The sequence below is a fragment of the Oncorhynchus kisutch genome, linkage group LG28, assembly GCF_002021735.2.
Source record: "Oncorhynchus kisutch isolate 150728-3 linkage group LG28, Okis_V2, whole genome shotgun sequence".
In the NCBI taxonomy this organism is placed as follows: domain Eukaryota; kingdom Metazoa; phylum Chordata; class Actinopteri; order Salmoniformes; family Salmonidae; genus Oncorhynchus; species Oncorhynchus kisutch.
In genome coordinates, this window is record NC_034201.2 from 36354122 (window position 1) to 36498300 (window position 144179).

Consider the following 144179-nt stretch of genomic DNA (forward strand, 5'->3'; position numbering starts at 1 on the left):
GTTAGAGTTAACAGTACCCTCTCTGAGGCTAGAGACATTAGCACAGGGTTATGTGAGTTAACCCATCTTATTCACACTGTACACAAATTAATGCACTAGCAGTAATCCTGATAACTATACTGTCAAGTTTTCTGATGACACCTCCATTCTTGGTCTGATGTATAAAGATGCTGATACTACTGTGTACAGGTCAGAGATTCAAAGGTTTGTCAAATGGTGTGATGAGCACCATCTCATTCTTAATATAAAGAAAACAGAGGAGATGGTGTTTCATCACAAAACCACGTGCCTGTGGTTCATCGACACTCTCTACAATGCCAACATAGCACAGGTTAGTTGGTATAAGTCCCTGGACGTACACATGGACAATGTGTTGAGCTGGAAGGTCCAAGTAGAGAGTGCCTGCTGCAGAGTCCAACAATGCCTCTATTTCCTACTTAGACTCAGGGTTTTTGGAGTTGCTCCTGTTCTATCATGTGGTCATAGAGAGTATCCTGAGATACGGCATCACAGTCTGGTTTGGCAATTTATCAGTTCAACTGAAATCCCAAATTGCCCACCTGATACAAATTGCCATGAAGGCCATGGGTGTGAGGCAACATCCCTCCCTGCAGACTAGTTTTGAACAGGCTGTAATCGGACAAGACCACAAAATTATTTTAGATCACATCAGATCAGATTACTCCCATGTACTTTACTTAGAGTATTAGCTCCTCCCCTCAGGCAGACCCTATAGGGTCCCTCCTCTCCTCAGACAGATGCTATAGGGTCCCTCCTCTCCTCAGACAGACACTATAGGGTCCCTCCTCTCCTCAAGCAGATGCTATAGGTTCTCTCCTCTCCTCAGATAGACACTATAGGGTCCCTCCTCTCCTCAGGCAGATACCATACCATGAAGACTTGTTTACATACTGGATATGATCTCTCACCAATCAATTCAAAGGATTCAGGAATGGACAGGATGTCACTGGTACACCACCATTGGTCTAAACGGTTATACATTCAGTTCTAATTGGATCAGACAACTCAGCCCCCACTGTTATTCATCAATCAGTTACTCAGGCTGAGAATACTTGTCAACCTTAGCAGCCGTTAGAATGAATACTCTAAGGCAACGACAGTAATCTTACATAAGACTAAAACTGTGTCCTAATTGGAACCACATTCCCTACAAAGTGCACTACTTTTGACCATGGCCCATAGGGCTCTGGATAAACGTAGTGCAGTATATAGGGAATGGGGTGACATTTGGGACACAGATAAGAAAAGCAACTCTAGCGTAAATTAGCCAATCAATAGTATGTAGAGAGTTTACAGTCCACTGTCCTTGTGTAGGATGTTCAGAGGAGCTAATGCAGATCCTTTAACAGGAGATACATATTTAAACCACACACACACATGCATGCAAGGGCACACACCCACATACACACAAACACACACACACACACACACACACACACACACCCACAAACACACACACACACACACCCACACACCCACATACACACAAACACACAAACACACACACACACACACACCCACACACACACACACACACACACACACACACACACACACACACACACACACACACACACACACACACACACACACACACACACCCACATACACACAAACACACAAACACACACACCACCCCCACCCCACCACCCAAAGACACCCTTGTACTCTATGTTCTCCAGTGAGTGATTCTCAGTTTCTTTCAATCACTTTGGCACATTTTTAAGATGTAGGTGGCATATGCTAAGTACAAAACTCTAAACTGATAACACTTGTAATGCCCCCTATCTGACACTCAGAACCTTTGATTGTGAGTGTATTCATTGGGGTTTCACACATCTTTCACCCCTGAGTTATTCATGCAAAATATACATTTTCTGTGAAATACCATGAGCACATTTTGTTTAGTCACCAATACATAGAGCCCTAGAGCCCTATGGGCCATGGTCAAAAGTAGTGCACTTTGTATGGAATGTGGTTCCAATTAGGACAGCATTTTAGTCTTTTGATAGAATAGTCTTATAGTTGATGTCGGAAGTTTACATACACTTAGGTTGGAGTCATTAAAACTAGTTTTCAACCAGTCCACAAATGTCTTGTTAACAAACTATAGTTTTGGCAAGTTGGTTAGGACATCTACTTTGTGCATGACACAAGTAATTTTTCCAACAATTGTTTACAGACAGATTATTTAACTTATAATTCACTATATCACAATTCCAGTGGGTCAGAAGTTTACATACACTAAGTTGATTGTGCCTTTAAACAGAAGCTTCTGATAAGCGAATTGACATCATTTGAGTCAATTGGAGGTGTACCTGTGGATGTATTTCAAGGCCTACCTTCAAACTCAGTGCCTCTTTGCTTGACATCATGGGAAAATCAAAATAAATCAGCCAAGACCTCAGAAGAATAATTGTAGACCTCCACAAGTCTGGTTCAGCCTTGGGGGCAATTTTCAAATGCCTGAATTAACAGACTGTATTAACAGACCACGTTCATCTGTACAAACAATAGAACGCAAGTGTAAACACCACGGGACCCCGTAACTGTCATATCGCTCAGGAAGGAGACCCGTTCTGTCTCCTAGAGATGAATGTACTTTGGTGTGAAAAGTGCAAATCAGCCCCAGAATAACAGCAAAGAAACTTGTGAAGATGCTGGAGGAAACAGGTACAAAAGTATCTATATCCACAGTAAAACAAGTCCTATATCGACATAACCTGAAAGGCCGCTCAGCAAGGAAGAAGCCACTGCTCAGAAACCGCCATAAAATAGCCAGACTACGGTTTGCAACTGCACATGGGGACAAAGATTGTACTTTTAGGAGAAATGTCCTCTGGTCTGATGAAACAGAAATAGAACTGTTTGGCCATAATGACCATCATTATGTTTGGAGGAAAAATGGGGAGGCTTGCAAGCCAAAGAACACCATCACAACTGTGAAGCACAGGGGTGGCAGCATCATGTTGTAGGGGTGCTTTGCTGCAGGAGGGACTGGTGCACTTTACAAAAAAAGGTGCGAAGGAAAATTATGTGGATATATTGAAGCAACATCTCAAGACATCAGTCAGGAAGTTAAAGCTTGGTCACAAACGGGTCTTCCAAATGGACAATGACCCCAAGCATACTTCCAAAGTTGTGGCAAAATGGCTGAAGGGCAAAAAAGTAATGGTATTGGAGTGGCCATCATAAAGCCCTGACCTCAATCCTATAGACAATTTGTGGGCAGAACTGAAAAAGAGTGTGCGTGCAAGGAGACCTACAAACATGAGTTAGTTACACCAGCTCTGTCAGGTTTAATGGGACAAAATTCACCCAACTTTTTGTGGGAACCTTGTGGATGTCACATCTGCTCCCACTACGCCCTCTGGTGTCCACCCGGTGTCGTCCTAACCTGCAGTTCTCTCCCTGCATACACTCTCTCTCTTGGTGTGATTGTGTGGTTGGAGACAGGTGTGCTGGAGTCAGAGCAGATCCCTACCAGCTGCAAATCGTCCCATAAATCAAGACCTCTACATATACTCATTCCTGCCACCACCACTCTGCCAGATCGTAATCTCTGCTCAGTCAGTTGTTATCCTAGCCTTTTGTCACTTCTTAAGATCCTGTTCCCCTGCTGTGCTTGTTTCCCTGCCTTACACAGTTTTGTCCTCTCGTTGCAGTACCTCTCTGTCTCCTGTACCACGTCTCACCACAAACCACCTTGCTCTGGACTTCACTCACCACCACCACCTTGGATTCCCCTCAGGACCTGTTTACCCTGTTCAACTCAGTCAACTACAACCTCAGTCTACACTTCGGGTTTTTCTGCAACTCATCTGAGCTATCCCGGTTCTGCACTCCATATCTCTCTGTGTACAATAAACATTTTCGGTTCCTTCATCCCTGCTTCTGCATCTTCTGCATAACAGTACTATCTGGACAGAAGATGAACCCATCAGACTCTCCAGCTCTTCGCCAAATTCTTGTTGGTCAAAGCACCCTTCTGGACCAACATGACCAAGCCTTGAAAACCCTGCTGGAGAACATCAAGGAGTTTTCACGGAGCCTGTCTGACCTGCAGGTCCGAACCTCCGTTTAGAATTCACAACCTGTCTCCAGTTCCTCTTCTCCACTCCGGGAGCCTTTTGTTCCCGACTCCTGAGCGCTATGATGGCAATCTTGGGCTTTGCAGAGCCTTTATTGTACAATGTTCACTAGGGTTTGAGCAACAGCCCTACTCTTATGCTAGTGAAAGCTCCAAAATGTATTTTGTGCCACTGCGGTTTGTGAGAGACAGTCATCTATCTGCTTCTCTTACAGTGGATTCACAGATGAGATGAGGAAGGTCTTGGAAAGGATGCTGCTAAACGACTTCTGTACCTTCGTCAAGATTCTCAGAGTGTGGCTGAGATGGCATGTGAGTTCCGCACCCTCACCGCAGAGAGCGGCTGGAATGATGAGGCCCTTCAGGGAGCATTCCGGAACGCACTCACTGAGACCCTCAAGGACGAGTTGATATCCAGAAGCCTGATGGACTTGATGAATTAATTTCTCTCACTATCCGCATTGACAACAGTCTCCGTGAGTGTCGGAGGGAAAGGGGAGGTAGGGTTGCATGTCCCATAGCATCTGCTTCTGTGCCTTGCTCAAATTATTCGACTGCATCACATCACCAGGCAGGTTCCAATCCTGAATCAATGCAGCTCGGCCGGACTCGTCTATCTCCAGAGGAGATCAGTACTAGGAGCTGTCTACTAGGAGCTGTCTAAATTGTGGCCAGGTTGGTCACCTGGTCTCCACTTGTACCCTGTGTCCAGCAAAAGAGAGGGCTCAGCATTTGTGGGGGATATACTGTTGAGCCAAATCGCCTGCCCATCATCTCCCAGACCCTTGCTTGAGGCCAACCTTGTGTGGCAGAGGCAGGCTTTTCCTCTGACTGCTTTCATCGATTCAGGCGCCGACGAGAGTTTTCTGGACCGAGGGGTTGTTAAGCAGTTGGGCCTGGACACTGTTTTGCTTGATTCACCTCAGGAAGCCAACGCTCTCAATGGAAAGCTACTCTTCCGTGTTTTGGAGAGAACTGTTCCTGTTATTCTGCGTCTCTCTGGTAATCACCAGGAAAATATCAGTTTCCATTTCATCGACTGTTCTCACTCGCCTCTGGTTCTGGGCTATTCATGGTTAAAGCTACACAACCCACAGGTCTACGGGAAGGGTTACTACTTGGAGTACATTTTGCCATTCTAATTCTCTACTTTCTGCCCTTCCTCCTGCCTTGTCCGCACCCCAGTCCATTCCAGATCCTCAAGACCTGTCTTCTGCTCCTCCAGAATATTGCGGTCTAGCTCCTGTATTCAGCAAGCACCACACCCCATCTCTGCCGCCTCATTGGCCTTACGACTGTGCTATCGAGCTTCAGCCTGGAGCTCCTCTCCCTAGTAGCAGGTTGTATAACCTCTCTCGCCCCGAGCAAGAGGCCATGGGGGAATGTCAGGCCTTCTTCCTCTCCGGTGGGAACTGGATTTTTCTTTGTCAAGAAGAAGGACGGGTCACTGAAGCCATACATAGACTTCTGTTGGTTGAATAGTATCACCGTCAGGAATAAGTATCCCTTGCCACTTATCAGTTCTGCTTTTGCCCCCCTCCATGGTGCCACAGGATTTACTAAACTGGACCTTTGGAATGCCTACCACCTTGTCCACATCAGAGAGGGAGATGAGTGGAAAACGGTGTTCAACACACCACTTGGACATTTTGAGGACCTAGTTTTGCCTTTTGGCCTCACTAACGCCCCAGCTGTTTTTCAGGGCTTGTTGAAGGATGTCCTGAGGGATGTCATTGGGTGTTTTGTTTTTGTCTATGTGGATGACATTCTTATTTTTTCGAAGAACATTGAGGCTCACAAGCAACACGTCCACCAAGTTCTCCAAAGGCTATTGGAGAATACGCTATTTGTCAAGGCTGAGAAATGTGAGTTTCATGTTTCCTCTGTGTCCTTCTTGGGTTACATTATTGCTCAAGGACAGCTACGAATGGACCCTGCCAAGGTTAGGGCAGTCACAGAGTGGCCTGTGCCCGCGAATCTGAAGCAGTTACAGTGTTTCCTGGGGTTTGGCAGCTCTAACCGCTCTCACCTCAACCTCTACTCGATTCCACTGGTTCCCCGAGGCAGCGTTCCGGGATGCACCGCTTCACTTCTGCTCCAATCCTTACCCAGCCAGACCCAGAACACCAGTTCGTCCTCAAGGTGGCCGCTTCTGACACCGGTGCAGTACTGTCTCAACGTTCTCCCACGGATCACAAGTTCCACCCTTGTGCCTTCTTGTCCCGCAAGCTCTCACCTGCAGAGAGAAATTTTGACATAGGCAACCAGGAACTCTTAGCTGTTAAGCCGGCTCTTGAGGAGTGGTGTCACTGGTTAGAGGGTTCAGTACTTCCCTTCATTGTGTGGACGGATCATAAAAATCTAGCCTACATCCAGACCGCCAAAAGTCTCAACTCTCGGCAGGCCAGGTGGGCATTGTTTTTTGGAAGATTCAACTTCACACTCACTTGTCGCCCGGATCTAAGAATACCAAGCCTGATGCCCTCTGTCCTCAGTTCACCGCAGACAAAAGTTCCAAGCCTGAGACCATTATGCCATCCTCCTGCATCGTAATGCTCTGTTTGTGCCAGATTCAGTTTGTTCTGATGTTCTTCAATGGGCCTATTCTACTCACCTCACATGTCACCCTGGCATGAACCGAACAGTCTCCTTCCTGCGTCAGCGATTTTGGTGGCCCACCATGGAGAGAGACACTCGGGAATTCATATCAGCCTGCTTCATCCTCTTCCCATACCTAGTCGCCCCTGGTCACACATAGCTTTGGACTTCGTCACTGGGCTTCCCCCATCAAATGGTAACTCAGTCATCCTCACTATTATTGACCGATTTTCTAAAGCGGCTCACTTCATTCCCCTCTCCACGCTTCCATCCTCCAGGGAGACTGCGGACTGAGGACGGGTGGCAGTATCTGGTGGACTGGGAAGGATACGGGCCTGAGGAGTGTCCCGTCGTCATACTCTAGATCTCCCCTTCTTACAGGATTTTTACACCTAACACCCAGACAAGCCGGGTCGTGGCATCCGTAGAGGGGGGAGGTGTACTGTCACATCTGCTACTGCTACAACTACGCCCCCTGGTGTCCATCCGGTGTCGTCCTAACCTGCAGTTCTCTCTCTGTCTCTGTGTCTCTGTGTGTGGTTGGTGTCAGAGCAGATCCCTACCAGCATTCTTAAAATGAAGTGGTGATCCTAACTGACCTAAGATAGGGAATTCTGCATGTCCTTTAGTGATTACTGTTGTTGCCTTAGAGTACTCATTCTAATGGCTGCTGAGGTTGACAAGTCTTCTCAGTCTGAATAACTGATTGATGAATACCAGTTGGAGCGGAGTTGTCTGAGCCAATTAGAATTCAATGTATAACCGTTTTGTCCAATGGTGGTGTACCAGTGACATCCTGTCCATTCCTGAATCCTTTGAAATGATTGGTGAGAGATCATGTCCAGTATGTAGACAAGTCTTTATGGTATGGCTGAGATAAGATCATCATCCTATAGACTGCTGAGGTTTGCTCTCGGTTTGGATATATCCCTGTCTCTGTCTGTATATATCTGTCTCTCTCGCTCTCTCTCATGGTTTCACTTTTGACACTCTTGACAAAAACAATGAAGGAGATCATATTTGCTCTCTCTCGATTTTCACTTTTGTGCGCAATCATGACGGGAATGAAACGTGACTCCTTCGTTCCGGCGTTTCATCTGTTTGCCCAATGTAAATGAATGACTTTAAGGTCTGTTTAGAAATAATAGTTTTGTTATGTTTGTATAACCAAGCAGTAATTTGGCACTGAACTTTGTAATGATCGTTCCTAGCATTTTGGAATGGTTGCTATAATAAGTGAAGCTTTATTATTGGGAGAGATGGTAATGTCCTCAGCCTTCATTGATCCACACTGAGAATCCCTGAGCAGGGGGAAAACATGAGGGCCAATATACCCTTGATTCATTTTTAATGAGCCCAGGTCTTTGTTCCACACTCTGCTATTTCAATACAGATTCACAGTCAACACATTTAAGATCATGTTCAGCTTTTGTCTCGTTTATTCTGGTGGCGCTAGACTTCTCATCAGAAATGGACAGGGTGAAATTAAAAGCGATCTAGTAATTGCTAGAATATTAAGTTATAGAACGATTTGACAATATGTCATGCGTACGGTGCCCATGTTATGACAGCCTCATTCTGCTGTGGCTAGATCGAAGACTGCGAGCTTGCCAGTCATTTGCAGTTTTATCAAGGATTTAGTAATCCAGCCATGACTGCTGTGCTTGCTCTGGTACATATCAGCAAAAGCAATACATCATAGGCCAAGCTGTGTGTGAGGAAATTCAATTCTGAAAATAAAAGTCACGAAGCAAGAACAAAATAACAATTGTATTGCCTGAATGGAACCCTGTGGAAAAACAAAGGAAGGACTGATAGATAGTGAAGCAGAGACAGAATGGCCACAGGCCAGTTCTGGCAAAGGCCAGATGGGCTGGTCCATTTTAGCCCAGTGGGCCAGTCTAAATTGGGGGTTTTGCACATAATTATCATTATTTTGGCTAATAATTAGCCATGTCTGGTCCCAGTCAGCCCCTGTAGTGAAGTACTTTGGATGCCACTGTGTTCTCCACTATGGGAGTCACCAGCAGCACCACTACTTACCCTTCCAATGCCCATTCAGCACCAACAGAGAAGGGGAATGACATACCCAAAAACAAGCAGAACAGGTACTGAAATGTTCAGTTGGTGACTCATAGATCAGGGTTGTCATTTCCCTAATTTCTAAATTAAGTAGATTGAATATTATCTTTTCCATAATTGGTATCTGAAAATGTAATCATCAATTTATGCATATGATTTTACAGTGCTTGGTGATTTAAAATATCATCAAAATGAACAAATACATATTTCTATTTGAATGCTATATTTAGCCAGGGAAGTCACATTGACATTTATTTTTAAAGTGAACCTGAACATGCATGTGGATATAGAGGGGTATTTGTCCCTTTCATAATGTTATAATATGCTGTGCAAATCTCTATTTTTGTGAGGGCTTCGTTTTGAGATCTCTCCACTGCAGTCACTCCAACTCCAGTGCTCTTTGTTCACGGTGATGTTGCTGTAGTACTGTACCTTGCAAATGTGATGAGTGGCCAATCATATTCGTGCTTCTTGTCCCGTAGGAAATGTGTTGGTGTGAAACCGCTCGCACTGGCACCGGAAGGGCATGTGTGCCGTGTACGCTCGCAACTGTAGAGGTCCCCCTTTTTCAGCGGGCTGCGTGCACAGCTATTGCACCCGCTTTTTATCCTGTGTAAAGAGGAGAGAGTGAGGGGGCATATGTACGGATCCTGCACGACCGCAGACATGTATCCTCCGTGAAGTGTAGCGCAAGGAAACTCTAAGATACCGGGTGTTCTGCGAGAAACAATGAACATGTGCGGCTCTATTTCTGAATGAGCACAAGGACATGTGTGATATGCGTTGTAGCCTACCTATAGACCAACATCATTCGCACTATTCCAATTTCATTCAGATTTGAGGGCACAGGTAAATGACTTAAACTCATTTTAGGGAAGAAAGAAGACGGTGTTCTGCTGGTTTTTGTGGAATTTTCGCTCCAGCTGAGAGTCGTGATGTCTGGCTCATTTCACACATTGTTCCTGGGTAAGTTCAGTGCATGAGCCACGCGCCGTTATATTAATTAAATAAGAATGTGCAAAAGTGTAGCGCAACCATGTTACCCGTGAACTAGCATAGTAGCCTATGCTTTATTCTGGTCTTTATAGCAATTTAGATGATAGGTATTGTAATCAAAATTAATATTTTACAATGCCGTCCCAGTTTAAAGATGTGTTAAAGATCTCCCCATTGCAAGAACCTTTCCATCCATCCCAAGCATATCTGAAAACGTAACTATTGTGTTTTTTGAAGCTCATTCAAATTAATGATAAATAATGTGGCCTAGACAATCATTACGAAGTCGATTTACACTTGCGTATTCATGAGTTCATGCATGTTCAAGTTGTCCTAAGGGTGATTATGAGCGTCCAACAGGTATTTTGAACACACCGTAAAATGTATATAGCTAGGCCTATTGTGTTTTTAGGCTTTTTTTTAAAGCTTCTGTTGCCTATACAAGGTGATGAAGAAACAACTTGGAAAGATATCACAACTTATTACCATTATTTGGCTAATAATTTGCCATTTCTGGTCCCAGTCAGCCCCTGTAGTGAAGTACTTTGGATGCCACTGTGTTCTCCACTATGGGAGTCACCAGCAGCACCACTACTTACCCTTTCAATGCCCATTCAGCACCAACAGAGAAGGGGAATGACATACCCAAAAACAAGCAGAACAGGTACTGAAATGTTCAGTTGGTGACTCATAGATCAGGGTTGTCATTTCCCTCATTTCTAAATAAAGTAGATTGAATATGATCTTTTCTACAATTGGGCATTAAAATGAACCTGAACATGCATGTGGATATGGAGGGGTATTTGTCCCTTTCATAATGTTATAATATGCTGTGCAAATCTCTATTTTTGTGAGGGCTTCGTTTGAGATCTCTCCACTGCAGTCACTCCAACTCCAGTGCTCTTTGTTCACGGTGATGTTGCTGTAGTACTGTACCTTGCAAATGTGATGAGTGGCCAATCATATTCGTGCTTCTTGTCCCGTAGGAAATGTGTTGGTGTGAAACCGCTCACACTGGCACCGGAAGGGCATGTGTGCGGTGTACGCTCGCAACTGTAGAGGTCCCCCTTTTTCAGCGGGCTGCGCGCACAGCTATTGCACCCGCTTTTTATCCTGTGTAAAGAGGAGAGAGTGAGGGGGAATATGTACGGATCCTGCACGACCGCAGACATGTATCCTCCGTGAAGTGTAGCGCAAGGCAACTCTAAGCAGTGGCTGTTCTAGACCATTTCAACTGGGGGGGGCCAAGCTGGGGCCAGTTGTACTGAGTTGTGTTAGATGGGCCAGTTACATTAGACGTTATTGTTGTCATAATTATCTTCACTGCAGGCATTAGCAGGCAAAATACCATGTTCATAATCATCATTGTTGCCACTGTCTAATAACGGGAGGTAAAAAAAGAATGATCGCAAAAATGAGTAATGTGAAAATAATTTCATACTCCACATTTAGGGGGGCCACAAGGGGGTCCATTATTGTTGTCACTGCCCCCCCCCCCCCCCCCCCACAGCAATAAGTTTGTTGATTTCCCAATGTTATCATCATCATTACGCTTTCAACCATCTAAAGCACAACCAAATTCAAATGGAAAAACAATGTCAGATTTTTTGGTTTCATTATCATCCAAATGTGTTTTCACTTTCAACCATTTAAAAGCGCACAAGTTCAAATTGGAATATGACATATGTTGTATTTAAAAAACAACTTAATGTGTTATCACTATGCTACATCTAATAGCACAACCAAATGACCTGGATTACAGTTGAGATTACATTAAAAGTACATGCAAGTGACCAATGTTGTTCAAGATTCTGTGCAGATTATTACAGCTATTGTCAAGATCTCACAGACCTGCGACCTATGTATGCTATATTGAACATGCACACTTTCTATGATTACATAAGAAGACCTATACAGTGCCTTCAATAACTATTCATACCCCTTGACTTATTCCACATTTTGTTGTGTTACAGCCTGAATTCATAATGGATTAAATACAAATAAAAAACATGTAAAAATGTAACCTTTATTTAACTAGGCAAGTCAGTTAAGAACACATTCTTATTTACAATGACGGCCTACCAGGGGAACTGCCTTGTTCAGGGGCAGAACGACAGATTGTTACCTTGTCAGCTCTGGGATTCGATCCAGCGCACTAATCACTAGCCCTACTGCTGCCCCAAATGGATTTCATCTTTCATCCATCTACGCACAATCTTTTGCAAATGTATTGAAAATGAAATGGAGAAACATCTAATTTAGAGAAGTATTCACACCCCTGAGTCAATACTTTGTAGAAGCACCTTTGGCAGTGATTACAGATTTGAGTCATCTTGGTTATGTATGTATCAATTTTGCAGCTGGATTTGGGGATTTTCTCCCATTTTTCCTTGCAGATTTTATCAAGCTCTGTTAAGTTAGATGGGGAGTGGTGGTAAACAGCCATCTTAAAGTCTTTCCACAGATTTTCATTAGGGTTCAACGCTGGGCTTTGGCTTGGCCACTCAAGGACTTTGATATTCTTGTTCTGAAGCCATTCCAGCATTGTTTGGCTGTATGCTTGGGGTCATTGTCCCGGAACGTAAATCTTCACCCCAGCCTAAAGTAATTTGCACTCTGAAGCAGGTTCTCATTAAGGATTTGTCTGTATTCGGCTCCATTCATTGTTCCCTCATTCCTTACCAGTCTCCCAGTCCCTGCCGCTGAAAAGCATCCCCATAGCATGATTCTGCCACCACAATGAATCACGGAACGGATGGTGTTAGACGGGTGTTGAGCTGTCCTGGTTTTCGCCAGACATAGCGCTTTGCATTCAGGGTAAATAGTGCATTTTTTGTCTCATCAGACCACATCATCTTTTGCCTTATGGTCTCTGTCTTTCATGTGCATTTTTGCAAACTCCAGGCGTGCTTTCATGTGCCTTTTTCTCAGGAGTGGCTTCCGCCTGGCCACTCTCCCATAAATCCCAGATTTGTGAAGTGCTGTACAGACTGTTGTCGTTCTGGCAGGTCCTCCCATCTCAGCCAAGGAACTGTGTAGTTCTATCAGAGTGGTCATTGTGTTCTTGGTCACATCCCTAGACAAGAACCTTTTTGCCTGGTTGCCAAGTTTGGTTGGATGGACAGTTCTTGGCAGAGTCTAGGCAGTTCCATTTTTTAGCAATTTCCCGATGATGGAGACCACTGTGCTTTTGGAAACTTTCAACACACTACCAATTGTTTTATACCCTTCCCAGATATATGCCTCATCACAATTCTCTCTCGGGGATCTACATTGCCTTTAAATTGTTTTAACTTGAGTCAAACGTTTTCGGGTAGCCTTCCACAAGCTTCCCACAATACGTTGGGTGAATTTTGGCCCATTCCTCCTGACAGAGCTGGTGTAACTGAGTCAGGTTTGTAGGCCTTGCTCGCACACACTTTTTCAGTTCTGCCCAAAAATGTTCTATAGGATTGAGGTCAGGGCTTTGTGATGACCACTCCAATACCTTGACTTTGTTGTCCTTAAGCAATTTTGCAAGTATGCTTGGGGTCATTGTCCATTTGGAAGACCCATTTGTGAACAAGCTTTAACTTCCTGACTGATGTTGCTTCAATATATCCACATAATTTTCTCTCATGATGCCATCTACTTTGTGAAGTGCACCAGTCCCTCCTGCAGCAAAGCACCGACACAACATGATGGTGCCACCCCCGTGCTTCATGGTTGGGATGGTGTTCTTCGGCTTGCAAACTTCCCCCCCCTTTTCCTCCAAACATAATGATGGGTATTATGGCCAAAAAGTTATATTTTTGTTTTATCAGACCAGAGGACATTTCTCCTAAAAGTACGATCTTTGTCCCCATGTGCAGATGCTAACCATAGTGTCTTTGTTATGGCAGTTTTGGAGCAGTGGCTTCTTCCTTGCTGAGCGGCCTTTCAGGTTATGTCGATATAGGACTCGTTTTACTGTGGATATAGATACTTCTGTACCTGTTTCCTCCAGCATCTTCACAAGGTCTTTTGCTGTTGTTCTGGGATTTATTTGCACTTTTCGCACCAAAGGACGTTCATCTCTAGGAGACAGAACACGTCTCCTTCCTGAGCGGTATGACGGTTGCGTGGCCCCATGGTGTTTATACTTGCATGCTATTGCTTGTAAAGATGAATGTGGTACCTTCAGGCATTTGGAAATTGCTCCCAAGGATGAACCAGACTTGTGGAGGTCTACAATTTTTTTCTGAGGTCTTGCTGATATCAAGCAAAGAGGCACTGAGTTTGAAGGTAGGCCTTGAAAAACATCCAAGTACACCTCCAATTGACTCAAACGATGTCAATTAGCCTATCAGAAGCTTCTAAAGCCATGACATAATGTCTGCAATGTTGGGTTATATTGGAGAGAGTCCCAGTCTTTAAATAATTTTCCACACACAGTCTGTGCCAGTATTTAGTTTTCATGCTAGTGATGGCCGAGAATCCACTCTCACATAGGTAACTGGTTCCAAAGGGCATCAGTGTCTTAGCAGAGCGATTTGCCAAGGCAGGCTACTCTCAGCGCAGCCCTATCCAGAAATCTGGTAGTGGCTTCTGATTCAATTGAATTTTCACCTAACCGCTTGTTGCAATTTCGATGAGGATCTCTTGTTCAGATATCGTAAGCAGCTGGAGGCAGGGCATGAAAAGGATAACGAATCCAGTTGTTTGCATTGTCCGTTTCGGGATAGGTGCACAATTATGCAGGTACTATCTCACTCAGGTGCTTCGCTATATCACATTTGACATTGTCAGTAAGCTTGAGTTCATTTGCACACAAAAACTCATACAATGATGGAAAGACCTGTGTGTAGTCCTTGTTAATGCAGACAGAAAAGAGCTGCAATATCTTAGCCTCAGTTTTGTCCCGCACATTGAATATAGTTGCGGAGAGTCCCTGTAATCCTAGATTCAGATCATTCAGGTTAGAAAAAATATCACCCAGATAGGCTAGTCGAGTTTCATCACCCAGATAGGCTAGTCGTGTGAGATACTCGTCATCATGCAAGCGGTCAGACAAGTGAAAATTATGGCCAGAAAAGAAAACGTAACTTTAATCTTGTCTCTCAATTTTAAAGAACGTGTCTTATTTTGCCCCTTGATAACCAGCGCACTACTGTATATTGTAAAAGCGTTACATGGTCGCTACCCATATCATTGCATAATGCAGAAAATACAAGAGTTCAGGGGCCTTGCTTTAACAAATTGAAACATTTTCACTGTAGTGTCCAAAATGTCTTTCAAGCTGTCAGGCATTCCCTTGTCAGCAAGATCCTCTCAGTGGATGCTGCAGTGTACCCAAGTGGTGTCGGGAGCAACTGCTTGCATTTCTGTTACCATTCCACTATATTTCCCTGTCATGGCTTTTGCTCCATCAGTTCAGATACCAACACATCTTGACCACCAAAGTCCATTTGTTATCACAAAGCTGTCCAGTACTTAAAAAATATCCTCTCATGTTGTCCTGGTTTCCAGTGGTTTGCAGAAGGGGATGTCTTCCTTAATTGACCTCCATTAACATAACATATACCAGGAGCTGTGCCAGGCTCACCACGTCTGTTGACTCATCCAGCTGTAACGCATATAATTCACTGGCTTGTATATGAAACAGTAATTGTTTCAAAACATCTCCTGCCATGTCACTGATGCGTTGTGAAACAGTGTTGTTTGATGAAGTCATTGTCTGTATAGTTTTTTTTTTGTCCTTTTCCCCCAGCATTGTTCCAGCCATATCCGCGGCAGCAGGAGGAATGAAGTTCTCCACAATAGTATGGGGCTTGCCTGTCTTAGCCTCTCGGTAGTTCACCATATAAGACTCTTCTAGCCCCTTCTTATTCATGGTATCTGTTGCTTTTATACATGTCTTACTACTTGAAAGTCGTCTTTATTCTCACTCACACTACGCTCTGTAGTGCCTTGCGGTCGGAGGCCAAGCAGTTGCCATACCAGGCAGTGATGCAACCAGTCAGGATGCTCTCGATGGTGCAGCTGTAGAACCTTTTGAGGATCTGAGGACCCATGCCAAATCTTTTCAGTCTCCTGAGGGGGAATAGGTTTTGTCGTGCCCATTTCATTACTGTCATTGTGTTCTTGGACCATGTTAGTTTGTTGGTGATGTGGACACCAAGGAGCTTGAAGCTCTCAACCTGCTCCACTTCAGCCCCGTCGATGAGAATGGTGCTCGGTCCTCTTTTTCCTGTAGTCTACAATCATCTCCTTTGTCTTGATCACGTTAAGGGAGAGGTTGTTGTCCTGGCACCACATGGCCAGGTCTCTGACCTCCCCCCTATAGGCAGTCTCTTTGTTGTCAGTGATCATGCCTACCACTGTTGTGTCATTGGCAAATTTAATGATGGTGTTGGAGTCGTGCCTGGCCGTGCAGTCATGAGTGAACAGGGAGTACAGGAGGGGGCTGAGCACGCACCTCTGAGGGGCCTCTGTGTTGAGGATAATTGTGGCGGATGTGTTGTTACCTACCCTTACCACCTAGGGGTGGGCCGTCAGGATGTCCAGGATCCATTTGCAGAGGGAGGTGTTCAGTCCCTGGGTCCTTAGGTTATTGGTGAGCTTTGAGGGCACTATGGTGTTGAACGCTGAACTGTAGTCAATGAATAGCATTCTCACATAGGTGTTCCTTTTGTCCAGGTGGGAAAGGGCAGTGTGGAGTGCAATAGTTACTGCATCCTCTGTGGATCTGTTGGGGCGGTATGCAAATTGGAGTGGGTCTAGGATTTCTGGGATGATGGTGTTGCTGTGAGCCATGACCAGCTTTTCTAAGCACTTCATGGCTACAGACGTGAGTGCTACGGGTCAGTAGTCATTTAGGCAGGTTACCTTAGTGTTCTTGGGGACAGGCACTATGGTGGAGTGCTTAAAACATGTTTGTATTACAGACTCGGACAGGGAGAGGTTGAAAATGTCAGTGAAGACACTTGCTAGTTGGTCAGCGCATGCGCACAGTACACGTCCTGGTAATCCATCTGGCCCTGCAGTCTTGTGAATGTTGACCTGTCTAAAGGTCTTACTCACATTGGCTGCAGAGAACGTGATCACACATTCTTCCACTACAGCTGGTGCTCTCATGCATGTTTCAATGTTATTTCCCTCGAAGCAATAGAAGTAGTTTAGCTTGTCCGGTAGGCTCGTGTCACTGGGCAGCTGTGCTTCCCTTTGTAGTCTGTAATGCTTTGAAGGCCGTGCCACGTTCGACTAGCGTCAGAGCCGGTGTAGTACGACTCAATCTTCGTCCTATATTGACGCTTTGCCTGTTTGATGGTTCATCGGAGGGCATAGCGGGATTTCTTATAAGCTTCCGGGTTAGAGTCCTACTCCTTGAAAGCAGCAGCTCTAGCCTTTAGGTCAGTGTGGATGCTGCCTGTAATCCATGGCTTCTGGTTGGTGTATGTACGTACGGTCACTGTGGGGACAACGTCGTCAATGCACTTATTGATGAATCCAATGACAGATGTGGTGTACTCATTGCCATTGGAGGAATCCCGGAACATATTCCAGTCTGTGCTAGCAAAACAGTCCTATAGTTTAGCATCTGCTTCATCTGAACACCTTTTTTTTTATTGATCTAGTCACTGCTGCTTCCTGCTTAAATTTTTGCTTGTAAGCAGGAATCAGGAGGATGGAATTATGGTCAGATTTGCCAAATGGAGGGCGAGGGAGAGCTTTGTATGCATCTCTGTGTGTGGAGTATAGGTAGTCCAGAGACATTTTCTCTCTGGTTGCACATTTAACATGCTGATAGAAATTTGGTATAACTGATTTAAGTTTCATTAAAGTTGCATTAAAGTCCCTGGCTACTTGGAGCGCTGCCTCTGGGTGAGTGTTTTCTTGTTTGGTTTTGGCGGAATACAGCTCATTCAATGCTATCTTAGTGCCAGCCTCTAACTGTGGTGGTATGTAAACAGCTACAACGAATACAGATGAAAACTCTCTCGGTAGGTAGTGTGGTCTGCAGCTTATCATGAGAAACTCCTCAGACAAGCAATAGCTCGAGATTTCCTTAGATATCGTGCACCAGCTGTTGTTTACAAAAATACATAGACCGCCGCCCCTTGTCTTACCAGACAAGGGTTTGGTAAAGACATAGGGTTTGGACTGTTCTCTCGTATAACCAGCCAGCTGTATGTTGATATTGTCGTTGTTCAGCCACGACTCCGTGAAGCATAAGATGTTACAGTTTTAATGTCCCGTTGTTAGTTTAATCTTCCCAATAACTCGTCCATTTTATTGTCCAAAGATTGCATGTTTGCTAGCAGAATTGACGGAAGTGGGGGTTTATACAATCGCCTCCAACTTCTCAGAAGACAGCCCGCTCTCCGGTCTCTCTTTCTCCGCCTCCTCTTCATGCAGATCACTGGGGTCGGGGCCTGTTCCCGAGGGAGCCGTATATCCTCCGCCTCGGGCTCGTCACAGTTGTGAAAGAAGAAAAAGGATTCTGCTAGTCCGTGGTGAGTAATCGCAGACATGATGTCTAGAAGTTATTTTCTGTCATTTAAATTTTCTTTTTTTTATTTCAGCTTTATTTAACGAGGTTAGCTAGTTCTCATTTACAACTGCGACCTGGCCAAGATAAAGCAAAGCAGTGTGACAGAAAAAACAACACAGAGTTACACATGGAATAAACAAGCGTACAGTCAATAACTCAATAGAAAAAAAGAATGTCTATATACAGTGTGTGCAAATGGCATGAGGAAGTATGGCAATAAATAGGCCATAGTAGCAAATAGACGTTAGCGGCAACAATATGTACAAATAGAGTAAAGAGATTATAATAAGTTACAAACATCGCAGATAAACGAACAAAACACACAATCGGTTGGGGTCATGTGAAATGTCTGCATTCTGCTCCGGCGCCATTTTACACAAGTGTGATTCATAACTTGTGAACAATACATGGTAAAGACATAGAGTTTGGACTATTTTTATTTTTTTAATGCAATTCTCCATTGAATTAATATATTTTTTGGGATTAAATAATTTCATGGGTGAACACCCTATAGACTACAGTTTTAGGTATTTGCTGCAATTTAGTAATCTCATCCAAGAAGGCTATAGTTAGGCCTAGGCTATAGCCTACTTATTGACTTAGAAAACTACTTTTTTTCATTATCATGTGAAATGTTTTACATTCATATGGGATTCAGCAATATGAAAGAAAGTAATGTTAGTCATCCTGAAAGTCCTCCTGAACTATGTTTGTGTGTTTGTCATCCGGTCATGCCTATAGACACGTGTGTGGTAATGTCCCAATCTCGCTGAACCGTCGGGAGAGACCAAGAACAGGGCACGTCACCACAAATAGCCTGCTTGTCCATAGGGTGATGAGACTGAATGTTCATTAGTTGCATCATTGCAGTGAGTTAGACAGGCCATGCAGCCCGGCCCAAGCGGCAGAAACAGCACGGTTTCATGATATAGTCAGTTTGCCTTGGAGCATTTCAAACCAAACAAGTTGGCTAGTCAGTGAGGGGAAAAAAAACATTTGGGGAAAGTTCAGCTAATCCAACCTTGTCATTTATGAGTTTGGTCACAGAACTGTATGTAAGCCTAAGTATGTTTTTAACAAGTAATTCAACTTGTGCCTTTGATAAATCCCTGACAATAGCCTATAATATTAAACTAGTCTATAAAGTACATCCGAATGAGCTAACAACCTCTTTCAGTGTTTAGGACAGCCTAGATATTATAGAATGATTAATGATCTTGTCGTAATTCACTCTATGGCTAGCCATAGTCTCACACCTCAGGAGGAGATATCCAAACAGTGCTAAATGTTATTATTATCCATTTCATCCAATATCCTCCAACCAATGTTTCCTCTCAATTTTTGGTGGTACTGAGCAAATTTCAAGTCTTGAACATTGTGAAATTTCTGTGGAACTTCAAGTGCGTTTACTTTGAGCACTGAGGTTGTAACCACTTTACAGATACAGTTTCAGACAGTGGTCAAATAGGCTACTGTGGTTATTTGATCATAATGTAGGCCTAACATCAAAAACAATGGAAAGAAGGCATCCCATAACATTTTAACATGGAAATAGCTGTTCTATCATTCAGCCTACAGAAGCAGCCAATGTGTGGTGTTCAATGTATGCCTACATTCCATTAGACTTTTGAATAGAAGAATAGAAGAATAGCCTGTTAATCCACTTGTCCTTCAGACAAGGAGGTGACTGAACATATTGTTGTGTTGTTGATGATGCAAGAAACCACTTTACAAAATAAAATGCATTATTATTCCCATACCATTATTACAGAGAATCAGCCAAATTATGCTACAATCTGCCTATTGGCTACTTATCTTATTTAAGCCCGTCTCAAAATACAACAATGCCCTTTTAAGACAAATACAAACTATTTACCCAACTCGCTTTTAAAATATGTCTAGAAATGTACACACGTTTTGTGCTCTTGTAGGAGGCAACCCCCCCCCCCCCCCCCCCCTCATTGCTGACTACAAATTATCTATAACTGGTATAATAACTCACTAACTAGCAAAGGATATGAACAGATGTGCACACGTCGCTACATGCAGCTCCCGATTTGATCTCAAAACAGGCGCATCTACTCACGACCCTCATGCTGTAAACATAGTTCAGTTCAAAGTGAACGGCACAGATCCATATATGGCAATGGTGTATTTGCATATAGGCCTACTGCAGTTTTGATTGGTTATGCTGCACCGGTCTGTGTAGAGTACTGGCTAAGTGGTTTGTGTCAATGCAATAGAATCCTACTCAAATGCGTTCTGCCTACAACAAAATCTCTGCATAGTTTGTTTTGCATACTAAGTCTTGCACAGTTGGTTTTGTTTCGGTATGTTCCATTGAAAGGGGTTAATATTGCGTTGATTCGATCACAATTCTCAAAGTAAAGGGAACATTCATAGTGTTAACTAAAGGGGAAAACTCGCGAAAGTTGAGTGTAGTTGAATCTCGTGCTTCTCTCCTCAGGCTGAAATTTCTTCTGAGAGGCAGTCTCTGTTCCCACCCACACGTGCAGCTTAGAGGGAACAAAACTAATGATCAGAAAAATACAATGAAGTACAGTGTAAGAAGCATTTCACATTGAATCCTCTTGTGTCATCCATTTTGGAACAAGCTGAAAGCTTCCAATGGAAAACATTTTTAGATGACTGACTGGAATGGTGAATAACCCTGGCACTGTTCATGTGTCAGAGAGCTGATGGGGAAAATGAGTCTTCTTTCTCCTTGCAGTCATTGTTGCTCCCCAGTCAGTTCATCCCTCGGATTTGTCTTTTTGCCCATTGGCTTGTTAACGTTTCACACTCTATTTTTAGAACACTTAGATTTTGACCTTTTACGATTCTTGATTTTTATCTTTCTTCATCCCTCTTTCCATTCCAAATAATCCACCTATGAAATATCACACTTCTAGGAATGGAGTCCCACAGCTCACACATTACCATGCCTCATAGAATGACCTATCCTGCAACATAGCCTACATGCATGTTTATAAACCCCTTCATGTGATCTATCAAGATGAATGCAAACAGTGATTTAAAAACCATATCTGTCCCCTATTCTAGGTTATATTTAGACTGAACCTCCAGGGGCAGGCAAAGTATCTGTCAAATGTGGAGATGAGGTTAGGGAGTGACATGTTGCTGTGCTCTGGCCTCATCTCCTTTCTTTCTTTCTTTCTTTCTTTCTTTCTTTCTTTCTTTCTTTCTTTCTTTCTTTCTTTCTTTCTTTCTTTCTTTCTTTCTTTCTTTCTTTCTTTCTTTCTCCCTCTCTCTCTCTCTGTTGTCTCACCTCTTTCGCTCTCTCTCTTTCTCTGTTCTCTCTCTGTCCTCTTTCACTCTCTCACTCTCTCTTTCTCTCTACTCCATTCTCTCCCTCATTCTTTCTCTCCCTCTCTTTCTGTCTCTCTCAGTGGAAGCTGCAATCAAGTGGATCTAGATAGGGGCTCTGTTTTCTTTCTTACAGTGAGATATTCGTCGACTTTGCCACGGAGACACTCCCTCTCACGCACACACCATCTCCTCTCCAAGTCAATTAGTCCCCTTGCACTCCACGTTAGCGCTAGCTAGCGTCTTGCTCAGATGCTCACATCAGGCCAGCCCACTGGCGTGACATGTCAACTCAGCAGAGCTAGTGGAATATTGAAGGTCCTCTTAAAGGTCCTCGTCTTGTCCCAATGAATGAAATGCATATTGCACGATTGGCCTATGGAGGAATTCTTATTTGGATTTTGGCTGCAATCAAAACAGGAATATTCATAATACTAGTGACAAATGGGAAAATCTATAAAACCTACAGTCTGTGCTTGCTTCTGAAGTAGTTTCCTCTGGTTCATTATAAATCTCATTAGAAGTGTTGTTGGAGGAGTTTGTGCTCTAGACTGTAATCCTGACTCCTGACTGCTCATGCCTCTGCTGTTTTGCCGTGGTGGTAAACAACATCTCTCACCCAGGCCACCTCTGTGCCTGAGATGAGTGTTTCTCTGTGGTGGCTGAACTAAACAGTGGTGATGGCGCGTGGAGAGGATGAGGTGGTGGTGGGGGGCTCAGTGTTAATTAGCAGAGAACTGCACAACAGGGGGCACACCACCTCACTGAGAGTCACTTCAGCCGGCTGACAGAAATCACAGTGACACCGCTGCTGCCGGACTCCCCCGCCCCACTGCCCACCTTTAGCCCATCACAGCCAAACTACCTCCCTTGGCACTAGTCTCAAATAGCATGAATGGAGAGAGGAATGGATAGCCTATGAGAGATGAGCCAAACTTGTTGAAACTAGAGGCCAGTAACACTGGCATGCACTGACTACAATTTTCTGGTGATAACTATACCCCAGTAGAATGGTGACATATGTCACAAGATTACCTTAAAATCTGCTTTAGTTCCTTATGTCATTGATCTAGCCTGTTCTGGTCTTGAATGGGCTTTACTGTGTAGGTGGAAAGATGCTATGCATCCTTTGTTTGATTTAAAGTTAATTCACATGCCCCATACGGTTTATTGTCAGCTTATGCAACCTAATCATAATTACATGTATGGTTGCCCTGGACAATGCCTGGTATGGAATTCATGCTCTGCACAAATTGTAGCAATTCGATGGATGCTCTGTACTTGTATCTTTTTTTCCATAAAAGCACTTCTAGTTATTTTAACATGTCTAGTGTTTGTTGACTCTTATTGTCTCTGTGTCCTGTGTCATGACGTTGGCCTGGGGGGTAGGTTTATGACAGTCATAAATACCTCTTCCCCCTTTTTTCCTCTCTCTACCCTACTGATGTGAAATTTGAAAACCCCTTGGTTAACAGAGATTCTGGGAACATCAGAAGGTGGGGGGAAATGAACTATATTCTGGTAATCCGACCAATTGAACAATTGAACATATGCGGTGGTACTTAATGAATATGATGTCAGTTCAATTGTCATCTGATGATCCTCAATGATAGGAGGACATAAACTCTACAGTGGAAAGTCTACACATCAGAGTTATCGGATTCACATGGAATTGTTGTTCAATTTAAATGTTTGAATATAAAATGATTGGTGAAAAGATTAAATGTAATTTTAGCTTCCAATGAGAAATTTGGGTTTTCATAAGGTTAGGGCTCTGCTCAATCAGTGACCCGCCCCTGCGAAGAGACATGGGCTGTAGACTGTTAAACACGCCCTTCTCCCTCCACTATATAAGCCCTTGATGACAATATAACCTCCGGTTCCAAGTACGTGAGGTCTGCAGCCTCTGCATTAAAAGGACTAACATGTCAACTACAGAACTAAGCCAACCTCAGCGTGAGCTTTGGTTGTGAATGGTATGAACTTTGATCTCTTATTCACTACAGAAGTGATACCTCCTAGCCGATGAGTTAGCAACAGCAGCTGCAAACGCGGGCTAGGAAAGAACAGACAGAGTATCCCGTCTATCACACAACGACGTTACTACAACGTATTCAATTGACCACCAAAGACATTTTTCAAAGGACTCAGTTTGGCATCACGGCCTTCCATCTACCACCAACCTACCGAAGCGCAGCTCAGAGTAAATATTTATTGCATTTTCCATTTCCAAATGGGCGGTAATTTAGAATGCATAAGATACTGTATTTACAATAGCACAGCTTCTCCCTTTGTCCCTCAGTCTTCCCACTCTTTCGCTCAAACCCAGCCCCTTTTCTTTTGTGTAACCAGCTGTCATATCTGTTCCGCCCGCTAGGGACGTTTTCCTTTATGACGTAATTTGTGATCAAGGTATGATTCATTCTTTGTATATGTCATTCTGTGTGATTAGTTAGGTATTTAGTAAATAAATAATGAAACCCAATTTTGTATTGCTGATTCAACTTGTTAGCCAGGGTTCGTGAAGATAAGCAAGAATATAAGAACCAAGAATTTACAACTTTCAGATGAGACTGAATTAAGGTGACGATTAATATTGACTGCTATTGATGTAAAATGTTTAAGAGTTTATTCGGGAAGATAACAGCTCTATAGATATTATTTCATGGTGCCCCGACTCTCTAGTTAATTACATTTACATGATTAGCTCAATCAGGTAATATTAATTACGGAGAAAGGATTTTATAGAATAGCATGTCATATCACTTCATCCGGCATAGCCAAAGACACGACACCTAAAATGTATTTAATGTCTTTACTCAATTGTGTGACTTGTCTTTTTTGTTAGTCATTTTTGGGTCATGATTACGGTCTTGTCTCATTGCTAAAACTCCCAGAAGGGCTCAGGAGAGGCAAAGGATGAGTCATGCGTCATCAGTCGAAACATGACCCGCCAAGCCATGCTTCTTAACACCTGCTCGTTTAATCCAGAAGCCAGCTGCACCAATGTGTCGGAGGAAACACTGTTCATCTGATGACCGGCTCAGCCTGCAGGTGCCCGGCCCGCCACAAGGAGTCGCTAGAGCGCGATGAGCCAGGTAAAGCCCCCCCGGGCGAACGAACCCGAGGCTGTAGTGATGCCGCAACACTGCAATGCAGTGCCTGGGGCTGCTGTGCCACTCGGAAGGCCTGTGTGACTGTCTTTTAATATCAACTCAACTTTTTATAGTCTTAAGTCTGTAAACTATTTTTTAAAGTTTTTTAAGTCAACTATTTTTTAAGTAGGTTAGCTGTCATCATGGCGTCAGCTAATGGGGATCCCAATAAATAATACACTTGTTCTTGTAGTACTAGGGCTGTGGCGGTCACAAAACTTTGTCAGCCGGTGATTGTCAAGCAAATAACTGTCGGTCTCACAATAATTGACAGCTAATTAACATAAACACATAGCATCTCCTGGCATCCACACACGCCTACAAGCCACTGATGCAGACCTTTGGAACATGTACATTTTTAAAAGTCTAATAATTCCATGTAATATAGCCTACACCTTCACAATAAATACATCCTTTATTTTAGACAGGTCTAAAGAGAAAACGGAGTCTATTTCAGAAGAACAGAATAGCATACTGAGTTGTCCTTATGTTAATGTTACGCCTACTCCTGCTCCCTCCCTCCTGCGCTCAACGTCACTGGTCTAGTAACCACTGGTCCTGGCAACTATATTACGCACACCTGTTCCCCATCATTACGCACACCTGGTCATTAGTTTCTCCTTGATTCTTACCCTTTATTTAGCCCTCACATGTCATCAGGTATTATTGTTTTCTCTCACGTTCAGTGCTTCTCCTGTTTGTTCATTTGTATCCTTCCATTATTAAACTCACCTTCTGCACCTGCTTCCTGACTCCCGGCATATACGTTACAGAATACTACCTCAAAATATGGAAGCAGCAGAGGATAAAACCAACTTCCAGATGGTCATCTACTCCACCAACACCAGCTGACACAACTAGGTATGGCCATGGAGGAGGCCTCCTACCATGGATTGTCACAGTGAGCCAATACCCCAGTCTGCTCAGCCGTCCGCCCAGGTCAGCAATGCCCGACTGTCCCTTCTGGAGAAGTATGACGGTACCCCATCGAAATGCTGTGGCTTCCTAGGTCCGAATCTGGCTATGCCAAATGTCTGTAAGCTACACTAGTTAATTTAGCAGACAAGATTTGCTTAGAATTCCGTGGCATTATTTTATAGTATGAAGAATACAATTTAACAAAGCTGAATAAAATATAAATATTTTCTCCAAATGATTTGAGGGAGTGCACACATACGGCTATTCTGCGTTGAGTGATTAACAAAGAAATAGGTACTCATACATGCTTAATTTAGAGTTATTCATGTAACTTTAGTTGTCCGGCCCTCCTGAGTGGGTAGTGGTCTAAAGCACTGCACCGCAGTGCTAGCTGTGCCACTAGAGCTCCTGGTTCGAGTCCAGGCTCTGTCGCAGCCGGCCGCTACAAGGAGGCTCATGTGGTGGCGCAATTGGCCCAGCGTCATCCGGGTTAGGAGAGGATTTGGCCGGCAGGGATGTTGCTGTCCCTTCGCATACTAGCGACTCTTGTGGCGGGCTGGGTACAGTGCATGCTGACACGGTTACCAGGTGTACGGTGTTTCCTCCGACACATTGGTGAGTCTAGCTTCCGGGTTAAGCGAGCTTTGTGTCAAGAAGCAATGCTGCTTGGCTGGGTTGTGTTTCGGAGGACGCATGGCTCTCGAACTTTCCTGACTCTGTACAGGAGTTGCAGCGATGGGACAGCACTGTAAATACCAATTGGATACCATGAAATTCGGGAGAAAAAGGGGTAAAAAAATAAATGTATTAAAAATGTAAAATAAGTTAGTTGTTCTACAAACATTGGGCTATATGTTTTGAATAAGTGCAGCAATGTGCAGTAGACTGTAAGACATTAGTGGAAAAACATCATTATCGAAAGTGGCTGCAAATGCAATTATACATGTAATACTTTTATTAGGTGGTGCATTTTTATGGTGAAAATGATATAATCCAAACTTGAAACTCACACGCTACTTATCAAATCAAGTTTATTTATATAGCCCTTCTTACATCAGCTGATATCTCAAAGTGCTGTACAGAAACCCAGCCTAAAACCCCAAACAGCAAGCAATGCAGGTGTAGAATCATGGTGGCTAGGAAAAACTCCCTAGAAAGGCCAAAACCTAGGAAAAAACTTAGAGAGGAACCAGGCTATGAAGGGTGGCCAGTCCTCTTCTGGCTGTGCCGGGTGGAGATTATAACAGAACATGGCCAAGATGTTCAAATGTTCATAAATGACCAGCATGGTCGTATAATAATAATCACATTAGTTGTCGAGGGTGCAATAGGTCAGCAACTCAGGAGTAAATGTCAGTTGGCTTTTCATAGCAGACTTATGTATGCCAGTTAGGCTGTAAACTCCTTGTAAAGCAGATTGTTGTGCTTCATTTGGCCACTTTAGTTGTGATACAAACCTTATCAAAACATATAGGCCTATGGGCTAGGCTACATGAGGTGTGCTAGGCTACGTGTAAGTTGCATAAAAAAGGCTGTTTCATATGCTGGGCATCATTCACAAGTGATAATATATCTTTCACAAGTGATAGGCTAATATTGTCACGCATCAGACTATTATTGATATACTCTTGTTTTTACATATACTAAATAATATATGTGTGAAATTAGTTTTGATTTAGAATGGACCATTATCATACACCTGTCTTGAAACGGGGGCAGCGGGGAAAAATACATGTCATCTATGCACTTAAATAGCGAATGGAGAAGGCTTTTCCCGTGCTTCATTTTCATGCCAGACAGGTAGGCTATACTCCTGTTGTAAAGAGAAGCAATGTGCTTAATATTAGGAAGGTTGAGAAATAAATATAGTAGGCCTAGCCTATAGAAAGCTGATGAGATTCACACACCATCACTCCGTTTTCTCGCGCAATTGCATAGCCTATTAAAATGTTGCGCAACATGAACTCATGGGCTCTAATTAAGTGTTTGATTAGATTTTCGAACACATTTGCATTGATGTCAGAGTGATTAGAGGGACACTAGTGTGCTGAGTACCAGGCAGTTAGCAAGTTTGGTATGCTACTAATGACCATCAGCAACATCAGAGCTTGGAGAAGCCTAATTACCGTGACTAAACGGTCACATGAAATTTGACTGCCTTCATGACTAGTAACCGCAGGTGTTAGCGGTAATGCGCCCCGCAACAGCCCTACCTGTGACCCACTAACCAAACCTCACTGAGCTGTGAGTGATTAAATTACAACTAGATTTACAGTACTTAAGCATTGAGAGATGTTTTTTGAATGGTTTGAGTTTACTGTAATTCAAACCATATCCACATCTTGCTTTCATGAGCTAATATTCCCTTCCAAAATATTTGTCTTGAATTGTAAACCCCACCCTGCAGATTTATAGACTAGTTAGACACTCTCTTGTTTGTGTGTGTTTGCATGCGTGCACATCAACAGCATGATTTACTGTCATTCTTGTGGGTTTGGAGTTAACTATGAAAACAGGGTCGTTCCAAAGTGTTTAGCTAGAGAAGTAAATATCAATGAAAGTGAAATATAATGGTGATGGTATGTTGCAGTGATTCATTCCGTTGCTGTTCATTTACGTTAATCCAAACACCTTAGTTTGACTTTTCCGTATTTGATGGTGTATTATCTAGAGTTGCTTTGTATTAAGGTCAATGTTAGGAACTCTTATTAATTGACTAGAGATCTTGGCATTTTGAGATGTACACTCATTGACGCCACAAATACGGTTTGCATAATAGGGCAGCCTCTTTCTCAGCAAGAGGTTGTCCTAATGTTTAGATCATACCAGAACCAGTTTATTTTATATCCAATTGGTAGTTAGTCGTGTCCCATCGCTGCAACTCCCGTACGAATTCGGGAGAAGTAAAGATCGAGAGCCATGCCTCCCCGAAACACGGCCAAGCTGTAACGCTTCTTGACACACTGCCCGCTTAACCTGGAGGGCAGCAGCACGAATGTGTCAGAGGAAACCCCGTCCAAATGGCAACGTGTCAGTGTGCATGCGCTCAGCCCGCCACAGAAGTTGCTAGAGTGCGATGGAACAAGGACATCCAGGCCGGCCAAACCCTCCCCTAACCGCTGGGCCAATTGTGCTCCGCCTCATGGGTCTCCTGGTCGCGGCTGGCTGTGACACAGCCCGGGATCGAACCCGGATCTTTAGTGACGCCTCTAGCACTGAGATGCAGTGCCTTAGACCACTGCACCACTCGGAAGGCCTGAATACTTTATTTTTTGATGACAAAATAATTTTTATGCACAGCAGAGTGACATTAACTCCCTGCGGCAGGTGATTGCTCCGCTCTGCTCTGCGTGTCAGAAAGGAAGTGAAAATGAAAACACAGTGGCGATAGGATAGGATTGATCCTGTTTGTGCTAGGATATTAAGTCACCTACTATTAAGCTTAGGTTAGGGAACCACCATGCTTATAGAGCAGAAAATGCTGCTGAAGTAGCCCTTTTTATTCCCTCTTCTCTATCTCGCTCTCCCCCCGAACAGATGGTACCACCATTCCTGTTTCTTTACGAGTCGTTAGACTTAACTTCGGGGTGAAATGGAGCCTTTCCACCATGCTGGACGTGCAGATGTGTATCCTCGCTGGTTCTATGTTTCCGTGGTGTGGTGGTTGGATTCTGGGCAGGCATGGCACAGGCCCAAAATTTACTCCATGGGTCTCATTAAAGGATTTTCTCCAATGGACCCAGACTGAGGTAACACAACATCTCCCTCAATGAAAAAACTTCCTGAGTTCCTATCACATCTCTTTAAGGCCTGACATGACTCCTCCTTGGAAGAAAGAAAATAGCCGTTGTGGTTATGCGCTGCTGCTCATTTTTATAGCAGAAACAAATTGAGCCTGTTTGGGGTTTTAGCGGAAACGTGTGTGGTTAATGCCACTAACTATTTCCTCGCTAACAGCAACAACAAAAAAATGGAATAGAGAAATAATCACAATTACAACTCCAGTATCTTCAGCTCATGGCATCCTTGTTTTAGCGGAACTATTTCCCAGTGGAATGATGGGATAAAACGAGTGACTCCTACCGTCTGACGTTACGGCGGCAATGATGGTCTACAGATGTTCGTCTAAAAAAAATGTCCTGTCAGGCGGGGAAGATGCCATCCACTCTATTAACCGCTACACTTGGATGCACTCCTGACAGTGAATAATGAGCCAGCACTGGACCCTCCATGCCCTCCCTGCCTCCCTCCACAATCCCCTCACTCCCCATTCTTGTTAACAAGCCAATAAAATGTCCCTCTACTCTGGTTTGGTTTAGCTGTGAGAAAAGCCAAAGAGATGCCTGCTGCCTCAGCTACTCTCTCTAACCCATGGTTCTACCTATGGAACCCATAGTTCCATAGGTAGAACCAAAGAAGGCATATTCTGTAGCAGCATCATAATAACGTTACACAATTTGCCCAAAGGGAATGTCTGTGGTATGGCGTCAACATCTCAAAGCAAGCCCCAACTCTGTAAGGTTACAAAGGAATCACCAATGCTCACTCCATAGTTTGTCATAGAAAGTGTCAACCCGGTAGCGTTTCAGAAAACCATCAGCCCCGTAACGCTTCAAAGACGACGCCAACCCAGTATCACTGGACATCTTCAACCCCATAACATTCTGTGGAAACCATCATTAAACGTAGAGCTTCCCATACATGCATCATCAAGCCCACAGAGTTACTGCAAAGGCCTAAAGGAGAGGTGTCTGTGGCATCTTTAGCAGGCTGGCTCTTCTGAGCACCCTTCTTGTTTCTCAGCCTCTGTTTCCTTTGTGAGGTATGATGTACACCAACCCAATCTTATTAAGTCATTTGTGCTTCAACAGGGCATGAGGGAGATGCTGTTTATAGGATCAGCCTGCCTACAAATGATAATTGCTTGTGTTCCCACGTCTTGGCGTTGATCAGCTTAATATATCTTTGTTCACTTTTTAATAGCAATGCCTGAGCTGTAGGTGTAGCATTAACAGGATTGCGAGTGTAGAGATATAATTGTGAAGACTAGTCCAAAAGATATCTTGTATGGGAGTCTATGTCATTCTTATGTCCTTCAAATGATTATTTTTGCACATTTCATTGTTTTTCTGTCTTAGATAGCACCGCTTCTGGAAATATTCTTATTGTCTTGTCTTGTATTCCATTCAGTATTTGAATAAATCCATTACCTAGTAATCCCTTTTCCACTGCATATTTCAGGTTTCATACAGTGTTTTTCATTAAGAAGACATAATCCGGTCTAAATCATATGAAGGAGGAAAAAAGACCCGATCAACTTTATTGGAGGAAATAGTGCATTAGTCAATGAATGGAATGGATAGAGTGTGCAGAATGTGTCAAATATGTTTTAAGAATGTATTAATGTCCCCACTCCCTAAGTCAAACGACGGCAGATCCACTGTGGTGTGTGAAGGAATCCCAGCATGCATGGTCAGATGAGGCCTGATCGTCAGCGCCACTGAGCACGTCAACTCCATAACACACCGACGGAGGCGGATTGACATCGCAGTGGGTGTCTGTCCCCAAATGTCACAGTACAACTGACTGAGCGAGGTGGGAAATTGATTTATAGATGAGAAGAGATGCCGGATCACAGGCACGAGATGGGATTCCATTTCTACCATCCCAGTTAACATGGTACATTCATGCTTTATTTGTGAGAACGAAGCCTCCGAATATGAGATATCCCTTGTAGCGGCACACGTACCGTACTGTGCTGTCACTCTTTAAGCCTCACTTTTACCACTATGGCCACATCCAACGTTTCCCGGGATGTGAGGAGGTCATGTGGTGTAGCTGTGAGACATGGTAAAATATGATATTCAAGAGTTTTTGACCTTTAATATGCTTATTAAGGAGATATTGGGCCGGTAGTTCAGTTTTGCCCCTTCTCAGGATGGCTTGATAGGGCAGAAAGCAGGGTATAGAGTGGTGGTGGTTGGGGGGTGGGGACGGGGACGTGGGATTAGACGTGGTTGTGTTAATGACACTGTTACCTGGAATAACAGTGTGAAGTATGGAGTTTGTGCCTTACCTCCCGACATGTCCTGGTGACTCTCAGTGTAGCAGATTGGGGTTGATGCTAGCTCACTGGATGTTACAGCACACAACCTGAGACTACAGCTCACTACACTATCGAAATACATTAGTTCTGAATTAAACAGTGATGACTGCTGGTATTTATTGTTCATTCTATAGAAAATGTTAGTTGGGGAAGTGTTGTGGGAGGCATCCATATTCATTTACATTACAGTCATTTAGCTTTATGCTCACATCCATGTTTCATGCTCACATCCAATGGTGTGGGGTTCATTCCCATGATTACAGTAGTATACACCCTCTAACAGACACTGTATTTCATGAACCCATAGCACAGGGGGAAGACACACAGGCACCGTGGGTGTCCCAAATGGCACTGCATTGCCTTTAAAGTGCACTACTTTTGACCAGGCTCCATAGGGCTCTGATCAAATGTAGTGCACTATATAGGGAATAGGGTACCATTTGGGAAACTACCGTGGGGATAATTCCTTATGGTTCCTCCCTCACTCTAGTCAGGACCGAGACAGGCCAATGAAATTAGTCCCAGGCATGACACTTGTCTTGCTCACTGGGACAGTACATATTTCACAAATGGTATCTCAAAGCAGTGTTATTCACACATACAGCCTAACACACACACACTCACACTCAGTGTGTATGTATTCCTTCATCACCAGGATTGCATTGTATGTGTGTGTGTGTGTGTGTGTGTGTGTGTGTGTGTGTGCAGCTCATCCATCATGAACACTGGCCGTCTCATGCCCACAGAGGAACACGGAGCTGTGACATTGACATTCATTCTGTCGCTCTCTCTCTCTCTCACTCTCTCTCTGTTGCAATGCAACAACCCACTCACTCACTCTCTTTCTGTGGCAATGCAACAGCCCACTCACTTACTCTCTCTCTGTGGCAATGCAACAGCCCACTCACTTACTCTCTCTCTGTGGCAATGCAACAACCCACTCACTCACTCTCTATGTGGCAATGCAACAACCCACTCACTCACTCTCTATGTGGCAATGCAACAACCCACTCACTCTCTTTCTGTGGCAATGCAACAGCCCACTCACTCACTCGTTCTGTGGCAATGCAACAGCCCACTCACTCACTCTCTCTGTGGCAATGCAACAGCCCACTCACTCACTCTTTCTGTGGCAATGCAACAGCCCACTCACTCTCTCTCTCTGTGGCAATGCAACAACCCACTCACTCACTCTCTCTCTGTGGCAATGCAACAACCCACTCACTCACTCTCTCTGTGGCAATGCAACAACCCACTCACTCACTCTCTGTGGCAATGCAACAACCCACTCACTCTCTTTCTGTGGCAATGCAACAGCCCACTCACTCCTGCTCTCCAGGACTTGCTCGCTGTGACTGCTAACCACTCTGACTTTTATTTTGTCCCTCATCGACTGGTGTGTTGATGAGGTGTGTTGTGTTCCCTCCTTGACAAGCATCTCCATGTCTGTGTCTGCATCCCAAATGGGCCCCCTTCCCTATATAGTGCAGTACTTTTGACCAGGGCCCATTGGGAATATGGTTCCATCGTTACTCTGCCTGTCTGTCCCATTGGAAGGGTACATACAGGTAACTGCCAAAATAAAGGAAACACTTGAGTAAATGAGGGATACAAAGTATATTGAAATTGTGCTTCCACACAGGTAAAAAAAAATCCCAGTTGCCCATTATTTTGGCTACCATGTCTAGAAGAAGAGGTCTCTGTGACTTTGAAAGAGGGTCTCAAAGGAGCACAAGGGGATTAAAGGGTGGGTGTATGTGTGTGTGTCAGTCACCAGATCTCAACCCAATTGAACACTTATGGAAGATTCTGGAGTGGCGCCTGAGACAAATGATGGAATTTCTCATAGAAGAATGGTGTCGCATCCCTCCAGTAGAGTTCCAGACACTTGTAGAATCTATGCCAAGGCAGATAGAAGCTGTTCTGGAACGTAGTCGCCCAACGCCCTATGAAGACACTTTGTTGGTGTTTCCTTTATTTTAGCGGTTACCTGTAGGTGTCTGTTCCAAACACTGCATCTCTCTCTGCTAATGTGAGTGATGAATCAGCACAGCCACCCCCATCAATCTGTTGACATCTTGAGGAAGGTGAGCGAACTGAGAAATGTGTGTGTTTGTTTGTTTTTGAGTGTGTGTGTGTGTGTGTGTGTGTGTGTGTGTGTGTAGAGCAGGGTTTCCCAAAGCTGGTCCTGGAGCACCCCCTGGGTGCACATTTTGGTTTTTGCCCTAGATCTACACAGCTGATTCAAATAATCAGCTAATCATCAAGCTTTGATCATTTGAATCAGCTGTGTAGTGTTAGGGAAAAAAAACAAGAACCAAGTTTGGGAAATGCTGTTTTAGAGAAATCTCAGCTCTGCCTCTCCCTCCAACCCCCTGTAGCTGATGGATCTGAAGGCTGGTAGGGCTGGCATGCTGGGCTCTTACTGCCAAATGAAGACTATCCTATTACACTGTCCAACTAGGAGAAGTAGAGAAAAGAGAGGAGGCAGGAGTGGAGGAGAGGAAAGGGGGTAGAGGAGTGAAGTGGAGGGGAGAGGAGAGGGAGAAAGATAGGAGGGATGAGGAGAGGAGAAGAGTGGGGAGGTGGGGAAAAAGAGGAGAAGGAGAGAGGGAGGGAGGGAGAGGGAGAAAGAGAGAGGAAGGGGGAGAAGGAGAGGGAGAGTGAGACTAAAAGTAAAAAAAGAGGTAGAAAGGTTGTCTCTCCTGGACAGCACACATCCAGCTTCTCTCTGACAGAGCACAGGTCTCCACCTTTCTCTTTTTATCTCTTTGTATCTCCTTTTACCTCACCTCCTCTCCCTCCCTCCTCTCACATCCCCTCTGCAGTGCTGGCACACTCTGCTATGGGCCCCACCTGTTCTGGGAGTACTGCACTGTCGTCACACAGGGAGGACCTCTCCACACTCAGACACACACACACACACACACAGTCTCTCTCTCGCTCTCAAACATACCCACCCACCCACACACACCTCCCCCTCACCCCCTCTGCAGAACAACCTGCCCCTCTGCAAGTTGCCCACCACTAACTGCTCCGTGACCCACCCATGTGTTGTACACCCCCGTACCCGCGAGCCGCCCACATATCCACCCACCAGACTCCTTCCACCCCCACCTCACCTTAACAAATGGTCCAGAAATGCGGTAAATGTTCCCTTGTCTTAATGTCACTTCACCATATGTGGCATAATCCTGACATTGGGGTAAAGAGGGCTCGTGTGTGTGTGTTTCAGGAGGGCGAAAGGTATGATGGGGTTGGGCTGCATCCACCAAGGAACCATCTCACATTTACCCCCCTCTCACCACCCCCTCGAATTCCAGGGCTATCCATGCCCCACCCCCGCTGGCCCACCCCAGTTGGCAAACCGGACACCATCCACGCAACTTGCTGACAGCAAATAAACAAGGCTCTAATGGTCATCACAGTGATCGTAGCGCCTCCACACTGTCACGTCCATCAGCCCTCTCGTTCCTAAGTCAGCAGCTTTTTAAAATTAATCTCCCTCCACCCGCTCGTTAAGAGATGTGCTGGCGCAAGTCAATTCATTGTTGAAGTATCTGTGGAAAATCTATTCAAAACCAGGGGAGCAGCTGCGTAGGTGTTTGAGTTATGTGCTTGGCGCATGCCATAGAGCAAATCAAATCAAATCAAATGTTTTTATATTTATATAGCCCTTCGTACATCAGCTGATGTCACAAAGTGCTGTACAGAAACCCAGCCTAAAACCCCAAACAGCAAGCAATGCAGGTGTAGAAGCACAGTGGCTAGGAAAATCTCCCTAGACAGGCCAGAACCTAGGAAGAAACCTAGAACCAGGCTATGAGGAGTGGCCAGTCCTTTTCTGACTGTGCCGGGTGGAGATTTACCAGAAAATGGCCAAGATGTTCAAATGTTCATAGATGACCAGCAGGGTCAAATAATAATAATCACAGTGGTTGTCGAGGGTGCAACAGGTCAGCACCTCAGGGGTAAATGTCAGTTGGCTTTTCATAGCCGATCACTCAGAGTATCTCTACCGCTCCTGCTGTCTCTAGAGAGTTGAAAACAGCAGGTCTGGGACAGGTAGCACGTCCGGTGAACAGGTCAGGGTTCCAAGCCGCAGGCAGAACAGTTGAAACTGGAGCAGCAGCACGGCCAGGTGGACGGGACAGCAAGGAGTCATCAGGCCAGGTAGTCCTGAGCCATGGTCCAAGGGCTCAGGTCCTCCGAGAGAGAGAAAGAAAGAAAGAGAGAGAGAATTAGAGAGAGCATACTTAAATTTACACAGTACACCGGATAAGACAGGAGAAATACTCCAGATATAACAGACTGACCCTAGCCCCCCGACACGTAAACGACTGTAGCATAAATAGGTGTATCCAAGATGGCGTAGCAGTCAGACGTCTTTGTCTTGACTCGTCCCATGTGTATATATCTTTTTCTTCGCGTTTTCTTCACGTTCTTTTTAATATTTTTCCTAAACCACAACTTCAAAATACTCTCCTGCAACCCGCCTCACCCAATGTGGTGTGGAACAGTTTTTGTTTTCCTAAACTATTTCTATTTACCTCTGTTCTGGAATTCCGAAGCTAGCTAGCTAACTAGCTACCAGCTATCAATCAGCTAACCAGTAAAAAAAGAGGTAGAAAGGTTGTCTCTCCTGGACAGCACACATCCAGCTTCTCTCTGACAGAGCACAGGTCTCCACCTTTCTCTTTTTATCTCTTTGTATCTCCTTTTACCTCACCTCCTCTCCCTCCCTCCTCTCACATCCCCTCTGCAGTGCTGGCACACTCTGCTATGGGCCCCACCTGTTCTGGGAGTACTGCACTGTCGTCACACAGGGAGGACCTCTCCACACTCAGACACACACACACACACACACAGTCTCTCTCTCGCTCTCAAACATACCCACCCACCCACACACACCTCCCCCTCACCCCCTCTGCAGAACAACCTGCCCCTCTGCAAGTTGCCCACCACTAACTGCTCCGTGACCCACCCATGTGTTGTACACCCCCGTACCCGCGAGCCGCCCACATATCCACCCACCAGACTCCTTCCACCCCCACCTCACCTTAACAAATGGTCCAGAAATGCGGTAAATGTTCCCTTGTCTTAATGTCACTTCACCATATGTGGCATAATCCTGACATTGGGGTAAAGAGGGCTCGTGTGTGTGTGTTTCAGGAGGGCGAAAGGTATGATGGGGTTGGGCTGCATCCACCAAGGAACCATCTCACATTTACCCCCCTCTCACCACCCCCTCGAATTCCAGGGCTATCCATGCCCCACCCCCGCTGGCCCACCCCAGTTGGCAAACCGGACACCATCCACGCAACTTGCTGACAGCAAATAAACAAGGCTCTAATGGTCATCACAGTGATCGTAGCGCCTCCACACTGTCACGTCCATCAGCCCTCTCGTTCCTAAGTCAGCAGCTTTTTAAAATTAATCTCCCTCCACCCGCTCGTTAAGAGATGTGCTGGCGCAAGTCAATTCATTGTTGAAGTATCTGTGGAAAATCTATTCAAAACCAGGGGAGCAGCTGCGTAGGTGTTTGAGTTATGTGCTTGGCGCATGCCATAGAGCAAATCAAATCAAATCAAATGTTTTTATATTTATATAGCCCTTCGTACATCAGCTGATGTCACAAAGTGCTGTACAGAAACCCAGCCTAAAACCCCAAACAGCAAGCAATGCAGGTGTAGAAGCACAGTGGCTAGGAAAATCTCCCTAGACAGGCCAGAACCTAGGAAGAAACCTAGAACCAGGCTATGAGGAGTGGCCAGTCCTTTTCTGACTGTGCCGGGTGGAGATTTACCAGAAAATGGCCAAGATGTTCAAATGTTCATAGATGACCAGCAGGGTCAAATAATAATAATCACAGTGGTTGTCGAGGGTGCAACAGGTCAGCACCTCAGGGGTAAATGTCAGTTGGCTTTTCATAGCCGATCACTCAGAGTATCTCTACCGCTCCTGCTGTCTCTAGAGAGTTGAAAACAGCAGGTCTGGGACAGGTAGCACGTCCGGTGAACAGGTCAGGGTTCCAAGCCGCAGGCAGAACAGTTGAAACTGGAGCAGCAGCACGGCCAGGTGGACGGGACAGCAAGGAGTCATCAGGCCAGGTAGTCCTGAGCCATGGTCCAAGGGCTCAGGTCCTCCGAGAGAGAGAAAGAAAGAAAGAGAGAGAGAATTAGAGAGAGCATACTTAAATTTACACAGTACACCGGATAAGACAGGAGAAATACTCCAGATATAACAGACTGACCCTAGCCCCCCGACACGTAAACGACTGTAGCATAAATAGGTGTATCCAAGATGGCGTAGCAGTCAGACGTCTTTGTCTTGACTCGTCCCATGTGTATATATCTTTTTCTTCGCGTTTTCTTCACGTTCTTTTTAATATTTTTCCTAAACCACAACTTCAAAATACTCTCCTGCAACCCGCCTCACCCAATGTGGTGTGGAACAGTTTTTGTTTTCCTAAACTATTTCTATTTACCTCTGTTCTGGAATTCCGAAGCTAGCTAGCTAACTAGCTACCAGCTATCAATCAGCTAACCACTGCTATCGCCGTGTTCCCCAGTCAGCCCAACCTCTCACTGGACCCATATGTTCACTTGGCTACGCATGCCTCTCTCTAATATTAATATGCCTCGTCCATTACTGTCCTGGTCAGTGATTACTGTCAATATTTCATTGTAGAGCCTCTAGCCCTGCTCAATATGCCTTAACCAACCATGTTGTCCCACCTCCCACATATGTGATGACATCACCTGGTTTAAACGTCTCTAGGGACTATATCTCTCATCATTACTCAATGCCTAGGTTTACCTCCAATATACTCACATCCTACCTTTGTCTGTACATTATGCCTTGAATCTATGCTATCGTGCCTTAAATCTATGCTATCGTGCCCAGAAACCTGCTACTTTTACTCTGTTCCAAACGTGCTCGACGGCCAGTTCTTATAGCATTTAGCCGTACCCTTATCCTACTTCTCCTCTGTTCCTCTGGTAATGTAGAGGTTAATCCAGGTCCTGCAGTGCCTAGCTCCACTCCCACTCCCCAGGTAAAAGCCTTGGTTTTTTAACATTAGAAACCTACTCCCTAAGTTTGTCTTACTCACTGCTTTAGCACACTCTGCTAACCCGGATGTCTTAGCAGCGTCTGAATGCTGGCTTAGGAAAACCACAAAAAAAAATGAAATCTCCATTGCTAACTATAACATTTTTCGCCAAGATAGAACTACCAAAGGGGGCGGTGTTGCAATCCACTGCAAAGATAGCCTGCAGAGTTCTGTATTACTTTCCAAGTCTGTACCCAAACAATTCGAGCTTCTACTTCTAAAAATTCACCTTTCCAGAAACAAGTCTCTCACTGTTGCCGCTTGCTATAGACCTCCCTCTGCTCCCAGCTGTGCCCTCGATACCATATGTGAATTTATTGCCCCCCATCTATCTTCTGAGCTCGTGCTACTAGGTGACCTAAACTGGGACATGCTTAATAACACCCCGGCCATCCTACAATCCAAGCTTGATGCCCTCAATCTCACACAAATTATCAATGAACCTACCAGGTACAACTCCAAATCCATGAACACGGGCACCCTCATAGATGTCCTCATAACTAACTCGCCCTCCAAATACACCTCTGTTGTTTTCAATCAAGATCTCAGTGACCACTGCCTCATTGCCTGCATCTGTAATGGGTCTGCGACCAAACGACCACCTCTCATCACTGTCAAACGCTCCATAAAACACTTCTGTGAGCAGGCCTTTCTAATAGACCTGGCCGGGGTATCCTGGAATGACATTGACCTCATCCCATCAGTAGATGATGCCTGGCTATTCTTTAAAAGTGCCTTCCTCACCATCTTAAATAAGCATGCCCCATTCCAAAAATGTAGAACTAGGAATATATATAGTCCTTGGTTCACTGCAGACCTGTCTGCCCTTGACCAGCACAAAAACATTGTGTGGCGTTTTGCATTAGCATCGAATAGCCCCCGTGATATGCAACTTTTCAGGGAAGTTAGGAACAAATATACACAGGCAGTTAGCTTTCCTAAGGTTAGCTTTTTCAAACAGAAATTTGGATCCTGTAGTACTAACTCAAAAAAGTTCTGGGACACTGTAAAGTCCATGGATAATAAGAGCACCTCCTCCCAGCTGCCCACTGCTCTGAGGCTAGGAAACACTGTCACCACTGATAAATCCACTATAATTGAGAATTTCAATAAGCATTTCTCTACGGCTGGCCATGCTTTCCACCTGGCTACCCCTACCCTGGTCAACTGCCCGGCACCCACTACAGCAACCCGCCAAAAGCCCCCACCATTTCTCCTTTACCCAAATCCAGATAGCTGATGTTCTGAAACAGCTGCAAAACCTGGACCCCGACAAATCCGCCGGGCTAGACAATCTGGACCCTCTTTTTCTAAAATGATCTGCCGAAATTGTTGCAACCCCTATTACTAGCCTGTTCAACCTCTGTTCAACCTGTTCAACCCCATATCGTCTGAGATTCCCAAAGATTGGAAAGCTGCCGCGGTCATCCCCCTCTTCAAAGGGGGAGACACTCTAGACCCAAACTGCTACAGACCTATATCTATCCTACCCTGTCTTTCTAAGGTCTTCGAAAGCCAAGTTAACAAACAGATTACCGACCATTTCGAATCCCACCATACCTTCTCCGCTATGCAATCTGGTTTCAGAGCTGGTCATGGGTGCACCTCAGCCATGCTCAAGGTCCAAAATGACATCATAACCGCCATCGATAAGAGACATTACTGTGCAGCGGTATTCATCGACCTGGCCAAGGCTTTCGACTCTGTCAATCACCACATTCTTATTGGCAGACTCGACAGCCTTGGTTTCTCAAATGATTGCCTCGCCTAGTTTACCAACTACTTCTCTGATAGAGTTCAGTGTGTCAAATCGGAGGGCCTGTTGTCCGGACCTCTGGCAGTCTGTATGGCGGTGCCACAGGAGTCAAACCTCGGGCTGACTCTCTTCTCTGTATACATCAATGATGTTGCTCTTGCTGCTGGTGATTCTCTGATACACCTACGCAGACAACACCATTCTGTATACTTCTGGCCCCTCTTTGGACACTGTTAACTAACCTCCAGACGAGCTTCAATGCCATACAACTCTCCTTCCGTGGCCTCCAACTGCTCTTAAACGCAAGTAAAACGAAATGCATGCTATTGAACCGATCACTGCCCGCACCTGCTCGCCCGTCCAGCATCACTACTCTGGACGGCTCTGACTTAGAATACGTGGACAACTACAAATACCTAGGTGTCTGGTTAGACTGTAAACTCTCCTTCCAAACTCACATTAAGCATCTCCAATACAAAATGAAATCTAGAATTGGCTTCCTATTTCGCGAACAAAGCATCCTTCACTCATGCTGCCAAACACCCTCGTAAAACTGACCATCCTACCGATCCTCGACTTCGGTGATGTCATCTATTAAATTGCCTCCAACACTCTACTCAACAAACTGGATGCAGTCTATCACAGTGCCATCAGTTTTGTCACCAAAGCCCCATACATTACCCACCATTGTGACCTGTACGCTCTCGTTGGTTGGCCCTCGCTTCATTCTCGTCGCCAAACCCACTGGCTACAGGTTATCTACAAGTCTCTGCTAGATAAAGCCCCACCTTATCTCAGCTCACTGGTCACCATAGTAGCACCCACTCGTAGCTTGCGCTCCAGAAGGTATATCTCACTAGTCACCCCCAAAGCCAACTCCTCCTTTGGTCATCTTTCCTTCCAGTCTCTGCTGCCAATGACTGGAACGAACTGGAAAAATCTCTGAAGCTGGAGACTCATATCTCCCTCACTAGCTTTAAGCACCAGCTGTCAGAGAAGCTCACAGATCACTGCACCTGTACATAGCCCACCTGTAAAGAGCTCATCTATCTACCTACCTCATCCCCATACTGTATTTATTTATTTATTGATCTTGCTCCTTTGCACCCCAGTATCTCTACTTGCACATTCATCTTCTGCACATCTACCATTCCAGTGTTTTAATTGCTATATTGTAATTACTTCGCCACCATGGCCCATTTATTGCCTTAAGTCCCTTATCTTACCTTATTTGCACTTTTTGTTTTCTTTTGTTCTACTGTATTATTGACTATGTTTTGTTTATTCCATGTGTAACTCTGTGTTGTTGTATGTGTCGAATTGCAAATGCTTTATCTTGTCCAGGTCGCAGTTGCAAATGAGAACTTGTTCTCAACTAGCCTACCTGGTTAAATAAAGGTTTAATAAAAAATAAAAAAAATACTGGAGGCTGAGACAGGAGGGGATGGGAGACACTGTGGCCCCTTCCGACAATACCCCCGGACATGGCCAAACAGGCAGGATATAACCCCACCCACTTTGTCAAATCACAGCCCCCACACCACTAGAGGGATATCTTCAACCACCAACTTACCATCCTGAGACAAGGCCGAGTATAGCCCACAAAGATCTCCGCCACGGCACAAGCCAAGGGGGGGCGCCAACCCGGAGAGGAAGATCACGTCAGTGACTCAACTCACACAAGTGACGCACCACTCCTAGAGACGTCATGGAAGAGCACCAGTTAGCAAGTGAGTCAGCCCCTGTAATAGGGTTAGAGGCAGAGAATCCCAGTGGAGAGAGGGGAACCGGCCAGGCAGAGACATCAAGGGTGGTTCGTAGCTCCAATGCCTTTCCAGTGGCTTACTGGTGCTCTCCCATGCAGTTGCTCCAGTGCCATTTGGCACACATAGATTGTGTACCAAATGGTACCCTAAATGGTTTCCCTATTCCCTAGGTAGTGCACTACCCTAGCCTATGGGCACTGGTCAAAACTAGTGCATGATATAGGGAATAGGCTACCATTTGGGAGGCAGACGTTAAAAAAAATGACCAGAGAAGACCGCAGGTTCAACTACCTACGACACCACAGTGGGTCTGCTTTGAACAAGAACAACACGGCATGGCACCAAGTCAACTGGGGTTTAATAATATATTGACTATTGAGACTTGTGCACATGTAACAGTATAACTTTAGACCGTCCCCTCGCCCATACCCAGGCGTGAACCAGGGACCCTCTGCACACATCAACAACAGTCACCCATGAAGCATCGTTACCCATCGCTCCACAAAAGCCACGGCCCTTGCAAAGCAAGGGGAACCACTACTTCAAGGTCTCAGAGCAAGTGACGTCACTGATTGAAACGCTATTTAGCGCGCACCACCAGCCTTTTCACATCTGTTACACACAGTATAGGTGATGTTACTGTACTGTATGTGTGATGGGGGATTTTGTGCCCATTTTACAAACTTGAAGAAATTGTATGAATTTATGAAGTGTCAGAGACAGAAGATATGCCAATTAACCGATTATTTTATTCAAAGATACTTACTGTAGTGCGTGCATACATTTTCATATGGGTGGCCCTTGCAGGAATCACAATCCTACTGTTGCGAGCACTATGCTCTACCAACTGAGTAACACAGGATCACCTTCAGATAGGAATGTACTGTATGTTCAGCTACGCCCGTACTGAATGTTCAGCTAAAAACGCTAATTTGTAAATAATAGTCATTAATAATATTATCCCAGGTAATGCTTCTTTGTGTTCCAGTAAACCATGCCAATCCCGGTGACCACCGACTGACGCTTGACATCCATGAATGTTTATTGTTGAAATTTGGTCGGTTTGCCATGTTCTTCATTTGTACATAAAATACCAGTCAAAAGTTTTGGCACACATACTCATTCCAGGGTTGTTCTTTATTTTTACTATTTTCTACATTGTAGAATAATGAAAAACTATGAAATAACACATATGGAATCATGTAGTAACCAAATCAAAATCTTTTATGTTTGAGATTCTTCCTTGATGACAGCTTTGTACGCTCTAGGCATTCTTTCAACCAGATTCATGAGGTAGTCACCTGGAATGCATTTCAATTAACAGGTGTGCCTTCTTAAAAGTTAATTTGTGGAATTTCTTTCCTTCTTAATGCGTTTGAGCCAATCAGTAGTGTTGTGACAAGGTAGGGGTGGTATACAGAAGATAGCTCTATTTGGGAAAAGATCAAGTCAATATAATGTCAAGAACAAATAAGCAAAGAGAAACGACAGTCCATCATTACTTTAAGACATGAAAGTCAGTCAATCCGGAACATTTCAAGAACTTTTAAAGTTTCTTCAAATGCAGTCGCAAAAACCATCAAGCGCTATGATGAAACTGGCTCTCATGAGGACCGCCACAGGAAAGGAAGACACATAGTTTCCTCTGCTGCAGAGAATAAGTTCATTAGAGTTCAAGCAACAGACACATCTCAACAATTGTTCAGGGCAGACTGCGTGAATCAGGCCTTTGTGGTCGAATTGCCTGTAAAGAAAGCACTACTAAAGACCACCAATAAGAAGAAGAGACTTCCTATGGCCAATAATCACGAGAAAAGGACATTAGACCGGTGGAAATCTGTCCTTTGGTCTGATGAGTCCAAATTTGAGATTTTTGGTTCCAACCGCCGTGTCTTTGTGAGATGCAGAGTAGGTGAACAGATGATCTCTGCATGTGTGGTTCCCACCATGAAGCATGGAGGAGGAGGTGTGATGTGTGGGGGTGCTTTGTCAGTGATGTGTGGGGGTGCTTTGTCAGTGATTTATTTAGAATTCAAGGCACACTTAACCACCATGGCTACCACAGCATTCTGCAGCAATACTCCATCCCATCTGGTTTGTGCTTAGTGGGACTGTCATTTGTTGTTCAACATTACAATGACCAAACACACCTCCAGGCTGTGTAAGGGCTATTTGATTAAGAAGGAGAGTGATAGAGTGTCTGCATTAAATGACCTGGCTTCCACAATTATTCAACCTCAACCCAATTGAGATGGTTTGGAATGAGTTGGACCGCAGAATGAAGAAAAAGCAGCCAACACGTGCTCAGCATATGTGGGAACTCCTTCAAGACTGTTGGAAAAGCATTCCAGGTGAAGCTGGTTGAGAGAATGCCAAGAGTGTGCAAAGCTGTCATCAAGGCAAAGGGTGGCTACTTTGAAGAATCTCAAACATAAAATATATTTTGATTTGGTTTTGAATGCCCCCCGGGTCTAACCTGTACTTATTTATCACATTCATTTGTTACTGTTAATGTTTAGTTTGGTCTGAGCTATTTATACCCTGCTTTTTATTTTCCATCTTATTTTCTCACTCGCTCTACTCATTGCATTCCCTACCTGTGTGGTAGCCTCAGCAGAGGTACACTACATGACCAAAAGTATGTGGACACCTGCTTGTCGAACATCTCATTCCAAAATCATGGGCATTAATATAGAGTTGGTCCCCCCCTTTGCTACTATAACAGCCTCCACTCTTCTGGGAAGGTTTTCTTCTACATGAACATTGGATCATTGCTGCGGGGACTTGTTTCCATTCAGCGACGAGCATTAGTGAGGTCGGGCACTGATGTTGGGCGATTAGGCCTGGCTCACAGTCGGCGTTCCAATTCATCCCAAAGGTGTTCGATGGGGTTGAGTTCAGGGCTCTGTGCAGGCCACTCAAGTTCTTCCACACCGATCTCGACAAACCACTTCTGTATTGACCTCGCTTTGTGCACATTGGCATTGACCTGCTGAAACCGTAAAGGGCCTTCCCCAAACTGTTGCCACAAAGTTGGAACCACAGAATCGTCTAGAGTGTCATTGTATGCTGTAGCGTTTAGATTTCCCTTCACTGGAACTAAGGGGCCTAGCCCAAACCATGAAAAACAGCCATTATTCCACCTCCACCTTCCAAGCTCCCGACAAACAGTTCTTGTGCTGGCAGTTTGGAACTAGGTAATGAGTGTTTCAACCGAGGACAGACGATTTTTACGTGCTTCAGCACTCTGCGGTCCTGTTCTGTGAGCTTGTGTGGCCTACTACTTCGGGGCTAAGCCATTGTTGCTCCTAGACGTTTCCACTTCACAATAACAGCCCTTACAGTTGACCAGGGCTGCTCTAACAGGGCAGAAATTTGACAAACTGACTTGTTGGAAAGGTGGCATTCTATGTCTATGGATATTGCATGGCTGTGTGCTCGATATTATAGATGTGTCAGTAACGGGTATGGCTGAAATAGCCAAATCCACTAATTTGAAGGAGTGTCCACATACTTTTGTATAGAGTGCCTTGCGAAAGTATTCGGCCCCCTTGAACTTTGCGACCTTTTGCCACATTTCAGGCTTCAAACATAAAGATATAAAACTGTATTTTTTTGTGAAGAATCAACAACAAGTGGGACACAATCATGAAGTGGAACGACATTTATTGGATATTTCAAACTTTTTTAACAAATCAAAAACTGAAAAATTGGGCGTGCAAAATTATTCAGCCCCGTTAAATTAATACTTTGTTGATTCTTCACAAAAAAATACAGTTTTATATCTTTATGTTTGAAGCCTGAAATGTGGCAAAAGGTTGCAAAGTTCAAGGGGGCCGAATACTTTCGCAAGGCACTGTATATAGTGTAGAAACAGGAAATAGTGTCAGTGTATGTTAACTGTTAGTCATTCAAGAGGTACTCCAGCACAAAAATACACTCCTTTACATCTCCTCTTTTGGTTGTTAGATATTGTAAAATCTCTGATGCATTTAAAAAACAGCATTGGAACCAAGCATTTTGTTTAGCGGTATTAGTCTACTTTCTTGAAATTAGGGTATTTTTAGGGATAATGTATATTCATTCATACAGGGTATGGCAACGTTAATGAAGCAGAGCCTCTGTTTCTATGTCTGTAGAAACACTGTTTCTCTGAAGCAGTGAAATTATTTTCTCAGTGTCTCTTGTGGGTTAGTCAATGAACAGTCCTTTGAAGTTCTCCTTTGTTGGCGCTTTTCACTTGTTTTCGCTTCACGAGCTGTGGAGCAGCTTAACAACGTGAAGTGAATCAAATATGCAGCCAAATGGTTGGTTGGTTGGGAATACAGTTGTGGTTGTTTGCAGATTATGCTGTAGTGAGTAAATTATTTATTTTTATATCTTATAACCTGAACAATAATATCTGTTTAGTGCTTTTTCTTCAGCAGACAATACATTTCAATCTGTATTACTGCAGAATAGAGTAAAGTAAATGGTTTAGTAGAATAAAGTAAATGGCTTAATAGAATAAAATAAAGTAAATGGCTTAGTAGAATATAATAAAGTAAATGGCTTAATAGAATAAAGTAAATGGCTTAATAGAATAGAATAAAGTAAATGGCTTAATAGAATAGAATAAAGTAAATGGCTTAATAGAATAGAATAAAGTAAATGGCTTAATAGAATAAAGTAAATGGCTTAATAGAATAAAGTAAATGGCTTAATAGAATATAATAAAGTAAATGGCTTAATAGAATAAAGTAAATGGCTTAATAGAAAATAATAAAGTAAATGGCTTATTAGAATAGAATAAAGTAAATGGCTTAGTAGAGTAGAGTAAAGTAAATGGCTTAGTAGAATATAATAAAGTAAATGGCTTAGTAGAATAGAGTAAAGTAAATGGCTTAGTAGAATAGAGTAAAGTAAATGGCTTATTAGAATAGAATAAAGTAAATGGCTTAGTAGAATAGAGTAAAGTAAATGGCTTAGTAGAATAGAGTAAAGTAAATGGCTTAATAGAATAAAGTAAATGGCGTATTAGAATAGAATAAAGTATATGGCTTAGTAGAATAGAATAAATACAGGAAGGAACAATTTATTTACATTTTTGGGAAGAGGTGAGTGCGTGTGTGCTATGATGCAGAGAGTCAGTGCAGGTGGTCAGTCCATTTCAAGTGTTCAGCAGTCTGATGGCTTGTAGATAGAAACTGTCTCTTAGCCTGTTGGTATTAGACCTCATGCTCCTATACAGTCTGCCTGACGGTAAGGGAGTGAGCAGCTCGTGGCTGGGGTTTGTGGGGTCTTTGATGATGTTGTGGGCCTTCCTCAGGCATCATTTCAACTACATATCCTGGATGTGTGGGAGCACGGCCCCAGTGATGTACTAATATACAGTATATCTTCTTATATATAGTATATTGTCTTAATATATGGCTGTCTTTCTGATGCTCTATATTTTCTATATCCCTATTCAATTCATATTCTCTTTGATTTAAACGCTACAGCTGCATTAAACATTGTCCTCACTAACAATGGACTGTGAAAGTACGTAGTTCATTAGTGAACTGGGATCTACCCTCTGAATGGATTTTTCACTCCTTTCTCAATGAGAATATTCAATAAGATTTGATGTACCACTACCAGGCCAGTTAGGGTTGTTTCTACATCTCTCTCAGTCTTGATTTCTTCCTCAGAGGCTGCATCCTAAATTACACCATATTCCCTATTTAGTGCAATTATTTTAGCTAGGGCCCATGGGGATGCAGACAGAGAAGTGGTTCAGCGATCTCAGCTTGTCCTCATGCAAAAGCCCTCCTCTGTCAAACTAGTCAAACACCTAGATTAAAAGAGAACTCTGTACCTGTTCAAATGGTGATGATGACACAGTGGTGAGCAAGTTAGTTACGATGGTGCCCCAATTAAATCAACACTGTTGCTGCGTCAACACTGTTGAAGGGACGCGGGGCGTTGACATTGAAGAAATGGATTGAAAGTTCTATTGATGTTGAAGTTAAAATATATGCAGACAGAGCTGACACTAGATTGTGATCAGCCACCACTGTCATTTCTTGGACACATAGAAGCAGAGGCATCTTTAAAGGGGGCACTGATGGCCAAATGTTAGATTAATTATGCACAAAATAAACCATATATTGTGTATTTTTACTGGTCAAATGGCACATGTCCCATCAGTTTCAATGGGCATGACACCTGTAGACAGGACAGGAGGGATTCAGTTCTCTATAGTGTTACTGTTAGACACTCATCCAGGATTTCCTGCTGGCTTATGGCCCTGGCACTGGAGAAAGAGCCATTACATGCATCCGACCCAAATGGCACCCTATTCCTATGCAGGGCACTATTTTTGACCAAGACTTATGGAGCTCTGGTCAAAAGTAGTGCACATTATTGGGAATAAGGTACTATTTGGTACACAGTCTATTTCATGTCTCTGGACTTTCCTCTACTCGCTGTGGGCTGGAAGGGAGTCTGCTGTCGGGCTTCTGGGCTCTCTCACCTCCCTGGATGTTTTGGATTCCACCCCCAATACCCCAGATGGCTGCAGGCTACATATGTTTCTTAGCCCAAGCATAGAAAATAGCTAGCTAGCTAATATCCCTGATACAAGCTTGGGAAACATAAACAGAGGAGAACCGCATTGAAGGTTATGTTAACGTCCTCTGCGAAAAATAGCAAAAACACCAGCTGCTCCCATCGGCACAGCCAGCCAGACAGCCAGCCCCGCTCTCTCACTCGCAGATGCATTTCAGTACATGAGGGGGATAGAATGTGTTAGGCAGTTACAGGAAGCGAGGCGAGGGCGAGTGGGCATTAATTACATTAGCGAGCTCCTCCACTCTCTTGCTCGCTCACTCAGTTAGTCAGCCATCGGCTCGCCCTGTCCGGTCTTTCTCTCGCCATTTGTCTTTTTTCTTTCAAGCTGCCTGTTTTGTCTCCCTCTGTCTCCCTCTGTCAGTTATCCATCTATTTTTATCCGTGCTATTCTTTCAGATTTGGTTCAGACTCACAAAAAACTATTGTTTTTATAGCACTTTCAATGGTGACAGTATTTCCACAAGGAAACCAACGTGATAGGCCGTAAACACCTAAACATTCAGTTGAAACCGATATAGGCCAACTATCTTTAGGATGCACTCAATGGCGCAAGCCAGAGTGGCCTGGTCATCCCAAATGAGTAATGAAAAGACAAACACTGGAATTGGACCATGAATGAATTAGTGTGTGTTTATGTCACGTTGATGGGGGAATGTTGCGTTCTTATACAGACATGTATGAGTGAGACAGATTCCTTCTCATTTGTTTGCTTGCTTATAAACAAGTTCACATATGGCTGGGGTTGGGATACACAGCAGCCTCAATAGGACTTTTAAAGTATTGCTCATCATAACTGGCTCTATGGCCGCTAAGCTAGACTGCTGGCGCTTTTGCAGGAACACTAACTCAACACTGTGTTTTATATTTTAATGATCCTCCATCTTGTTTCTATGCCATTTTTACACTAGAACAGTGGATTATAGGCGTGTGTCATTGTGACAGGAAATGAGTTAGAAGTGGAATACTGTAGTGCTCAATACAAACTATTAACTGCAGTGCTAAATGCTTTTCCTCCTTCCGAGTTTGATTGAATTTGCACTCTACACGTTAGCCTGGTCCCAGATCTGTTTGTGCTCCTACCAACTCCATTGTCATTGTCGAGTCAAACATGTTTTGCATGACAATTCCATAAGGAGTTGGCGAGAGAACAGAAATCGACTGACACCCAAGCTATCAAAAGGTTACTACATGGAACACAACAACATTTAAATACATATTATTTTAATAATAATTTATTTCCCTCATCCTCGAAACCAGACCTCACCTGGTTTGACTGAATACGTCCCAGAGCTATTCTCAATTTTGAACAATACACTTGAAATAGCACATCAGTTTTTTTCTTTCTCATTGAGCATTATCTGTCTAAAGGAATTATTTGCCTGCTGTGTGTGTGCGTGTGTGTGTGTGTGTGTGTGTGTGTGTGTCCCACACCATTGTGTTAATGAAATATTCTGATGAGTTGACTTCTTGACCCTGGCAGTGGGAATGACTCTGGTGTTCCTCGGCTGGGCCTGGCCGGGACTGCTAAGCGAAGTAGAGGTGAAGCGCTTTGATCATTGTCTATATCCATCCAAATCTGTCTCCTGGGATGACCTGTCAATGTGGCCTGGATGGATCTGATCTATGTTATGTTGGTGTGTGTGTGTGTTAATGTTAGTGTCTGTTTATGCGGGTGTTGTGAGCATGTGTGCGCGTGGATATGCATGTGCACGTGTATATGCGTGTGTGCATGCATGTGTGTGTTTATGTTGGTGTCTCAATGCTGGTGTGTGTGTGTGTCCACTGTATAATGCTTAGGTGGGAATCTCCTAACTCAACCCGGGGTGGCAGTGTGTCTCCCTCCAGCCCTGCTGACAGGAGTGAAACGCTGGGGGCATATTTGATGGATGCCCACCTTTAACATGACGGCCCGTGAGCATCAATCTCCGCTGCCTGATTCAAATACAAGGTGATGTGCAGCATTTACACACTCAGGCCCTTAGAAAACCCTCAGGTTAGGTCACAAATGGCACCCTATCCCCTATGTAGTGCACTACTTTTGACCAGAGCCGTAAAAGTGGTGCATTGTGGGTGCAGATGGAGCCCTGTGTGAGGGATAGGTTCTTGCTGTGAGGGGGAGAAACCTGTCATTTGGATGCATTCACTCACAAACAAGATGTTTGTAGGGTTGGTATAGGCATGTATTCGTGTGAAGTGAAGGTCATCCCTTGCATTTTAGTTATGTAGCAGACACTTTTTTTGATCCAGAACAACTTACAGGAGCAATTAGGGTTAAGTGCCTTGCTTAATGGCACATTGACAGATTTTCACCTAGTTGGCTCGGGACTCAAAACAAGCGACCTTTCGGTTACTGGCCCAACGATCTTAACCGCTAAGCTACCTGCTGTCCTTGCTTAGGTTGTCTGACACCAAACACTGTGATGTGCCTGTATTTTGAATGAGACCAAGCCACCCAGTATCCGTTCACTCCATACTGCGTTGCCTGCTGTGTACCATAGGGCTACGCATTAATCGCGGTGTACATGAGACAGCACTAACCTGGCAGAGAGTCAAACCTCTCCTTCACACACCATTGTCCTGTCACCAGCTGCAATGGGCTCCACTGCATGGGCTCTCCTCTGCGTTCAGTGTACGCCATAAATCGCTCAACACACACACATGAGCACATGGATACACATGCGTGTGCACATGTACTCTCACACACAGACACACTGCTCCCATACCACTGTTATTTTCTTACTTTCAGTCACACCCTACCTCTACTCAGCTTTCTCTCTGGGAGTTGGGCTCTGGACTGCAATGCAGCACAGACTATGACTGGTGGTTTTGTTTCAACTGAAGGGCTGCCAGGAAATGTGCAGAGAGAGAAAAAATAGAAGCATAGGCAGTTCTTGAGTAGGTGGCTTATTGAGTGTCTTTGGCTTCTATTCCACCCCTGCTAATATGTGTCCTGTTTTTTTTTAGAAAAGCAGCTGTCTTGAATTATTGAGGAGAGGATAACTTGACCTTTGCTTCGAGGTATGAATCAAACATTAGTAGGGATTTGGTCTGGTCAAATTTACAGTGGTGGGGTGGGTCTAATAAAGGATGGCCAGCGGGTCAAGCAGAAGTGCAGGCAGATCCATGGCCCTATAACTCACCATACAGAGAGAAGTTGGAGGACAGGAAGGGCTAGAGAGAGGGGAGGTAGAGAGGAGAAGAGCGAAGGGGGTGATGAGTGGATGGGTGAAGGAGAGAGGGGAAGCAGACAGAGGAGGGGTAGAGAGGAGAAGAGAGAAGGGGGTGATGAGTGGATGGGTGAAGGAGAGAGGGGAAGCAGACAGAGGAGGGGTAGAGAGGAGAAGAGAGAAGGGGGTGATGAGTGGATGGGTGAAGGAGAGAGGGGAAGCAGACAGAGGAGGGGTAGAGAGGAGAAGAGAGAAGGGGGTGATGAGTGGATGGGTGAAGGAGAGAGGGGAAGCAGACAGAGGAGGGGTAGAGAGGAGAAGAGAGAAGGGGGTGATGAGTGGATGGGTGAAGGAGAGAGGGGAAGCAGACAGAGGAGGGGTAGAGAGGAGAAGAGAGAAGGGGGTGATGAGTGGATGGGTGAAGGAGAGAGGGGAAGCAGACAGAGGAGGGATAGAGAGGAGAAGAGAGAAGGGGGTGATGAGTGGATGGGTGAAGGAAAGAGTCGAGGCAGACAGAGGAGAATGGAAAAGAAGAGGAAGGGCAGGGCAGGGCTGGACGCTGGCGTAGAAGACAAAAGCAGAACTGTGAACACTAAGAGAGTATTCCCATAAAGTGGGACTAGGGAGGGGATCCATGAATGTCAGTGAGGCAGGATTTGCTTTGTTTTGTTCCACTCCAAACATTAATTAACTGTATTTGTATTTATTATAGATCCCCATTAGCTGCTGCCAAAACAGCAGCTACTCTTCCTGGGGTCCAGCAAAATTAAGGCAGTTTACACAATTTTTAAACCATTACAATACATTCACAGATTTCTCAACACACTGTGTGCCCTCAGGCCCATACTCCACCACTACCACATATCTACAGTACTAAATCCATGTGTATGTATAGTGCATACACTTGAAGTCGAAGTTTACATACACCTTAGCCAAATACATTTAAACTCAGGATTTCACAATTCCTGATGTTTAATCCTAGTAAAAATTCCCTGTCTTAGGTCAGTTAGGATCACCACTTTATTTTAAGAATGTGAAACATCAGAATAATAGTAGAGAGTGATTTATTTCAGCTTGTAAGGTGTGCGTACTGGCAGTAGAGAAGTCAGGTGCAGGAGAGCAAAGACTGTGTTACAACGGCGCAGTTTAATGATAAAAATCACTGTGAACAAAACAATAAAAATACAATGGCACAAAACCCCAGACATAACGTGCACAAGCACTCACAATAAACAATTCCAGACAAGGACATGGGGGGGGGGGGGGGGGGGCAAAGGGTTAAATACACAACAGGTATTTATGGAATTGGAACCAGGTGTGGGAAGACAAGACAAAACAAATGGAAAATGAAAGGTAGATCGGCAATGGTTAGAAGGCCGGAGACGCTGACCGCCGAACGCTGCCCGGACAAGGAGAGGGACCGACTTCGGCGGAAGTCGTGACACAGCTTTTATTTCTTTCATCACATTCCCAGTGGGTCAGAAGTTTACATACACTCAATTAGTATTTGGTAGCATTGCCTTTAAATGGTTTAACTTGGGTCAAATGTTTCGGGTAGCCTTCCACAAGCTTCCCACAATAAGTTGGGTGAATTTTGGCCCATTCCTTCTGACAGAGCTGGTGTAACTGAGTCAGGTTTGTAGGCCTCCTTGCTCGCACAAGCTTTTTCAGTTCTGCCCAAAAATTTTCTATAGGATTGAGGTCAAGGCTTGGTGATGGCCACTCCAATACCTTGACTTTGTTGTCCTTAAGCCATTTTGCCACAACTTTGGAAGTATGCTTGGGGCCGTTGTCCATTTGGAAGACCCATTTGCGACCAAGCTTTAACTTCCTGACTGATGTCTTGAGATTTTGCTTCCATATATCCACATCATTTTCTCTCCTTAGATGAATAGATGATGCCATCTATTTTGTGAAGTGCACCAGTCCCTCCTGCAGCAAAGCACCCTCACAACATGGTGCTGCCACCCCCGTACTTCACGGTTGGGATGGGGTTCTTTGGCTTGCAAGCCTCCCCCTTTTCCCTCCAAACACAACGATGGTCATTATGGCCAAACACTTATATTTTTGTTTCATCAGACCAGAGGACATTTCTCCAAAAAGTACGATCTTTGTCGTCATGTGCAGTTGCAAACCGTAATCTGGCTTTTTTATGGCGGTTTTGGAGCAGTGGCTTCGGAGCAGTGGCTTCTTCCTTGCTGAGCTGCCTGTACCGATATTAGTCTTCCTCTGACGAGGCGTATGAAGGATCGGACCAATATGCAGCGTTGTACGTGTCCATGTTGATAATTTATTAACATTGAACACCAAAAACAAAATAACAAGGAGAACGAACGAAAACTAAACAGTTCTGTCTGGTGAAGACACAGAGACAGATAACAGTCACCCACAACTACCTCTTTCCCTACTGTATTTTATTTATTTATTTATTTTGCTCCTTTGCACCCCATTATTTTTATTTCTACTTTGCACATTCTTCCATTGCAAATCTACCATTCCAGTGTTTTACTTGCTATATTGTATTTACTTTGCCACCATGGCCTTTTTTTGCCTTTACCTCCCTTATCTCACCTCATTTGCTCACATCGTATTTAGACTTGTTTATACTGTATTATTGACTGTATGTTTGTTTTACTCCATGTGTAACTCTGTGTCGTTGTATGTGTCGAACTGCTTTGCTTTATCTTGGCCAGGTCGCAATTGTAAATGAGAACTTGTTCTCAACTTGCCTACCTGGTTAAATAAAGGTGAAATAAAACAACTAAAATGGGGAAAACAGGCTACCTAAGTATGATTCTCAGAGACAACGAACGACACCTGTCTCTGATTGAGAACCATACCAGGCCAAACACATAAATACTACATAGAAAAAAGAACATAGACTACCCACCCCAACTCACACCCTGACCAAACTAACACAAAGACATAATAAAGGAACTAAGGTCAGAACGTGACATGGCCTTTCAGGTTATGTCGATATAGGACTCATTTTTACTGTGGATATAGATACTTTGTACCTGTTTCCTCCAACATCTTCACAAGGTCCTTTGCTGTTGTTCTGGGATTGATTTGCACATTTCGCACCAAAGTACATTCATCTCTAGGAGACAGAACGCGTCTCCTTCCTGAGCGGTATGATGGTCGCGTGGTCCCATGGTGTTTATACTGGCGTACTATTGTTTGTACAGATGAACGTGGTACATTCAGGTGTTTGGAAATTGCTCCCAAGGATGAACCAGACTTGTGGAGGTGCACAATTTTTTTCTGAGGTCATGGCTGATTTCTTTTGATTTTCCCATGAGATCAAGCAAAGAAGTACTGAGTTTGAAGGTAGGACTTGAAATACATCCGCAGGTACACCTCCAATTGACTCAAATGATGTCAATTAGCCTATCAGAAGCTTCCAAAGCCATGACATAATTTCCTGGAATTTTCCAGGCTGTTTAAAGGCACAGTCAACTTAGTGTATGTAAACTTCTGATCCACTGGAATTGTGATACAGTGAATTATAAGTGAAATAATCTGTCTGTAAACAATTGTTGGAAAAATGACTTGTATCATGAGTGTAGTCTGGCCCAGGAGTGGGAAGGTGAACGGAAAGGCTCTGGAGCAACGAACCGCCCTTGCTGTCTCTGCCTGGCCGGTTCCCCTCTTTCCACTGGGATTCTCTGCCTCTAACCCTATTACAGGGGCTGAGTCACTGGCTTGCTGGGGCTCTCTCATGCCGTCCCTGGAGGGGGTGCGTCACCTGAGTGGGTTGATTCACTGTTGTGGTCATCCTGTCTGGGTTGGTGCCCCCCCCCCCCCCCCCCCCCTTGGGTTGTGCCGTGGCGGAGATCTTTGTGGGCTATACTCAGCCTTGTCTCAGGATGGTAGGTTGGTGGTTGAAGATATCCCTCTAGTGGTGTGGGGGCTGTGCTTTGGCAAAGTGGGTGGGGTTATATCCTTCCTGTTTGGCCCTGTCCGGGGGTGTCCTCGGATGGGGCCACAGTGTCTCCTGACCCCTCCTGTCTCAGCCTCCAGTATTTATGCTGCAGTAGTTTATGTGTCGGGGGGCTGGGGTCAGTTTGTTATATCTGGAGTACTTCTCCTGTCCTATTCGGTGTCCTGTGTGAATCTAAGTGTGCGTTCTCTAATTCTCTCCTTCTCTCTTTCTTTCTCTCTCTCGGAGGACCTGAGCCCTAGGACCATGCCCCAGGACTACCTGACATGATGACTCCTTGCTGTCCCCAGTCCACCTGGCCATGCTGCTGTTCCAGTTTCAACTGACCTGAGCCCTAGGACCATGCCCCAGGACTACCTGACATGATGACTCCTTGCTGTCCCCAGTCTACCTGGCCATGCTGCTGCTCCAGTTTCAACTTCCACCTGACTGTGCTGCTGCTCTAGTTTCAACTGTTCTGCCTTATTATTATTCGACCATGCTGGTCATTTATGAACATTGAACATCTTGACCATGTTCTGTTATAATCTCCACCCGGCACAGCCAGAAGAGGACTGGCCACCCCACATAGCCTGGTTCCTCTCTAGGTTTCTTCCTAGGTATTGGCCTTTCTAGGGAGTTTTTCCTAGCCACCGTGCTTCTCCACCTGCATTGCTTGCTGTTTGGGGTTTTAGGCTGGGTTTCTGTACAGCACTTTGAGATATCAGCTGATGTACGAAGGGCTATATAAATAAATTTGATTTGATTTGATTTGATATCATGCACAAAGTAGATGTCCTAACCGACTTGCCAAAACTATAGTTTGTTAACAAGAAATTTGTGGAGTGGTTGAAAACAAGTTTTAATGACTCCAACCTAAGTATATGTCAACTTCCGACTTCAACTGTGTGTGTGTGTGTGTGTGTGTGTACGCATTTGTGTCTATTCCAATGTTTGTGTTGCTTCACAGTCCCCGCTTATCATTGATGATAAGAGTAAAGGGTCAACTAGCCTTTTCCATGTGTCAGGTCAGTCAATCAGCAACATATTACTTCCTGAATGGTTGAATAAGGGGATCATATCCATATGAATAATCTGAATCTCCACTGAGTTTAGGCTTAGACACACAACAATTCACCACCATTTTGGCTGTCATTGACAAAGCTCCACACTGCTACTGGACCAGGTTTGCGATTGTGACTTCCTAGTATTGTGGTTGATCCAAGGGTTGATCCCCATACCCAGTAGCCATATCAAAACACAATATAGTCCCTATACAGTCCCAAACCCAAAAGCATCCGTCCGTACTCTCAAACACAGTTGTCCGATTCCGGTCCAATTCCGGTGCCAAACCCCAATCTATTTTTGCTGTCATGTCATTGGTCCCGATGAGGTTGAGAGTTGGTTTCAGGTCAGACTGCAGTATTCTCTATTGGCCTAGATCCTGCTCAGTGCTGCTCTCCACACTTCCCTGGCATACGGATTTCCCATTTCTATTGTCTTCCCACTCCATTACCTCCAACTCAAAGAGACCGGCATGTGTCAAATTTGTTCTCTTTGTTCTGAGAAAGCGCTCCTCTGTTTTCCTTTGAATTCTCGTCCATTTGATCTCATGTCAGAGCTGGAAATAGCATATCGGCCATTCAAAACAAGCAAAGCTTTTACAACCAATTATTCTGCACAGTGAGCCCCACACAGATTTGTTTGACAAGGAACTTGCTGTGAGGAAAAGTCTGTAATTGTACAGTTGTGAGTACAGCAGGTGAGTTTTTCATAGAGTTGGGTGGTTGAAGGGGAGGAGGCTAGGAGGCAGGCAGCACCAACCAAAGTCATTTGGTATTTTCCCTCTGTTCTCAGGAGGCATAATATCCCCTAATACCTCATTATTCTAAATCACGCTTATTCATCTTCTTTGTGGAGATGTATTATTACCACCCTGGTGGCTGGGAGATGTGCGCTTCAAGCAGCATCCTGCTTCAATCAGAGTCGTTGTATGTTTTTCACCCCGTGTCAAACTCAGCTCGTGAACATGCCACTGACTGTGCCAATCTCAAATGGCACCCTGGGCGCAGGCCAACGTCCCTGCATTGGTTAGTGTTAGTCATACTGACTGAAACAGACAGAGGCACGACAACAAAGCCGTGGGGTTCGTCCTGTTTTCTTCTCTTCTCCACGGGTACAGGAAGAGGTTAAGTTTGGAGTGGTTATGCAACCATTTCTTACTATCAAGTTTGATTGAGATTGGATGAAAAGTAATGTCATTTACCCCTGTACCATACAATCAAGCTTGCTTACAATTGGGTACAAATAATCTCCCCCAAGCTGCACTCTTCGGTGGATACTCAACGCATAAGGTGGCCTTCGTTGCCTTCATCTTGACCCATGACAAGAACAAACATGGTTATGTGACCGTTGATGATAGCACCATGACTAGACCATGACTGCTGTACCTCCACCACTATACCAATGGGGCTGATGATGCTGCTGCAGCAGCTGATGATTACAGTGTTCACATTAAGACAGCCTCAGCACATGATGAGGATGATGATGATGATGTCAGTCCATCTGCAGTGCAGGGGAATTACATGTCACTGTTGTCCTCATTCAATCTAGTGAATGCTAAACAAGCCCTACAGCTGGATACCATGCCAAACCACATTATTAGCAGTTGAACAGATCAATTGGACACAATCAGATGGCAATGTCACCAAAGAAATGTTAAATGGTTCAGTCCTTAAGCTGTATTTTGACATTGAACCTCTTTGAATATGGTTTGAAAAGTTTGAGATTTAGATTATGGGTTCTGCTGTGAGTGTGTTGGGTGTTTTCAGGGCTGTGTGCGTCACACAGTTACGTCCGTGTCCCCTGGAAGTATGTGTGTGGAGGAGTGTGTGTGGAGGAGTGTGTGTGCGGAGGAGTGTGTGTGCGGAGGAGTGTGTGTGCGGAGGAGTGTGTGTGCGGAGGAGTGTGTCTTGTGTGAACGCTAAATGTTGTAGAGATCAATCATGATCAAAGCCCATCTCTCGGCTGTCAGCACTCCCCTCCCTCGTTCTCATCCTTCCTTCCCTCTTTCTTTTATGAAAGACTTTTAGAGACATAACAACCTTTATTGACTGGTTGGTTGTTTAGCAACAAAACCGACACGTGCGCAACTATGGGGCAAAACAGACGGGTTTGGCTTAGATTGTTGACAACATGTAAACTATATTTTGTCTCCAATGTTTATTGAAAACATAAATTAATTTGCACAATGAACACTTGTTGTCTCTCAAATACAATGTTACATTTGTTGGTTAGCTAGCTAGCTAATTTTTGTCATATTATCATAGACATGACATCAGTCAAAACACCTCAAAACAAGACATGTTATCAGGAACAAGATACATTTTTTAAACTGAAACAAGTCACCGACGATTCCCCACATAGCTAGCAAAAATGACAAGAAGCTGCCATCTGACCATCCAGAATCACAACAACACACTGACTTCTTCCCTATTGGATCACTGCCATCTGACCATCCAGAATCACAACAACACACTGACTTCTTCCCTATTGGATCACTGCCATCTGACCATCCAGAATCACAACAACACACTGACTTCTTCCCTATTGGATCGCGCACATCGTTTTTGTGACTTTGTCAGCTAACCCATCTATGGCCTTGAGACACAAAGAGTCCTAAGGAATCCAGGAAGTTTGCTTATGTGATGAAGACAGAATTGAAAGAATAGTTAATGTAGCTGAGATGAGTCGGACTCACGCTCGTGTGATGACTAAGCCCTGACTGCGACTTAAAATCAGTGTCACGATCTGCCCAAGAGTTGAAATGCTGTCTGTGTTTTGTGATTTCAGAGGTCGTATGCAGAGGAACTTGTTGCTTGGCAAGAAATTGATAAATTACCTGAGCTGTTTTAAGAAGAAATATTCTGACCTTGATTTTTAAATGTACATTTATGCAGCTATGTGTTTCAGTCATTTCTTGCAAAGTACATTTTTCAAATCAAGGTACACTGAGAGCTCAGAGTAGCGCTGGGGAATTTATTTTTGTTAAGTTCTTGTGTTGATTACTTACTATGCTCCAGAATCACAACAACACACTGACTTCTCCACTATTGGATCGCGCACATCGTTTTCGTGACTTTGTCAGCTAACGAATACATTGGCATTCAAATGATATTTTTGCAGAATATCGACTCACTTGCTAAGTGATTAGTACAGTTCATAGTTAGTACAGTATGGTATCAGATAGTAAAACTATCCTCTTGAAGGACAATAGTTTCCATCCAACCCATGAACATTTCTGACTGCTAAAGAAAATGGTGTTTCTTAAGTCCAGGTCAGCTGCTCAGAAGCGGTCCATCAAATCATAACTAAAAGATTCAGTCAGTCCTTTAATCCACCGAGTCCCTGAGGAGGACCATAGCTCGCCTGTACCTGGTACAGAACGTGTTGAGGAACACTGGTTTAACAGATGGCCCTCATCATACCTCCATAAGTCTACAGAAGGTGACATGAGAAGAGGAACTGAATGGAGGGCAAGAAAAGGAGAAGAGAGATTGAAAAAAGGAAAGAAAGGAGAGGGTTATTGTGGAAGAACAGTGAGGAGAAGAGAGGGTAAGGAGAGGAGGGGTATAGAAAACGAGAAGAGATACGGGGATTGATTGTGTAGCATGGGGAAGAGGGTCTCCATAAAGCAGGGGTTACATTTACATTTTAGTCATTTAGCAGAAGCTCATATCCAAAGCAATGTACAAAAGTGAGTGGATACATATTCATGCTATTTTAGTTTTTTTGTTGCTATGGTGCCACTTCGAGACATCTACCTCATACTCTGGTCTTGCTGTAATCTAAACACTGATCTCACACACTTCATTGGAATGTGGTCTGTCACACACGAGCGCACACAGGCAGACTTACATACACACAGTTGCCGTGACTTCTAAAAGTGTTTCTGATGGTTTGGAATTTTTGAGCAATGAGCAAGAAAGATACTCCTCTGTCATTTAAGTAGTGAACTTGAAACAATTTAGTTTTGTCATAGTAATGAAACATGTATCTTAAATATCAAAACTATATACAGTCACTAAATATGTCACTAAATTGTGTTACCATACAAAAATGTAGCAAGCTTCTCTGTCAGGAAGACAATGTCTACATTGTTAATGTTGTAAATGACTATTGTAGCTGGAAATGGCCGATTTTTTATGGAATATCTACATAGGCGCCTCACAAGTCCTCAACTGGCAGCTCCATTAAATAGTACCCGCAAAACACCATTATCAACGTCAACAGTGAAGAGGCGACTCCGGGATGCTGGCCATCTTAATCTTTTCTTTTTATTGGCCAGTCTGAGATATGGCTTTTTCTTTGCAACTCTGCCTAGAAGGCCAGCATGCCGGAGTCGCCTCTTCACTGTTGACGTTGAGGCTAGTGTTTTGCGGGTACTATTTAATGAAGCTGCCAGTTAAGGACTTGTGAGGCGTCTGTTTCTCAAACTAGACACTCTAACCCTCTTGCTCAGTTGTGCACCGGGGCCTCCCACTCCTCTTTCTATTCTGATTAGAACCAGTTTGAGCTGTTCTGTGAAGGGAGTAGTACACAGCGGTGTACGAGACCTCGGTTTCTTGGTAATTTCTCGCATGGAATAGACTTCATTTTTCAGAACGAGAATAGACTGTTGAGTTTCAGAAGTTCTTTGTTTCTGGCCATTTTGAGCCTGTACTCGAACCCGCAAATGCTGATGCTCCAGATACTCAACCAGTCTAAAGGAAGATAGTTTTATTGCTTCTTTAATCAGAACAACAGTTTTCAGATGTGCTAACATAATTGCAAAAGGGTTTTCTAATGATCAATTAGCCTTTTAAAATTATAAACTTGGATTAGTTAACACAACGTGCCATTGGAACACAGGTATGATGGTTGCTGATAATGTAGAAATTCCATAGAACATCATCCGTTTCCAGCTACAATAGTCATTTACAACATTAACAATGTCTACACTGTATTTCTGATCAATTTGATGTTATTTTAATGGACAAAAAATGTGCTTTTCTTAAAAGAATAAGGACATTTCGAAGTGACCTCAAACTTTGGAACGGTAGTGTACATTGTTTTCTTTATCCAAACCAGCCATGAAAATGTATTCTGGCACACACACACACGCTCTGGAAGTATCCAGCACACCCCGCACCCAAGCAGGGGATGTCTCCAAGAGATCCATTGGGCAGTAAATACATCTTTCACCCACTGCTACTTGACTGACTTGAGTCAGGTCCAGAAAGGATTGTGGAGGGAATCATCAGTATTATGCACATATGTTGATGTCTGGTAATTGGGACCTCTCCGGCTATTATGTGGTGAATGACACAGTTCAGTGGCTTGGATCATCAGTGCATATTGTCATCAGTGCACGGTAACGGCTGGGGGGGGGGGTCAATGTGAACTGGTGGTTTTGGGATGGACTGGGCTGGAATTCTGCAGTAGTTAAAGATGTTTTCAGTGTGATTATAGTTGCAAACTTTTGGAAACTGTGTGTGTGCGCGTGTCAGTGTGCATGTACCCTCACCGGTCAGTTTATTAGGTACACCCATCTGGTACTGGGTTGGACCCCCCTTTGCTTCCAGAACAGCCTGACTAATTCGGGGCATTCTACAAGGTGTCAGAAACGTTCCATGCTGACACGATGGCATCACGCAGTTGCTGCAGATGGGATTGCGGTGCATTCATGCTGCGAACCTCCGCTTCCATCACATACCAAAGACTCTCTATTGGGTTGAGGTCTGGGGACTGACCAGGCCACTCAAATAAACTGAGCTCGCTGTTGTTCCAGGCAATATTTTTCCACTCCTCAGTTGGTGTGTTGGTGATCGTGTGCCCATTGGATCTGCTTCTACTTGTATTTATTTGATAGTAGTGGAACCCGGTGTCGTGTCTTTGGCATCATTAAACTGAAGCCAGTTAGTATATCAAATCAATTCTCTGTAATGATTAACTAATCAGTTAAATGTAATTAACTAGGAAGTTGGGGCACCAAGGAAAATATTCAGATTACAAAGTTATAATTTCCCTAATATAATTTTCTGATATTTTAATATCTGATCAATTAGTCTTCTAATTAATGAATTATTCTTTACCTCACATTAGTCTCATTCCAAACGTCGTAAATTGTTGGTTATCTGCACAAACCCAGTCTTCACTATGAATCCTCTCAATCATTTATTTATTAACTAACTGAATAATCACAGAAATGCACATACAAACAAACAAACAAACAAAGTTGATATGGTTATAAGGAAATGATAGGGGATGTGCCCTAGTGGGCTAAACATTGCGGCTTGGGAAGTGGGTGTAGACTGAGAAAGGCGGGAATTACGCAAATGAATCACTACACACTTGATAATTCTAACATTTGAAATGCTAATCCTTTGCACATGAATGCTCACTCATTCGGGAATAATTGCAATCAATATATATATTTATGCTCAGTGTGTCATCGTGATCTCTGTTGGAAAGTTTGTTTCTGTTGGAGAGTTTGTCCGCCTTCTCTCTCTCTCTCTCTGCCGTGGTTAGAATGGAGGGCAACATCATGACACTGGTGTGGTCGTCTACTGCAATAGCCAATCCATGACCACTGTTGTATTGCGCTGTTATTTGTCTGTTTGTGTCCCGCCTGTTAGCTTGCACGATTCTTTCCATTCTCCTTCAACCTCTCTCATCAACGAGCTGTGTTCGGCCACAGGACTGCCGCTGACTGGATGATTTTTGTTTGTCTCACCATTCTCGGTAAACCCTAGACACTGTCGTGCGTGGAAAGCCCAGGAGGCTGGACGTTTCTGAAATACTGGATCCGGCACGCCTGGTACCAATGATAATTTTTATGTTATTTTACCAGGTAAGTTGACTGAGAACACATTCTCATTTACAACAACGACCTGGGGAATAGTTACATGGGAAAGGAGTGGGATGAATGAGCCAATTGTAAACTGGGGATTATTAGGTGACCGTGATGGTTTTTTGAGGACCAGATTGGGAATTTAGCCAGGACACCGGAGTTAACACCCCTATTCTTACGATAAGTGTCATGGATCTTTTAATGACCTCAGAGATTCAGGACACCCGTTTAACGTCCCATCCGAAAGACAGCACCGTACACAGGGCAGTGTCCCCAATCATTGCCCTGGGGCATTGGGATATTTTTTAGACCAGAGGAAAGAGTGCCTCCTACTTGCCCTCCAACACCACTTCCAGCAGCATCTGGTCTCTCATCTAGGGACTGACCAGGACAAACGATGCCTAGCTTCAGAAGCAAGCCAGCAGTGGTATGCAGGGTGGTATGCTGCTGGCTTAAATCATACCACGCTTAGATCACCACGCTCAAAGTCGCTTAGGTCACTCGTTATGACCATTCTAATGTTTAATCGAACTGTAACTGAATGCCTTGATGCCTGTCTGCCTGCTTTATATAACAAGCCATGGCCATGTGACTCACTGTCTGTAACCATTTACGTGAACGGGGTGATGTACCTAATAAACTGGCTGTTGAGTGTGTGTGTACAGTGTGCATGCCTACATGCATGCATACATGTGTGTGTCTGCTCATCAAAACACACTAAGAAACTATGTTGAGAACATATTCCATACCCCTTATCAGACACACCAGGCATCTTTTCATCCCAAAGTCCTTAAATCTTAAAGAATGTCTCCTCCCCATGTATGTGTGTGTAACATTACACGACGTGACCTTTGCCTCCTGATACGAGGAAGGCTAGCCTATAAATTGTGTCCAGGGCTAGCAGAAGGCATAAGCTAAACAATATAGCCCGTTTCTCAGACCTGGGTTTGACATACAGTGCCTTGCGAAAGTATTCGGCCCCCTTGAACTTTGCGACCTTTTGCCACATTTCAGGCTTCAAACATAAAGATATAAAACTGTATTTTTTTGTGAAGAATCAACAAAGTATTAATTTAACGGGGCTGAATAATTTTGCACGCCCAATTTTTCAGTTTTTGAAGTTTGAAATATCCAATAAATGTCGTTCCACTTCATGATTGTGTCCCACTTGTTGTTGATTCTTCACAAAAAAAGACAGTGGGGGGGGGGGGGGGGGGGGGGTGATGTTCTCACAGCCCTGGTGTTTGTGTGTGTGAGTGCGCGCCCAGAGTGGCTGCAGGAGAGAAAGATTGGGGGGAGGTTGTGATGTCTGTGTGTGTGAATATTTATGTAGTGTATGGATGCATAGAAGTGTGTGTGTGTGTGTGTGTGTGTGTGTGTGTGTGTGTTTGTGTGTGTGTGTGTGTGTGTGTGTGTGTGTGTGTGTGTGTGTGTGTGTGTGTGTGTGTGTGTGTGTGTGTGTGTGTGTGTGCGCGCGCGTTGGAGTATTTGTGTGTGTGTACATATACAGTGCCATCAGAAAGTATTCATACCCTTTGACAGATTCTACATTTTGTTGTTTTGCAGCCTGAATTCAAAATGGGTTAAATTTATGTATTTTCTCACCCATCTACACACAATACCCCATAATGACAAAGGTGAAACATGTTTTTAGAAATGTTAGGAGTCTTTGGGAAATTAAGTACAGAAATATCTCAATTACATAATTATTCACACACCAGAGTCAATACTTTGTAGAAGCATATTTTGGCAGCGATTAAATCTGTGGGTCTTTCTGGGTAAGTCTCTAAGACCATTCCACAGCTGGATTGTGCAACGTCCATTATATTTTTCAACATTCTTCAAGCTCTGTCCAATTGGTTATTGATCATTGCTATACAACCATTTTCAGGTCTTGCCATAGATTTTTGTGTATATTTCAGTCAACACTAACTTGGCCACTGAGGAACATTCACTGTCTTCTTGATAAGCAACTCCAGAGTATATTTGGCATTGTGTTTTAGGTTATTGTCCTGCTGTGTCTGTTGGAAAGCAGACTGAACCAGGTTTTCATCTAGGATCTTGCCTGTGCTTAGCTCCATTCCGTTTCATTTTCATCCTGAAAAACTTGCTTTGGGATTATTTAAGATACTCTTTGAAGAGTGGTGGGTTTCAGATTTTTTCGGAATGGTTCTACCATTGGGGTGCCAGGACAGAGACGTGCTTGGACTGGGCTGAGCGGGAGCTGCCCTCCTGTAGGGGTGGGAGGGCCAAGAGACCAGAGGTGGCACAACGGAGTGCACGGGTTGAGGTGTAGGGTTTGAGCATAACCTGAAGGTACGGTGGGGCAGTTCCTCTTGCTGCTCCGTAGGCAAGTACCATGGTCTTGTAGTGGATGCAAGCTTCGACTGGACGCCAGTGGAGTGTGCGGAGAAGTGAGGTGACATGGGAGAATTTGGGATGGTTGAACACCAGGCAGGCTGCAGCATTATGAATAAGTTGCAGGGGTTTGATGGCACAAGCGGAGAGTCCAGCTGACAGCGAGTTGCAGTAGTCCAAACAGGAGGTGACAAGTGCCTGGATTAGGACCTGCGCCGCTTCCTACGTGAGGTAGAGTCGTACTCTACGGATGTGTTCAAGCATGAACCTACAGGAGCGAGTCACTGCTTTGATATTTGCAGAGAACGATAGGGTGTTGTCTAGGGTCACACCAAGGTTCTTTGCACTCTGGGAAGGAGACAGCGTGGAGTTGTCAATGATGGAGAGGGTGGAGAGGAGGATCTGATGGTTCCACGGTGTCGAAGGCAGTGGATAGCTCTAGGAGGATGAGAACAGAGGAGAGGGAGTCAGCTTTGGCAGTGCGGAGAGCCTCTGTGACTCAGAGAAGCGCAGTCTTGGTTGAGTGAGCCGTCTTGAAGGTTAGGGTCAAGAATATTGTTCTGAGAGAGATAGCGAGAGAGTTGGTCAGAGACAGTGTTTTGGAAAGAAACTAAAGAAGGGATACCGGTTTGTAATTTTTGACATCAGAGGAGCCAATAGTTGGTTTCTTGTGGAGGTGAGCGACTCGGGACATTTTGAAGTCCCCTCTGCAGCCAGTGATCAGGGATGAGTTGATGAGGGAAGTGAGGAATGGGAGAAGGTGTCCTGAGATGGTCTGGAGAAGGGAGGAGTGGATGGGGTCGACTGGGGAGGTTGTCGGGCGGCCGGACCTCACTAGTTGCAGCATTTCATTTGGAGAGAGAGGGGAGAAAGTAGTCAAGACGTAGGGTAGTTCTGAGTGAGTGGGACCAGTGGACTCAATAGGCTGAGTGAATGAGGAGTGGATGTTGTCAACCTTATTTTCAAAGTGGTTAACAAAGTCATCCACAGAGAGGGAGGAGGGAGGGGATGGAGGATAAAAGAGGGAGGAGAAGATGGATAATAGTTGACCCTAGTTTCCTAATTCCTAATTCCTAATAGTTTCCTAGGGTTAGATGCAGAGGGGTTAGCAGCAGATACATAGGAAGAGAAGGTAGAGAGGAAGGGGTGAAAGGATGATGGGTCCTCCGGATTGTAGTTTTCCTCCATTGTCGCCCAGCTACCCGCAGCCCTGTTCTGTGAGCTCGTAATGAGTAACTCAGCCACGGAGCAGGAGGGGAGGGTGAGACGGCTGGGAGGAAAGGGGACAGTGCGAGTCATAGTATGCGGAAAATGGGGATAGTAGGGTCAAAGAGGCAGAATCAGGAGATAGGCATGAGAAGGATTTAGCAGAAGGGATCGATGATAGGATAGAAGAGGAAAGAGTAGTGGGAGGAGAGAGTGAAGCTTGACCATCTGGGTAGGGGCTGAGTGGCTAGGGTTGGAGGAAAGGGAGACAGAAAAGGAAACAAAGTAGTGATCAGAGACCTGGAGTGGGGTTTCAGTGAGATTAGTACGCAAAAAGCCTCTAGTAAAGATGAGGTCAAGTTTATTGCCTGCCTTGTGAGTGGGAGGGGACTGGAAAAGGGTGAGGTCAAAATAGGCCAAAAAAAGGAAAGAGAGGAAAATAAATTAATCGAAAGCAGGCATCGGAAGGTTGAAGTCGCCAAGTACGTGGTGAGCCATCGTCAGAAAATGTGTTTATCAAGGTGTCAAGCTCATTGAGGAACTATCTGGTGGGCGATAGATGACAACAATGTTCAGCTTGAGTGGACAAGTGACAGTGACAGCATGGAATTCAAAGGAGAAGTTGGACAGGTGAGATAGGGAAAAATAGAAAATCTCCACTTAGGAGAATGAGTAGCCCACCGCAAATACCAGATGCTATCTGACTATGAGAGGAAACGTATTCAGATGAAGAGAGAGCAGCTGGAGTAGCAATATTCTTTGATGTGATCTACAGTGCCTTCAGAATGTATTCACCCCCTTCACTTTTTCCACATTTTGTTGTTACAGCCGGTATTAAAAATGTATAAAATGTAGATTTTGTGTCACTAATCAACACCCATAATGTCAAATTAGATTTTTTGTTGTTGACAATTTTAGAGCTGAAATGTCTTCAGTCAATAAGTATTCAACCCTTTTGTTATTGCAAGCCTAAATAAGTTCAGGACTAAAAATGTGCTTAACAAATCGTATAACAAGTTGGACTCAATAATCAATAATAGTGTTTAACATGATTTTAAATGACTACCTCATCTCTGTACCCCACACATACAAGTGTCTGTAAGGTTCCTTTAGTAGTGGATTTCAAGCACAGATTCAACCACAAAGACCAAGGAGGTTTTTCAATGACTCGCAAAGATGGGCACCGATTGGTAGTAAAAAAAGCAGACACTGAATATCCCTTTGAGCATGGTGAAGTTATTGGATGGTGTATCAATACACCCATTCACTACAAAGATACAGGCATCTTTCCTAACGTAGTTGCTGGAGAGGAAAGAAACTGATCATGAATTTTACCACTAGGGCAATGGTGATATTAAAACAGTTAGAGTTTAATGGTTGTGATATGAGAAAACTGAGGATGGATCAACAGCATTGTATTTACTCCACAACTAAATGACAAAGTGAAAGGAAGGAAGCCTGAACAGAAAAAGTATTCCAAAACACGAATCCTGTTTGCAGTAAGTAATAAGTAATAATAAGTCATAAGTAATACTGAAAAAAATGTGGCAAAGAAATGTACTTTTTGTCCTGAATACAAAATGTTATGTTTGGGGCAAATCCAACACAACACATCACTGAGTACCACTCTTCATATTTTCAAGCACGGTGTTGGCCACATCATGTTATGGGTATGCTTGTCATAGGCAAGAACTAGGGAGTTTTTTGTTGTTGATAATAACAAACAGAATATAGCTGTAAGCACAAGCAAAATCATAGAGGAAAACCTGGTTCAGTCTGCATTCCAACAGACTCTGGGAGACAAATGCACCTTTCAGCAGGACAATAACCTAAAACACAAGGGCAAATCTACACCGGAGTTGCTTACCAAGACAACATTGAATGTTTTTGAGTGGTTGAGTTACAGTTTTGACTTAAATCAACTTGAAATCTATGGCAATACTTGAAAATGGCTGTCTAGCCATAATCAACAATCAACTTAACAGAGCTTGAATCATTTTCAAAAGAATAATGTGCAAATATTGTACAATCCAGGTGTGCAAATCACCACCAAAGGTGATTCTACAAAGTAGGGTGTAAATGCTTAGATAAATTAGATATTTAAATTTCAATAAATTTGCTAAACAATTTAAAAACATGCATTTCACTTTGTCATTATGGGGTATTGTGTGTAGATGGTTGAGAAAAAACATCTCTTTAATCCATGTTGAATTCAGGCTGTAACTAAGTTACAGTTCGTATAAGGAAATCAGTCAATTGAAATAAATTCTGTTGGCACTAATCTATGGATTTCATATGACTGAGAATACAGATATGCATTGTTGGTCACAGATACCTTTAAAAAAAAAGGGTAGGGGCGTGGATCAGAAAATATTTGGTGTGACCACCATTTGCTCATGCAGTGCAACATCTCCTTCACATGCAGTTGATCAGGCTGTTGATTGTGGCCTATGGAATGTTGTCCCACTCCTCTTCAATGGCTGTGCGAAGTTGCTGGATACTGGCAGGAACTGGAACACGTTGTCGTACACGTTGATACAGAGCATCCCAAACATGCTCAATGAGTGACATGTCTGGTGAGTATGGGACATTTTCAGCTTCCAGGAATAGTGTACAGATGCTTGAGACAGGGGGCAGTGCATTATCATGCGGAAACATGAGGTGATGGCGGCAGATGAAATGCACGACAATGTGCGTCAGGATCTCGTCACGGTATCTGTGTATTGAAATTGCCATCGATAAAATGCAATTATGTTCGTTGTCCGTAGCTTATGTCTGCCCATACCCTAACCCCACCGACACCATGGGCCGCTTGGTTCATAACGTTGACGTCAGCAAACTTCTCTCCCACACAACGCCATCTGCCCGATACAGTTGAAACCGGGATTTATCCGTGAAGAGCACACTTCTCCAGTGTACCAAGGTGAGCATTTGCCCACTGAAGTCTATTACGATGCCAAACTGGAGTCAGGTCAAGACCCTGGTGAGGACGACAAGCACGCAGATCAACTTCCCTGAGATGGTTTCTGACAGTTTGTGCAGACATTCTTTGGTTGTGCAAACCCACAATTTCATCAGCTGTCCAGGTGGCTGGTCTCAGACGATGCCGCAGGTGAAGAAGCCAGATGTGGAGGTCCTGGGCTGGAATGGTTACACATTGTGCGGTTGTGAGGCCTGTTGGCCTCCCAAATGATATAAAATGACGTTGGAGGCGGTTATGGTAAGAAATTAACATTAAATTCTCTGGCAACAGCTCTGGTGGACATTCCTGCTGTCAGCATGCCAATTGCATGCTCCCTCAAAACTTGAGACATCTGTGGCATTGTGTTGTGTGATAAAACTGCACATTTTAGTGGACTTTTATTGTCTTTAGCACAAGGTGCACCTGTGTAATGATCATGCTGTTTAATCAGCTTCTTGATATGCCACACTTGTCGGGTGGATGGATTATCTTGGCAAAGGAGAAATACTCACCAACAGGGATATAAACAAATTTGAGCACAGAATGTGAAATTAACTATATTTTTTGTGTGTATGGAACATTTCTGGGATATTTTATTTCAGGTCATGAAACATGGGGCCAACACTTTACATGTTGCAATTATATTTTTGTTCAGATAATCTGAAAAGAACTAGGTAAAATACTCAAGTCAGAAAGTGGTGTGGAGCCTTCTTCAAATAACTGCAGAACAATTTGGCAGAACTGTCTTAGTTTTGGTGACGGTCTTAGTTTTGCGACAAGACCGCCACTTACAGTTGCCACTGAGAAAACAAGAGAGACTGAAGAACTAATACTAATTGCTAATTGCCTTGCAAAGGTGAAGAGCACACCTCCTGGTACTAATTGTTGATTGTGAAGGAGAAGAAAAAACACTCCCCTCCCAATACAGCCACTGATTATGAAAACAACTGTCACAAATTGCCCTGCCCCTTAATCCTGGTGGATGTGTCAACAATCAACTGCAAGTAGGCTACTGGGAAGATAGGCAGCACTTAAAGTAGATGGCCATAGCTAGCAAAAAGGCAGTACTAGAAACACAACAGATAAGGACTCAAATTATACTGGAGATATCAGGAGCCCTCTAGGTATAGAATGAAGCATATTCAATGTCTTCTTTTTAGTTTTTACCTATCTGCCAATAGGTGCCCTTTTTTGCAAAGCATTGGAAAACCTCCCTAGTATTTGTGGTTGAATCTGTGTTTTGTATGTGTGGGGCAATCATTCAAAAATGATGTTATACACTGTTATTGCACACACAGTGAGTCCAGGCAACTTATTATGTGACTTCTTACGCACATCTTTACTCCAGAACCTATTTAGGCTTGCCATAACAAAGGGGTTGAATACTTATTGACCCAAGACATTTCAGCTTTTCATTTTTAATTAATTTCTAAAAACATAATTCCACTTTGACATTATAGGGTATTGTATGTAGGTCAGAGACAAACAATTAAATTGAATCCACTTTAAATTCAGGCTGTAACACAACAAAATGTGGGAAAAGTCAAGGCTTGTCAATACTTTCTGAAGGCACTGTATGTGAATGTGTGTGGACACAGGCCTAAAATGAGCACTTGCAGTATAGAGTTGGTCCCGGAGTGTCTTTCCCCTTCTCCCCCTCCTGTCCTGGCCCCTCAGGTCTAGATGATGGATCTCTGAGTCGTGGAATAGTCCTGTTTTTCCTGCTGAAGAGAAAGTCTAATTTCCTTGTCCCAAGAGTGGCCTGAACGCAGCCAAGTTGCACTGCTCATTTTTCTCAGGTGCCACAGTGGGCCTCTGACTGCATCCCAAATGGCACCCTATTCCTTGCAAAGGGTACTATGTTTATAGTGCACCATATAAGGAAAAGGGTGCCATTTGGGACACAACCCCAGTAATGCTGGGCTGAGAAGGAGGAATGTAGTTGTGTCTGCTGATGTGGACACACACACACATATGTCATCTGACCATAGCACTGCCTGGAGTTGTATTAACGGCATTGGCACTTGGATTGGAGCCGGTGCTATGGTCAAATGACATGAAAATAGAGCTCTCTTGCCATGCACACCAATGGTGGGTTTGTCATTGAAAAACAGAAAAGTACTTCATACCTACTGTAAAATATAGTGGTGGATCTTTGATGTTATGGGGCTACTTGGCTTCCACAAGTCCCGGGCACTTAAGATCAGTATTAACCAAACCTGGTTGTGTCTGACAGAAGGCTTACACTTGGCCGCAAGAGGATCTTCCAGCAAAAACATAACCACCAGCGCTAATCAAAGTCCACAACTTTTTTGTTAATTGACCACAAAATCAACATTTTGAAATAACTGTCTCAGTCTCGAGACTTGAACACCATTGACATTAAAAAATATCCTTGTGATTACTCACACTCTAATGCCCCGTACACACTCAGGTTGTACAGCACCACAGTTATACAGGCCACAGTACCACAGCACTGCACCGCCACAGGCCTCAGTCATTCATTTTAAGACAAAACCTCTGAGTCAGCAAAACCAGAGGAATGCGACAGGCTAGCAGCCCAGAGTTCACTTCTTCACTTATCTTAAAGACAGCAGAACGTCACGGTTTACATCCGTCTTTGGCGTTGTACACAATCCTCTCTTTAGTTAAGTGGAACAATTACACGGAGCAGCAGAAATGAGATTTTACACTTCGTGCCGAAAGCAAATCCATTTATTTGGTACTCAAGGGTTCTCATAGCTTAAAGGGGTTGCACATTGATTACGTTTCAAGTACTTAGAATGCCCTGACTGCCCATCTATGAGGTATGTAGCCAAATCGTAATGAAGGAGGATCAGGTATGCATTTTAATCATGAGAGTGAGAGAGAAAGAGAGGGAGTGTGTGTGTGCATGTGCGTGCGTGCGTGTGGTGAGTGCTTGTCTGCATGTCTTTGAGAGACAAGGAGAGAGAACGATCTACAAGTTTGATATCATAACAGCCCACGCATTAGGGATTTCTTTTTTCTCCAGACTTTGAGTTCAAGTTTTTTCAAAAATGTTCAACTTCCACTTACATTATGAGTCTGGAGCGGTCTATGCTCATTTATGGTAAATCCCTTTCCCTACTCCTTTAAAGGGGCCATCTGGGATTGGTACATCCATGTTTGGACTTTAAATAAATGATATACAGCTATTGATTCTTGAAGAATATAACATATGAGTTTAGTTAATCTGTTTTACTCTCCATATCCCTCAGCTGTTTACCAAAAAAGTGGTGGGGTGTACATGTTGTTGTCTGAATCCCAATTTACCCCTTTGGTGTTTCTCTGCTCGATTGTAGCCAGCGTTTTTATTTCATCCTTTCAGTAATACAGCAGTCTTACTACATTGACTAATGTGTCTGGTGTAGCTTGTCTCTAGAGCGTTAAACATCAAAATGAAAATTCTAAACACCAACAACGTACTTGGAAGTAGGATTATTATGGCAAGCAGAATCCTCCACACACCCTCTGGGGCTTAGTCCAACTCTTTCTCTTACACACACACACACATGCTCGGACGCCCACTCGCACGCGCGCATGGACACACACACACACACACCCTATTCTAGCCCAGTGTTTGGCATGGTGTCTCCCTACATTGTTTTAATCTGGGATTGGAGGTGATAGAGATATGGAATAGAAGACCAGTGTGGGGACGGATGGGGCTTTAGCCTGTAAGCACAGCATTCATCTGGTTCCAATCTCCTCTCAGTCTCCATCTCCCACCTCCACTGGGGCCAGCTAGCAGCACGTCCTCTGAATCTGGGGCATGCAGAGCCCGGGATGGGGGGGTTGTCTGTCTGTCTGTCTGTGTGTCTGTGTGTGTGAGCTCAGCCAGACAGTTAATCCAGAGTTACTGTGGTCGTGATGCAATCAAACCAAATCCCAACTGCAGGAAACCATCACACTATCCCTTTACTAGAAAGCACACTGAATTATTCAAACTCAAATAGGTTTAGTTTCATATCCCTCAGTAAACATTCGCCTGCAGATAATATGTCTCTACAGACATTATGGCTAATGAGTGCAGATCTTCAAGGTTAGGCCGTGGTTAGGAAAGGCATGGGGAATGACATTCAAATCAAATCAAATCAAGTTTATTTATAAAGCCCTGCGTACATCAGCTGATATCTCAAAATAATAATAAGGCAGAACAGTTGAAACTGGAGCAGCAGCACGGCCAGGTGGACTGGGGACAGCAAGGAGTCATCCTGTCAGGTAGTCCTGAGGCATGGTCCTAGGGCTCAGGTCCTCCGAGAGAGAGAAAGAACGAGAGAATTAGAGAGAGCACACTTAAATTCACACAGGACACCGAATAGGACAGGATAAGTACTCCAGATATAACAAACTGACCCTAGCCCCCCGACACATAAACTACTGCAGCATAAATACTGGAGGCTGAGACAGGAGGGGTCAGGAGACCAATTGACTGATTCTTACACTCTTTGAAAAATGGGTTCCAAAAGGGTTCTTTGGCTGTTCCTATAGGATAACCCCTTTGAGTTCCATATAAAACCCTCTGTGGAAAGTGTTCTACTTGGATCCAAAAGGGATCTACCTGAACCAGAGGGTTCTACCTGGAACCAAAAAGGGGTTTTCAAAGGGTAATCCTATGGGGACAGCCGATTAACCCCTTTAGGTTCTATACTGAAGAAGAAAAATATATATATATACGTATACAGTACCAGTCAAGTAATTGGACACACTAACTCATTCAAGGTTTTTTCTTTATGTTTACTATTATTCTATTATTATTGTAGAATAATAGTGAAGACATCAAAACTATTAAATAACACATATGGAATCATGTAGTAACCAAAAAAGTGTTAAACAAATCAAAATATATTTTATATTTGAGATTCTTCAAAGTAGCCACCGTTTGCCTTGATGACAGCTTCACACTCTTGGTATTCTCTCAAACAGCTTCACCTGGAATGCTTTTCCAACAGTCTTGGAGTTCCCACATATGCTGAGCACTTTTTTGGCTGCTTTTCCTTTACTCTGCAGTCCAACTTATCCCAAACCATCTCAATTGGGTTGAGGTTGAGTTATTGTGGAGGCCACGTCATCTGATGCAGCACTCCATCACTCTCCTTCTTGGTCAAAGAGCCCTTACACATCCTGGAGGTGTGTTGGGTCATTGTCCTTTTGAAAAACAAATGCTAGTCCCAATATGCGCAAACCAGATGGGATGGCGTTTCACTGCAGAATGCTGTGGTAGCCATGCTGGTTAAGTGTGCCTTGAATTCCAAATAAATCACAGACAGTATCACCAGCAAAGCACCCCCACACAATCACACCTTCTCCTCCATGCTTCATGATGGGAACCACACATGTGGAGATCTTCCGTTCACTTACTTTGTTGGAACCAAAAATTGTAAATTTGGACTTTTCCACCAGTCTAATGTCCATTGCTTGTGTTTCTTGGCCCAAGCAAGTCTCTTCTTCTTATTGGTGTCCTTTAGTAGTGTTTTTTTGTAGCAATTCAACCATGAAGGCTTGATTCACACAGTCTCCTCTGAATAGTTGATGTTGAGGTATGTCTGTTACTTGAACTCTGTGAAGCATTTATTTGGTCTGCAATTTCTGAGGCTGGTAACTCTAATGAACTTATCTTCTGCAGCAAAGGTAACTCTGGATCTTCCTTTCCTGTATTTGTATTTGTATTTGATATTAGCTGATGTGAAATAGAGTTCCATGTAGTCATGGCTCTATGTCGAACTGTGTGCCTCCCATAGTCTGTTCTGGACCTGGGGACTGTGAAGAGACCTCTTGTGGCATGTCTTGTGGGGTATGCATGGATGTACAAGCTGTGTGCCAGTAGTTTAGACAGACAGCTCGGCGCATTCAACATGTCGCATTCACCTCTCATAAATAAAAGTAGTGATGAAGTCAATCTCTCCTCCACTTTCAGCCAGGAGAGATTGACATGCATATTATTAATATTAGCTCTCTGTGTACCTCCAAGGGCCAGCTGTGCTGCCCTGTTCTGAGCCAGTTGCAAGTCCTTTTTTGTGGCACCTGACCACACGACTGAACAGTAGTCAAGGTGCGACAAAACTAGGGCCTGTAGGACCTGCCTTGTTGATAGTATTGTTAAGAAGGCAGAGCATTGCTTTATTATAGACATTTATTATAGAGCATCGCTTTATTCTCCCCATCGTAGCTACTACTGCATCAATATGTTTTGACCATGACAGTTTACAATCTAGGTTTAGTCCAAGCAGTTTAGACATCTCAACTTGCTCTATTTCCTCATTATTCAGTACAAAATTTAGTTGAAGTTTAGGGTTTAGTGAGTGTTTTCTTCCAAATACAATGCTTTTAGTTTTAGAAATATTTAGGGCTAACTTATTCCTTGCCACCTACTCTGAAAATAACTCCAGCTCTTTGTTGAGTGTTGCAGTCATTTCAGTCGCTGTAGTAGCTGACGTGTATATTGTTGAGTCATTCGCATACATAGACACTCTGGCTTTACTCAAAGTCAGTGGCATGTCGTTAGTAAAAATTGAAAAAAGCAAGGGGCCTAAACAGCTACCCTGGGGAATTCCTGATTCTAACTGGATTATGTTTGAGAGGCTTCCCTTAAAGAACACCCTCTGTGTTATGTTAGACAAGTAACTCTTTATCCACATTATAGAAGGGAGTGTAAAGCCATAACACATACGTTTTTCCAGCAGAAGACTATGATCGATAATGTCAAAAGCTGCACTGAAGTCTAACAAGACAGCCCCCACAATCGTTTTATCATCAATTTCTCTCATCCAATCATCAGTCATTTGTGTAAGTGCTGTGCTTGTTGAGTGTCCTTCCCTATAAGGATGCTGGAATTCTTTTGTCAATTTGTTTACTGTGAAATAGCATTGTATCTGGTCAAACACAATTTTTTCCAGAAGTTTACTAAGAGTTGGTAACAGGCTGATTGGTCAGCTATTTGAGCCAGTAAAGGGGGCTTTACTATTCTTGGGTAGCGGAATGACTTTAGCTTCCCTCCAGGCCTGAGGGCACATGCTCTCTAGTAGGCTTAAATTGAAGATGTGACAAATAGGAGTGGCAATATCATCTGCTATTATCCTCAGTCATTTTCCATCCAGATTGTCAGACCCTGGTGGCTTGTCATTGTTGATAGACAACAATATTTTTTCAGCTCATCCACACATAATTACATAATTCAAAAGTACAATTCTTGTCTTTCATAACTTGGTACGATAAACTTAGTAGTGTCAGCATTTGTTGCTGGCATGTCATCCCTAAGTTTTCTTATCTTGCCAATGAAAAAGTCATTAAAGTAGTTTGCAATATCAGTGGGCTTTGTGATGAATGAGCCGTCTGATTGAAGGAGCCAAGTTGGCTTTTTTCCCCCAAAATTTCATTTCAGGCCCCAAAGCTTTTTACTCTCATTCTTTATATAATATATATTTGCTTCATAGTGTAGTTTATTTTTATTTAGTTTAGTCACATGATTTCTTAATTTTAAGTATGTTTGCCAATCAGTTGGGCTGCCAGACTTAATTGCCATACCTTTTGCCTCACCCCTCTCAACCAGACAATTTTTCAATTCCTCATCAATCCAAGGGGATTTAATAGTTTTCACAGTAATTTTCTTAATGGGTGCTTATTAGTAACTGGAATATGTAGTTTCATAAATGTGTCAAGTGCAGAGTCTGGTTGCTCCTCACGTGACAAATAAACTTTGATTTGATTACACACCACAGACCAGCAAATATTCTTTACATCCTCAACATATGAATCACTATATATTGTGATCACTACATCCTATGGATTTGGATACTGCTTTAAAGCAAATATCTGAAGCGTTAGTAAAGATGTGATCAATACATGTTGTTGATTTAATTCCTGTGATGTTTGTAACAACCCTGGTAGTTTGACTGACAACCTGATTCAGGTTGCAGGCACTGGTTACAGTTAGAATTTTTTTCCTGAATGGGCAGCTTAATGATAGCCAGTCAATATTTAAATCACCCAGAAAATATACTTCTCTGTTGATATCACATACATTATCAAGCATTTCACACATATTATCCAGATACTGACTGTTAGCACTTGGTGGTCTATAGCAGCTTCCCACAAGAATGGTCTTTAGGTGAAGCAGATGAACCTGTAGCCATATAACTTCAACAGTATTTAACATTAGATCATCTCTTTGCTTAACAGGAATGTGGTTCTGAATATAGACCGCAACACCGCCTCCGTTGGCATTTCTGTCTTTTCGGTAGATGTTATAACCATGTATTGCTACCATTGTATCCTCAAAGGTATTATCTAAGTGAGTTTCAGAGATAGTCAGAATATGAATGGAATCTGTTACAAGCAAGTTATTGACTTCATGGACCTTATTTCTTAGGCTATATATGTTACTATGGGCTATTTTAGCACTTTTCTGGGTTTCTTGATTGTTTTTAATGCTTTACTGGGAAGCGTATCAAGGTAGACTTACTTATGTTGTTTACATTGGAGCTGATAGTGTAGGGTGAGCTGCATAATTGGTTTTCCTACTATTGCACACCGCCTCAGTGGTAACAGTGTAACTCTGGTTTATAGGCTCGTGGTTACTGCTTACAATAGCTGTAGGATAAACAGATGTATTCGGTGCAATTAGGGGTACATAAATTTAATTACTTACATTGTGTTTGCCAATGCCCCTAAGATCATGTACATTTGATGCAGCATTATGACGATTCATTGTCACAATGGTAGGGATTAACTGAGCTGGTCTTGGATCATTTACCAGTCATTGTTTCAAGGCAACCTTGAAATGTGTGGACACGAGAGACAGTTTCATCATAGCGCTTGATGGTTTTTGAGACAGCACTTGAAGAAATGTTCAAAGTTCTTGAAATGTTCCGAATTGACTGACCTTCATGTCTTAAAGTAATGATGGACTGTCGTTTCTCTTTGCTTTTTTGAGCTGTTTTTGCCATAATATGGACTTGGTCTTTTAACCAATTAGGGCTATATTTTGTATACCACCCCTACCTTGTCACAACACAACTGATTGGCTCAAAAGCATTAAGAAGGGGAAAAAATCCACAAATTAACTTTTAACAAGGCACACCTATTAATTGAAATGCATTCTAGGTGACTACCTCATGAAGCTGGTTGAGAGAATGACAAGAGTGTGCAAAGCTGTCATCAAGGCAAAGGGTGGCTACTTTGAAGAATCTCAAATATAAAATATACTTTGATTTGTTCAACACTTTTTTAGTTACTACATGATTCCATATGTGTTATTTCATAGTTTTAATGTCTTCACTACTATTCTCCAATGTAGAAAATAGTAAAAATAAAGAAAAAAAATGTTAAATGAGTAGACTTGTCCAAACTTTTGACTGGTACTGTACAGTAAGGGAAAAAAGTATTTTATCCCCTGCTGATTTTGTACATTTGCCCACTGACAAAGAAATGATCAGTCTATAATTTTAATGGTAGGTTTATTTGAACAGTGAGAGACAGAATAACAACAAAAAGATCCAGAAAAACACCTGTAAAAAATGTTATAAATTGATTTGCATTTTAATGAGGGAAATAAGTATTTGACCCCCTCTCAATCAGAAAGATTTCTGGCTCCCAGGTGTCTTTTATACAGGTAACGAGCTGAGATTAGGAGCACACTCTTAAAGGCAGTGCTCCTAATCTCCGTTTGTTACCTGTATAAAAGACACCTATCCACAGAAGCAATCAATCAGATTCCAAACTCTCCACCATGGCCAAGACCAAAGAGCTCTCCAAGGATGTCTGGGACAAGATTGTAAACCTACACAAGGCTGGAATGGGCTACAAGACCATCGCCAAGCAGCTTGGTGAGAAGGTGACAACAGTGATTATTTGCAAATGGAAGAAACACAAAAGACAGGACAACTTCACCGCATCAGGACAACTTCACCGCATCAAAGGGAAGATGGACGGGGCCATGTACCGTCAAATCTTGGGTGAGAACCTCCTTCCCTCAGCCAGGGCATTGAAATGGGTCGTGGATGGGTATTCCAGCATGACAATGACCCAAAACACACGGCCAAGGCAACAAAGGACTGGCTGAAAAAGAAACACATTAAGGTCGTGGAGTGGCCTAGCCAGTCTCCAGACCTTAATCCCATAGACAATCTGTGGAGGGAGCTGAAGGTTCGATTTGCCAAACATCAGCCTCGAAACCTTAATGACTTGGATAAGATCTGCAAAGAGGAGTGGGACAAAATCCCTGCTGAGATGTGTGTAAACCTGGTGGCCAACTACAAGAAACATCTGACCTCTGTGATTGCCAACAAGGGTTTTGCCACCAAGTACTAAGTCATGTTTTGCAGAGGGGTCAAATACTTATTTCCCTCATTAAAATGCAAATCAATTTCTAACATTTTTGACATGCCCTTTTCTGGATGTTTTTGTTGTTATTCTGTCTCTCACTGTTCAAATAAACCTACCATTACAATTATAGACGGATCATTTCTTTGTCCGTGGCAAACGTACAAAATCAGCAGGGGATCAAATGCTTTTTCCCTCACTGTATATATACTGTAGCACCTTTTTTTCTAAGCGTGTATGAAAAATCAATGCCTTTAGAGACACACACAACTGTGTCCGGCTAACTCCTGTAAATGGCTGCAGGGCTGTTACTACACTATGGGTGACTACTGTTAAACTGTTTGGTGTAGGAATGGTGTGAATTCAATTTCAATTCAGTCAATTTAGAAGGTCAAAATGAAATAGTTTAGATTAAAACTACAGTTTACTTCCTGAATTGACTGAATTGAAATGGCCATGCATCTCCACTGATACCATACAACCTTGGCATCCTCCAGTTCAGTTCCATCCACCATCTGGAAGCCTCAGTCAGTATGGTACTGGAGAAGAGCATTGGACAGTGTTATCAATCCAACCCAACTAGCCCTGTAGCCACAGGCTCCTCTTCCTGTCCCTCTGTCTCTCTTTGAGGACCAGACTCAGCCCATTGGGTGTTCTCTCCATCTGCTAACGCACAGAGTAGAGGAGAAGGATATACATGTACGAGGCTTTCGCATGTGATGATGTTCCCATCTCTTCTATCCATTCTCTCATTTACACATAATTCCATTGATATTTCATTGATTTTTAATGTATTCTTGTTGCTTTGTTTCAATCAATCAGTTTTACTGAAAATAAACCCTTTCTTATTAAGAAGCCACCCACTGTTAAAACCAGTAATATTAAATGTGCCGTGATTACCCCATGAACCGGTTTACAGAAAGCATGGAAGGGTATGGAACATGGATAGATCTGGCACTTCCTGTTTTATATACATCATATTACCTTTACTCCTTTTCAGGACCCAGAGACCACTTGTTATTAATGAAGTAGTGTCTCATTGATGTGTTCTCATGTAGCAGTGTGGCTAGCTCATGTTCCACTCTACAGTGAGCGCTAATAAACGAGGAAGGTATGCTACCTGTTTTCAATTAACTCCAGGAATGCCTGACATTTAGCTGTCTGGCTTTTCATGCCACATGATGCCCTCACTCTAATATCCTGTGGCCAACTGTCAAGGAATTAAATGTAAAAATGTCTATAGGGGCCACTATTACTGCAAACATGGTGCTGTGGCTGAATATCAAAGGTCTATCCTTGGTTCCTTGCTTACTTGTTTCCTTGACCTCCTTCTCACAGCTCATTGGAAGAGAAAATACAAGTGAAGGAACCTCACATCTTCTCATCCAGTGCAGTTTGAGAAGGAGGATGAGGAATAATGACAAAATGAGAATATCCCTCCTTTCCTCTAGCCACGGTGTTGTTATGCTTCCATGTAGATGACAGGATGAGCTAATTAACCCAAACTGAAGCTGTTTTTACGATGCACTGGTGGTAGTTTATGGTTGGCCGCTGGCACAGTCCAGAGCAGCTGCCTGCATCTCCAATTAGTACTGTTTTACTGTGTGGGGTGTTTAGGCCAGTCCCAAATGGTACCCTATTCCCTATGTAGTGCCCTACTTTTGACCGGGGCTTATTGGACTCAAAAGTAATGCACTATATAGGGAATAGGGTGCCATTTGGGAAGAAGCCTTAGTCATGTTTTTATGGCCTCCGTAAATGTTAAAAGAATGTCTATGGCGCTCAATCAAACCTTCAGGCTATTACATTACAGGTAATGATAGCCAAACCAACTTGGAGGGGTCATGATGATAATAAAAGTTTTATTGTCAAGCAAACCAACTGGGATAGAGAATTGATCTGTGGAAGACAAAGATGACTTTTTGGAATTCCTATCACACATAAATTGAGATGCACACAAACAGAAGTACACACACACACACGCACACACACACACGCAAGCATGCACACACCCATTCCGCCCCTACACACACACGCAAGCATGCACAAACCCATAACCCCCCTACACACACACGCAAGCATGTCCACACCCATACCCCCCCTACACACACATGCAAGCATGCACAAACCCATAACCCCCCACACATGCAAGCATGCATACAGCTATACCCCCCGCACACACACGCAAGCATGCACACACTCATACCCCCCCCACACACGCAAGCATGCATACACCCATACCCCCCCACACACACAAGCATGTGTACAACCATACCCCCCCTACACACACATGCAAGCATGCACGCACCTATACCCCCACACACACACGCAAGCATGCACACACCCATATCCCCCCTACACACACATGCAAGCATGCACAAACCCATAACCCCCCACACACGCAAGCATGCATACACCTATACCCCCCGCACACACTCGCAAGCATGCACACACTCATACCCCCCCCCACACACGCAAGCATGCGCACACCCATACCCCCCCACACACACAAGCATGTGTACACCCATACCCCCCCTACACACATGCAAGCATGCACACACCTATACCCCCACACACATGCAAGCATGCACACACCCCTACCCCAACACACACACATGCAAGCATGCACACACCCCTACCCCCACACACACACATGCAAGCATGCACACACCCATATCCCCCGTACACACACATGCAAGCATGCACAGACCCATAACCCCCCACACACGCAAGCATGCATACACCTATATCCCCCGCACACACACGCAAGCATGCACACACTCATACCCCCCCACACACGCAAGCATGCGTACACCAATACCACCCCACACACGCAAGCATGCACACACCCATACCCCCCCACACACACGCAAGCATGCACTAACCCATACCCCCTCACACACACGCAAGCATGCACACACACACACACATACACACACGCAAGCATGCATACACCCATACCCCCCCACACACAGTGCATATACACATTATGCACATTATGCACACACACTTGTAAACCACCAGTCAGCTATATTTTTCACCTAATGGGCACAAAAGTTGCAAATTGCAGCAAAGAGGACTTGGCAGCACAAAAATCTGTATTAAGTATTGATCTAAAAAGGTCAATTCTCCAATTCCGCAGCAGCAGTGCATCCTTAAGGCAGCAGCTGTTCATGGTGATAGGGCCATATATTAAGAGACAGTAAAAGTGCCAGTTGACGTCAAGCTCACAGTGACACTAAAGAACTGATAGGGTGGAATTCTCCTTTATTGGTACATTTGGGGGATGATTTAACAGTCACGATATCTTATAGTTACAAAGGATGAGTCGAGCGCTGTTATACCTCTGGAAAACTTCAAAGTGCTCAAAGAGGCGGATGCTTAGTCAGCAAAACAGATATGACAGTGGTATTGCAGTTGATAAGGAATTTGTTGCCCTAATCTTACTTTTACAGCAAATAGTCTAAGGCCCCGTACACACTTAGGTTGTACAACTGGTGTACAACTCATTTGACACAGAGCTTGTGAAACCTGACATTTTTGTGATGCAACAGAGTTTATCTGGACACAAAATGTTTCCACAACCATTGTGGGGTGTCTCCGCAGGGTAATTACTTTTGTACCGAAAGCTCTCCTTTCTATCACAATTGTTGTATCAAATGTGTTGTACATCAGATCTGCAACTTGAGTGTGTACGGGGCCTAAGCGTCCGGATCAAAGCACATCAAGCCATGTATATGACTTTGCGGTTTATGACAAACTCACCATTTCAAACAGGATGTCATTCTTTGCAGTGCTTTGCTCCTCAATCACCTACCAGCAGCACTATAATAGCTACAGAGGGATGTAGTGAGATGTTTAGTGCCCCAGCGGTTTGATGTTGTGAGTAGGGGTCCCATGTTCATGGGCCGGTATTCATAAAGCTTCTCAGAGTAGGAGTGCTGATCTAGGATCAGTTTGCCTTTTTTAATCATAATGACTATGCTGGGGACCTGATTCTAGATCAGACCTCCTGGGTGTAGAACAGGGTGGGGGGAAGGTAGAGGGGTGTCAGTGTGTCGGGATTGAGAGCATGTCCATACACTATGAAGTCTCTATGATGAATATTTCCTTTTCATATTAAAGCAAAAGAAAACAGCCAAGCTGTTCATATCGTATCACCAGGAGCAATGAAAGAAGACGGAGACAATTTATTGCAGAGTATCATTATTCAGACTGTGGATAATGATGGAAAGAAAGGATTCTTTCTCATCGGGGAGGCTGTTAGACGATGCCATCTATATTTCTGGAGGCAATGTTCACTAACAATGTACACTGTGTATACTCTCTCTGTGTGTGTGTGTGTGCACGTGTTTGTGCTTGTGTGCGTGGACCAACGATCTAAGCCGCCTCTGAAGAGCGTCAAGGGTTTCTCTGGGGATTCTCTCTGACAGTCACTGTTCCCTGTCTCTGACCTCTCTACCCTCTGTTTTTTTCCTATATAGGTTTATTTTCTTTCTCTTTTTTCTAGAAACCCCAGCAGATTTTATTCTAGAAAAGCTTGAGGGACCCCCCCATTGAGGCAATGACATTCTAACAGTCTAATAAATACATTTCATATATGCTATCGGAATTGTTTTCATTTGGTTGTGTTTATCAAGGTCTTAGGTAACGTTGTAATCCATAAAGCATTTTCTTAGTAGTCTGAGCTATATGCTGCCGTATGCTCACGTGTGGAGCACATGGAACAGCAATTATTCTTGGAAAAAATATATATTTTGAAATAGAGCTCACCTCTTCAATTTTTAGATTTATTTGACAAAGGTATGTGTTTTAGAAACTACAGAATCTGCTCTTTCTGATACAATATAGAAATCAAAACGTCTTCCCTTGATGGGTTTTTACAATGACAGGTAGGCCGTAAATAAGAAATTGTTCTTAACTGACTTGCCTAGTTAAATAAAGGTTACATAAATAAAAATGAAACCTGCATGGGACTCTGTAGGAGGATTTTTTTCTGTATTTTTTTCTGTACAGCACTTTGAGATATCAGCTGATGTACGAAGGGCTATATAAATACATTTGATTTGATTTGATTTGAAAAAGTTACTTTTTGGCACTCTGTTTCCCTGCCTCTGTGTGAATTCCAAGCTGCACCCATCTCTTCATATACAATTTGACAATTGATAATATTGTCACCCAATCAGACTAGTGTCTTTCAGCTAACCCTATTATTATATGTGTGAAATTAGATTCAATATAGTTTAGGTGTAGTTTCGATGGTCCATCAGCTGCGTGGTGAATGACTGCAGGTGAATGAGGGTCCTCTTAAAACTGCTTATAACACATTCTGTTCATGATATTAAGATTCTCACAATAACAGTGTTTTATATAGACGTATTTAGGAAAAGTCAAGGACGTGGGAACATGACTTTAAAAATGTCAGAGCAATTCATGAACCAATAGTTTTTTCTAGCGTTAATTGTGGCCTCCTTTTTTGGGTAACATACATGGAGGGAATAGGAGCAATCTTGTCCTTACCGTGTGTGTGTGTGTGTGTGTGGACATGTTTAACTATATTTGTGGGGACCAGAATTCCCCACAAGAATAGTAAAAGAACACAAAATGGACCAACTGGGGACATTTTGTTACTCCCCACAAGGTAAAACATTTAGTCGTTTTGTAGTTAGGGTTAGGTTTAGGGTTCGGTGTGAGGGAAAATAGGATTTTGAATGGGAATTAATTTTGTGTCCCCACAAAGTTAGTTGTACAAGACTGTGTGTGTATGTGTTTTCCCCCTCCTTTCTCTCTCACCTTCTCCCTCTCCTTCACTCATCTGGACTTGATTGTTACTGAGGCTCATGGTGTGGTATATGTACTGTAGTCACTGTCGCTGGCTTTATCTGCAGTGGAGCAGGCAGCTTGACGTTTGGTGACGGCTTTTAACACTAGTCTCTACACAACAGACCGGCATGTGGAGTTTCAACCCAAAATTCACAATGCTGTGAAACCAGTAAAAGTGAAGGAAAAGGTCTAAGTCTTTGAAGCTTTTTACAATTATGAACGGAAGGCGAATCAATGGCCAAGATAGTGTCTCTATCCTATTGCACCCACAGCTGTGTCTAAGCCTACCTGAAGTATTTTCAAGTCCACCGACTCCCCCTGCCTCTGTTTAGGGAAGATATTAACACAGTGGAATCTTTCTTTGGAAGCGAATGAACCAATTTATCCGAGTTTCAGCATTCACTGTAAGGCCTGCATCTCAATGAGTTCCACCCTCAAGTGTTAACTGAGGACAACGCTCAGACAAGTAGTTAACTTTAATAAGGAAGGAGTTCAAATTTGGACACAGTCCAAGACTTTGGTTTAAGTCCCCCCTATTCAGGTAGAATCCCCACAGATGCAGAAGATGGATAAGATTCAAGTGCATCCCAAATAGCACCCTATTCCCTACAATAGTGCACTACTTTGACCAGAGTCCTATGGGCCTTCCCTATAGGGCATGGTCAAAAGTAGTGCACTATATAGGGAATAGTGTGGAATTTGGGACGAGGACTCTGTAATCAAGAGTTGTCGGAACGTCCTGCCGGTGATGTTTATGAGGGCTCTGATTACCATAATCTAATTGGTTACGCAGATTTCTTGCTTTTGTGGGAGACCAGTGGGAGGCTTAGCTTCACTACATCATATCACGGAACCCATCTCAGTTACCTTTGAAGATGGATTTCAAGGTTGCCACTTGTCAGGTGGCTTCATTTCGACTGGTTTTCTTCTCTCAATCTTTCCCTCGATTCAGTGTGTGTTGTGTGTCGTGTGTGGAATGTGGGTGTACTTCAATGTATTCACAAAGCGTCTAAGAGTAGGAGTGCTGATCTAGCCCCCCCCCCCCCTTTGGCCACATGAGAGGGTACTGTACTATTCCCCTTTTTTCCAAACCAAGAGGTGGCATCTAATACCACTTTTTTGGGGGTACGGAGGGGATGTGTAAAGTGAAACTGGTCTTGTCAGTAGTAGAAGCAAAGGATTATGGGACAGTGTCCCCCACCTTCAAAGTGCTGTCTGAAGTCACTGAGTAGGAAATACTCCTAACATTTCTCTGGCAGGCCAGATGCAGTGCATACAGGATTGAGACAGCCGAGTAATTGCAGGAGCACGTAAAATTATTTACCCCCTCGCAGATGAATGAGGTTACGGAAGGAGCAACCACGGGTGTGATTTGGAGAAGGAAAAAGGTAGGAAGTCGGATGTTGGGTTTTGTATATCACTTAATTTGGTCAGTTTGTTTCACGTCTAATTGCATTGATGTGAATTTTTACAAAACAGATGTGTGTGATGTTGTGAGGTGTTTGTGGATGTTGAGCACAAATTGGGAGTCACCCAAATGCTACTTCCCCCCTTGCCGCCAATCCATCTCGCCTTCAGGCCTATTCACTTAGAGCTGGTGGCACAGCAGGGAAAAGGTCATTATGCTTGATGTGCAGTAATTTTATGTGACACGCTAAAGTGCTTTGCCACATTATGTGCTCATCTTTCAATGTTTAAAGTCATTCATTTCTTATTCGTTACTCTCCTAACTTCCCCCTAAAAAGTGTTATAACAGGCATGAAGTTATACAGTAGGCACAGCACACCTAGTGGTGGAGGTGAGTATTACGTCCGTCACCACGCAGACTGAAACTCTGCAAAGTCCAAATGGCTTGAACTCTGGCTCGTGGCTAAAGAACTATATATTGCCCTGTTGAAGGGAACTTGGCATAATGCAACCGACACTCAATCTTTTTTTATCGGCAGACTAGTCTGTCAAGCAGGGGGAAGATATAAGGTGTCGCACCATCAGGTAGCAGTGTTTTCAATTTGCCAAGGCTGTCCACATGGGCTGGCCCTGAACCGTGACGATAGGCGCTAGCCACTCATACTGTATGTAACACCAAACTCCTAAAGGGTAATGAGTGATGTATTTCAAAGCCTAGAAGCTCTGTGAACTGCCTTACACATGGGGTGTGTGTGTGATTGATATAGCCGCTCTCACAGGCTGTGTGTTTCACTATGCAGATATGGCACATGCCATTGCATTTGCTTGCAGACTTACTACTAACACAAAGTGACACACTCTTCTTCTTGTCAGTCGCATCCTATGCCATTTCCTGAGATCAGTACTGTAAGTGTCACAGGAAGCTGCTGAGGGGAGGACGACTCATAATAATGGCCAGAATGGAGTGAATGGAATGGCATCAATCACATGGAAACCATGTGATTGATGGATTTGATACCGTTCCACTTATTCCACTCATTACCACAAGCCCATCCTCCCCAATTAAGGTACCACCAACCTCCCGTGGTAAGTATACACATGGAGCTGCGTCAACTGTGTTGAATTTAAGGATGGGAGAAATATCAACGTGCGGCTAACACAGTCGGTTAGTCAGCAGTCAGACGACACTCAACCCTCATGCTTTGGGCCCACTGATGCATTCTGGGATACTTCACCCCAAACGATAGGACGAACAGAAATAATTCAAAGTGAGCTCACAGGCTGAAGTTAGCCCTTTTCTCTTTTAGTTGTCTATTTGAAGTTGCAGTGTTTTTTTACTCAGATCTGAGCATTTCTCTGTGACAGAGCCAGAGAGCACGGGTGCTGTGCTGACTCGGGAGCAGCCAAGCTAGGCAGGCTAGTCAGACAAGCAGCGTGACTTTGGACAGTTTGAAAGGTATGGGGCCCAATCTGTCCCACCAGCTCCCATGCTCTCCTATAATAAGACTGGAGAGGAGGGAATTTACTGGAGCACGACTCCCCCTAGGGCAACTTCAGAGGACCCAGGTCCCTTCTCTCTCTCTCTCTCTCTCTCTCTCTCTCTCTCTCTCTCTCTGTCTCTCTCTGTCTCTCTCTGTCTCCCTCTGTCTCTCTCTCTCTCTCTCTGTCTCTCTCTCTCACTCTCTCTCTCTCTCTCTCTCTCTCTATGCTGCTGCTGCTTTGAACTCTCACTCAGCCAAGCAGCTTGGGTCCTTTTGTGTTAACAATCGCATGAACACACGCACACATAAATACACTGCTCAAAAAAATAAAGGGAACACTTAAACAACACAATGTAACTCCAAGTCAATCACACTTCTGTGAAATCAAACTGTCCACTTAGGAAGCAACACTGATTGACAATACATTTCACATGCTGTTGTGCAAATGGAATAGACAACAGGTGGAAATTATAGGCAATTAGCAAGACACCCCCAATAAAGGAGTGGTTCTGCAGGTGGTGACCAGAGACCACTTCTCAGTTCCTATGCTTCCTGGCTGATGTTTTGGTCACTTTTGAATGCTGGCGGTGCTTTCACTCTAGTGGTAGCATGAGACGGAGTCTACAACCCACACAAGTGGCTCAGGTAGTGCAGCTCATCCAGGATGGCACATCAATGCGAGCTGTGGCAAGAAGGTTTGCTGTGTCTGTCAGCGTAGTGTCCAGAGCATGGAGGTGCTACCAGGAGACAGGCCAGTACATCAGGAGACGTGGAGGAGGCTGTAGGAGGGCAACAACCCAGCACCAGGACCGCTACCTCCACCTTTGTGCAAGGAGGAGCAGGAGGAGCACTGCCAGAGCCCTGCAAATTGACCTCCAGCATGCCACAAATGTGCATGTGTCTGCTCAAACGGACAGAAACAGACTCCATGAGGGTGGTATGAGGGTCCGACGTCCACAGGTGGGTGTTGTGCTTTACAGCCCAACACCGTGCAGGACGTTTTTCATTTGCCAGAGAACACCAAGATTGGCAAATTCGCCACTGGCTCCCTGTGCTCTTCACAGATGAAAGCAGGTTCACACTGAGCACATGTGACAGACGTGACAGTCTGGAGATGCCGTGGAGAACGTTCTGCTGCCTGCACCATCCTCCAGCATGACCGGTTTGGCGGTGGGTCAGTCATGGTGTGGGGTGGCATTTCTTTGGGGGGCCGCACAGCCCTTCATGTGCTCGCCAGAGGTAGCCTGACTGCCATTAGGTACCGAGATGAGATCCTCAGACCCCTTGTGAGACCATATGCTGGTGCGGTTGGCCCTGGGTTCCTCCTAATGCAAGACAATGCTAGACCTCATGTGGATGGAGTGTGTCAGCAGTTCCTGCAAGAGGAAGGCATTGATGCTATGGACTGGCCCGCCCGTTCCCCAGACCTGAATCCAATTGAGCACATCTGGGACATCATGTCTTGCTCCATCCACCAAAGTCACGTTGCACCACCGACTGTCCAGGAGATGGTGGATCCTTTAGTCCAGGTCTGGGAGGAGATCCCTCAGGAGACAATCCGCCACCTCATCAGGAGTATGCCCAGGCGTTGTAGGGTGGTCATACAGGCACGTGGAGGCCACACACACTACTGAGCCTCATTTTGACTTGTTTTAAGGACATTACATCAAAGTTGGATCAGCCTGTAGTGTGGTTTTCCACTTTAATTTTGAGTGTGACTCCAAATCCAGACCTCCATAGGTTGATAAATTTGATTTCCATTGATCATTTTTGTGTGATTTTGTTGTCAGCACAATCAACTATGTAAAGAAAAAAGTATTTAATAAGAATTTTTCATTCATTCAGATCTAGGATGTGTTATTTTAGTGTTCCCTTTATTTTTTTGAGCAGTGTATACACACACACACACACATACTCCTATTTTGTATAATTGTTTTGTACTGTTTTCACCCAGACTGTCCAACAATACTAACAGTTCAAGCCAGAACATCATAGGCCATACTGTTGATCACAGTCCAAATGAGAACTGACTGAAAAAGGAGGGCAAACAATTGAAAGCGTCGGCTTTTATCCATAGCCCCGTGGTCATTTTATCCTTTACACTGTCAGCATCTGTATACTGTGCTGCTGCTGGTAAGCCTCTGGTAAGATAATATATCCTCTTGGATCCTCTCCTCGCTCTCATCTATTTTTCTCTTTTTGGCCTGCATGTCTTCTATAACATAATCGGCTTAACCTGCTCTGTTATGCCACTTTCACCCAATGATAGAGTGACCATGTATCTGGATGTCACACATGCCAGACAACATTATATGGTAGTGTAATGGAATTGGGTATTTCCTTTAATCATTAAAGAATCTGTTCCTGACAGTTATTTCAGAATAACAGTTATTCACTTATTTCAGAATTTGAAATAAGTATGATGAAAGCCAGAGATGTGTTTTTCTATCAATAGCCATCAACCAATTTATTCACTCATATGAAAGTTAAGCCACAATGAATATATTGACATTGTGAAAGAGATGTGGTTGACACAGAACAGCTCCCAAAAACCATATTTATTTTACCTTTATTTAACTAGGCAAGTCAGTTAAGAACAAATTCTTATTTTCAATTACAGCCTAGGAACAGTGGGTTAACTGCCTTGTTCAGGGGCAGAATGACAGATTTTTACCTTGTCAGCTTGGGGATTCAATCTCGCAACCTTTCGGTTAGTAGTCCAACGCTCTAACCACTAGGCTAATATGAACTCACATGTCTATGTTTGCATAAAACTGGCATCAGTTTGCATTGCTTCTGCCGCAACCCACAAACATTAGTACTATGTATGAACCACAGTCAACACTGGCCTCTTCTCCACAAATCGATTAAGCATATATAGAGAGAGCGAGAGAGACTTCCTGAGTCCTAACTGAGCTCTCAGGTCCTCCCCTAACATGACATTAGCAAGTGCAAAGAATGACTCCACGAAACACAGTGCTAAAACAGGAACGAGTGGGGAGTGGAGACCCAATACTTTTAGCGGCAGACATTTTATTACATTCAGAAAGTGGCTGTTGCCAGGTTTGCTGGAGAAATTAATTGTATTGTAAATTGACTTTCCGCCATTTTCTCAAAGCATGCCAGTTACTACGTTAGCTACAACATAAAAATAAAAAATAAAAATAATTATCCATAACGACCCACTTACAGTTAGTGCATTCATCTTAAGGTAACTAGGTAGGACAACCACATAGAGTATCCGTCATAGTAAGTATCTTTTTCCTCAATCAAGTAGCTACAGTATCAGCAAAGTCAGTGCTAGTAGTAAAGTGAGTTTTAGTTCACGAAAGGCAATAAAGACTCAAATCTTTCTTGAGTACAGAGGCCTAGCCTAGACTTAGCATGTCTGTCAGTAGCTTGTAAGCAAACCCATTACCATCACAAAGAGGTCACTTTCTCACCTGCTTGTCACACCTGAGCTTCTGACTGCCACTCAATGTAATCTAATTAGGCCCATATTGAGTAATCATTAGCAATTAGCCTGTTGTATTCACTCCAACTCCTTCTAATTACATATCTTAATTACCGCTATCATGTATCATGAATAGGGGTAAGATGGGGTGAGCTAATCGGTTAGCACTCTCTAATGAGCTTTTATGCTAGTGTCGTCGAGGGCTCCTGACTTGTCAGCAATGTGAATATGTGAGGATATGTGGGAGTGGGCGATATGCAGAGGTGATATGTCTTTAGTGTTCTCGGGGTCACGACACACAGCTTGTGGCGGGGCTGTGGCGCCAATCAAGGTGCATGGTGGGTATAAATCATTTACAGTGTCAGTGGTGGTCAGTGGATGAAGTGGGGAATTTGAAATAGGATGTGTGTGTGTGTGTGTGTGTGTGTGTGTGTGTGTGTGTGTGTGTGTGTGTGTGTGTGTGTGTGTGTGTGTGTGTGTGTGTGTGTGTGTGTGTGTGTGTGTGTGTGTGTGTGTGTGTGTGTGTGTGTGTGAGACTATACCAGTGTAACCAATGTAAAGTGGCCCAGGCAGAAAGAGAGAAGAGAAGCAAAGAGGTTGTCTTGATTCAGAAGTGGTGGGAGTATTTATAAGTATGCATACTGAGACTGGCTGGATTTATGGACAAGAATCAGCAAACATGAATTCACAATGTGTATCAATAAAGCAAACGCTTGAGCTGTGCTAGACAATTAAGCCTGCTTGTCGATAGCATCTTATTCAATACGACTGCAGTTGTAATTACACAAGCATGAAATTAATGGATTTTTATCCAAAAGAACTCTTCACCTGGCACTGTATATGGTTGATATATAATATCTGACTTTACACTGAATAATGTTTTTTATTAAATTCCAAAGGATAAGACAGAAAACGTTTTGGAACGTTCATGTTCATAAAGATATAGAACATTCTCACAAGTTCTTAATCATTACCTAATGAAAACATGTCTTCTCTAAAGACTTAAGCATCTCAAATATGTTGCCTAATGTTCCACAGAGAGATATATATATTATATTTTATAAACTGGTGGTTTGAGCCCTGAATGCTGATTGGCTGACAGGCCATGGTATATTATATATATATATATTTTTACCTTTAAGAACAAATTCTTATTTTCAATGACGGCCTAGGAGACTTAAGCATCTCAAATATGTTGCCTAATGTTCCACAGAGAGATATATATATATTATATTTTATAAACTGGTGGTTTGAGCCCTGAATGCTGATTGGCTGACAGCCATGGTATATTATATATATATATTTTTTTACCTTTAAGAACAATGAGGATATGTGGGAGTGGGCGAACTGCCTGTTCAGGGGCAGAACGACAGAGTCAGCTCAGGGATTTGAACTTGCAACCTTTCGGTTACTAGTCCAATGCTCTAACCACTAGGCTACACTGCCGCCCCAAATATCAGACCGTATCAGACCGTATACCACGGATATGACAAAACATGTATTTTTACTGCTCTAATTACGTTGGTAACCAATTTATAATAGCAATAAGGCACCTCTGGTGTTTGTGGTATATGGCCAATATACCACGGCTAAGGGCTGTATCCAGGCACTCCGCTTTGCTTAAATATATAGCAGACAATATTATTGTCTGTTGACGGACACATTTGATTGGTCTCGCGTATCTCTTTGAGATTAACTGAGTCTGCAATAAATTGGGATAGAGGCTGAATCCCAAATATAACCCTATTCCCTACATTGTGCGCTACTTTTGACTAGAGCCCTATGACACTATATAGGGAATAGGGTGCCATTTGAGGCGCAGACAGAAACTCAACAGAAACTCGGACGGTCAGGGACATTTGTTTTTCTTTCCTCGTTCTCTTTTTCTTGCCATCCATTTTGATGAGACTGATCTCAGTGTAAATCCCCCCTGACACCAGTCTAATGCCGGTCTAATGCCATCCTATCCATGCCCCTTTCCACCGCCTGGCATTGTGCAGTTAATCCAGACCAAGGCCCCCGGTGTGTTGCATTGGCCATTTGTCTCTCATTGGAATGACTGCCTTGTAGACAGGCTGCAAAAGGTTTACAATGTATTTCAATGGAGACATTTACACATCAGCTGTATGGAGACATGCTGTGGGGTTGAGGTAGATTTTATAAAGCAGAGGCCATTGAAAATAACATTGATCACCTTTTATGGAATATGCTTTTCTTTCAGGTGGTTGGCCCATCTATGATTGAGTGTGGAGTAACCATGTTTGAGAGTATCCTTGTTTGAGGAATAACCCGTCTGAGACTTGAAGAAAAGTGTGAGCAGCATTGCAGCTAATATCTGTACTTTATTTCAGTGCGATAATGTTATTGTTGAAGTATGCGGGTTCAATTCCTAGTTAGTTACACTGTATCAAAGCACCACAAAGCTAATCTTCTCTCCACATGCTGTGTGTATAAGGCTCACTATTACCCCCAATACCTTCAATTACTTTGTTTGTGTGTGTGCATGTGTGCGTGTGTTTGTTTGTGTGTGTGTGTGTGTGTGTGTGTGTGTGTGTGTGTGTGTGTGTGTGTGTGTGTGTGTGTGTGTGTGTGTGTGTGTGTGTGTGTGTGTGTCAGACCTGGGTTCAAATACTATTTAAATTATTTAAATTACTTTAAGTATTCAGATATATTTTATTTGAAAATACAAGTAGTTGTTATAATGTTTTTGGAAATACACATAGTATTTCAAATACAAATAAATACTCCCACGGATTTTAACCCTGGTCCCAGGAGTATTTGGAAATAATTACAAATATTTTCAAATAGTGAGCTATTTATAGGAAATTATTTGAAAATACTTCCAACAGAAGTAGTTTATTTCTGACACTTTATTTGAATATACTCAAATACAAGGAAAATAATAAATAATTAAATACAGGCTTTTAAGCCCAGTTCTGGTGTGTTTCTGTGTGTGTGTGTGTCTGTGTGTGTGTGCACGTAAAGTGTCTCTAAGCTCCTTTTCCTCTCTGCCCCCACAGTTCTGCTGGGTGTGTTGACGGCATGCGCCCAGACGGAGATGAAGAGGGTTGTCGGTGACAATGCGACACTGCCCTGTCACCACCAGTTCTGGGCAGGTGACGCCCCCACACTGGACATCGAGTGGCTCCTACTCAAGCCCAGCTCCAAGCAGAGAGTGGTGAGTGACTCCCTTTGGTTATTGGCTTTGGGTGCATCTCAACAGCCTAAAGGGGCTTCCTCCCCTTGTCACATTTCCTCCATAACTAGACAGGTGAAAGCACATTCCTGGTATAGGCGTCTATATTTCCGTCAACTTGCCTGTGTTTTCAGATCAGAAGGAGAGGAGCCAACAGGAAACAATTTCAGACTATTGAGATCGTAGAACCAGAAAGAAATTATAAATCAAATTGTATTTGTCACACGTGCCAAATACACCTTACGGTGAAATTCTTACTTACAAGCCACTAACCAACAATTCAGTTTCAGAAATAGAGTTAAGAAATGATTTACTAAATAAACAAAAGTAAAAATAGTAATAAAAAGTAACACAATAAAATTACATAACAATAACAAGGCTATATACAGCATTTATATTGTTTCTTTGTACAGAACACAGACACAGCTTCTCCCCCATCATGACATAACAAACAGTACGTCACTGTCTCCAGTTCATTGAGGCCTATATGGGTCTATATAGGGACCCACTCTTCTCAATGACTAGGATTACCCCCAAAGGACTGAATCAATCGCTCATCCACTTCTCTCAACTTTGAAGATCTTTCAGCAAACTTTCTTGTTTTTAGAGTCATTCTGGTTTCACTCAACCCATTTGCACTCCTGCAAGTGGGCAGAGTTTTCATTCCATTTGGCCACTGGTCAAGCTAATATCTGAGGTACCGTCAAGCTTGTTAGACCAATATGGCCCCCTCCATTTTCCCTCCACTCTCTCCCTGCAGGTTATTGAAAGTGCTGCTACAGTTTGCCTTTGGTGAAGGATAGTTTACAAGGCCTGCTATTTATCCGCAGAAAATAAAATCGCATTCACCCACTTTACAGGCTCTACTTGGATATCCATGGTGACGTTTAATACCTGCAATGGGGGTTATAAACTTTAAGTGCTGTGGGCTGAGAAAAATCTGCATTCTTCCCTGCATTTGTTAATTTATGAATTTCCCTACATGGTCAAGTGATGAAGTAATGTCTTGTTTTGTCTTTGGGTCTGAGATAATGTAGTGGTAGACAGTTTGTTTATATACAGTGTCTTCAGAAAGTATTCATACCCCTTTACCTTTTCCACAAATTGTTTTGTTACAGCTTGATGTTTAAATTGATTCCATTGAAATGTTGTGTCACAGTCCTTCACACAATTTCCCATAATGTCAAAGTGGAATTATGTGTAACTTTATCCCGGACTTTAAAACAGTTATTTAATGGCTGTGATGGGGAAAACGGAGGATGGATAAACAACATTGTAGTTAGTCCACAATACTAACCTAAATGACAGAGTGAAAAGAAGGATGTAACGGTTTTCCTCCTCTTCTGAGGAGGAGTAGGAAAGATCGGACCATTGCGCAGCGTGGTAAGTGTCCATATTTTAATGAAATAAAACCGAACACTGAATACAAAAGAACAAGTGAAATAAATGAAAACCGAAACAGTTCTGTATGGTAAAACACAGACACAGAAAACAACTACCCACAAATCATAATGGGAAAACAGGCTGCCTAAGTATGGTTCTCAATCAGAGACAACGATCGACAGCTGCCTCTGATTGGAAACCATACCAGGCCAAACACAGAAATACAAAACATAGAATACACAACATAGAATGCCCACCCCAACTCATGCCCTGACCAAACTAAAACAGAGACATAAAATAGGAACTAAGGTCAGGACGTGACAAAGGAAGCCTGTACAGAATATAAATATTCCAAAACATGCATCCTGTTTGTAGTGAGGCACTAAAGTAAAACTGCAGAAATTGTGGCAAAGAAAGGAACTTTATGTCCTGAATACAAAGACTTATGTTTGGGGCAAGCATGGTGTTGGCTGCATCATGTTATTGGTACGTTTGTCATTGGCAAGAACTAGGGAGTTTTTTTTATAAAACTAAATGGATAAGAGCCAAGCACAGGGAAAATCCTAGAGGAAAACCTGGTTCAGTCTGCTTTCCAACAGACACTGGGAGACAATTTCACCTTACTGAGCGTGAAGAATTTTTTAAAGAATAATGTGCAAATATTGTACAATCCAGGTGTGCAAAGCTCACCTCGTATCCAGAAAGACTCACAGATTTAATCACTGCCAAAGGTGATTCTAACATGTTTTGACTCAGGGGTGAATTAGATATTTCTGTATTTAATTTTCAATATATGTGCAAAGGTTTCTTCTAAAAGCATGTTTTCACCTTCTCGTTATATGTAGATGGATGAGAATGTTGTTTTATCCATTTTTAATTCAGACTGTAACACAACAAAATGTGTAATAAGTAAAGGGGTGTGAATACTTTCTGAAGGCATTGTAGCACAGCATGTAGTATGATCACCACATAATCACAATTAAATGATATCTGTGTTTACAATGATTGACAATGGTCAATAGCATACCTCGTTCATTCCCCCTAAGTAATGCATATGTGCGTGTACTGTATCAATGTGCGTGTCACCTACACATATCCACAACCCTTCTCCAGACAACCATGGGTACAGAACCACCATTTCCACTTTCCTACACAAGTCCTGCTATGCACAGCCAGAACCTCTAACCCTAACTCTTATCTCGCTGTACCTCATTCCCTCCCTCCTTGCCACCTTCCCTGCCTCCCCGCCAGGTGATCACCTACTTCGCGGGCCGGGTGTACGACCCCAACGAGGCGGAGGCGGGCCGGCTGTCCTTAGCCGGGGACTACCTCAAGGGGGACGCCTCCCTGCTGATCAGTGACCTTAGCCTGGGCGACTCGGGAGAGTACAGCTGCAAGGTGAAGAATGGGGGGAAGTACCAATGGAGCACGATCAACCTCATAGTACAGGGTAAGTCCTAATGAAGCCCGGCCATTCTCATAGTACTTGGTAAGTACCAATGGAGCACGATCAACCTCATAGTACAGGGTAAGTCCTAATGAAGCACGGCCATTCTCATAGTACTTGGTAAGTACGAATGGAGCACGGTCAACCTCATAGTAAGTCCTAGACCCACTGTGTATTTTGGGGGATTTTTCACACAATCAAAACGAAAATGCACAGCAACAAACAAAACAGAAACAAATTAAAACATTCACCACCATATAAGGTTTTGGAAGATCAATTCAAAACAAACAGAAAAAACCCTCAGGGAATTGGGTTTGGTTGGGCTAACACCGAATTCACTGCAATACAGTATCTTTCTTAGGTCCCTTGAGAAGGGATGCTGTACAGGTGGGCATCTAGTAAGACATTCAAGAGATCAAGAGATGTTCCCGCCACTGCTTGGCTGCAAGGTTTCACTGGTATATGAAATGTCTAACATTGTTTAACCTTTTGCTAAACTGGACTAAATCAGGGTCCCACAGAGTGTTTCTTCATAGTCTTAAACATCTACTTTGAAAAAAATGTATACACCTCACACACATGGTTATGGGCTTAAAAAGAGAAGACACCTGTACCATGTCAGATATAGAGTTGAAATGCATTACATGTTTTGTTTTAATTCACAATAATACACTTTATACACATCACAAAAGACGGAAATATAAGAAAACCGTTTGACATAGAAACAACATATTTTCTGCGTGAAAAAAAAGTGTATTAATTATGAGATTATGAATAACATTCCACCCATGAGGCCACTAGGTCATTTGACTGCAGGAAAGGCAAACATGCTAATGTGGTGGATAGAAATGATTTCGGAGATACTATCCTTTCTCCCTTCATACTGTGGTTGACTGACAATGACCACACAAACACTGTTGGTGAGATGTTTGAATCACTACCTAACTATCCTGTTGGTGTCACTGAAGGATAAGATGGCAGTTACTTGTCACGTACTTGTGAAAGTGAAAATTAACTCCAAAGGGTAGACAATGGACCACTGCCACATGTTGCTACCGATCCAAATCTGTGCATAAGAGATAAAAGCGTAAGTAGAACCTGTGACACTGTGATACAGCATCTAGCTGTGTATGGCTCTGATATAGAGCTCTCTCCAGCCTGCCCTCCCCTCCCACGGTCTCCCACAGTAAGACGTTAAGAGAGTGCACCACACATTTATGCATACATTTGTACAAATTGGCCCGCAGCTTTGAAACGCCACTTTCGATATTTTGTGAGAAAAATATTAGCTTTCGCCTTCTTCAACGGTAAGATAAGAGGATTGGGGATTGGGGATTGGGGTTGGGGCGCGGTGGGAAGTGGAACTGACACAGAAACAAGATGGAGGGCCCCGCCTCCTCCTCCCCCTTCTCCTCAGCCCCCCCTCCCCCCTAATTGCATCCTGGTTAGAATTCACCCTACTCAGCAAAATGAAGAGAGATCAGGGGAAGAGAGGTCCATGAGAGGGAGGTGGATGGTGGGGATGTTATGGAGATGTCTAAGGAGTTACTAACAGGGACAAAATGGTCTAAGCAGGCATTGTTGTATTTATCTCACTTATACAGTGCATTCGGAAAGTATTCAGACCCCTTGACTTTTTCCACATTTTGTTACGTTACAGCCTTATTCTAAAATCAATTACATTTGTTTTTTTACTCATCAATCTACACACAGTAGCCCATAATAACAAAGCAAAAACAGGTTTTTAGTAAATGTTGCACATTTATTAAACATAAAAAACAGAAATACCTTATTTACATAAGTATTCAGACCCTTTGCTATGAGACTCGAAATGGAGCTCAGGTGCATCCTGTTTCCATTGATATCAATGTGGTTTTCTGCAGGAATGACCACAGTTACAAAGTACCAAAAATACAACAGAACCACTTCTGTAGGAGATTAGGAGATTCTGTGACTTGTTAATGATGCACCAGTCAACTTGGTCATTATTGCTTGTTTCATATTAGTAGATTACTTTATACTGCTGTAAGCACTCAGTGATGACAGACATATTTATTTTATTTTATTTAAACAGGAAGGGCTCATTGAGATTTGAAATATTTTTTTCAAGAGCGTCCTGGTGTAACGGCTGATTTCTTCCTCTGAAGAGTTGTAGCAAGGATCGGACCAAGATGCGGCGTGGTAAGTGTCCATGGTTGTTTATTTAAAAACATAAACTGAACACTATGAATACAAAAACCGTGAACAAACCGAAACAGTACCGTGTGGCGACAAACACAGACACGGAAACAAACACCCACAAAGAAACAGTGAAACCCAGGCTACCTAAGTATGATTCTCAATCAGAGACAACTAACGACACCTGCCTCTGATTGAGAACCATACTAGGCGAAACATAGAAATCCCAAAATCATAGAAAAACAAACATAGACTGCCCACCCCAACTCACGCCCTGACCATACTAAATAAATACAAAACAAAGGAAATAAAGGTCAGAGCGTGACCTATCTTGGCTCCGAAAGACTTACACTTGACAATCTCTGCCTCAGTATAGCATGAACAACTGTATCAAAAGCTTTAGAGAGATCAATAAAAAGTGAGAGTCAGTGCTGTTTTTTTATCAATGGCTTCAGTGATATAATTTAACACCTTCATGGCTGCTGTAATTGTGCTATGCTTCTTCCTGAAACCCGATTGGTACATTGATAAAGTAGAGTTAGTATATAAAAACTATTTTAGCTGTTCACTCACAAGGATTTCAAGTATTTTCACCAGGGGTGACAGCTTTGAGATTGGCCTATAATTATTTAAAATAGTTGGAGCTCCCCCTTTTAAAAGTGGCAGGACAAATGCGGATTTCCAGATCTTTGGAATTTCTTTACATTCCAGGGTTAGATTGAACAGATATGTAAGTGGTTCAGCTATGAAGTCAGCTGCCAGATTTAAAAGGCAGGGATCAAGAAGATCAGGACCTGCAGGCTTTCTCTGATCTAAGGATTTCAGGGCTTTTCAAGCAAAAAGTTTGACCAGCTCTCGCTGGTTCATCCACACAGGGTTGTACAGAGACAGAGGACACTGAATCAAACAGCCTACCAGATGATTGAAACAATTCAGCATTTCAGTTTTGTCATATACAGCAACAAAGTTCTTCAATACACATAACGGTAATTCATTAACATTACTGTTTCCAGACATAGACTTAATAGCCTTCCACAACTTTCTAGGGTCATTCAGGTTATAAGTGCTAACAGACATAAAATATTCAGACTTGGCCTTCCTGAGAAGAAAAGAACACTTGTTTCGTAATTGCCGTAACTGCCTAAAAAGAAGCCAATCAGTATCAGAACATGATTTCCTTGCTTTGCCCAGGCTAGATTACGGTCGTGAATAATACAAGACAGCTCAGAAGAAAACCATGGATTATCCCTCCCTTTAACCCTGAACCTGAGGAATGGGGCATGTTTGTTTACGATTTGGAGAAAACCATCATGAAAGAATTTCCAGGCAGTTTCCACATCAGGAATAAGCTCAATCTTGTTCCAGTCAACATAAAACAAATCATGAAAGAAACCATTATTCTCTGGTCAAGTATATTGTACACCCATCCATGATACCATAGGCAGTGAATCTAAAGTAGTAGACTCCTCTCACTGGTGTAGTTAAGATAAATATTATATTATATATTCTTTCTTATGTACAGTGCCTTGCGAAAGTATTCGGCCCCCTTGAACTTTGCGACCTTTTGCCACATTTCAGGCTTCAAACAGAAAGATATAAAACTGTATTTTTTTGTGAAGAATCAACAACAAGTGGGACACAATCATGAAGTGGAACGACATTTATTGGATATTTCAAACTTTTTTAACAAATCAAAAACTGAAAAATTGGGCGTGCAAAATTATTCAGCCCCTTTACTTTCAGTGCAGCAAACTCTCTCCAGAAGTTCAGTGAGGATCTCTGAATGATCCAATGTTGACCTAAATGACTAATGATGATAAATACAATCCACCTGTGTGTAATCAAGTCTCCGTATAAATGCACCTGCACTGTGATAGTCTCAGAGGTCCGTTAAAAGCGCAGAGAGCATCATGAAGAACAAGGAACACACCAGGCACTGATGTTGAGCGGTTAGGCCTGGCTTGCAGTCGGCATTCCAATTCATCTAAAAGGTGTTCAATTGGGTTGAGGTCAGGGCTCTGTGCAGGCCAGTCAAGTTCTTACACACCGATCTCAACAAATCACTTCTGTATGAACCTTGATTTGTGCACAGGGGCATTGTCATGCTGAAAAAAGGAAGGGCCTTCCCCAATCTGTTGCCACAAAGTTGAAAGCACAGAATCATCTAGAATGTCATTGTATGCTGTAGCGTTAAGACTTCCCTTCCCTGCAATTAAGGGGCTTAGCCCAAACCATGAAAACAGCCCCAGACAATTATTCCCCCTCCACCAAACTTTACAGTTGGCACTATGCATTTGGGCAGGTACCATTCTCCTAGGTTCCGCCAAACCCAGATTAGTCCGTCAGACTACCACGATGAAGCATGATTCATCACTTCAGAGAACGCATTTCCACTGCTCCAGAATTTAATGGCGGCTAGCTCTACACCATTCCAGACAATGCTTGGCATTGCGCATGGTGATCTTAGGCTTGTGTGTGGCAGCTTGGCCATGGAAACCCATTTCATGAAGCTCCCGACGAACAGTTTTTCTGCTGACGTTGCTTCCAGAGGCAGTTTGGAACTCAGTAGTGAGTGTTGCAAAGGCTTTCCTGTTCTGTGAGCTTGTGTGGCCTACCACTTTGCGGGTGAGTTGTTGTTGCTCCTAGACACATTAACAGAACTTACAGTTGACCGGAGCAGCTCTAGCAGGGCAGAAATTTGATATACTGACTTGTTCCAAAGGTGGCATCCTATGATGGTGGCACGTTGAAAGTCACTGAGCTCTTCAGTAAGGCCATTCTACTGCCAACGTTTGTCTATAGAGATTACATGGCTGTGTGCTCGATTTTTATACACCTGTCAGTAACGGGTGTGGTTGAAATGTCCGAATCCACTCATTTGAAGGGCTATACGCATACTTTTGTATTTATAGTATACCATTTTACTGGGCTATTGATATTGGAGATGTATTGGAACTGTAAAGAAGTACGCATTTTAAATAACTGAATGGCTAACACTTAATTACTTTCACTGTCAGCAATGTATATGGACAAGATACTGTATGGTGGATTTTATATAGATTTTTGGAGGAATACAGTGTCTGTATGTATTGATATCTGGTTATATAAAGTTGTTAGAATATATAAATCTGGAAGCACATAGAAAGGACAGAGACATTGTCAAATTGTTATGTATTTATTAGTGGAAATAAATATGCTTGGTCTCTCATCCACACATTTAAGCACTGTTGAAAATAACATAATTTATGTCAGAAAACTCATCAGTATCCAGTTGAACATTCTGGAGTGGTCTCCCAGACATACATTAAATGGAAATTGTCACCAATTTTCAACCTCATATTCATCATCTCCAGCACCAACCCAACATCAAATGTGAAAACGTTGGCTTTCTATGTTTTGTATTAAAAAAATGTAGACGGAAAAAAAGTGTTTCCAATGACATCATCCAGTGGGCATTATGTCATCCCTTTAAACCTGGTCTTGTACTAAATTACCCTTTTAAACTGCACTAATAAAAATTGAATTTCTCAAACATGGTTTAAATGTGTATGTGTGCTTGATCAAGTTTGTTCATAGGGAGATATGTTGTGAAGTTATTGTGAGAGAACCGGTGTACCAAAAATACAACAGAACCACTGGTTAATGTACATACAGATCTAGTCTAGAGACTTAACATGTTGGTTGGTCTATCTAGTAGGAGATTCTATGACCCCAGACTTGTCAGTGATGCACCAGTCAACTCGGTCATTATTGCTAATTTGATATTGGTAGATTACTTTATACTGCTGTAAGCACTCAGAAAGCACTATATGTCTGTCATTAATGAATGTTTTTAATGATTCTGTATGACGGCCTTATTCATACAGTTTTGCTGAATAGGAAATACATAATATCACATTTTATCATATTTGTACTGTGAACTTGAGCTGGTGTCCTCAAAAGTGGCTACACTAGACTTTACATCTAAGAGGATCTTATTAAGAATACATTATTATAATTAATAATTTAGCCTGGTTTGTAATTGGTTTCTGAAGAGCATAATTGTTACAACATACTGTTGTAGAATTTGTTGTATTCTCACCTGCTTTATGCCTTTTCAGTTCCTCCACCTCTCTCTCACTGTCTGTCTCCCTGGCCTCCATTACATTAGTCTTAATTGGATCAGTTCCTCCATCTCTCTCTCACTGTCTGTCTCCCTGGCCTCCATTACATTAGTCTTAATTGGATCAGTTCCTCCACCTCTCTCTCACTGTCTGTCTCCCTGGCCTCCATTACATTAGTCTTAATTGGATCAAAACCACTAAGTCTACTATTAAGATTCGGGATAGCTACAATACCTGAATTTTCTCCCTTCAGCCCCTCCACCTCTTTCTCACTGTGTGGTCCCAATAGTTGACAGCTCTGCTGCTTGTGCTGTAATTGTATCAACAATAACCAATAATATGATATGTTTGGCTTTCTTCTGGTCCATATAACACTATCTCAAAGCTAACATACAGTATGTACATTATGTAGTTGTGTTCTTTTTCACTGAGTTTCAGTCTGGTCTCACTGGTTGTCAGTCTCATCTCACTGGTTGTCAGTCTAATCTCACTGATTTTCAGTCTGTTCTCACTGGTTGTCAGTCTCATCTCACTGGTTGTCAGTCTGGTCTCACTGATTTTCAGTCTGGTCTCACTGGTTGTCAGTCTCATCTCACTGGTTGTCAGTCTAATCTCACTGATTTTCAGTCTGGTCTCACTGGTTGTCAGTCTCATCTCACTGGTTGTCAGTCTAATCTCACTGATTTTCAGTCTGGTCTCACTGGTTGTCAGTCTCATCTCACTGGTTGTCAGTCTGGTCTCACTGGTTGTCAGTCTGGTCCCCATGGCTAAAATAACATTCAGTCAGTATTATGATATATGACTGACTTTATATGGTACACTTCATACATAATGGGTATAATTATAATTGTCTCCCATTGACATCAATGCATGACTTACATCAAAGTCTGAATGGTGTACACTGATCTCAATTTAGATTTCAGCCTAATGTAAAATATAACTCACATATTACCTGTGTTCAATGTCTTTAGCTCTGTTCCACCATGTTCCACTGTTCCACCATGATGGTTCCCAGATTCTGCACCACATCTCTCAGGTGTTTCAGCTCAGTCCAGATGTCAGGTTGGGTGGTGGTCTTACTGTCAGTCAAGGCTGAAGTTTTGGTCTTCTGGCTCTCATAGTGAACTCTACTCCCCTCCTCCCTGTCTCCCTGAGCCCATGATGCCCCAGATACACACAGTGGAACTACAGAAGCCCTCATTCTGACAATACTCTCACTTCTAATGTACCTTCTCGTTCTTTTTATACAGTACCTGAACCATTACATAAGATCACTGTTGTTTTATTTTAGGTGCACTTTCATTTAAGTCCAAGAACTCAAGATGAGATCATTTGTGGATAAGATAATTTTTTTGTTATTTTAAAGGTATGTCGTGGGAAATATGAACCTGTTATTATCTAACACAAAAATGTGTGTGTTTGTCTCTTTCTTTCTCTCTGTCCCCAGTGAAGCCGTCTAAGCCGCGGTGTTGGATGGAGGGCCGGCTGTTGGAGGGTAGTGATGTTAAGATGAGCTGTAAGTCTACAGATGGCTCTGACCCCATAAACTACAAATGGGAGAGGCTGCTGGACAAGGGCAAGTACGTGGGAAAGCTGCCCCCACTGGCCCTCATAGGTAAGCCCTCTAGTCCACTGCAGGCTCTGTGTGTGTGTGTGTGGGTGTATTTCCTGTGCCTTCAAGACATAAGTCTGTCATAAGTCATACACTGAATTAAACTCCAACTAAGATATCCTACTTGAGATGAAAACATTGAGTAATTTCCAGATCCCCTTTAAGGACTTTTGGGACAGAACATACTGTACTTTACATAATGAAAGTGTGTGTCAGAATGCCAGACCTATTTCAATGCAAATACACATTCTCCAGTATCCTTGTTTGACCTTGTTCACATGTCCAGTTAGCGTTAGTGACAAGTGTTGGTAGAGTAATTTCTCACATGCAGACTCGACCAAGTTCTTAGTCAATAGCACTCCTACTACGTTCTGGGAAACTGTCCATTCCCATCTGTCACAGCAAAGGATTGAGTTTACCAATCCCAAATCAAACACCAGCCCGACGCCCTATGAATTTCTGTTCTTTATTGAATAGTTTAGGTAAAGAAATTGGTCTATAACTGGGAACAGTACTACAAATTTTTTACAATTACAATGTTTTAGTCAATTAGCCAGAGTGAGTACATACATTTTTAATACTGGTCCCCCGTGGGAATAAAACCCACAACCCTGGCATAGCAAGCGCCATGCTCTACCAACTGAGCCACACATGCGAAGAAACATTATGAAAGGGACCTTGCAGGAAAATGTAAAAGAGACACCATGGTTTGGATCATGGTTTGGTCACTGAATTAGTTTAACTTTATACATTTCCATTATTATCTATCACAATTTTTCTTAAAATATCTCATTTGATGTATCCGATGATTGTTAAAAGTTCAAACACTCTCCACATAACCATCACTTGCAATAGTGTTTCTGGATTTGATAGTTGAAAAAAAGCTTTAAATTGCATCACAATTACTGTACCTCACTGTATCCTGAACTTCCTGACGGACCGCCACCAGGTAATAAGGGTAGGAAACAACACATTTGCCACGCTGACCATCAACACGGGGGCCCCACAGGGGTGTGTGCTAAGTCCCCTCCTGTACCCCCTGTTCACTCACAACTCCAATACCATCATCAAGTTTGCTGACGACACAACGGTGGTACAACTGATCACCGACGACGATGAGATAGCCTATAGGGAGGAGGTCAGAGACCTGGCAGTGTGATGCCAGGACAACAACCTCTCCCTCCACGTCAGCAAGATAAGGGAGCTGATTGTGGACTACAGGAAACGGAGGGGTGAGCACACCCCCATCCACAACGATGGGGCTGTTGTGGAGTCAGTTGAGAACTAAAAGTTCCAAGGAATTATCATGGTCCACACACATCCATACAGTTGTGAAGAGGGCATCTCAGCACCTCTCCCCCTCAGGAGGTTGAAAAGATTTGGCATGGGCCCTCAGATCCTCAAAAAGTTCAACAGCTGCACCATTGAGAGCATCTTGACTGACTGCATCACCGCTTGGTATGGCAACTGCAAGGCACCCGACCGCAAGGCGCTACAGGAAGGCCCAAAAAAGGCCCAAAAAAACTTCAGCCCCCAAGCCATAGACTGTTCTCTTTGCTACTGCATGGCAAGCGGTACCAGTGCACCAAGTCTGGAACCAACAGGAACCTGAACAGCTTCTAACCCCAAGCTATAAGACTGCATAACAAGACTGCTAAATAACTAATCAAATGGCTACCCGGACTAGCTGCATTGACCCCGTTTTGCACCAACTCTTTTACCCACACACACTCACACACTGCTGCTACTGTCTATTATCTATCCTGTTGCTATTGTAACGGGGTGGTGCGCGCTATATAGTGTTTCAATCGGTGACGTCACTTGCTCTGAGACCTTGAAGTAGTGGTTCCCCTTGCTCTGCAAGGCTTTTGTGGAGCGATGGGTAACGATGCTTCGTGGGTGACTGTTGTTGATGTGTGCAGAGGGTCCCTGGTTCGCGCCCGGGTATGGGCGAGGGGACGGTCTAAAGTTATACTGTTACACTATGTCACTTTACCCCTACCTATATGTATTGTACATAGCTACCTTAGTTACCTCGTACCCCTGTACATCGACTCGGTACTGGTACTCCCTGTATTAGCCATGTTCTTTTTTACTCGTTATTCACGGTGTATTTATTCCTCGTATTTCTATTTCAATGTTTTATCTTAACTCTGCATTGTTGGAAAAGACCCTGTAAGTAAGCATTTCACTGTTAGGACTTCAATCAGATCTGCTTTAGCGGACATCTGCATAGTGGATGTTTTGGCGTGTCGGAGGTGGACCTGCATTAGAGCTGTCAAATCCACAAGTGGCTCCCGGCATTATAAACTCAGCAAAAAAAGAAACGCCCCTTTTTCAGGACCCTGTCTTTCAAAGATAATTCGTAAAAATCCAAATAACTTCACAGATCTTCATTGTTTCCCATGCTTGTGCAATGAACCATAAACAATTAATGAACATGTACCTGTGAAACGGTCATTAAGACACTAACAGCTTACAGACGGTAGACAATTAAGGTCACAGTTATGAAAACTTAGGACACTAAAGAGACCTTTCTACTGACTCTGAAAAACACCAAAAGAAAGATGCCCAGGGTTCCTGCTCATCTGCGAGAAGTGCCTTAGGCATGTTGCAAGGAGGAATGAGGACTGCAGATGTGGCCAGGGAAATAAATTGCATAAATTGCATTGTAACGCCTAAGACAGCGCTACAGGGAGACAGGACGGGCAGCTGTTCGTCCTTGCAGTGGCAGACCACGTGCAACAACACCTGCAGAGTATCAGTACATCCGAACATCACACCTGCGGGACAGGTACAGGATGGCAACAACAACAGTCCAAGTTACACCAGGAACGCACAATCCCTCGATCGAGTCACGGTTTTGTCTCACCAGGGGTGATGGTGAGATTTGTGTTTATTGACGAAGGAATGAGTGTTACACCGAGACCTGTACTCTGGAGCGGAATCGATTTGGAGGTGGAGGGTCCGTCATGGTCTGGGGCGTTGTGTCACAGCATCATCGAACTGAGCTTGTTGTCATTGCAGGCAATCTCAAAGCTGTGCGTTATAGGGAAGACATCCTCCTCCCTCATGTGGTACCCTTCCTGCAGGCTCATCCTGACATGACCCTCCAGCATGACAATGCCACCAGCCACAATGCTTGTTCTGTGAGTGATTTCCTGCAAGATAGGAATGTCAGTGTTCTGTCATGGCCAGCGAAGAGCCCGGATCTCAATCCCATAGAGCACGTCTAGGACCTGTTGGATCGGAGGGTGAGGGCTAGGGTCATTCCCCCCCAGAAATGTCCAGGAACTTGCAGGTGCCTTGGTGGAAGAGTGGGGTAACATCTCACAGCAAGATCTGGCAAATCTGGTGCAGTCCATAAGGAGGAGATGCACTGCAGTACTTAATGCAGCTGGTGGCCACACCAGATACTGACTGTTACTTTTGAATTTAACCCCCCCCCCCTTTGTTCAGGGACACATTATTCCATTTCTGTTAGTCACATGTCTGTGGAACTTGTTCAGTTTATGTCTCAGTTGTTGAATCTTATGTTCATACAAATATTTACACATGTTAAGTTTGCTGAAAATAAATGCAGTTGACAGTGAGAGGACGTTTCTTTTTTTTGCTGAGTTTACATACAGCAGACATTACCTTTGGCTCCACCGAGTCATTAACAGAAATCCCATGCAGCCTTGTTTATACATTTGAAACGTGAGATGTAATCTACACCTCTATTAGGATGATAGATGTAATCTACACCTCCATTAAGATGATAGATGTAATCTACACCTCCATAAGGATGATAGATGTAATCTACACCTCCATAAGGATGATAGATGTAATCTACACCTCCATTAGGATGATAGATGTAATCTACACCTCCATTAAGATGATAGATGTAATCTACACCTCCATAAGGATGATAGATGTAATCTACACCTCCATTAAGATGATAGATGTAATCTACACCTCTATTAGGATGATAGATGTAATCTACACCTCCATTAAGATGATAGATGTAATCTACACCTCCATTAAGATGATAGAAACCCTCATTATTTATTTTCATGATTTTTCAATTTATTTGAAAAATACATTATTTCTATATTGCCTACACTTTCTCGTTCTGAATTTCTAATTTGAGTGGGGGGGTGTGGCTTTGTGACAATGATCACAAGAGGAGCTGATCACCGATTTGACAGCTCCAACACAGTTCCACCTCCAAAACACTCACTATGTGGCTGTCTGCTATCTCCGGTAACACTTGATCTGATTGAATCTGGGCCTTAGTCTACACGAAACATGTGACAAATACAATTGTATTTGAATTTGACCTTGTCCTGTTCTCGTGTAAGATTTGAAAAACTCAGAGATAGTGACACTGAGGAACCTGACCAAGGAGAGTGCTGGGGTGTATAAATGTACCGCCAGCAACGATGTGGGAGAGGAGAGCTGCACCGTAGAGGTCAAGATGCACTGTGAGTAACCCAGGCTATAACCAACACCCACGTACACACGTCTCATATTATAACCCCATTAGGGTTACCAAAGATGATCTGTAGGACAGTAATAGCTATCCCATTCTTTCAACCTGTGAACCATATTTATCTTTGTGTACATTTTAGATGTGCGGGGCATGGGTGTGGTGGCGGGTGCCGTGGTGGGCGTGTCCTTCGGTGTCCTCCTCATCATTCTCATTATTTGGCTGGTGTTCCGCAAGAAGGAGAAGAAGAAATACGAGGAGGAGGAGACCCCTAACGAGATCAGGTACACACACACACACACACACACACACACACTTAGGTTAGTTAAGGTAATTTGCAGATAGACAAAAACACAGAACATATTGAATCAAAAATAACAAAAAGTAAATACATAAACAGATGGGGTGGGAACAAACGTCACCTAGTTGGTACAAAAAGGGACTTGACTTCACTCTCAGTGCCTGTGTAGTATCCCCTCTCCAGCCTGTGTAGCATTCTCTCTCCAGCCTGTGTACCATCCTCTCTCCAGCCTGTGTACCATCCCCTCTCCAGCCTGTGTAGTATCCCCTCTCCAGCCTGTGTAGCATCCTCTCTCCAGCCTGTGTAGCATCCTCTCTCCAGCCTGTGTACCATCCTCTCTCCAGCCTGTGTACCATCCCCTCTCCAGCCTGTGTAGTATCCTCTCTCCAGCCTGTGTACCATCCTCTCTCCAGCCTGTGTAGCATCCTCTCTCCAGCCTGTGTACCATCCTCTCTCCAGCCTGTGTACCATCCTCTCTCCAGCCTGTGTAGCATCCTCTCTCCAGCCTGTGTAGCATCCCTTCTCCAGCCTGTGTAGCATCCTCTCTCCAGCCTGTGTATCATCCTCTCTCCAGCCTGTGTAGCATCCCTTCTCCAGCCGGTGTAGCATCCCCTCTCCAGACTGTGTAGCATCCCTTCTCCAGCCTGTGTAGCATCCTCTCTCCAGCCTGTGTAGCATCCCTTCTCCAGCCTGTGTAGCATCCCTTCTCCAGCCTGTGTAGCATCCTCTCTCCAGCCTGTGTAGCATCCTCTCTCCAGCCTGTGTAGCATCCCTTCTCCAGCCTGTGTAGCATCCTCTCTCCAGCCTGTGTAGCATCCCTTCTCCAGCCTGTGTAGCATCCTCTCTCCAGCCTGTGTAGCATCCTCTCTCCAGCCTGTGTAGCATCCCTTCTCCAGCCGGTGTAGCATCCCCTCTCCAGACTGTGTAGCATCCCTTCTCCAGCCTGTGTAGCATCCCCTCTCCAGCCTGTGTAGCATCCTCTCTCCAGCCTGTGTATACACTCCCCTTTCCTCCCCATCCCTCAGAGCAGGTTCCTTCCCATCCCTCAGAGCAGGTTCCTCCCCATTCCTCGGAGCAGGTTCCTCCCAATCCCTTGGAACAGGTTCCTTCCCATCCCTCGGAGCAGGTTCCTCCCAATCCCTCGGAGCAGGTTCCTCCCAATCCCTCGGAGCAGGTTCCTTCCCATCCCTCGGAGCGTCCTAAATTTTGTCTGCTGCCTGCTGGCAGTGCTTGTTACAACAGCAGCTATTTTTTGGCGATAGCGGAGCCAGTGCCAGGCTGAATTCTGCAGGCACATGGGGATGGCTGCGCACCAATAATGGAGTGGCATAGCAAGGGGAAGAGTCGCCTAGCTGACAGTCACTGTTGACATATGGAGCATTAGCGGCGACACATACATACACACAGTCTGATATCAAACTGATGTTGAATTAGAGAAGGTGAGGGGTTGCTAATGAAGTGGTGACAATTAAGTGCATGTCGATGAGGTGCTGTCCTTACCTGACCTAACTAGGGTTCATTGTAAGAAGGGGATACCAGTTATTCTGTCATTCAGAGTACCATGTATTTGGTCAGCTACTGCTGTTACTGCAAAGAACACATCCGTTTTATATGAAGACGTACAAGTTCATAATGGATGCAGACATACACTACCGGCCAAAGGTTTTAGAACACCTACTCATTCAATGTTTTTTCTTTATTTTTACTATTTTCTACATTGTAGAATAATAGTGAAGACATCAAAACTATGAAATAACACATGGAACATAAATGGAATCATGTAGTAACCAAACAAAGTGTTAAACAAATTAAAATATATTTTCTTTTGAGATTAAAATAGCCACACTTTGTCTTGATGTGACAGCTTTGCACACTCTGGGCATTCTCTCAACCAGCTTCAAATCAAATCAAATTTATTTATATAGCCCTTCGTACATCAGCTGATATCTCAAAGTGCTGTACAGAAACCCAGCCTAAAACCCCAAACAGCAAGCAATGCAGGTGTAGAAGCACGGTGGCTAGGAAAAACTCCCTAGAAAGGCCAAAACCTAGGAAGAAACCTAGAGAGGAACCAGGCTATGAGGGGTGGCCAGTCCTCTTCTGGCTGTGCCGGGTGGAGACTATAACAGAACATGGCCAAGATGTTCAAATGTTCATAAATGACCAGCATGGTCGAATAATAATAAGGCAGAACAGTTGAAACTGGAGCAGCAGCACGGTCAGGTGGACTGGGGACAGCAAAGAGTCATCATGTCAGGTAGTCCTGGGGCACGTCCAAGTCAAGTCACGAGTCATTGTTGTTAAAGTCAAAGTCGAGTTGTAAGTCATCATATTTGTGTCTCGACTCTGACTCAAGTCCAAGTCATGTGACTCGAGTCCACACCTCTGGTGGTTTCTTTGCAGCAATTCGACCATGAAGGCCTGATTCACACAGTCTCCTCTGAACAGTTGATGTTGAGATGTGTCTGTTACTTGAACTCTGTGAAGCATTTATTTGGGCTGCAATTTCTGAGGCTAGTAACTCTAATGAACTTATCTTCGGCAGCAGAGGTAACTCTGGGTCTTTCATTCCTGTGGCGGTCCTCATGAGAGACAGTTTCATCATAGCGCTTGATGGTTGACTGAATTTCATATCTTAAGGTAATGATGGACTGTCATTTCTCTTTGCTTATTTGAGCTGTTCTTGCCATAATATAGACTTGGTCTTTTAACAAATAGGGCTATCTTCTGTATACCCCCCTACCTTGTCACAACACAACTGATTGTCTGAAATGCATTAAGAAGGAAATAAATTCCACAAATTAAGGTACACCTGTTAATTGAAATGCATTCCAGGTGACTACCACATGAAGCTGGTTGAGAGAATGCCAAGAGTGTGCAACGCTGTCATCAAGGCAAAGGGTGGTTATTTGAAGAATAACACTTGTTTGGTTACTACATTCCATATGTGTCATCACTATTATTCTACAATGTAGAAAATAGTAAAAATAAAGAAAAACCAAAGAGTAGTTGTTCTAAAACGTTTGACCGGTAGTGTACGCATTGTGCGTTATGTGTTATGCATGCATTTAAACCATTATAGATGTGCTTGTAATGCACTCACTGTGCATTATGCGGAAGGTTGTCATTTCATTAATATTATCTTGTTTCATTGAGTGACATCCTTTGATGTCCTGAGCCACATGTCTTTGTCTCTGTCTCAGAGAGGATGCGGAGGCTCCCAAAGCCAAACTGGTGAAGCCCAACTCTCTCTCCTCGTCCCGTTCTGGAAGCTCCCGCTCGGGCACCTCCTCCACCCAGTCCATGGTCCACACCACAGCCCCCCGGGGGCCCCGCGCCCGGCTTCCTGACGTTGCCGCCCTCAAGGAGAACGGCCAGCCCCCCAGCTTCCCCCAACAGCCCCCTGCCTACACACAGGTGGTCCCCAAGACCCCTGAGCCCCGCACAGCCCCGGCCAAGCTCAGCCCTCCCCCAAAGCTAAGCCCCGGGAACCTGGCCCGCATGGGAGCAACGCCGGTCATGATCCCTGCCCAGACCCAGGCCTTTCAGACTGTGTAGGAGGGAGGGAGGGAGAAGTGGAGGGAGTAGACGCAGACAGACACAAGAAGCCCCAGTACACAGCTGATAGCAACACCCAGCCTGCCCCCAGAAACCCTGTGAAAACCAGCCATATCATCAACTAAAAGTATCATTGAGTGCATTCTACGAAGGGAATACTTTTGTAGGAGGTTTTGTCTCCTGTACAAACAAAACAGAGCAAAATCTTTTGTTCGCATGATATCCCATGACAACAGAACATTCATTGTGTTTTTGCCTGATTTTGCTGACGAGGTCAGTGATGTGTATCATACTCTGACGAGGTCAGTGATGTGTATCATACTCTGACGAGGTCAGTGATGTGTATCATACTCTGACGAGGTCAGTGATGTGTATCATACTCTGACGAGGTCAGTGATGTGTATCATACTCCGATGAGGTCAGTGATGTGTATCATACTCCGATGAGGTCAGTGATGTGTGTCATACTCTGACGAGGTCAGTGATGTGTATCATACTCCGATGAGGTCAGTGATGTGTGTCATACTCTGAGGTGGAAGAAGAGGAACAAAGGGAGGACCCTGTGTAGAGTTGAGGTATTTTTAAACCAAACCGACAGAGCCATGAAAGCAGAATGGGTTATGGACAAAGGGAGGGAGGGAGTGAGAGCAAACAGGACTGGAAAAGAGCAAACAAAGGAGATACACAGGCTGCATAGCTCAGCAGAGATCAGGCGAGGGTGTCTGGCTGTCTTACGACACCTGATACCTGCTACCAACCAGGACAAACCAGACGGCAAACAAGACAAAGAGAGAAAAAAAACTAAAAGAAAGGAAAAGTAAACCTCTCTCTGGATTTGCCTGAGCACCACACCTACCACACTCACACACTCTGCCACACCGAGCCAATCAATATCTCCCAGGCTTCTTTGCTGGCATCACAGACCTCCATGTAATCTCCTCCGGGATACCTGCCAAGGCCAGCAGGCATGGTGATTGGTTTAGTAAGGAAGAGGGTGCAGGGGATGCACCGATTGATTGACACACCAATGAGAGTGGAGGAAAGTTTGATGCTGATACAAGAGGGATGTTTGCCTGTGATTGTACAAAGATGATATAGCTTAAGTAAGAGACTCCACCTAGACATGTCACCTGTCATCCTGTACACCTGTACATGGGTCACTCGCAGCAACACGAAAGATATCAATATTGATTTCCCATCTTTCCTGTGCGTCCAGCACTATACACTCAACAAGTCTGGACTTATGTAACGTTATCTTCCCATGTTCATGGACAGCGTCAATTAAGGCCATAGGAATATATGACTGTGGTCATCATAGGGGATTATTAATGGCTGAAATATGTATTGCTTAATATGTATTGTCTAATATTCTACGTTTCCTTTTTTTCTATTTCATTTCTTTCAGATTGCTTCAGAATGTTTAAAGATTGTTATTAAAGGGGTGAACTTAAGCCCTATCGATAAAGTGCCACAGTTGATGTTTGTTGAAGACGGTTAATGGCATTTCTGTTTTAATTTGTGTTGTGTTAATGACATTTGCATTCATCCAAAATGAATGAACTAACATATGAATGTGTTCTATGCCGTGCAGTATATAAAGGGCTGGATTCAATTTGTATCGCCAACTAACGTGCAAGATCCGCGTTATAGCTCCATTTAAATGTAAAGGCAATGTTCCCGCGTTCGCGGAGACCGCATTCACAGTCGGCTGAATAGAAAATGACCTTTACATTTGAAATACTTCCGCGATATAGATTGATTCCAGCCCAAAATCATTGGATGAATCCTTGTTTTTTAATGAGCAGAGATTTGCAGCAATACATTTAATCCCCTGCAGTTGAACTGTGTCTGAAAAAATACAAAATATATTCTGTATAATGAGAAAACGAGGGCCATACACATCATAATATGATATCACATGCGTTGGCTCAGCACCATCTTGTGATTATAGAAGAACAGTAATGATAATCCTAAAGAGGGCCTTAGGTTAACATACACATTTTAATTGAATACACCACAAAAAAAGTATTATTCACAAAACATTAAACACCGTTTTACAGTTTTAAATGGTTAACTCTACGGTACACCTGAGATTGATTCCATTTCAAGCAGAATGAAAAGGACAATAGCTTTGAGTGAAGTCTCTTCATGGTGGCCAAACAGAATTTAAACAACACTCAACCTCAGTAAAATATCCTGGCTGAAAGTGTTGAATTATGCCCTACCATTCTCTGATTTAAATGTCAACTTTTGCCTGAGCTTTCATCTGATCCAAATGCGTGACTTCTGCCTAGCGATAGTCTTCTCTGCCTCTACGCAGAAGCACATTGGTCCTTCAGTGTTATGACTGCTTCCTCCAAAGAGACACCCCTGTTATTCTGGCTCAATCGCAATGCAATGGATGAGATGTCAGGAGCTATTTGGAGTGACTGATGCTGTGGCGCCCTCCAGGAGAACCCAGCAAACTCATCTTAGATCACCCAGGAGGGAGGGCTCTTCTTGTCCAGCGGTGCAGAGCATAAGAGCACACTCATATTCTGGCCAAGGAAATGGTTCAAACAAGGACGGGTGACTCGAAAAAGGTTCAAAATGTACCTGTCTTTTCGTGCCTGGTTGAAATCACCCAGATTAGTTTGTATCAATAATTGTATTTTGTAAAGTCGGACTATTTTTGATGAGATTATTTCATGATCGTGGGCAGTTCAAAGAGTGAAAAGAAAATAGCAATTTTGTCTCTGTGACTCGAGTACTTCCAGCTTGCCCACTTCTGGTTGAAAAGCACCTTTAAACCAGGAGACGGATGAGTGGCGAGATGAGAGGACGACACCTGAGGGAGAGCTCCTGATTACCCACCACAACCCCCTTTGAATTTCCCATTATACCTTTAAAAGCCAATACAGGGAGGCCGATGATTGAATGTGGCTCTTACGGCCGTTTGATGGGGTAGGATACGCACCGGTATTGATTTTTCTGTTATCTGAGTGGCTCTGTGAATTCCCCTGGCAGAGGGCTCTGTGTCCTGAATCATTAGGGTTTCCACCCTTTTTCGTTTGAATGTCTTGCTTGGCAGACAGGAGGAATGGGAATGCTCCAAACCATGCTGGGGATAGGAACAACGTGAACCACAGGCGTTACGTTGCCCTTTCACCATGTATCGACTCCAAAAGGCCATTACCATAGGTTAACTAGTACCAAACTTGCATCTTGATGTCATTTATTAGTCTGTCTACTAAATACCTCCACTATGGTTTGAGTGATGGGACCTTTGATATCATGCATACAGTGTAATGTTCAAGAGCGAAAGAATCCACCCAAAGCTGAAAAATGATGGATATGCATGTCACAGATACTTAACTAGAGAAAGAACAATACTGTATTTTTGCCTCAATGCTTATATAAATATATAAATGATCATCTTGTACAAAACAATGTTACAGTTAATACAAATGCTATGACTGTAAAAAAGGAAAGTTATGTTCATTTTCAGTTTACTCCTTTGGGTTAAGAATTCAGTCATAAGTACTTTGCACTTTCTTAAACTGTGCTCTCTGTGTCCCGCTTGCGTTAAGCCCTTTTCACCAACAGCGTTAGGGGGGAAATGTTCTCTCTCACTCTATTTTCTTTGATTGACAATGTCATGCAGTTACTTTGAGTTGTTGTAAACCAAAAAGGAAATGTACATACCTCCTTCTCGAGTGAAAAATGTATATTTGTACAATATCTGAATAATTACTGTTTTGGTTTGTAATAAAGCATTTGATGAATAGCCACTTGGTATGATTGTTCTCTACTTCAGACACGCCGGCATGTGTAGGGACGGTTTCCTGGACACAAAGTGCATTCGGAAGTATTCAGACCTTTTGACTTTTTCCACAGTTTGTTACGTTACAGCCTTATTCTAAAATGGATTCAAATATTTTTTCCCTCATCATTCTAAACACAACACCCCATAATGGCAAAGCGAAAACAGATTTTATATAAATTTATAAAAAATAAAAACAGATACCTTATTTACATAAGTATTCAGACCCTTTGCTATGAGACTCGAAATTGAGCTCAGGTGCATCCGGTTTCCATACGCCTTGAGATGTTTCTACAACTCGGAGTCCACCTGTCGTAAATTCAATTGATTGGACATTTGGAAAGGCACACACCTGTCTATATAAAGGTTCCACAGTTGACAGTGCGTGTCAGAGTTAAAACCAAGCCATGAGGTCCAATGAATCTCTGTAAAGCGCAGAGACATGATTGTATCGAGGCACAGATCTGGGGAAGGGTAAAAAACTATTTCTGCAGTATTGAAGGTCCCCAAGAACACAGTGGCCCCCATCATTCTTAAATGGAAGAAGTTTATAATCACCAAGACTCTTCCTAGAGCTGGCCGCCCAGCCAAACTGAGCAATTGATGAAGAAGAGCCTTGGTCATGGAGGTGACCACGAACCCGATGGTCACTCTGACAGAGCTCCAAAGTTCCTCTGTGGGGATGGGATAAACTTCCAGAAGGACAACCATCTCTGCAGCACTCCACCAATCAGGCCTTTATGGTAGAGTGGCCAGACGGATGCCACTTCTCAGTAAAAGGCACATGACAGCCCACTTGGAGTTTGTCAAAAGGCACCTAAAGACTCTCAGACCATGAGAAATAAGATTCTCTGGTCTGATGAAACCAAGATTGAGCTCTTGGGCCTGAATGCCAAGCATCACATCTGAAAGAAACCTGGCAACATCCCTACGGTGATGCATGGTGGTGGCAGCATCATGCTGTGGGGATGTTTTTCAGCGGCATGGACTGGGAGAAGAGGATCGAGGGAAAGATGAACGGAGCAAAGTACAGAAAGATCCTTGATGAAAACCTGCTTCAGAGCCCTTAGGACCTCAGACTGGAACAAAGGTTCACCTTCCAACAGGACAATGACCCTAAGCACACAGCCAAGACAACGCAGGAGTGGCTTTGGCACAAGTCTCTGAATGTCATTGAGTGGCCCAGCCAGAGCCCAGACTTGAAACCAATGGAACATCTCTGGAGAGACCTAAAAGTAGCTGTGCTGCGACGCTCCCCATCCAATCTGACAGAGCTTGAGAGGATCTGCAGAGAAGAATGGGAGAAACTCCCCAAATACAGGTGTGCCAAGCTTGAAGAATCATACCCAAGAAGTCGAGGCTGTAATCGCTGCCAAAGGTGCTTCAACAAAGTACTGAGTAAAGGGTCTTTGTCAGTATGGGGTATTGTGTGTAAACAATTTAATCAATTTTAGAATAAGTCTGTAACGTAACAAATGTGGAAAAAGTCTTAAAGGGTCTTAATACTTTCTGCATGCACTGTATTAAGCCATTTCAATGGAGATTTTATAATGTGCATGCTATTTAATCTGTCTGTGAAACTGGCCCGTAAAGTATTGAAATACACATACTAGTGCCTGGAGTTAGTCTAGTCTAGTGTATAAGGCCCCTCACTCCTGTACATGTATGGTCCCCCTGCCTGCGTGGGATTGAATCCCGGCCCGACTGACCTTCTCACCTGTCCCTTCTATTCAAGCCTGCCACTATCCAAAAACCAATAAAACCTTACAAATAAATATGAAAAAATACAAAATAAACGAGTTCCCGGTGATATCTCAGATCATTATCTAGTTTGACCCCTGGGGTTTCTCAGACCCAGACCATACCCACAGATCTAATCAGAATACAGACTATTCCATCTCAACATTTGGTGGGGCGGTGAAAGGCATATTGTAGACGGCTGGCCATAAGGTTGCTGTGTGAAAACACCAGATGGGGTATGCGTGCTGTTGTGCCCTTGAGTGCGGCTCAAGCGATGTCCATCTGTATAATGTCCCTCCAGATTTGGGGGTCTATAAGTAAAATATTAAATAACCATTACAATCAGGAAAACTGCTGGACAGTAAGACATCTTCAAATTAATCATTGATAGAGTTAAATTTGATGCGACAACCAACCACTGTCCTTAAGATTCCCCTCCACCATCAATGGCTATGACACTGTAGGCTACCAAAAAAACAGTAACATTTTCTGGTCAACTAGGGGTCTCATTTAAACATTTGAGGTGCAATGATGCACTCTAGTGGTAAAATATAGTCATTACATTACACTAGGGCGATATTGTTCGGATGGGGCCACAGTGTCTCCTGACCCCTCCTGTCTCAGCCTCCATTATTTATGCTGCAGTAGTTTATGTGTCGGGGGCTAGGGTCAGTTATATCTGGAGTACTTCTCCTCTCTTATCTGGTGTCCTGTGTGAATTTAAGTATGCTCTCTCTAATTCTCTATTTCTCTCTATCGGAGGGCCTGAGCCCTAGGACCATGCCTCAGGACTACCTGGCATGATGACTCCTTGCTGTCCACAGTCCACCTGGCCGAGCTGCTGCTCCAGTTTCAACTGTTCTGCCTGCGGCTATGGAATCCTGACCTGTTCACAGGACGTGCTACCTGTCCCAGACCTGCTGTTTTCAACTCTCTAGAGACAGCAGGAGCCGTAGAGATACTCTTAATGATCGGCTATGAAAAGCCAACTGACATTTACTCCTGAGGTGCTGACTTGCTGCACCCTCGACAACTGCTGTACTGAAACCCAGCCTAAAACCCCAAACAGCAAGCAATGCAGGTGTAGAAGCACGGTGGCTAGGAAAAACTCCCTAGAAAGGCCAGAACCTAGGAAGAAACCTAGAGAGGAACCAGGCTATGAGTGGTGGCCATTCCTCTTCTGGCTGTGCCGGGTGGAGATTATAACAGAACATGTACAAGATGTTCAAATGTTCATAGATGACCAACAGGGTCAAATAATAATAATCACAGTGGTTGTCGAGGGTGTAACACATAAACTACTGCAGCATAAATACTGGAGGCTGAGACAGGAGGGGTCTGGTTACACTGTGACCCCATCCGATGACACCCCCGGACAGGGCCAAACAGGCAGGATATAACCCCACCCACTTTGCCAAAGCACAGCCCCCACACCACTAGAGGGATATCTCAAACCACCAACTTACCATCCTGAGACAAGGCCAAGTATAGCCCACAAAGATCTCCGCCACGGCACAACCCAAGGGGGGCGCCAGCCCAGAAAGGAAGATCACGTCAGTGACTCAACCCACTTAAGTGACGCACCCCTCCTAGGGATGGCATGGAAGAGCACCAGTAAGCCAGTGACTCAGCCCCTGTAATAGGGTTAGAGGCAGAGAATCCCAGTGGAGAGAGGGGAACCGGCCAGGCAAAGACAGCAAGGGCGGTTGGTTGCTCCAGTGTCTTTCTGTTCACCTTCACACTCCTGAGCCAGACTACACTCAATCATAGACCTACTGAAGAGATGTTTATTTTTATTTTATTTCACCTTTATTTAACCAGGTAGGCTAGTTGAGAACAAGTTCTCATTTGCAACTGCGACCTGGCCAAGATAAAGCATAGCAGTGTGAGCAGACAACAAAGAGTTACACATGGAGTAAACAATTAACAAGTCAATAACACAGTAGAAACCAAAGGGGGAGTCTATATACAATGTGTGCAAAAGGCATGAGGAGGTAGGCAAATAATTACAATTTTGCAGATTAACACTGGAGTGATGAATGATCAGATGGTCATGTACAGGTAGAGATATTGGTGTGCAAAAGAGCAGAAAAGTAAATAAATAAAAACAGTATGGGGATGAGGTAGGTGAAAAAGGGTGGGCTATTTACCAATAGACTATGTACAGCTGCAGCGATCGGTTAGCTGCTCAGATAGCTGATGTTTGAAGTTGGTGAGGGAGATAAAAGTCTCCAACTTCAGCGATTTTTGCAATTCGTTCCAGTCACAGGCAGCAGAGTACTGGAACGAAAGGCGGCCAAATGAGGTGTTGGCTTTAGGGATGATCAGTGAGATACACCTGCTGGAGCGCGTGCTACGGATGGGTGTTGCCATCGTGACCAGTGAGCTGAGATAAGGCGGAGCTTTACCTAGCATGGACTTGTAGATGACCTGGAGCCAGTGGGTCTGGCGACGAATATGTAGAGAGGGCCAGCCGACTAGAGCATACAAGTCGCAGTGGTGGGTGGTATAAGGTGCTTTAGTGACAAAACGGATGGCACTGTGATAGACTGCATCCAGTTTGCTGAGTAGAGTGTTGGAAGCCATTTTGTAGATGACATCGCCGAAGTCGAGGATCGGTAGGATAGTCAGTTTTACTAGGGTAAGCTTGGCGGCGTGAGTGAAGGAGGCTTTGTTGCGGAATAGAAAGCCGACTCTTGATTTGATTTTCGATTGGAGATGTTTGATATGAGTCTGGAAGGAGAGTTTGCAGTCTAGCCAGACACCTAGCTACTTATAGACGTCCACATATTCTAGGTCAGAACCATCCAGGGTGGTGATGCTAGTCGGGCATGCGGGTGCAGGCAGCGACCGGTTGAAAAGCATGCATTTGGTTTTACTAGCGTTTAAGAGCAGTTGGAGGCCACGGAAGGAGTGTTGTATGGCATTGAAGCTTGTTTGGAGGTTAGATAGCACAGTGTCCAAAGACGGGCTGAAGGTATATAGAATGGTGTCGTCTGCGTAGAGGTGGATTGATATACACAGAGAAAAGAGTCGGCCCGAGAATTGAACCCTGTGGCACCCCCATAGAGACTGCCAGAGGACCAGACAGCATGCCCTCCGATTTGACGCACTGAACTCTGTCTGCAAAGTAATTGGTGAACCAGGCAAGGCAGTCATCCGAAAAACCGAGGCTCCTGAGTCTGCCGATAAGAATATGGTGATTGACAGAGTCGAAAGCCTTGGCAAGGTCGATGAAGACGGCTGCACAGTACTGTCTTTTATCGATGGCGGTTATGATATCGTTGAGTACCTTGAGTGTGGCTGAGGTGCACCCATGACCGGCTCGGAAACCAGATTGCACAGCGGAGAAGGTGCGGTGGGATTCGAGATGGTCAGTGACCTGTTTGTTGACTTGGCTTTCGAAGACCTTAGATAGGCAGGGCAGGATGGATATAGGTCTGTAACAGTTTGGGTCCAGGGTGTCTCCCCCTTTGAAGAGGGGGATGACTGCGGCAGCTTTCCAATCCTTGGGGATCTCAGACGATATGAAAGAGAGGTTGAACAGGCTGGTAATAGGGGTTGCGACAATGGTGGCAGATAGTTTCAGAAATAGAGGGTCCAGATTGTCAAGCCCAGCTGATTTGTACGGGTCCAGGTTTTGCAGCTCTTTCAGAACATCTGCTATCTGGATTTGGTTAAAGGAGAACCTGGAGAGGCTTGGGCAAGGAGCTGCGGGGGGGGCGGAGCTGTTGGCCGAGGTTGAAGTAGTCAGGCGGAAGGCATGGCCAGCCGTTGAGAAATGCTTATTGAAGTTTTCGATAATCATGGATTTATCAGTGGTGACCGTGTTACCTAGCCTCAGTGCAGTGGGCAGCTGGGAGGAGGTGCTCTTGTTCTCCATGGACTTCACGGTGTCCCAGAACTTTTTGGAGTTGGAGCTACAGGATGCAAACTTCTGCCTGAAGAAGCTGGCCTTAGCTTTCCTGACTGACTGCGTGTATTGGTTCCGGACTTCCCTGAACAGTTGCATATCACGGGGACTATTCGATGCTATTGCAGTCCGCCATAGGATGTTTTTGTGCTGGTCGATGGCAGTCAGGTCTGGGGTGAACCAAGGGCTGTATCTGTTCTTAGTTCTGCATTTTTGGAACGGAGCATGCTTATCTAAAATGGTGAGGAAGTTACTTTTAAAGAATGACCAGGCATCCTCAACTGACGGGATGAGGTCAATGTCCTTCCAGGATACCCGGGCCAGGTCGATTAGAAAGGCCTGCTCACAGAAGTGTTTTAGGGAGCGTTTGACAGTGATGAGGGGTGGTCGTTTGACAGTGGCTCCGTAGCGGATACAGGCAATGAGGCAGTGATCGCTGAGATCCTGGTTGAAGACAGCGGAGGTGTATTTGGAGGGCCAGTTGGTCAGGATGACGTCTATGAGGGTGCCCTTGTTTACAGAGTTAGGGTTGTACCTGGTGGGTTCCTTGATGATTTGTGTGAGATTGAGGGCATCTAGCTTAGATTGTAGGACTGGCGAGGTGTTAAGCATATCCCAGTTTAGGTCACCTAACAGAACAAACTCTGAAGCTAGATGGGGGGCGATCAATTCACAAATGGTGTCCAGGGCACAGCTGGGAGCTGAGGGGGGTCGGTAGCAGGCGGCAACCGTGAGAGACTTATTTCTGGAGAGAGTAATTTTCAAAATTAGTAGTTCGAACTGTTTGGGTATGGACCTGGAAAGTATGACATTACTTTGCAGGCTATCTCTGCAGTAAACTGCAACTCCGCCCCCTTTGGCAGTTCTATCTTGACGGAAGATGTTATAGTTGGGTATGGAAATCTCTGAATTTTTGGTGGCCTTCCTGAGCCAGGATTCAGACACAGCAAGGACATCAGGGTTAGCAGAGTGTGCTAAAGCAGTGAGTAAAACAAACTTAGGGAGGAGGCTTCTGATGTTGACATGCATGAAACCAAGGCTTTTTCGATCACAGAAGTCAACAAATGAGGGTGCCTGGGGACATGCAGGGCCTGGGTTTACCTCCACATCACCCGCGGAACAGAGAAGGAGTAGTATGAGGGTGCGGCTAAAGGCTATCAAAACTGGTCGCCTAGAGCGTTGGGGACAGAGAATAAGAGGAGCAGGTTTCTGGGCATGGTAGAATATATTCAGGGCATAATGCGCAGACAGGGGTATGGTGGGGTGCGGGTACAGCGGAGGTAAGCCCAGGCACTGGGTGATGATGAGGGAGGTTGTATCTCTGGACATGCTGGTAGTAATGGGTGAGGTCACCGCATGTGTGGGAGGTGGGACAAAGGAGTTATCAGGGGCGTGAAGAGTGGAACTAGGGGCTCCATTGTGAACTAAAACAATGATAACTAACCTGAACAACAGTATACAAGGCATATTGACATTTGAGAGAGACATACAGCGAGGCATACAGTAATCACAGGTGTTGAATTGGGAAAGCTAGCTAAAACAGTAGGTGAGACAACAGCTAATCAGCTAGCACAACAACAGCAGGTAAAATGGCATAGACTAGGCAACGGGGCCAACAGATAGAACAAACAAGCAGAATGGAGTACCGTGATTAATGGACAGTCCAGCGTGCATCAGCTATGTAGCCAAGAGATCAGTGTCCAGGGGGCAGCGGTGGATGGGGCAGGGACGCTGGCCTGGCGAGTGTTATCCAGGTAAAAAAAAAAACTAACAATGACTAAATAGCTTGTAGCTAGTTAGCTGGTTAGCTTCTGGAGGTTCTTGAGTGTGTTCTAAAAATAAATAAAAATAATAGCGATTCCGTATCACATTGGGTGAGGCAGGTTTCCGGAAGGTATAAACAAATTAAAAGTCAAAAGAGATAGAAAGTAAATATGGGTCCGGTGAGCGTTTGAGACGCGGCGATTCAGGCGGTTAGCAGGCCTGTGCTAACAAGCTAACAGTTTGTAGGCCCGGGCTAGACAAGGTAGCAGTTAGCGGGCCGGATCTGGACAAGCTAGCAGTTAGCAGGCCGAATTAGCAAGCAGGGAGATAGCGAGGGCTAGAGAGTTAGCCTTTGGGGGACATCGCGATGGGGTGAGTCTGTTTATTCCTCTTCATGCGATGACATCGGTAGACCGGTCGTGGGCCCGGGTATTGTAGCTCAGGAGTATGCTACGGTGGTAGCACAGGTGCTACGGCCGGGCTAGCTTCAAGCTAAGTGGGTGGAAATGCTAGCCAGGAGTAATCCGAGGTTGCGGTTTAGCTAGATAGCTAGTTGCTGAAAAATCCAGCTGAAAGATGTTCCGTTTGCGGTGGGAATCCGGGGATGAAAAATAAATAGGTCCGTTGTGCTCTGGTTAAAGTCGCGTTGTACGAACAGGCGAGAGCTTTCCGAACTACAGGTTAGCTGATGACCGGTTAGCTGGAGACCGCTAGCATACCCGCTGGTTAGCTGGCTAGCTTCAGTTGAGGGGTCCCGAAGTAAATATAAATACTTTAGGAACAATAGCTACATTGGGTGAGTCGGGTTGCAGGAGAGTATTTGGAAGCTTAGGGTTTAGCAAAATGTTTTCAAAGAGATATGTGGAGAAAATATGTAAAAAACGAAAAATAAACGATATATACAGGGACACGACAGGACAGGACGACCTACTGCTACGCCATCTTGGATGAGTCTTCAATAAAGACTTAAAGGTGTAGACCGAGTCTGTGTCTCTCACATGGGTATGCAGACCATTCCATAAAAATGGAGCTCTATAGGAGAAAACCCTGCCTCCAGCTGTTTGCTTAGAAATTCTAGGGACAGTTAGGAGGCCTGCGTCTTGTGACTGTAGCGTCTGTGTAGCAGGACCAAATCGTAAAGATAGGTAGGAGCAAGCACATGTAATGCTTTGTAGATTAGCAGTAAAACCTTGAAATCAGCCCTTGCCTTAACAGGAAGCCAGTGTAGAGAGGCTAGAACTGCAGTAATATGCTACTTTTTTTTGGTTCTAGTCAAGATTCTAGCAGCCGTGTTTAGCACTAACTGAAGTTTATTTAGTGCTTTATCCGGGTAGCCGGAAAGTAGAGCATTGCAGGAATTTAACCTGGAAGTGACAAAAGCGTGGATTAATTTTTCTGCATCATTTTTGTACAGAAAGTTTCTGATTTTTGCAATGTTACTTAGATGGAAAAAAGCTGTCCTTGAAACAGTCTTGATATGTTGGGCAAAAGAGAGGTCATTATCCAGAGTAACGCCAAGGTCCTTCACAGTTTTATTTGAGAAGACTGTACAACCATCAAGATTAATTGTCAGATTCAACAGAATGTCTCTTTGTTTCTTGGGACCTAGAACAAGCATCTCTGTTTTGTCCGAGTTTAAAAAGTAGAACATTTGTAGCCATCCACTTCCTTATGTCTGAAACACATGCTTCTAGCGAAGGCAATTATGTGGCTTCACCATGTTTCATCGAAATGTACAGCTGTGTGTCATCCGCATAGCAGTGAAGGTTAACATTATGTTTCCGGATGACATCCTCAAGAGGTAAAATATATAGTGAAAACAATAGTGGTCCTAAAATGGAACCTTGAGGAACACCGAAATGTACAGTTGATTTGTTAGAAGACAAACCATCCACAGAGACAAACTGATATCTTTCCGACAGGTAAGATCTAAACCAGGCCAGAACTTGTCCGTGTAGACCAATTTGGGTTTCCAATCTCTCCAAAAGAATGTGGTGATTGATGGTATCAAAAGCAGCACTAAGGTCTAGGAGCACCTCTGATGCCATTAAAAGGTTTTTTACCACCTTCACAAGTGCAGTCTCAGAGCTATGATGGGGTCTAAAACCAGACTGAAGCATTTCGTATACATTGTTTGTCTTCGGGAAGGCAGTGAATTGCTGCACAACAGCTTTTTCTAATATTTTTTAGGGGAATGGGAGATTCGATATAGGCTGATTGGTTGTTATATTTTCTCGGTCAAGGTTTGGCTTTTTCAAGAGAGGCTTTATTACTGCCACTTTTAGTGAGTTTGGTACACATCTGGTGGACAGAGAGACATTTATTATGTTCAACATAGGACGGCCAAGCACAGGAAGCAGCTCTTTCAGTAGTTTAGTTGGAATAGGGTCCAGTATGCAGCTCGAAGTTTTAGAGGCCATGATTACTTTCATCATTGTGTCAAGAGATATAGGTACTAAAATACTTGAGTGTCTCCCTTGATCCTAGGTCCTGGCAGAGTTGTGCAGACTCAGGACAACTGAGCTTTGGAGGAATACGCAGATTTAAAGAGGAGTCCGTAATTTGTTTTCTAATGATCATGATCTTTTCCTCAAATAAGTTAATGAATTTATCACTGCTGAAGTGAAAGCCATCCTCTCTTGGGGAATGCTGCTTTTTAGTTAGCTTTGCGACATTATCAAAAATACATTTTGGATTGTTCTTATTTTCCTCAATTAAGTTGGAAAAATAGGGTGATCGAGCAGCAGTGAGGGCTCTTCGATACTGCACGGTACTGTCTTTCCAAGCTAATCGGAAGACTTCCAGTTTGGTGTGGCGCCATTTCCGTTCCAATTTTCTGGAAGCTTGCTTCAGAGCTTGGGTATTTTCTGTATACCAGGGAGCTAGTTTCTTATAACAAATGTTTTTAGTTTTTAGGGGTGCGACTGCATCTAGGGTATTGCGGAAGGTTAAATTGAGTTCCTCAGTTAGATGGTTAACTGATTTTTGTACTCTGACGTCCTCGGGTAGGCGGATAGAAGGGTATCTAGGAATCTTTAGGTTGTCCGAGAATTTATAGAACTACTTTTGATGATCCTTGGTTGGGGTCTGAGCAGATTATTTGTTGCGATTGCAAATGTAATAAAATGGTGGTCCGATAATCCTGGACTATGAGGAAAAACATTAAGATCCACAACATTTATTCCATGGGACAAAACTAGGTCCAGAGTATGACTGTGGCAGTGAGTAGGTCCGGAGACATGTTGGACAAAACCCACTCGAGTCGATGATGGCTCTGAAAGCTTTTTGGAGTGGGTTTGTGGACTTTTCCATGTAAATATTAAAGTCACCAAAAATTTGAATACTATCTACCATGACTACAAGGTCCAATAGGAATTCAGGGAACTCATTGAGGAATGCTGTATATGGCCCTGGAGGCCTGTAAACAGTAGCTATAAAATGTGATTGAGTGGGCTGCATAGATTTCATGACTAGAAGCTCAAAATACGAAAACGTCGTCATTTTATTTTGTAAATTGAAATTTGCTATCAAAAATGTTAGCAACACCTCCGCCTTTGCGGGATATGGTCACTAGTGTAACCAGGTGGTGAGGCCTCATTTAACACAGTAAATTAATCAGGCTTAAGCCATGTTTCAGTCAGGCCAATCACATCAAGATTATGATCAGTGATTAGTTCATTGACTATAACTGCCTTGGAAGTGAGGGATCTAACATTAAGTAGCCCTATTTTGAGATGTGAAGTATCCCAAATTCTTTCAATTATCATTTTATTCCAGTGAGATTGCTAAGGCGAACACCGCCATGTTTAGTTTTGCCCAACCTAGGTCGAGGCACAGACACAGTCTCAATGGGGATAGCTGAGCTGACTACACTGACTATGCTAGTGGCAAACTCCACTAAGCTGACAGGTTGGCTAGCAGCCTGCTGCCTGGCCTGCACTCTATCTCATTGTGGAGCTAGGGGAGTTAGAGCCCTGTCTATATTCGTAGATAAGATGAGAGCACCCCTCCAGCTAGGATGGAGTCCGTCACTCCTCAACAGGCCAGGCTTGGTCCTGTTTATGGGTAAGTCCCAGAAAGAGGGCCAATTATCTACAAATTCTGTCCTTTGAAGGGGCAGAAAACAGTTTTCAACCAGCGATTGATTTGTGAGACTCTGCTGTAGAGCTCATCACTCCCCCTAACTGGGAGGTGGCCAGAGACAATTACTCGATGCAGACACATCTTTGTAGCTGATTTACACACTGAAGCTATGTTGCGCTTGGTGGCCTCTGACTGTTTCATCCTAACATTGTTGGTGCCGACGTGGATAACAATATCCCTATACTCTATACACTCGCCAGTTTTAGCTTTAGCCAGCACCATCTTCAGATTAGCCTTAACGTCAGTAGCCCTGCCCTCTGGTAAACAGTGTATGATCGCTGGATGATTCATTTTAAGTCTAATACTGCGGGTAATGGAGTCGCCAATGACTAGGGTTTTCAATTTGTCAGAGCTAATGGTGGGAGGCTTCCACGTTTCAGACCCCGTAACGGGAGGAGTAGAGACCAGAGAAGGCTCGGCCTCTGACTCTGACTCACTGCTTAATGGGGAGAACCAGTTGAAAGTTTCTTCGGATGAATGAGCGACACCGGTTGAGCATTCCTACAGCATTTCCCTCCAGAAGCCATGAGAAAGTTGTCCGGCTGCGGGGACTGTGCGAGGGGATATATACTACTATCTGTACTTACTGGTGGCACAGACGCTGTTTCATCCTTTCCTACACTGAAATTACCCTTGCCTAATGATTGCGACTGAAGCTGGGCTTGCAGCACAACTATCCTCGCCGTAAGGCGATCATTCTCCTGTATATTATGAGTACAGCGACTGCAATTAGAAGGCACCATGTTAATGTTACTACTTAGCTTCGGCTGGTGGAGGTCCTGATGAACCATGTCCAGATAAAGCATCCGGAGTGAAAAAGTTGAATGAAAAAAAAGTTGAGTGAGGGAAAAAATAAAAAATATAAACTGTAATTAAAAGGTAAAAACCGTAAAGTTGTCAAGTAGCAAAGTAAGGTTAGCAACAAAATGCACAGCAGCACGTAAACAAGTCTACAAGTTGATGAATGAGTACAGCAAAGTGCAATGAATGAGTAGAGGAAAGTGTTTAGATAAGCTTGCATTGTTTTTATTAGCATTGGGTCTTTTTTTGTATTTTCTCCCCAATTTCGATCTTGTCCTCCAAAACATGACCCGCCAAACTAATCTTCCTAACACCTGCCTGCTTAACCCAGAAGCCAGTTGCACCAATGAGTCAGAGACAACACTGTTCAACTGACGGAGGAAACACTGTTCAACTGATGACCGGTGTCAGCCTGCAGGCGCCCAGCCCGCCACAAGGAGTCGCTAGAGCGTGATGAACCAAGTAAAGCCATCTGACCATCAGATGACCATCAGATGTAGGCCATCAGTCTAGTAAAATGAAAAACACTAATTATTATGCTCACTCAGCTGTGCCTCACAAGTAATACAACAAATGGTCTATTACCAGTGTGATCATATAGTTACAATTTTGAAATATAATTTCAAAATGGCAGGGTAATTCAAACATAGCCAATAAAATGTGATAATGTATTGGGCCAAAAGCCTACTGCACAAACCTCATTGCTACAGAACTTTTTTTATTGGTTAATGTTGCATAGGCTTACGTTTTTAAGTCATGTTTTTTTTTTATCTGAGCGGTAGATCTCAAGTTTCTTTTGGACTTCTCCTTGAGGACCCGCAGCTGTTCATGTATTTGATCTATTTCAGAGCTAGCATACCTGATACAAGTTGGCAACTAATCATTAAGCCCTTGATTAAATGATTCAGGTGAGATATTTCCCAGAGGAGGTATGAGAGCCATTTATAGAGAACAATTGTTTTGAATGATTTTACAATTAACATCCTCAAATGTGTTTTGAAGGAAAAGTTAACATCGCACGCGCGCGCAAACAGAAATCAGAACCATGGACAGCCACATCATATTCAGCTTATGTTGATTGTACTAAATTGTTTTTGGTATCTTAGAGTTGTCACTGTATTAGACCTAGCAGAGGTGATTTGATGATGTTGAAATGTTGAAGTTGAAATGTTCCTGGAATAGTGGCGGAAGCTCCTGTTTCTTTGCAACTTGCGGTAACGCTCTGTGGTTCTAAATCAGTAGTTGTTTAGTGGTCCGAAAATGTTGGAAACATTGGGGGGCAGGTAGTCTAGTGGTTAGAGCGTTCTGCCGCTGAACAAGGCAGTTAACCAACTGTTCCCCAGTAGGCCGACATTGTAATTAAGAATTTGTTCTTAACTGACTAGCCTAGTTAAATAAAGATTGAAGAAAAACTTGCTGAACCATGCTATAGGTAATGTAACTGTTTGTTACATGCAATTTGTGCCATGGACTTCACCATACCACTGCTGGCTTGCTTCTGAAGCTAAGCAGGGTTGGTCCTGGTCAGTTCCTGGATGGGAGACCAGATGCTGCTGGAAGTGGTGTTGGAGGGCCAGTAGGAGGCACTCTTTCCTCTGGTCTAAAAAAATATCCCAATGCCCCAGGGCAGTGATTGGGGACACTTCCCTGTGTAGGGTGCTGTCTTTCGGATGGGATGTTAAACGGGTGTCCTGACTCTCTGAGGTCATTAAAGATCCCATGGCACTTATTGTAAGAGTAGGGGTGTTAACCCCGGTGTCCTGGCACTGTCTTCTTATTGTCTTGGCTTTTAGGCCTATATATCAAGGTGACAAGAAATACAAATTAACAGCAAACAACGCAATTGTCACAAAACATACAGTGTAGGTTGTAATATGGGGGGGGTTACCCACATACTTCTACTTCATCACACAGTACTTCATCACACTTACGCTTATATTCCCCAGTCCTACCACAGTCCCACTTATTTTACAATACGTAGATGATGGAACATGAAATAATAAAATAGAGAGCATATTTTCCTCAAATGGTTATTCACTGATTGTTACCAGTATGTCTGGGGCTACTGTTATTCTAGGAACACATGGAGCTACTGTTGTTCTAGGAAAATGTTATATTTTGAAACAGAGACCACCTGCGCAAATGTGTGTTTTTTGGCAAAACTAGGTTCATTAAAAACTTTGGAATATGCTCTTTCGGATTTGGTATAGCAATCAAAATGTCTGGCCTGCATGGACCTCTGCAGGATTATTTGAAAAAGTAAGCAAGCAGCAATAAGCTTAATGAAGACGCCCTCAAAGATACCCTCTGGTATTAACGTCATCCATGGCTGAAAGTAAAACACTATGACGTTGTGCACTGTACCATACTGCAGCATCCCGCATGCTGTGCCTCTGTATGACACAACTACTAAATGAGGACCCACTGTACTTCACTTTTGTTTTGAGACGACTTTGCCATCGGCCAGAGTATGACACCTGGCTGGTTCCAAAACTAATACAATCCTTTTTCACCCGCTTTACGCTCTGCCTACCCGGGCAGCGGGGCCACAGAGATCCACATGACTGGGAATACAGATATGCACTGTTGGTCACATATATACTTTCTTTTTTTTAAAGTAGGGCGTGGATCAGAAAAAACACTAGGTATCTGGTGTGACCACTATTTGCCTCATGCAGTGTGACACATATCCTTCACATAGAGTTGATCAGCTGTTGATTGTGGCCTGTGGAATGTTGTCCCACTCCTCTTCAATGGCTGTGCGAAGTTGCTGGATATTGGTGGCAACTGGAACACACTATCGTACATGTCGATCCAGAGCATCCCAAACTGCTCAATGGGTGACATGTCTGGTGAGTTGTCACGTATACTCCCTCCCCGGCCTCTAGGTCTGCAGGCTGCTGATTATCCCGCACACATATCCCTTTGGTTTGCTTGCCTAATGACCATCACGACATACCTTAAACAAATTTTGCTTTTTTTGTTTCAGAAATTACACATTTTTATTAATGGGGCCGTTTTGCCCCATGTTACCCTCGAGAACCCACTGGCCAAACACTGGTTGAATCAACGTTGGTCCACGTAATTTCAACGAAAGTTTAGAACCAAGGTGGAAAGACGTTGAATTGATGCTGTGCTCCACTAGTGGGAAGGCATTGGCAAAAAATAAAGACACGTAATTTTGAACGTTTTGCGTGCAAATGTAAAAATAGTTATATTGAAGAACATAAAGGTATCGTTATGGGCATACTCATGGCTCAAACTTTATTTCTTGAGGGCAACGGGGCAGGTGCCTGTGAGGTACTAATTTGCGTCGCTTACCCCACTCCACCCCCGCGACGTGTGCTCTTCTCCGTCACATCACTCTGTCGGAGAATCGGTCAACCTCTCGATGCAGGGAGGACAGCAAAAACAGAATATTTCACACGGGTGCAACCTCTAACGGTGTTTGTAGCTGCCCCATTTTAACAACGTTACGAAGTGCAACATCGCATGTATTGTGTACATTAGCCCTTCGCATTAAACTTATCAAATGGCAAACAACGGACATTTGATCCCGGAGCTGAAGCTCGAAGAGGCTGAGGACGAATGTTTGACGAGGAGCATCAGTCTGGGGTACTTGCAGCAGCTACAACAACGAAGCAACCCGCCGTCACCAATTCCCTCGAATTCGAGAGGACACAGGTAGGCAGGAGACTGTCGTCCTTCACTATACTCATACCCAAACGTAAAAAATTGCAATAAAAATTGCGTGAGGTTTGTTGGGTTGGAGTAAAACGTAAGTTGCATATTTATTTAAATATGTATACTGTAAATAAAACCAGTGGCATCAATCTTTTGTAAAATAATTATTTTTTATAAACAGAATAAACATGGATTCAGAAGACTGAATGCAGCCTGATCCTGTGAACTTGACACTGCATTCAAACCGTTTTTACAACATTTCGTTGAAAGTTATTGTGCATTTAAAACTTCAATTCCAAGCACTTTAACACAACGTATTGTCTGGCCAACTCTGTGAAGTTGTCCTCTGTGCTTTGTAGTGTTTTTTTTGCTTAAACTCTCATCAGCATCACATTTCTCAAATATCCAGGCTGGCAGCCCTACAATTTCATTACTAATTGGAAGTCTACATAACTTGTATCTCAACACATTGCAATGAAATAGGCTAGAATAATACAGAATATAATCAAACCCAAGCAGGTAATCACAAGCAATGTAACCCAATCACATTTTAGACATCAGCACAACACACACACACACACACACACACACACACACACACACACACACACACACACACACACACACACACACACACACACACACCACACAGTATTGATTCTCATAACCCAGGGTAGACTTAATGAAACCCAATGACATGATCAGACACCAATGCTTCACAGTACTATGTTTGAAACAATTATAGGCAATGATGTATCATAAAAGTTAGCCTGGATGATTTTGCTGGCAAAAGTCTCAAGTAGGCAGAGACCAGGGAAGTAGCCTACCCTCATTAGGCTTGTGTATTGGGTGTTAGACAGTGTTCTTCCTTCACGCCACACACAGGCAGCCTATGAGAGAGAAGCAGAGGCACCGCTGTTCTGGAGGCTGCAGCTCTTGAAGGGCACCTTTGAAGCGGCTTGGCCAGGAGAGAGGCAGCGGAGAGTGGGGGTTGTAGTTGCTGGCTTTCCCCTGCTCTCAGTATTGACTCTGATTATGCCCTGCCTGCTCCTGGATAATTCACTCTCCAACAGTGCAGATATATATATGTCCCCCTCTCTACAACAGCTCTATTTCAGCGTTGGCCTGCAAATAAACTGTAAACGTAGGACGCTATCCTGATAATGCAGTGTACACTAATTACATGTCAACTTTACCTCTCCCCTATTAAGATTGTTTTGTGTTTGTTGTCATTGCAGTCACATACAGTAAAAATATCCAAACCAGTCAGAACAGAGAAGCACTTAATGTCTGTCAATCAAACATTCAAACTATGTCTTCATATTCAATGTAATGCACACTATATAAGATCAACATAGCAGGTGACTCAGTATTGGACAATTATTCAACACATTTTAGAGACCTGTAAACATTTGCTGAATGTACGCAAAGTGACCACCAGGTTTGTTTAGCTTATCATTCATTTATCATTAGTTCCCCTGACCTTGGCTTCATGATGGGGAGAGTTAAGAGGGTGGCAGAGGTGAGGTGCTTGGTTCAGCCCAGCACTGATGATGTGTCTTTATCCTTTGCTGTTTGTCCTTGGTCTGACAGCAGAGTAGGCCTAGTGCATGAATTCACCTCACGGTCAGGTAGATTTCATTATCGTCTCCGTTGTTTAATGTTCTCTGGCAGATTACCCTGATAACCCACATTTTGCCTTTCTAAAGCACTGAGCTAACATGCTGGTCATGTTTTGGTGATATTCATTGTGTACTCATCAAGGATAAGTGCTGAGAGGAAACAACACAGTGTTGTCTTTTTATTAAGACTTATGAACCCTGTTATTCCCTTAAACTAAAGGAATAGTTCAGCGGTTTTACATATTTCAATATTTGTTTCCTTACCTTGAAAGCAGTGGCTTGCTGTCTCCTCGTCCAGACTAAATCGGGTTGGGCGGGATCCATGGCTGCAGTCCTCACGATAGCCACTTTACCTCTGGGGAATCTGTTGAAATCGGATGCAGTTTGATCAGCATCTTAATTGGTGGTCCAATTCACAAATGTTGACCCATCGGCCTGAAATTTTGGTTGAGGAAGTGAGTGAAGAACTTTGATCACTTGTGGGATTGATATGACCCACATTCAATGCAAGCTGTAGTCCCGTGTCAAACTCCGGTGTAAAATTGAATCAGCACGGCTGCATTTTCGGCATGTGAGACAAGATTATGACGCAAGCTTGCTAAAAAAAATCTATATAGATGACATTTATTTTAGTGTTGGCAAATGGTAATGATGCTCAAATTGTCTTGGTCTCGTAGTGAGGAGCCTATAAAATGTAACTAGCTTCATAAATAGGTTTTTGGGAATTCTACAATATATTGGAATAAATGACCAAACTATAAACTAGCTAGCCAACTATGGGTAACTGTAGCTGGCTAAACATTCAAAATATGATAGCCATGTATAATTTTTGCAAAGAAGATTGTGCTTTTTCATTGTAAGCTCATTTACTTGTGTGGCTGCCAGCCAAATAGTGTTGCACTTCTGTTGTCATCCGATGAAAATGAAGCTATTTTCAGCCAAATGTGTTGCACTAATGTATTTTCTGTGAAGGAAAACTATAGTGGCACGTCCCAGATCACTCTATTGAAGCTAAAAAACACGACTTTCAATATAAAACGCGACCCGTCAATACACAGCTGGACTCAACTGCTCCCCTTTCTCCCGTTGTGCTATAAACAAACACTTGACTGGCTCAACTGTTCTGGGGAACTATGGTAAGCTTCATAATATAAAATAATGTGACAGGTGAAATGAAGAACGCCATCTGCTTCATCTCCTAACGTATTGCACAAGTTGACGGCAGGTATTTACTTAAGTAGCTACAACTATAAATATTTATATAAAAACTTCAAATAAATAGTTTTGACTGTATTGAAAAACCATCCCGGGTGGCTATTTCAAAAGATATATATGGTTTACCGCCCAGGCCTATAAGGAAACATGCCTAATTATGTCAAATCTCTGAACTATCACTTTAAAGTATTTACCTTTTTTATTGAGCTGTGCAAGAGTGAGTTGATTCCTTTAATTAGAGGTAATCAGTCGCGATGGATGTTGGCTCAATCAAGTCATTAAAACATTAATACAGCTGCCACATCTGTATCAAAGTCAAATCACTGCCATTTTGTCCTCATGTCAATTCAAGGCCTCCTGCCAATCAAAAGCATCCTACATGTTTCAGATCCACCAACATGTCATGGGATGTCAATGGGGCCTGGGAAAGCAGGAAATTACTGATTGTAACTGTACCGAGTGGGAATGGTAGATGGTGGCAGACCCCCCCCCCCCACCCCCCTTTGGTTGGAAAGGGTTTAGTTAAAGGAAAAGAAAAGATGGATGATTATGTGCTCTATCAAGGCTACAGAGGAGGACTCTGAAGCTTACGTACAGTCTGCTTTCATGTGGAATAAAGCTCACCGCCCCACCCGGACAAAAAATGCCAAAAGATTATAAAATAAGACTATTTAATATTCTTCAGAATGCTGGCTGATATTCAGATGCATCGCGACATGCAACATTTACAATACGCTGGTATGAAGTCTATAAGAATTGGATATAAGAATCATATCATGTTTAAGCAAAAGGCACTTCACTTCTAAGCAAAGGCTTTTTCAATGGGATTCTGATGCTTGTACTTCCACTGAGGGGGAAATAATGTGTTTTAATATAATTTTCATACCAAAGCAGTGTCCAATTGAGGTATTGAATTGCATCTGTCAGATTGGACATCCTCATTTAAAGCGGAGGATGACTCTTTCACCATATGCTAATAATTCACATGTACGTAGGCTATTGCATAAGCAATAAAGGGCACCTCCATAATCTCTATATCAACATTCAGATAGCATACCTTTCCTGCTCTACATTTGAATGGTTTAATTAAGCAATGAGGCCTAAGGGCGTGTGGTGTATGGCCAATATACCATGACTACGGGCAGTTCTTACGCAAGACGCAATGTGTACTGCCTGGATACAGCCCTTAGCCATGGTATGTTGGCCATAAACCAAATCCAATTTTATTTGTCACATGCACATGGTTAGCAGATGTTAATGCGAGTATAGCGAAATGCTTGTGCTTCTAGTTCCGACCATGCAGTAATATCTAACAAGTAATCTAACAATTTCACAACAACTACCTTTTACACACACAAGTGTAAAGGAATGAATAAGAATATGTACATAAAAATACATGGATGAGCGATGGCCGAACGGCATAGGCCAGATGCAGTAGATGGTATAGAGTACAGTATATACAGTGGGGCAAAAAAATATTTTCAGCCACCAATTGTGCAAGTTCTCCCACTTGAAAAGATGTGGCCTGTCATTTTCATCTTAGACAAAATGAGAGAAAAAAAATCAAAATAATCACATTGTAGGATTTTTTATGAATTTATTTGCAAATTATGGTGGAAAATAAGTATTTGGTCAATAAAAAAAGTTTATCTCAATACTTTGTTATATACCCTTTGTTGGCAATGACAGAGGTCAAACATATTCTGTAAGTCTTAACAAGGTTTTCACACACTGTTGCTGGTATTTTGGCCCATTCCTCCATGCAGATCTCCTCTAGAGAAGTGATGTTTTGGGGCTGTTGCTGGGCAACACAGACTTTTAACTCCCTTCAAAGATTTTCTATGGGGTTGAGATCTGGAGACTGGCTAGGCCACTCCAGGACCTTGAAATGCTTCTTACGAAGTCACTCCTTTGTTGCCCGGGCGGTGTGTTTGGGATCATTGTCATGCTGAAAGACCAAGCCAGGTTTCATCTTCAATGCCCTTGCTGATGGAAGGAGGTTTTCACTCAAAATCTCACGATACATGGCCCCATTCATTCTTTCCTTTACACGGATCAGTCATCCTGGTCCCTTTGCAGAAAAACAGCCCCAAAGCATGATGTTTCCACCCCCATGCTTCACAGTAGGTATGGTGTTCTTTGGATGCAACTCAGCATTCATTGTCCTCCAAACACGACAAGTTGAGTTTTTACCAAAAAGTTATATTTTGGTTTCATCTGACCATATGACATTCTCCCAATCTTCTTCTGGATCATCCACATGCTCTCTAGCATACTTCAGACGGGCCTGGACATGTACTGGCTTAAGCAGGGGGACACGTCTGGCACTGCAGGATTTGAGTCCCTGGCAGCGTAGTGTGTTACTGATGGTAGGCTTTGTTACTTTGGTCCCAGCTCTCTGCAGGTCATTCACTAGGTCCCCCCGTGTGGTTCTGGGATTTTTGCTCACCGTTCTTGTGATCATTTTGACCCCACGGGGTGAGATCTTGCGTGGAGCAAGAAATGCAGCCTCAGGATATGTGGTTTCTAGTTTACATAGAGTCCATTGAAGTTCCTTCATGGCCTTCGACGTGTCTGCTTGGGGGGGGATATACACGACTGTGATTATAATCTAAGAGAATTCTCTTGGTAGATAATGCGGTCAGCATTTGATTGTAAGGAATTCTAGGTCAGGTGAACAAAAGGACTTGAGTTCCTGTATGTTGTTTTGATCACACCACGTCTCGTTAATCATAAGGAATACACCCCCGCCCTTTTTCTTACCACAAGATGCGTGAAGAAACCAGGTGGTTTTACCGACTCTGATAACGTATCCTAAGAGAGCCATGTTTCCGTGAAACAAAGAACGTTACAATCTCTGATGTCTCTCTGGAATGCTACCCTTGCTCGGATTTCGTCTACCTTGTTGTCAAGAGACTGGACATTGGCGAGTAGTATACTCGGGAGCGTTGCGCGATGTGCCCGTCTATGGAGCCTGACCAGCAGACCGCTCCGTCTGCCCCTTCTGCGGCGCTGTTGTTTTGGGTCGCCGGCTGGGATCCGATCCATTGTCCTGGGTGGTGGACCAAACAGGGGATCCGCTTCGGGAAAGTCCGATTCCTGGTCGTAATGTTGGTGAGTTGACGTTGCTCTTATGTACAATAGATCCTCCCAAGGTGCCTGTTTGATAATAAAAAACTGGTTACCAACAGAATTAGAGCAGTAAAAACAAATGTTTTGTCATACCAGTGGTATACAGTCTGCTATACCATGGCTGTCAGCCAATCAGTATTCAGTGCTTGAACCGCCCAGTTTATAATATTGTCTATATACTTTAAACCTCTCCTAGTGGCTGGTGGTGGTGAGGTATCTCTGTCTCTTGACACTCTGCCATGTTAATCTTGGAGTGAGGCCATGCATGACACGGAAAGAGCACTGCTGCACTCTAATTTGTGTGCTGCTGACACATGGCCACACTTCTGACACTACTGGGGTTTCCTCGCCCAGGGGTATATGGGCAGCCATGCTCAGGCATTATGTGTGTTTTTTGCTGTCAGACTGCACAGAATCACTGATCTACAAATCATCTTGCATCCCATTCCCAAATAACAATTCATTATTATGTGTTCAAGATTAGAGTGATTCTTCATGAAACCAGTACAAAAAAATACAATTTTTTTTTGGGGGGGGGGCTTATCCAGGCTCCAAAGCAAAAATGTATGTCATATGAAGCTTTACTGCTTGTTCTGTAACATGAGTAGTATGTACTATTGTTTTTTTAAATTGAAATTAAAATATTACTCATATTACAGAACAGCAGTCAAGCTTCATGTTACATACATTTTTGCTTTGGAGCGCCTACTGATGGACTCTTAAAGGAGGCCTGGATAAGGCCAAAATGACATAAATATGCCAACTTTGATTAATCATTTCTCAGTTATGATTTTCGATATGTATGTCAACAATCTTTTCTCCAAATAACCATTCTATGAATTACATTTTGTGAAAATGCCTAAAATCATGTTATTTTTTTGTCCTGGTTTGTGAGGAATCCCTCATTAGCAATTCTGCACCTCACCTTGCTTCAACTGATCCTCTCAGACACGCCGACTGGCTAAATCCAAGGCCAACAAGGCTCTTTCTCGAGCCACCTGTGATTCTGCCTCGAGGTTTGTTTGGCTCATAGTGCAGAATTGGTGGGCCTACTAGGGAACGAGTAGGATCAAATCAAATTTTATTTGTCACATGCGCGGAATACAACCGGTGTACAGTGAAATACAGCGAATACAACCTTACAGTGAAATGCTTACTTACAAGCCCTTAACCAACATTGCAGTTTAAAAAAAATAAGTGTTAAAGTATTTACTCAAATATATTGAAGTGTAACATAATAAAAACAAACAAAACAAATAACAGTTTGTCAATGTGGGGGGACACAGGTTAGTTGAAGTAATTCATGTAATATGTACATGTAGGTAGAGGTAAAGTGACTATGCATGGATAATAAACAGAGAGTAGCAGCAATGTAAAAATGGGGGGGGGGCAGGCAATGAAAATAGTCTGGGTATCCATTTGATTAGCTGTTCAGGAGTCGTATTGCTTGGGGGTAGAAGCTGTTAAGAAGCCTTTGGACCTAGACTTGGCACTCTGGTACTGCTTGCCGTGCGGCAGCAGAGAGAACAGTCTAGTACTAGGGTGGCTGGAGTCTTTTGCCATTTTTAGGGCCTTCCTCTGACACAGCCTGGTATAGAGGTCCTGGCTGGCAGGAAGCTTGGCCCCAGTGAGGTACTGGGCAGTACGCACTACCATCAGTAGTGCCTTGCGGTTGGAGGCCGAGCAGTTGCTATACCAGGCGATGCTGCAACCAATCAGGATGCTCTCGATGGTGAAGCTGTAGAACATTTTCAGGATCTAAGAACCTATGCCAAGTCTTTTCAGTCTCCTGAGGGGGGATAGGTGTTGTGGTTCCCTCGCCATGACTGTCTTGGTGTGTTTGGACCATTATAGTTTATTGGAGATGTGGACACCAAGGAACTTCAAGATCTCAACCTGCTCCACTACAGCCCCATCGATGAGAATGGGGGCGTGCTCGATCCTCCTTTTCCTGTAGTCCACAACCATCTCCTTTGTCTTGTCTTGATCACATTGAGGGATAGGTAGTTATCCTGGCACCACACTGCCAGATCTGACCTCCTTCCTATAGGCTGTCTCATCATTGTCAGTGATCAGGCCTACCACCGTTGTGTCGTCGGGAAACTTAATGATGGTGTTGGAGTCGCATGATGGAACTGGTTGCAGATGGAGGTGTTTAGTCCCAGTGTCCTTAGCTTAGTGATGAGCTTTTTGGGCACTATGGAGTTAAACGCTGAGCTGTAGTCAATGAATAGCATTCTCAGGTGTTCCTTTAGGTGTTCCTTTTGTCGAGGTGGGAAATGGCAATGTGGAATGCAATAGAGATTGCATCGTCTGTGAATCTATTGGGGCAGTATTCAAATTGGAGTGGGTCTAGGGTTTCTGGGATAATGATATTGATGTGAGCCATGACCAGCCTTTCAAAGCCCTTCATGGCTACAGATGTGAGTGCTACTTGTCGTAAGTCTTTCAGGCAGGTTACTTTGGTGTTCTTGGGCACAGGGACTATGGTGGTGTGCTTGAGACATGTTGGTATTACAGAATCGTTCAGTGACAGGTTGAAAATGTCAGTGAAGACACTTGCCAGTTGGTTAGCGCATGCTCAGAGTACACGCCCTGGTAATCCGTCTGGCCCTGCGGCCTTGTAAATGTTGACCTGTTTAAAGGTCTTACTCACATCGGCTACGGAGAGCGTGAACACACAGTCATCCGGAACAGCTGATGCTCTCATGCATGCTTCAGTGTTGCTTGTCTCAAAGCGAGCATAGAAGTTATTTAGCTCATCTGGTAGGCTCGTGTCTAAGGGCAGCTCGCGGTTGTGCTTCCCTTTGTTGTCCGTAGTAGTTTGCAAGGCCCGCCACATCCAATGAGCGTCAGAGCCGGTGTAGTACAAATCGATCATAGTCCTGTATTGACGCTTTGCCTGTTTGATGGTTCGTCGGAGGGCATCTCAGAATTTCTTATAAACGTCCGGGTTAGAGTCCCGCTCCTTGAAATCGGCAGCTATACCCTTTAGCTCAGTTCGAATGTTGCCTGTAATCCATAGCTTCTGGTTCGGGTACGTACTAGAGGTCGACCGATTATGATTT

The 144179-nt window shown here is 43.6% G+C and overlaps 1 protein-coding gene across 2 annotated transcripts; it reads left to right on the forward strand.

Annotated features, from left to right (window-relative positions):
- Positions 1-3587: 3587 nt before the first annotated feature.
- clmpa (CXADR like membrane protein a) lies at positions 3588-119065 on the forward strand. 2 transcript variants are annotated; one of them, XM_031808095.1, is made up of 8 exons: positions 3588-6905; positions 6988-9757; positions 96068-96225; positions 98878-99076; positions 106802-106969; positions 111310-111432; positions 111580-111721; positions 114942-119065. In XM_031808095.1, exons 2-8 carry the CDS (start codon positions 9727-9729, stop codon positions 115294-115296), a joined length of 1176 nt encoding a protein of 391 aa, XP_031663955.1. In that variant the 5' UTR covers positions 3588-6905; positions 6988-9726; the 3' UTR covers positions 115297-119065. The 2 variants fall into 2 exon arrangements, with proteins under 2 accessions (XP_031663955.1, XP_020319267.2); XM_020463678.2 differs by having other exon boundaries at positions 3588-9757.
- The last annotated feature ends 25114 nt before the right edge of the window (positions 119066-144179 follow it).

What these genes read in the sequence shown, in the direction of transcription:
- clmpa (XM_020463678.2), top strand. Translation starts at nt 9,727, where the DNA reads ATGTCTGGCTCATTTCACACATTGTTCCTGG. An exon ending in GCCCCCACTGGCCCTCATAG is followed by an intron (nt 106,970 to 111,309) that starts GTAAGCCCTCTA and finishes TTCTCGTGTAAG; the next exon opens with ATTTGAAAAACTCAGAGATA. An exon ending in CGTAGAGGTCAAGATGCACT is followed by an intron (nt 111,433 to 111,579) that starts GTGAGTAACCCA and finishes TGTACATTTTAG; the next exon opens with ATGTGCGGGGCATGGGTGTG.